A 144,179-nucleotide genomic window follows, 5' to 3' on the forward strand; every position below is an offset into this window, starting at 1 on the left:
CACCATGACTCTTGTAGAAGGGAGAAGATAAAAATAAAAGATAGGCCCTTCACATAGGGAAGTAGAGGTTGTCATGCACTTTTATGGTTGGATGCACAAAATCTTAATGCAAAAGAACGTAACTTTATATTTCCACTTGTCATAGGGACCTTTATTATGCAGTCCGTCGCTTTTATTTCTTCCATTTCACAAGCTCATATAAAGCTTATTTTCTTCACACTAATAAGTCATACATATTTAGAGAGCAATTTTTATTCCTTGCACCGATGACAACTTACTTGAGGGATCTTACTCAATCTATAGGTAGATATGGTGGACTCTCATGGAAAAACTGGGTTTAGGGATGTTTGGAAGCACAAGTAGTATCTCTACTTGGTGCAAAGAATTTTGCTAGCATCAGGGGGAAAGGCAAGCTCAACATGTTGGATGATCCATGGCAATATAATTTATTTCGGATATAAGAAAACATAACCCATTACGTTGTCTTCCTTGCCCAACATCAACTTTTTAGCATGTCATATTTTAATCAGTGCTCACAATCATAAAAGATGTCCAAGATAGTATATTTATATGTGAAAACCTCTCTTTCTTTATTACTTCCTATTAATTGCAATGATGACTAAAACTATGTTTGTCAACTCTCAACAACTTTTATTCATCATACTCTTTATATGGGGAGTCATTACTCTCCATGAGATCAATATGATCTTTTTATTTCTTTTTATTCTTTCTTTTTGTTTTATTCCTTCCAGATCATAACAAGATAGCAAAGTCCTCAACTCAAAAATCTTTCTTATATGTAGCTCACGGACTCGATTACATAGATAGGGGTCAACACAAAAACTCATAGCTAGATCAAACTAAAACTCTATTCTACTAGATCAAGATATAACCAAAAGGATCAAACTAAGAAAAAGTTAAAGATAGAAGTGTGATGGTGATACGATACCGGGGCACCTCCCCCAAGCTTGGTAGTTGCCAAGGGGAGTGCACATACCCATGTATTTATGTCTCTTTCTTCAGAGGTGGTGATGATGGAGTTGTTGATGATGTAGGCTTCTTCCTTAATTTTCACTTGAGGATAGAATTTTGCTCCCTTATGTCATCGATCCCCTGCTCAAGGCTTAATATCTTTTTGCATAGTTTCTATTTATTCTCCTACAAGAGACGAAAAGGGATAAACTCGATCTTAGGTTTCTTTGCTCTATCAGGGAGGCTTGACTTTTTAAACTCCACGTGCATGTCCCCAGGTTGAGGTAGTGGGACTTCATCTTCATCTGAGCTCCTCTCTTCCTTTCCCTTAGGATCATAGTCTTCTTCTTCCTCCATGGTCCAACCACAATGCTCCAAGTCCCTGTAGACCTTGGGGTCTGCAAGGTAATCATCCACATAACTTTCTCCGTCCGAATCCTGGGATGACATATTGCTCTAATCCATGGCAAAAACAACTCAAAAACAAAAACAGAGGATTTCGTCGTGGTACGGTGGTAAAAACCTACGGGAGATTATATAATCAATTTTTCCCGACCATAAGAAGTATACTGAAAGAAAACAGAGTCCGGAGGGCACACGAGGTGGGGGGCGCACCAAGGGGGTTAGGGCGCGCCCTCCACCCTTGTGTATGCATCGTGTCTCCTTCGGACTACTTCTTATTTTCCTAATTTTTTAAATATTCGAAAATGGAGAAAAATTCCTATTTGAGGAGTTTTGGAGTCGGTTTACTTATCGTACCACATACCTATTCCTTTTCGGAGTCTGAATCATTCTGGAAAGTGTCCCTTATGTACTCCTTCGGGGTTACGGTGTCAATAAAATTGGTTCCAACATTTATGGGCTTACCTGAGATATAATGTTTTGATTCTTTGACCGTTCACCACCTTCGGATTTGTGCCTTCGGCGTTGTTGATTTTTATGGCACCGGAATGACAGGCCTCTTCGATAACGTAAGGACCTTCCCATTTAGAGAGAAGTTTTCCTACAAAAAATCTTAAATGAGAGTTGTATAGCAAAACATAATCACCTACATTAAACCTATGCTTTTGTAACCTTTTGTCATGCCATATTTTAACCTTTTCTTTAAATAGTTTGGCATTCTCATAGGCCTGGGTTCTCCATTCATCAAGTGAGCTAATGTCAAATAACCTCTTCTCACAGGCAAGTTTGAAATCATAATTGAGCTCTTTAATAGCCCAATATGCCTTGTTTTCTAGTTCGAGAGGTAAGTGACATGCTTTTCCATAAACCATTTTATACGGAGATATACCCATAGGATTTTTATATGCAGTTCTATAGGCCCATAATGCATCATCAAGTTTCTTGTACCAATTCTTTCTAGATCTATTAACAATATTTTGAAAAATTAATTTAATCTCTCTATTACTCAATTCTACCTGACCACTAGACTATGGATGGCATGGAGATGCAATTCTATGATTAACATCATACTTAGCAAGCATTTTACGGAAAGCCCCATGAATAAAATGTGAACCACCATCAGTCATTAAGTATCTAGGGACTACAAACCTTAGAAAAATAACTTCTTTAAGCATCTTAATAGAAGTGTTATGATCAGCACTACTAGTTGGAATAGCTTCCACCCACTTAGTAACTAATCCACAACAACTAAGATATGTGTATACCCATTAGAGGAAGGAAAAGGTCCCATATAATCAGAGCCCCAAACATCAAATGGTCCGATAACAAGTGAATAGTTCATAGGCATTTCTTGACGTCTACTAATATTACCAATTCTTTCACATTCATAGCAAAACAAAACAAACAAATGGGCATCTTTGAAGAGAGTAGGCCAATAAAAACCGGATTGCAATACCTTATGTGTAGTTCTATCTCCAGTGTGGTGCCCTCCATATGCCTCGGAGTGACACTTGCGTAGGATATGTTCCTGTTCATGCGTAGGTACACAAGGTCTAATAACACCATCTACTCCTTCTTTATAAAGGTGTGGATCATCCCAAAAGTAATGTCTTAAATCATAGAAAAACTTTTTCTTTTGCTGGTATGTGAAACTAGGTGGTATAAATTTAGCAACAATGTAATTAGCATAATTAGCATACCATGGAGCAGTACAAGAAGCATTTATGACAACTAATTGTTCATCAGGAAAGCTATCATCAATAGGTAGTGGGTCATCAAGAACATTTTGTAACCTAGACAAGTTGTCTGCAACGGGGTTCTCAGCTCCCTTTCTATCACTAATATGCAAATCAAATTCTTGCAGCAAGAGAGCCCATCTAATAAGTCTAGGTTTAGCATCTTTCTTTTCCATAAGATATTTAATAGCAGCATGATCAGTGTGAATAGTTACTTTGGAATCAACAGTATAAGGTCTGAACTTATCACAAGCAAACACAACTGCTAAAAATTCCTTTTCAGTATTAGCATAATTTCTCTGGGCACTGTCTATAGTTTTACTAGCATATTGGATAACATTTAATATCTTATCAACTCTTTGTCCTAGAACAGCACCTACAGCATAATCACTAGCATCACACATAATTTCAAAGGGTAAATTCCAATCAGGTCGCTGAACAATAGGTGCAGAAATCAAGGCTTTCTTAAGTATTTCAAATGCTTCTACACAATCATCATCAAAAACAAAAGGAACATCTTTTTGTAAGAGATTAGTCAAAGGTCTGGAAATTTTAGAAAAGTCTTTAATGAACCTCCTATAAAAATCGGCATGACCAAGGAAACTTCTTATACCTTTGATGTCCTTAGGACACGACATCTTTTCAATAGCATCAACTTTAGCTATATCAACTTCAATACCTCTTTCAGAAATTGTATGCCCCAAGACAATACCTTCATTAACCATAAAGTGTCACTTCTCCCAATTCAAGACAAGATTAGTTTCTTCACATCTCTAGAAGACTCGATCAAGGTTCTTAAGCAATCATCAAATGAAGTCCCATACACGGAGAAATCATCCATGAAAAGCTCAACAATCTTTTCACAAAAGTCAGAGAATATAGTAGTCATACATCTTTAAAAGGTAGCAGGTGCATTACATAAACCAAAAGGCATACACCTATAAGAAAAGGTACCGAAATGGCAAGTAAGAGTGGTCTTATCCTGACCCTCTTTTGACATAGGTATTTGAGAGAAACCATAATAACCATCTAGAAAGCAAAAATGTGTATGTTTGGATAATCTTTCTAGCATTTGATCAATAAAAGGTAGAGGGTAATGATATTTTCTAGTGGCTTTATTTAATTTGCGGAAATCAGTTACCATTCTATAACCTGTAACTATTCTTCCTTATCATTAGGAACAACAGTAATACCTCCCTTCTTAGGGACACAATGGACAGGACTTACCCACTGACTATCAGCAACAGGATAAATTATACCTGCCTCCAGAAGCTTTAGTATTTCATTTCTTACCACTTCCTTCATCTTAGGATTTAACCATCGTTGGTGATCAACAACTAGTTTAGCCTCTTTCTCCAGTTTTATTTTGCGCTGGCATAGAGCGGGACTAATGCCCTTAAGATCGTGAAGAGTATACCCAATAGCAGCACAGTGCTTCTTTAGAGTTTTCAATAATTTCTCTTCTTCATGCTATGAAAGGTTAGCACTAATAATAACAGGATATATCTTCTTTTCATCAAGATAAGCATATTTAAGAGTATCAAGTAATTGTTTAAGATCAAACACAGGATCACCCTAGGATTTCAACAGGCAAGTTGTGTTTCAAAATAGGTCCCTGTTTAAAGAATACTTCATCCATTTCCCTTCTTTTATTCATAGACATATCATTTTCATGATCGAGCAAATATTGTTCTAAAGGATCATTAGGAGGGACGGCAATGGAAGCAAGACCAATAATTTCATCTTTACTAGGCAATTCTTTATGGGGTTGTCTGCGAAATTTAGCAAAATTAAAGTGATGAGACATATCCCCTAAACCAACAGTAACAATATCTTTTTCGCAGTCTATCCTAGCATTAACAGTATTCAAGAAGGATTTACCAAATATAATGGGACAAAAGTCATCTTGTGGGGAGCAAAGAATAAGAAAATCAGTAGGATATTTCATTTTCCCACACAAGACTTCAACATCTCTAACAATCCCAATTGGTTAAACTAGTATGCACATGGCTTCTCTTTTTCTCTCAGATACAAACGCATGTGTGGTATTTGTTTCTGTGAGTACGGAGACGTGGGCTCTCCCTTTTAGCGTGAGGCGATTTTTTAGTTGTACGTCTTTTTTTTCTTTTGCAAGGAGAAGGCACATGCTCTTTTTGCGGTACTCTTTTTTATGAACGTGTTAGCCTAAGCTCTTATATACGTGGTGGGGCATATTTTCTCTTTTGTGTGCGCGTTGTCTTTTTAATTAAGACAGGGCATTCTAATATATCTCGACCATTAATTTTTTAATCTAATGGCTAAATTAATTTTGATGATGTGGATTAGGTTGGAGACTCTAATGGTGCCTCCAATTAGTAAATATAAGATAGTATCTCTATTGGCAAGCTTAGCAGTAACATCAATACCTTCTATTCACCAGGAGCGATATCATGCATAATTTCTTCGTATAAGGAATGAGGTTTGCACTCGCACTAGCACCCATATCACATAAACCATGATAGCAATGATCTCATGTTTTAACAGAAACAACAGGCATGCCAAAAACAGGTCTATGTTTATTTTTAGTATCTGGCCTAGCAATTTTAGCAGCTTCATCGTAGAAATAAATAACATGCCCATCAATATTATTGACCAAGAGATCTTTAACCATAGTGTCAGTGTCAAAACCGGTGGATCTCGGGTAGGGGGTCCCGAACTGTGCGTCTAGGCGGATGGTAACAGGAGACAAGGGACACGATGTTTTTACCCAGGTTCGGGCCCTCTCGGTGGAGGTAAAACCCTACTCTTGCTTGATCAATATTAATGATATGGGTAGTACAAGAGTAGATCTACCACGAGATCAAAGAGGCTAAACCATAGAAGCTAGCCTATGGTATGATTGTTGTTCATCCTACGGACTAAAACCCTCCGGTTTATATAGACACCAGAGAGGGCTAGGGTTACATAGAGTTGGTTACAATGGTAGGACATCTACGTATCCGTATCGCCAAGCTTGCCTTCCACGCCAAGGAAACTCCCATCCGGACACGGGACGAAGTCTTCAATCTTGTATCTTCATAGTCCTTGAGTCCGGCCAATGGTGATAGTTCGGCTATCCGGACACCCCCTAATCCAGGACTCCCTCAGTAGCCCCTGAACCAGGCTTCAATGACGACGAGTCTGGCGCGCATAGTGTCTTCGGCATTGCAAGGCGGGTTCCTCCTCCGAATACTTCATAGAAGATTTTGAACACCAGGATAGTGTCCGGCTCTGCAAAGTAAGTTCCACATACCACCATAGAGAGAATAATCTTTACACAAATTTAATCTGCTAACGCATTTCGTGGCATGACGTCATACCACGGCCAAGCCTTTATGCGAATTGTTTTTATTGTTCCACCTCAGCGCGTTTAGCGAAGCGGTTTCCTCGGCACGTCTTGTCGAAGCAGAGATCGTGTCCCCTTATTCCGGGATTCTCATCAATACGGGCATGGGTAACCCAGTCGTGCCCGTTGGCGCCCCCCCCTATCGAAGGCGAGTCCCGAACGGCCACGGGGAGGGCTCTTGGTATCCAACCTCTTTATAACGAGACCAAGGCCCGTTCCTTCTTTTTCAATCTCAATCGAATCCGCCCCTCGCCTCGAGTTCCAACACCCAAAGCTCTAGATTCAGGCGCTTCGGAACTCCGAGGATGTCCGGCTACGACCCGCAAGGCCGGTTGATGCCTTCCTCCATCACGTAGGAAGACGTGCTAAAGCTGAGAGACGCCCGGTATCTGACCGGCAAAATTGTGCACAGGCTGCCTGCCCAAGGGTAGGTTACTCCCACTCCCAAGCCTGGCGAGAGCGTGGTGTTCATGTCTCACTTCCTTCGGGGGTTAGGCTTCCCGATGGACCCCTTCGTGAGGGGGCTCATGTTTTATTATGGGCTGGAATTTCATGATTTGGATCCGGAGACTATCCTCCACATCTCATCGTTTATTGTCGTATGCGAAGCCTTCCTCCGCATTACCCCTCACTTCGGGTTGTGGCTCAAAACCTTCAAAGTGGAACCGAAGATGATCAGGGGGCAGCTGGCAGAGTGCGGAGGGGCTGTCATAAGCAAGAATGTCGACGCTCCATGCCCCGAGGGCTCTTTTCAAGAGGAGCTTGGTTTGTGGCAACAAGAGTGGTTCTACATCACCGCTCCTAGGGGTACCAGATGGGTGGCGCCACCTGCCTTTCGCTTGGGCCCTCCACAACGGCTGGTGTCATGGGTCAACAAGGGGCTTGACTGGGGGCCGTCCAAGGATGTATCACTGTTGCAGGGCCGTATTAGAGACCTCCAAGAGAGGGAGATCAACCTAGTTGTAGTGGCGCAGGTCATGCTAATTCGGCGCCTTTTGCCCTGCAAACGTCGCCCCCTCCGCCTGTGGGAATTCAATCCGGATGGACCGCGAGCTCTCTAACACTTCATGGGTGCGACGCCCGTGGAGATGTATAAACTGTTCTTCAGATCAAAAGAGATGTGTCCGGACTTGACCGAGGACGCAGATCTGAGCTGCAATCGCCCGGATGCTCAAGTAAGTAGTTATGTGCCCAGACACGCTGCCCGTATATTTATCATAAACTTGCCCTTTAAAGAGCTGTCCCTTGAACAGGAGTGGATAACAAAAGCAAAACTAATAAGGTCTCCGGCCCCCCTCCCCGAGACCACGCCGGATCCTGTGTTAACCAAGATGCTGGAGGCCGCGCCTTTGGAAGAGGGCGAAGGGGGGAACAAGAAAACTACTGCCTCCGCTAAGGAGGCTCTCGAGAAAGGGGGATCGAGAATCCCTCCCTCCAGGGGGGAAGAGGACCGCTTCCGAAGATCTGGAGGCCAAAGCCTCAAAGCGGGGGAAGAAATCCTCACCAGAGGGTCCTGTGCCGGGAGAGGCCCCGGACGCACTATTTCCCCAAGGAAATCAGCCCTCTAGCGAGCCGTAAGTAGAAAGGGGAGTTTTGTAATAAGGGATATCCCTATTTTTATTTCTGAAGATAAATGAAGTTTTACCTTGTAGTTCAGATCTTAGCCCTTCTCAGCAGAGCTCATCTTCGGGGGATCTTCGTCCGGAGATGATGGAGAGTGAAACGCCTCCATCTGCCGCACCGTCAGGCAGGGCGGACGACCCTGAGGTGTTGTCGCGGAGGGTTTCCCCGAGTCCGGCGGGGCCGGAAGGTTCGGCACCAACTGGTGTACGGTCGGCGGAGCTGAAGGATCTACTCGGGCGAGCGCCTGTCTCAGAAGATCACCATATGTTAATGGGTATGGTGATTGAAATGATTTCATCCGCTGAGAGCGGATTGCATGAAGCCGTCAGAAGTTTACTGGCGGGGTTTGAGGTATGCAAAAATGATATACTTCTGAAAGTTTTGCATATAGAATGTGCCCTGTGTAGATAGTAGCCCCCGAGACTCGGTACGTTGTCAAAGGTGACAGCGTGCCGAGGATCATAATCTTAGTTGTAAGATGCCGCCCTTCCTATATAGGTGGCAGAGCGTTCGGTGGCCAGCCGGACTGATGGATTTGCCGAACTGAAGCGGCAACTTGACGTTGCGGATGCGGACATCACGCTGGTCAATAAGTGAGTTGACGAGTCACAAGGTATGTGCCTTCCCTGCGGACACCTGGTAAGGGAGCTTGACGCCCATGCCTTACAGTATGTATGCATAATGCAGATGGTGCTGCTGCTATGGAGGAGCTTCGGGCGGAGCTCGCCTGAGCCAAGGAGCAAGCTAGAAAAAGTAATGCGGCTACCTCAAAGGCGGCCGGAGATCTAAAAGCCGAACAGGCTGCTCACTGCCGAAGCAGGGAGGAAATGGCTGAGATGGCTGTGAAATTGAAGAATGTTGTCGTCCGCTGCCAGCTTCTTGAAAAAGACGACCGAGTGGTGCAAGAGGACCTTAAGAAGGCCACTGCCGAGGCCAAGGATGCTCGCTCTGTGATGAGAGCTATGAAGGAGGAGCTACGTCAGGCCAGAGATATTGCGGCTGGAAAGCCTTTTCTGCTATGGAGGAAGTTCAGGGATCCCAAGTATGCTTAGTTGGGCCAGCTGTGGGGTGCGGAGGATGCTTATCTAGAGTTGGCGGCGAGTGCCGCGGATGCGGCCGAACACTTCCGAGGCCAAAAGGATCACCGAATGGAAGAGCTGTTTTGGTCGCAGTTCCACAGATCAGAGCGTCTGCTTCCATTGACCGATCGTTTGGCCGAATGGGCTGAGCTGAATAGGTTGTCCGGACTTGCCATCAAGTCTGTCGTGACTCATTTGTGGCCAAAAAGGCCTGAGCCGAAGAGTTATTTTGGCTTGGTGCAGCAGTTCCTTGGTGCGGTGCCGCATATTAATGCAATGAAGCGGTCAACATGCGTAGAGGGTGCGCGGATGGCTCTCGCCCGTGTCAAGACATACTGGGTGGAGATGAAGGCCACCGACGTTGCATCCCAGGATTCGGACCGAAGCCGATTACCTGCCGAGCACTACTTTGAGGAAGTCCTTCAGGGCGCTCGTGTAATAGAGACACAGTGCTCAAAGGATATTATGTTCGAATGATATGTGTGATTTGTAAAACAATGTTGCAATATAATATAAAGGCTTTTTATACTTGTGCGTTCAAGTAGTAAAGTACCTCCTGTGCGGCCGTTAATGTATATGTATATAACCTGAAAGATGGCAGTCCTTGGCTTCAGCCCCCACGCACAGAGTGCGGGGGTGTTTGCAAAAAGGTGCATTTTCACACTTTATCCAACGTCTTGGTCCAGTGAAGGAGGTGATAGCGTAGCAAACTAGGCAACCAGACTATAATGCTTTATCACTTTCACTTAGCCATAGGAGTTCGATGGTGGGGCTACTATATAGCCCCTGGGGGCACCGCACTCTCCCTAATTCGGGGTGCGTATGTGCCTGACCGGGAAACGGTCCTTTGTTAATGCAGAGGAATTCTAAACATTCCCTTGGTTCATCGAGTGGTTGGCCAGTCTCATGCTATATCATGACAGTCAGTTTTCGGCTTTCTCTACTGAGGTGCTCACCAGGACGAACCGGGGCACAATCGCAGTAGTTCTCCTGGTGCCGCGTTAGCCATTAAAACGGAACGTAAGGCAGCAAAACACAGGAGCCGGGCAAGCCCAGCATTTGACCAAAGACATGATTCGGAGTTGATGCATATAAGGCCTAACTCGAGACGCCGAACACTCCCTAAGGTATTCAGTCTTTATGAAAACGGGCAGAACAATGCCCTAAGCCCCTAGTGTCCAGGTACACGCAAAAATTTCTGACCTGGCCGATGCCAAAGCGCCAGCCTCCTCTTTGGTTATAATAAGAAACCGGGGGATGTGTATCAACAAGAGACAGTAAGAAAGGTTTACGCAGGGTCTTAATCTGAAAAGAATCCTTGCAACGGGTCCCTACTGCATGTCTGCGCATGTGTCTCCGTTGGGCCGTATCCTGGACGGGTGTAGCACGGTGTTCATCTGTAAAAGGGAAGAAATTAGATGGAAAAAAGGATCGTGCGAAAAATGTATAAACAGAGTATGATTCATAAAATAAAGTTGAGCCATATTTTCTCTTATTATACATGCGTGCAGCCCCTTGTGAGGGGGTACACGACTATTAAGCCCCTTGTTTATTTATGCCGGACTCACCTAACCGTGTTCGGGATATAAATGACCTATTTAGGTGCTTTGATAAGCAAAGCCGGATTAGTGTGTGGATGTCAAGGCAGTCTCACTTTCTTTCATTTTCAAGGAACACTCGAAGTTTCCCTTTAATGAGATGATGCCGCGTGGACCGGGCATTTTGACTGTAAGGGATGCATAATGCGGTATTGCTTTAAAGCGGGCGAAAGCTTCGCATCCCAATAGTGCTTGATAGCGCCTTTTAAATGAGGCGATGTGGAAGACTAACTTTTCACGACGTAAGTTGTCGGATGAGCCGAACATAACTTCTAGTAGTAGAGAGCCCGTGCAATGGGCATATGGGCCTGGCATCACTCCTTTGAAGGAAGTGTTGCTATGGCGTATTTTGGTTGGGTCTATCCCCATTCTGCGGATTGTATCCTGATATAGCAGGTTTAGATCACTGCCGTCGTCCATTTGGACCTGTGTAAATTGTAGTATGTCGATTATTGGATTTAATATCAAAGCAGTCCATCCTACGTTCCGGATACTTCCGGAGTAATCCTGATGGTCGAAAGTGTTTGGTTTTGACATCCAGTGTCGGGACTCCGCTGGGGTGGACCATGCGGTGCGTACTTTAATGGGCGCTGCTCTATTTTTTCATGTTGTCACTTGAAGTGAGTTTACTGTTTTGACCTCTTGTGGGAAATTCCTTTGTTTTCCGGTGCTCTGCTTGTGGGGTTCGTCATCGTCCTCGCTTGGTGTGTCAAGCCCTTTGTGTTCGGCATTGAGTCGGCTGGACTGCTTGAAGACACAACAATCTCTGTGGGTGTGGTTTGCAGGCTTCCCGGAGGTACTGTGGATTTGGCATATCTTGTCCAAGATTTTGTTTAGGTTGGATAGCTCGTCGCTGTTGTCCTTGAGAGGAAGTTTTGTGTTGTTCTGCCGAGAGCTTTTGAATCCGGTGTTGACTGACGTGCTCTTTGGACCATTTCCCTTGGTCCGGCGCTGGTCCATGCTGCGTCATGGTTTCCTGTTTCCATCCCTGACGTTGGATGTACTTGGGTCGCTGGTACTGCATCTTGCCAGCCAGCTATCCTCTCCCGCGCAAAAGCAGGTCATGAGGCTTGTTATTGCGGCCATTGTTCTTGGCTTTTCCTTGCCAAGGTGCCTGGCGAGCCATTCGTCTCGGACGTTGTGTTTGAAAGCTGCTAAGGCTTCGGCATCCAGACAGTCGACTATTTGGTTCTTTTTGGTGAGGAACCTTTTCCAGAATTTGCGGGCTGACTCTCCGGATTGTTGAGTTATGTGACTTAAATCGTCTGCATCCGGAGGGCGGACATAAGTCCCTTGAAAATTTTCCCAAAAAGCATCCTCGAGCTCTTCCCAACTTCCAATGGTATTTTCAGGGAGGCTTTTAAGCCAGTGCCGTGCTGGCCCTTTGAGCTTGAGGGGTAGGTATTTTATGGTGTGGAGATCGTCTCCTCTAGCCATGTGTATGTGGAGGATGTAATCCTCTATCCAAACTCTTGGGTCTGTTGTTCCGTCGTATGCCTCTATGTTTACGAGTTTAAATCCCGCTGAGAATTCATGACCCAGCACCTCATCGGTGAAACATAGGGGGTGTGCGGCTCACCTGTATTTGGGTGTGCCGTTATGTTCGGATATTTGGCGTGTTGCATTTCTTAAAAGAGCTTGCTTTCTTGGCCCATAGATGGACCTAACTGGGCCATCCTTTTGATGTGAATCCTTATGGGGTTCGCGTGCCGTATTGTGTGCGGCGCCGCTTGCCAGTCTATGCTTGTCATCTGGTCATCCATCCGACCGGGCGGCTTCTTTGTTCTTTTGTTGCGGGGGCTCTAAGGCCTCCTCATCGAATTCGGGCAGTAGTTTGCGCTTCGGGTAGCTCTTTGTTTGGCGACTATCACCATATTTGTCTGTGGTGTTGAGTACTTTGCTCCATCTGATTCTGAGTGCATCTTCCGCTGTTTTGAGCTTCCGCTTCTGCTTTTTCAGGCTACGCACAGTGGCGGAGAGCCTTTTGTGGAGTTTCTTCTGCGCCAAAAACTTGTCCGGTGTGAGATCGTTCGGACTGTTATCTTCGCCGGGGACGGGCTGCTTATCCAAGTTATCCTGTTCAGATGGTTTCTCGAGGGCATGTTCGTCGTCCACCGGTTCGCCCTGCACTATGGCTGGGTCTGTGTGGGTGCTGTCATTGTCTAGGCAGGACTTTGGGCAGCGCTTACGCCGCTATTTTGACAGTTTTTCGAGGGAATTCTCCTTCGCGGCGTCCCGTTGTTCCTTGTTATCGCTTCCTTTAGGTGTATCCACCATATATACATCGTGAGTTGATGTGGCCTTCCAGTGTCCTGGAAGCGCTGGTTCTTCATCGTCTCCGGCATCGTCGTCCATATCGTCGATGTCTACGGAGTCGAAGTCTAGCATGTCGGTTAAGTCATCGACAGTGGCTACGAAGTGGGTGGTGGGTGGGCTTTGAATTTCTTCGTCATCCGCATCCCAACCGTCCTAACAATATTCCGGCCACGACTCTCCTGATAAAGAGAGACACTTTAGCGAATTTAGGATGTCGCCAAAAGGAGAGTGCTGAAATATGTCCACAGCGGTGAACTCCATGATCGGCGCCCAATCGGATTCGATTGGCTGGGGCGTAGAAGGTTCGGGGTACGGAAAGGAGTCCGGCACCTTGGAGTCATGAGCATCACAAGGGACAGGGTCGGTATTCGGCTCTATCGCCGTAGAGGTAGCGGCCCCCGAGGCGGTGTCCAGCCACCCATCCTCGATCGGCGCAGTCGGCTCCGAGCTAAGGGTCGGAGCGGACTCTTGTGCAGCCTCCAGGGCACTATCCGGCAGCAGAGCTAGATCATGCCCATCGTGACAGTGCGGCGCGCTCGGCTGTGGCTCGAATCCGCCGAAGCTCAAGTCTTCGCGGATGTCAGTCGTATGGTTCAAACTTCTAAATCTGACCTAACGGTCAGGGGCGTAGCTTTCGATCTACTCCAGATGGCCAAGTGAATTGGCCCGCAGTGCAAAGCCACCGGATACGAAGATCTGTCCGGGGAGAAAAGTCTCACCCTGGACCGTGCTGTTGTTGATGATCGAAGGAGCCATCGGGACTATAGGTGGCGACACAGAGGAACTCTCAATGAAAGCACCAATGTCGGTGTCAAACCGGCGTATCTCGGGTAGGGGGTCCCGAACTATGCTTCTAGGCAGATGGTAGTAAGAGACAAGGGACACGATATTTTTACCCAGGTTCGGGCCCTCTCGGTGGAGGTAAAACCCTACTCATGCTTGATTAATATTGATGATATGGGTAGTATAAGAGTATATCTACCACGAGATCAGAGAGGCTAAACCCTAGAAGCTAGCCTATGGTATGATTGTTCTTCGTCCTATGGACTAAAACCCTCTGGTTTATATAGACATCGGAGAGGGCTAGGGTTACACAGAGTCGGTTACAATGGTAGGAGATCTACATATCCGTATCGCCAAGCTTGCCTTCCACGCCAAGGAAAGTCCCATCCGGACAAGGGACGAAGTCTTCAATCTTGTATCTTCATAGTCTTGGAGTCCGGCCAACGGTGATAGTTCGGCTATCCGGACACCCCCTATTCTAGGACTCCCTCACATAGCAATAGTAGGTTCAACTTTAATTTGCTCAGGGGTTGTAGGTTTCCTAGCATTACTCTTACAAACCACAGTTGAAGCTTTGGCTTGATCCTTTATTCTAACAGGGAAAGGTGGTTTCTCAATATAAGCAGTAGGAACAATAGGATCAACATTATAAGTAATAGTTTTTTCTTCAACTTTAATAGATTCTACTACTACTTCAATGGGAGGATGATATTTAAACCACTTCTCCTTAGGGAGATCAACATGAGTAGAAAATTATTCACAGAAAGAAGCTACTATCTCAGAGTCAAGTCCATATTTAGTGCTAAATTCATGAAAAGCATCGGTATCCATAAAAGATTTAACACAATCAAACTTAGGGGTTATACCTGACTACTTACCTTCGTCGAGCTCCCAATCGTCAGAGTTGTGTTTAATTCTTTCCAATAAATCCCATCTGAATTCAATAGTCTTCATCATAAAAGTAGTACAAGAAGTATCGAGCATCGAGCGATTATTGAGATAAAGCCGAGCATAAATTTTTTGAATAATAATTTCTGATGAGAGCTCATGATTGGGGCATGAATATAACATTGACTTAAGCCTCCCCCAAGCTTGAGCAATACTTTCTCCTTCACGAGGCCAAAAATTATATATATATAATTATGATCACAATGAACTAGATGCATAGGATAAAACATCTGATGAAATTCCAATTTCAATCGGTTGTAGTTTCATGATCCAATATCATCACATAGCCTAAACCATGTCAATGCCTTTCCCTTTAAATATAAAGGGAAGACCTTCTTCTTGATAACATCCTTGGGCATACCTGCAAGCTTAAATAATCCACAAACTTCATCCACATAGATTAGGTGCATATCGGGATGTAATATTCCATCTCCTGTAAAAGGATTAGGAAGCAGTTTCTCTATCATACCCAAAGGAAGTGAACAGTTCCAGTATGTTCAGTAGGTTGAGGAGAAACTCTTTGCTCTTCTGGTCGGGGTGAAGATTCCCCGAACAAGCCCCTCAAAGGATTATTTTCGATAATAACAAGTGATAGTAAATTTCAGCACACTAATTAAAATGTTTCCTTACCAAATTCCACCAATCAAAGCCGCTTCACTCCCCGGCAACGGTGCTAGAAAAGAGTCTTGATGACCCACAATTATAGGGGATCAATCATAGTCCTTTCGATAAGCAAGAGTGTCGAACCCAAGGAGGAGCAAAAGGAAATGACAAATGGTTTTCAGTAAGGTATTCTTTGCAAGCACTGAAATTATTGATAATAGATAGTTTTGTGATAAGATAGTTCGTAACGGGTAACAAGTAACAAAAGTAACAAGGTGCAGAAAGGTGGCCCAATCCTTTTTGTAGCAAAGGACAAGCCTGGACAAACTCTTATATAAAGGAAAGCGCTCCCGAGGACACATGGGAATTATCGTCAAGCTAGTTTTCATCATGATCATATGATTCGCGTTTGTTACTTTGATAATTTGATATGTGGGTGGACCGGTGCTTGGGTACTGCCCTTCCTTGGACAAGCATCCCACTTATCATTAACCCCTCTTGCAAGCATCTACAACTACGAAAGAAGAATTAAGGTAAACCTAACCATATAGCATGGAACATATGGATCCAAATCTTCCCATTACGAAGCAACACATAAACTAGGGTTTAAGCTTCTGTCACTCTAGCAACCCATCATATACTTATTACTTCCCAATGCCTTCCCCTAGGCCCAAACAATGGTGAAGTGTCATGTAGTCGACATTCACATAACACCACTAGAGGAAAGACACCATACATCTCATCAAAATATCGAACGAATACCAAATTCATATGACTACTTATAACAGGACTTCTCCTATGTCCTCGAGAAGAAATGTAACTACTCACAAATCATATTCATTTTCATAATCAGAGTGGTATTAATATGCACAAAGGATGTGGACATATGATCTTCCACCAAATAAACCAACTAGCATAAACTACAAGGAGTAATCAACACTACTAGCAACCCACAGGTACCAATCTAAGGTTTTGAGACAAAGATCGAATACAAGAGATGAACTAGGGTTTGAGAGGAGATGGTGCTGGTAAAGATGTTGATGGAGATTGACCCCCTCTCGATGAGAGGATCGATGGTGATGACAATGGTGACGATTTCCCCCTCCCGGAGGGATGTTTCCCCGGCAGAACAGCTCTGCCAGAGCCCTAGATTGGTTCTGCCAAGGTTACGCCTCGAGACGGCGGTGCTTCGTCCCAAACGCTTCCTTATGATTTTTCCAGGGCAAAAGACACCATATAGCAGAAGATGGGCATCGGGGGCCTACCAAGTGGCCCACGAGGCAGGGGCACGCCCTCCACCCTCGTGGATGGTGGTTGGCCCCCCCTCTGGTGCTTTCTTCACCCAATATTTTTAATATATTCCAAAATTAACTTTTGTAGAGTTTCAGGACTTTTGGAGTTGTGCAGAATAGGTCTCTAATATTTGCTCCTTTTCCAGCCCAGAATTCCAGCTGTCGGCATTCTCCCTCTTCATGTAAACCTTGTAAAATAAGAGAGAAAGGCATAAGTATTGTGACATAATGTGTAGTTGTAACGGCCAATATGCGACCCTATCCTAAATGAACTCGACGGTCCCACGAAGGATAGAAGTGCATATTAGAGATGCATTTGCAAGGTGGATATCATTACATCGTACCATTACATAATAGTTGGGGTTACATACAAAAGGCATATAATGCCACATGAATACAATAACATCATACATAAGAGCAACATCCGACTATGAACGAAACACAAACAGAAACTCAAACAACATCCACCCTGCTAGCCCAGGCTGCCCACGAGGAACCTATCCCCTAAATGATGAAGTAGAAGAAAAACTCAAAGCAAGCATCGCTCTCACGTCATGATCATCGCATCACATGCACCTGCAACTTTTGTTTTAGTAATCTGTGAGCCAGGAAGACTCAGCAATCCCATTACCATGGGTATCAAGACTAGAAAAGCTTAAAGGGTATGGAATGGATAAGTGGTGAGGTTGTAGCAGCGAGTAAGCAAGTACTGTGGCTAACTTACGAATACAAGAATAAGATGAGAAGCTACGCAAACGGTCGCAAACTAGTAATGATCAAGAAGTGATCCTAAAACTACTTACGTCCAAACATAACCCAAACCATGTTCACTTCCCGGACTTCGCCGAAAAGAGACCATCACGGCTATACACGCGGTTGATGCGTTTTAATTAAGTCAAGTGTCAAGTTCTCTACAACCGGATATTAACAAATTCCCATCTGCCACATAACTGCGGGCATGGCTCTCGAAAGTTTATACCCTACAGGGGTGTCCCAACTTAGCCCATTATAAGCTCTCATGACCAACGAAGGATATTCCTTCTCCTGGGAAGACCCGATCAATCTCGAAATCTCGGTTACAAGACATTTCGGCAATGGTAAAACAAAACCAGCAAGACCTCCAGGTGTGCTGACAAATCCCGATAGGAGCCGCATGTATCTCGTTCTCAGGGCACAACGGATAGGTCAGCCTACGAGTAAAACCAGTCCTCGAGTTGCCCAGTGGTGGCCCCGCAGACTTCTCGTTTCGGACCAACACTCAGAGGAGCACTAGCCTGGAGGGTTGATTAAAAAAATACTAGGGGGTCGGCGAAAATGGTAAAACCAATGTTGGGCCTTGCTGGAAGAGTTTTATTCAATGCGAACTGTCAAGGGGTTCCCATAAACCTAGCCGCGTAAGGAATGCAAAATCAACTAACATAACACTGGTATGACAGAAACTAAGGTAGCAAGAGTGGAACAAAACACTAGGCATAAGGCCGAGCCTTTCACCCTTTACCAAGTATATAGATGCATTAATTAAAATAATAGATAATGTGTTATCCCAACACAAATATGTTCCAACATGGAGTAATCTTCAACTAAACCTGCAACTAACAATGCTATAAGAGGGGTTGAGCAAAGTGGTAACATAGCCAAACAACGGTTTGCTAGGAAGCTTGAAAATGGTTAGAGGCTGACATGGCAATTCGGGAGGCTTGATAAACAAGTGGTAGGAAGCGTGACATAGCGATAGCATCAAAACAACTAGCATAGCAATGATAGTAATGAGATCCAGGGTAACGGTCATGTTGCCTGAAATCCCGCTAGGAAGAAGAACGAGTCCACGAAGAAGATGAACGGGCGAAGACGAACCAAGCGTAGTCGAACGAATCCTCACAGTTGCAATGAAACGGGAACTATCGAGAAGGAGCATAACCGGAAAGAAGCAAACAACATGGTAAACACACAACACATAAAACATGACATGATGCATAACAAGGCTATATGATGCTACTCATGGCGCGAGATGATGCATACAAGAACACACATCAAAGCAAGTTTAAATGAGGACAGAAACAACATATAACAAATCCGGTAAGTGCCCATATGCAAATTCCGAAATTGGTCCAGAACTGAATAAACCATATGTTCAAGTAGTTAAAAATCAAGTTAAGATGCACCAAGAAGATCTATAGGAAATTCTAGTCAAGTTACATATAAAGTTCATTTAATTCGGAGCTACGGCCTAAAAGATATGAGCAAAACAAGTTAAACATGGCATTGATGCAAAATGTATTCAAACATCAAACAAACACCCTCAAAGCATGGATGGAACATGATAAGATGAAACTACATGCAAAATCAAGCAAGTTTCATATAGAGCATATGCTCAAAACGGAGCAACAGTGCAACACATACACTCCAAACAAGATATAACAACAATCTGCCCAAAACAGCAACTAGGCACTTTGCAATCATCAAAATAACATACTACAGGAACCATATGAGCATAAACTTGACATTCACTTCATGTAAAGATAACATAATTCAAATATAATTAAGTTTTAGGTTCATAGGCATCAAGATTAATCCAAGATGATCAATGCAAAATGCAACTTTATAACACAGGAGCATATGCATGAGCAGAGTTAATATGATGGCATGTTGGAGGCATGAAACAAAGATGCTACAACAACTATACGTAGCAACCAAGGGCATGGCATCAATGTATATATAACAAAGAGAAAATAACATCATGGCATCATATACATATGGCTCATAGATTAGTGGGACCAAATATTACAAGATTGAATGTTGAAACAGTTTCAGCAAGTGGAAAACAACAACAAGGCATCATGAAGTTAACAAAAAGCTGGATACTCGTAGCTTTATGAAGTTAACAAAAAGCTGGAACATTACATGAAGGCATCATGAAGTTAATAGAAAGCTGGAACATTACATAAGCATGTTCATGGAAATGGAAACATATGGTACAGGGCATATATATGCCATCAAAAGGAATGGCATGATAGATCATGACATAGAAAAAAAACATGTCAACTAAGCCTCTCCACATTATGCATGGATTAGCTGGTAGCATCGAGCAAATATAGCATCATGATATAACAGATTCAGCATTGACAGAACATTAACAGCAATTAGCCCACTTCACAAGCTTGATGCACTCACTATAGGGCTTATAAAAAACATGATTGCACCTCTGCAAGATGGAATAAATATGCTCCTAAAACATGTAGACATGGTGCTCAAAAGAAAATCACACAAAAAGATATAAAAATGACAAATAGGCAAGTTATAACAGTTTTCAGCAGTTAACAACAACATGCACGTTTGTAACAGGGATTAATATGTCAAGATGCACCCTAACATGAATGCCAAGCACACCAACAACAGAACATTTGCATATCAAGATCATCATCATAGGCTCAACCGGGACAAAGTTATAGCACTCACAAGATGCATACATGATGTTAGCAATCAGCAGATTCCAGCAGTTTATATCACTTAGCAGTTTTGCAATGAAGATTAAGACATCAAGATGAACACTAACATGAATGCAAACTACTTCAACATGAAGAGCACTGTAAGATGAACATTTTAACATATTATGCACGCAAAACGGAGCCACATTCACATAGTTATGCCATGATGAAGATGCACACATAGAATGATATCAGGGAAAAAACTAACGAGCGCAAGATAGCAATGCAGCGCACGGGCGAGGGATAGATGGTTCACATTGTGGGCTAGGCCGAAGGTAGTGGAGGGGCTTGGCAGGCCGGGGGGCGAGGCCGAGGAGGAGTTGGGCTAGGCCTTGGGCCTGCGAGGAGGTGGGCCGCCCCCCCCCCCCCCCACGGTGGCCCACGCGTTCGAGGGCTCGTCCTCCTCGACCCCGAGCGGGATGAGGCAGGGGCGGTGGTGGCGCTCCGGTGAGATGCCCCTAGACGGCGGGCAGGCCGGGATCTGGCGGATCTGGAGGAGGGCGAGGCCGGGGACCCGTTACCGGCGTCAGAATGGGTCAGGGGCCACTAGCGGCGAAGCTTGGAGCGCAGCGGCAGGGTCTTGCAAGAGGAGAGACAGGGAGAGTGAGGCAGCATTCGGGAGAGATGAGGAGGAGAAGGAGGCAACATGACACGACGACCTGGGTCCGGCGGAGGTCGCCGGCGACGAGATGGTGGGGAGGCGGCGAGGACGACAGCCAGAGGCGGGGTCGGCGAGGCGCGGTCGGAGCTCCCTGATCCAGATCGGGAGCTCGGGGCAGGGGGTGGGGCACGTGTCTGCTTCGGGCCCGCGCGGTCCGTGTGCGGGCTTGGACGGTTGCGGTGCGGTGGCTGGCTGCTAGAGTGCGACGTGGTAGTGCCCGGTTGGCCATGGACATTGGTGGGTGGCGGCGCTGGCTTTTGGGACGGCGACAAGTGGCAGAGAGGATGTGGCTACATGCAGATTTCAAGGAGGGGAGAGGCTAGAGGTAGGTGTAGGCTAGGGGATGCCCAAAATTGGCATGGGGGCTGCTTAAATAGGTAAGCGGGTCTAGGGTTAGGGGTTTTGGGGGCTTTCGGACCCTCGGATCGCCATCGGATAGATTCAGATCGGAGGGGGTTTAGCTGAGCGGTTGATGGGCTGTGTAGAGTGGGCTAGGCTTTAAGGAGAGAAGAGATAGCAGCCCAGCATGACTTTCCGGAGACCGAAAACGTCTGATGTCTGACCGGCGAAAATACCGCTATATGTTTAACAGTTGGGCAAGCAAACAGACTCCGAAGGCGACGAAATTTAACAGGCGTTCTACCTCCACAATAACAAGACTGCACGCCAACTTTCGTCCCATTCTGAGAATTTTTTATGCCACTTATAAAATAATATTTCAGAGGTGTCGCGGGCGCGTGCGAGTGTGAAAGGGCACGGAACAGACAACGGAGAGAACTGGGAGGACCCAAACGGATGCAAGTTTAGAAAACATGCAGATTAAATACAGATGATGACATTGCAAAGTGCAACACGAAGCGAATGACATGGCAACGACGACAAATAACTGGTAGACACCTGGCGCATCGGTCTCGAGGTGTTACAACTCTCCTCCACTAAGAGAAGATCTCGTCACGAGATCTTAGGAATGAGATGGAAGAGAAAAAGGATGAGGCGAAACAAGAGCACAAGAGGGAAGGTGATCCAGATCGAGAGCACTTGGTAGAAAAGAGTAACGGCGAATATGACGAGAATCAAAAGCTCGTTGAATAAGATAGAGTCTGAAACCACTCTGGTTAGAAAAAGATAGAAAAGGAATAATAACATAAGAATTTCGGCAGCACTCCGGCTGAAAATGGAAGGAATAGAACATGAACTTCACAAGATGGAATGCCACTTGACGAGATGAACAACACAATGCCTCCGGAAGAATTGAAATAGTGTAATGAAAAGAACTGATATGAGAACAACAACTTCCACCGCGAATGAATTCGAAAACATCCCTAGCAGGAAGGGTTGAACAGAGTTGTTGAGAATATCAACAACAAAAGAATAAGATTGATGTGGACTTATCAAAAACATCTCAAAACTTGAGGTGAAATTATGCTGCAACCAAAAACTTGAATAGCTGAGAAGAACGAAGAATGCAAAACTCCACTTCAGAAGAAAATGAAGAAAATGAAGAATGCACTTCGAGACGCGAGAAGAAAAGATACTAGGAACTCCTCCAACAAAAATCTTGATGAACTCTTTAAGAATGAATTAAATCATGAAGAACCACCATGAAGGACTTTGGTGACAAAAGGATGATGAGATAGAATGAAGGATGAAAGAATAAGACTAAAGCCTTGCTGCGATTTAGATGGAAGTTCCGAGGAGATGGCCGAGGAAAATTTTAACTCCGGGAAGAAAAGAAGAAAACACTTCGAACCACTTCGAGGAAAGAATAAGATCTATTGTATGCTTATCCTTCAACAAATTAAAATGATGACAAGCAAGGGATTTTGCATACTACATATTCTTGTTGGAAAGGATTAAGGGGGATATAACCCAAAACTTGATAGAGTCTTCATGAACCACCGGTAGGATTGGAAAGATTGAATGAATTAAAATGATAATCAAGGAAAAAGAATCTTGAACGAACCATCATAAGAATTTGAAAATGACTGATGAACGAGAGAATCATCGGGAAGAGTTAGAAGAACAATTATGCTTGAGGGGATTTAGATGCAAAAGAACAAAGAGATAATGAGCTGATTAAAGAATACTTGACAGATGCGCCGGGATAATTGGATAATGATAGCTGGAATGTGAGGACATAGAATTGTTCTGGAATGATGGCCTCAGGTGAAACAAAATAGGAAACAGCTCCTGACATACTCCGGATGGGTAAGAAAAGAATACCTGACAAACGGAATAATTCGAGAGGATAACAAGAAACTAGAACCATGAATCTTCGAGAGAACAGGCAAGATTTAGGAGAAACTCTTTTTTGGTCTTCAAATGACGATGAGAAACACCACCAAAATTGTTGAGATACTCCGGGAGAATGAAAAGAGGAAGGGTTGAACCAAAGATGAAAAGAATTTGAAAGTGATCTTGGAGAAGGCATGTGACTGATGGAATCCATTCTTACGTCACACTTTGAAAAGAATTTGAGAATAGCTCCAAAATAATTAGAAGAGTTAGGTAAGATCCTGGGAAAAGACCTCTGGGTTAGCGCCCATTGAAGAGAAAACACCATTGAAAATGATTGATAAAAGAGCAAATGCGACGGAATAATTGAGAGACTTGAATGAGGTGACAACCTCAAACTAACTGAATGCAAACACGAATCTTCTGAGATGTCTTGAGCACTCCGGAAGGATTAAATGGCGAGAGGCGAACGAGCAAGGGGAACACTTGATCCAAGGAAAAGAATATGGTCAACCAGAAAAACTGGAATTCAGTCCATCGGAAAAGAAAGAGATGAGGAATGACAAACTAGACAAGAAATCACCAGTTGAAACAATTGATGAAAGACTGATGCGGCTCCGCACGAATCAAATTGATGCTCGAATAGAGACTCAGACTCCGGGAAGAAGAAAAAAGGGTGGGAGGGCGGGAAAAACAAAGGCACCTTGAAAGGGGAAAATCGACGAATAACTTGAAGAAAAAACACCGGTTGAAATAATTGAGGAAAGAATGCAGAGGCTTCACACGAGTAGGATGGATACTAGATTATGGATTCCGGCTCCAAGAAGAAAAAGGGTGGGCGGGTGGAAAAAAAAGAAAACAACTGAGAACGGGGAAACAACTTCGATGAGAAAAGAACTGAGGATTGATTTTGCGAAAAACAGACAGGGTCGAATCGACTTGACGAGAAATGCACCAGATGAAAGGAGCTGAGAACCAACAATCGGAAAACGACAGCATGATCCCAAAGGAAATTTGAAGGGGAAGAGGATCAAGTCAAAACACCTACGTCAAGATTCATCACCAGAGCGACGAAGGGGCAAAGGAGTAAAAAGAATTCCTACTCTCGGATATAACTAGACTCCGAAAACAATTTTCTTCTAGACTCAACAACGGCCAACTATGAATAATCAAGGGGGCTCCTACGGTTGGTCGAGGCTCTGATACCAACTTGTAACGCCCAATATGCGACCCTATCCTAAAGGAACTCAAAGGTCCCACCAAGGATAGAAGCGCATATTAGAGACGCTTTTGCAAGGTGGATATCATTACATCGTACCATTACATAATAGTTGGAGATAAATACAAAAGGCATACAATGCCACACGAATACAATAAGGGTTAGAGACGCTTTTGCCCTCAGTGGTGTCTCTGTGCTCAGTTTTTCCCTCAGATGCAAATTGTGCTCAGTTTTGCCCCTAGTCCATGCACAACTACTATGACGAGGCCAAACGGCCATATTTGAGTCCATTCCATCAGCCAACGTTAAGTTGTGGGTCCGGAGCTTACACGTGGGACCGCGTGGACGTGGGTCCGGAGCTGACATGTAGGCCCGTGCGACTAAATCACCAAATCATTCATAGCTCACTCTGCCCATCCGCTTCCCCGCCGGCCGGCTGACCTGCGCCATCGCCGGCACTTGCACCGCGGCCAGGACCTGCCCCGCCACCAGCTGCACACCTACTCCACCACTACCTTTCTGCGCCTACACTCCACGGCTGCCTGCGACGCCCGCCAGCTTCCTGCGACGCTACGGGTGGGGCGCCCGCCACCTGCTTGACCCGCGGTGCGGCCTCCTTCTGTGCGCCCGACCGGAGCACTCAAAGGTGGGGGGCTGCTGGAGCTATTTGAACTAGGAGGAAGAACCCTAGGCCAAAATGGAGAGCAGCAGCGACCCCGGAGTATCTGGCGAGGCAGGCATCGGGCCGGAGATCCGCCGCGTCCACGACTGGGTTCCTGAGGGGTAAGTCTTGGCTCCTGTTTAGATTGAGCTTAGTTGTGCATTTGAACACTCGATTCGAGTAGGTTTGCCCAATTAGTGTGCTAATTGCGTCTCTGTTTTTGCCGGTTAGGATGGAGTTGCGGTTTGCTTTCTTGATGCACATTAGAAGGGACCGGTACATGTTCGATGCAAAGGATCAGAAGAAATACCAAGGAGGTTTTGATTATCGGTTGCCAATGGCTAGTAATTGGAGTTTCAGACAATTTGGGGATGTAATTTGTAGCCAATATCCTTGGGGTTTGCTTGATGAAGTGGTATACAAATACTATGATGGGGAAAAGAAATGGGTGACAGTTAGTAATGATGAAGAGTTAGCTACCATGTTTGTTAGGCATAAAGAGAAAGATAATGTTCATGTGAGGCTGCAAGTTTATGTGCATGAGCAGGCATTTGGACCTAGGATGACGGGTGCAACATCTCGGGGAGAACCAAGTCGTCGTAATGGCATCTCTAGCCAGAACAGTTCAGTTGGTGTACGATGACATGGTGCTCGACAAGTGTGGGCAAGAGCAGTAGGGTCCCCCTTGAAGTGGAGCATGATGACTACAATTCTGGGGTTGATGAAGAGAAGCTATATTCTGATGTTATTCGGAATTTACGACGGGCACCTCGGGCTGATAACCAAGATGAGGCTCACAATGCAGTCCGTGTGGATGATGACGCGGTGGGTGAGGACGAAGACCTTGCAACTGTCGAATGGACCCTTTAAACCCTAATTTGGAAGAAGGTACAATTTTTGCATCCATGAATGAGTGTAGAAATGCAGTTGTGACATACTGCATCAAGGTAGAACGTACTTTCAAAGTTGACAAGAGCGATCAAGTACGTTACAGAGTGCACTGTCCGACTGAGGGTTGTCCATGGAGGCTGCTCGCATCTAAAATGCGAAATAGCACTAATGTTCAGGTAAAAGTGAACCCTTTTAAGCACAGATGCCAGGAATCAACCCTTAGGAAGGATACAATCAGTAGAGCCAAGTCAATATGGGTGGTAGAAGAAGTAAAGAAGTGGGTGAAAGAAAACTAGCAAGTGGGTCCAAAGGAATTGCAGAAGAACATCAAAGATAAATTCAAGATAGATTTACCATACATGAGGTTATTCAATGGTAAACAACAGGCTATGGATTCTATGTATGGTAACTGGAAGGAAAGTTTTCAATTGTTGTATTTATTCAAAGGTGAAGTGGAGAGGACAAGCCCAGGTAGTATTGTAGATATTGATCACCACACCGTGGAGTACACATTCAGGTGAGTGACAAAGACCAAGGAATGCTTTAGGAGGGTTTTTGTCTGCTTTGAGGCTTGTCGCCGGGGTTTTTTGGCAGGTTGCAGGCTATATTTGGCTATTGATGCCACTTTTCTCACAGGGAGGTTTAAAGGACAGTTAGTAACTGCTTGTGTAGTTGATGCACACAGTTTTGTATTTCCAGTTGCCTACGGTGTGCTAGAGACAGAGTCTGAGGAGAGCTGGACTTGGTTTTTGCATAATCTACGTCGGGCTATTGCACATCCCAATGGGTTGGTCATTCATACAGATGCCTGCAAAGGTTTAGAAGTGGCCGTGGACAATGTGTTCCCTGGAGTAGAGCATAGGGAATGCATGCGTCACCTTGCTGCAAATTTCATGAAGAAATTCAAAGGAAAGGTGTATACCGACAATTTATGGCCAGCATCTTTGACTGTCAGTGTGAAGAAGCACAACTACCACTTGAGGCAGGTATACATGAATCCCAAAGTGAAAGAATACTTGGAAACACACCACTCCAAGTTATGGGCCAGAAGCCAATTCAGTGAACTGAGCAAAGTTGACTATGTGCACAATAATCTAGCAGAGTCTTTCAACTCAACGATCCGGAAACTAAAGGGTCATTATGTGGTGGATTTGCTGGACAGGATAAGGATAGAATACATGAAGAAATTTCATTATCGTGTAGGAATAGCCGAGGTAAAATTCATGGGCCACATTATCATCCCTGCCGTGATGAATGAGCTGATGCAGAAAACAATAGGCTTGGAAATGAACATGACTCTTTGCTCGGGTACCACAGCAGAGATATCATATTTGGATAAAGAGAAGAGGGAATGGAGATATCCAGTGGATTTAGAAGCTAGAACTTGAAGTTGTAGGCAATGGCAGATAACTGGGTTGCCATGCATTCATGCCTTGTTTTTCATCACTTCTCTCCCTGGTCCAGCAGGGAACATTCAGCAGTATGTGCATGATTACTACTCTGTTGCAAGGTTCAAAGCCACATATGCTTATGCCTTACCTGCTATGGAGGGAAAACAACAATGGGACATGGTGGACCCTGGATTCAAGCTTTGCGCTCCAGTTCTGAAAAGAGCAGCATGTAGACCAAGGAAGAGTCGAATCAGACCTCACAGCGAAGGAGCTGGACTTGGAGCGAGGAAGCGTAAGTGCACAAGATATGGTGGGTCTGGTCATTTAGGTAAGTATTGTGATAACACAGTAGATCCAGCGTTAGGAGAGAGTTTCGATGAAGGCTTCAATGAAAATGATGGACAGCAGCCGGTTGCATCAAATGAGGATTTTGACGAGGTTCGAAATGATGATGGTCAATAGCCGCATGATTTTGAAGATGATCCAAGTGAGGCTCCAAATAGTGATCATGGTGATCCAAGTGAGGCTTGAAATAGTGATGATGGTGATCCAAGTGAGGCTCCAAATGATGATCATGGTGATCCAAGTGAGGCTCCAAATGATGATCATGGTGATCCAAGTTAGGCTCCAAATGATGATCTTGGTGATCCAAGTGAGGCTCCAAATGATGATCCAAGTGAGCCTCTGAATGGTGACCAACCTTCTGTTGTTGTGAGTTCTGCTAGGTATGTAAATCTTGCAAGGGTCAAATACTACTGTACATTTATGGGTCACTTGACATGATCTCATTACCCTTTATGTTTTGCACAGCTCTATGATAGGTTTGAAGAAGACGCACAAGGTACCGACAACCAAGAGGAGAAGAGAAGAAGCAATGAGCACAAGGTGCACGAGGAGCAAAGTGATGGCAAGAAGCTCAAGGAACAGACAGAAGCCCGAACACTATATGTGAATAATTATGAAACATTATGAATAATGTTGTATTTCTGTTGGATGATGTTAGAACTATGTTTGACATGATGGTTAAATCTGTTGGATGATGTTTGAACTATGTTTGACATGGTTTTTCCTTTTTTTGATTTTTTTGAATTTTGTTTTGCTCATTTGAATTCTGGTCAAACCTAACTTTGACCAAGATTTAAACAAGTCTAAAACATCAAAATTAAGAACTAAGCCTGGATCCTTCTTAGTCAATCCAAAATGAAGCTGTGGTGAGGTTCTTCAAATTTTCATGAAAAATGTGCTAAAATGAGGGTCCAAAGGTAGGGTAAACGGCCTCATCTCTAAGCAAGGTTTTTTTTCGACCTTGTCTAAATCAGCCAAATAACTTTCCTAAACATATATTCTATATATACGGACTATGTGCGCTGGTTTTTCCATTTTTTGATTTTTTTTAAATTTGTTTTGCTCATTTGAATTCTGGTCAAACTTAACTTTGACCAAGATTTTTTAAATTTGTTCTGACCAAGATTTAAATAAATGTAAAACATCAAAATGAAAAACTAAGCCTGGATCCTACTTAGTCACTCTAAAATGAAGCTGTGGTGAGGTTTTTGAAATTTTCATGTTTATTTCCCCAAAACACTTCTCTTCACTTCATACAAAAGAGTTTGAGATAGTCGAGATATCATACAATACACATGAACTTAACGTTTAAATGTATGTAAACCTTGTTTATCAACTTAAATCGTTAGTATATGACATAAGAAGACTATGTGCGCTGGTTTTTTATTTTTCTGATTTTTATTTAATTTATTATGCTCATTTGAATTCTTGTCAAACTTAACTTTGACCAAGATTTAAATAAGTGTAAAACATCAAAATGAAAAACTAAGCCTGGATCCTTCTTAGTCACTCTAAAATGAAGCTGTGATGAGTTTTTTGAAATTTTCACGTTTATTTCCCCAAAACACTTCTCTTCACTTCATACAAAAGAGTTTGAGATACTTGAGATATCATACAATACATATGAACTTATCATTTAAATGTATGTAAACCTTGTTTATCAACTTAAATCGTTAGTATATGACATAGGAAGACTATGTGCGCTGGTTTTTTATTTTTCAGATTTTTATTTAATTTATTATGCTCATTTGAAATCTGGTCAAACATAGCTTTGACTGCTCCAAACCCCTCCCAAACCCCGCTAACCCTAGTGCTGAAGCAGGACCGTTCATCTGACCCTAGCGCTGAACAAGGGCCGTCGATCTATACCTTCTAGAAGGAATCTGTGGGGAGGAGGGGGCGATCCGCGAGATGCAATCTGATTGGCTCGGAGATTCTTTTTTTTAAACAAATATCGGGCGCGCTGGACGGACCGTTGGGCCGTCTCGTTGTCTGGGCCTGAGACCGCAATAAGTAGCCCGTCTCAGCCTTTCCAGGCCTTGCATGCATGCATGGGAGGCGGCGACGTGCATAGGCTGCGACGTGGGTTTGCATGCGCTGGAGGCCGCGACGTGCATGCATGCGAGCGAGGCGAGCGAGGCATGCTAGGCGTGCTAGGCTAGCGAGGCCAGCTAGGTGGTTCAACGAGTCAGATGCACCGTCCGGTCAAAGAGCTATGCAATGATTCAAATGCACGCACGCACCCCATGCATGCATCGTTTTTGTGCAAAAATTTAAGAGTGCAAAGCGTAACGAATACACACACGCGTTCAGATTCACACACGCACCATTCTCACCCTTTCTCTCTTCCTCTCCCACCCACATGCCTATAAATGGGGTGCCTATCTTCCTCTCCCACCCATAAGCCAGATCCGATCCATTCTCTCCAACTTAAAACACCCAATCTACCGAGCCCTCCCCAAGCGAGACCATGCAGTTCAACGAGCCGACCTTCAGCCGTCCGCCTGTCGTGCCGGAGTGGCGCTACCCACCGGGCGTGCTCGTGGAGAGGGAGCTCCGCGTGTGGGCTTTTTCAAGGTGGAGAGGTTCCGTTGAACTCACCCGCGCCTTCCTCAGAGCCGGCTATGCCCACCTCCCACAGGGCTCGCCGAGGATGTTAACCCTCAACGAGGTTCGTGACCGCGGCGACATCCTCCTACTGCTCACGGTCACCTTCACCAACCCGTTTGACGTGCGCGAGCTCCTCGGCCAAGTCTTTTGGTGCTGCTGCGAGGCCATCTTCTTCACCGTCTACAACATCTACACAAACTATGAGAACATCTTCCCCAATCCAGCCGGGATGCACTCCCTTCCCTACGACGACGAGGAGGAGGTGTGAATATGAAGACGGTGTTGAAGGGGCGCGCGCGGCCAAAGTGGAAGGAGGAGATCAAGATGAAGACTGTTTTGTTTCTTATTTGTTGCTTTTCTATGTCGCGTCGTGCCGTGTCATGTTTTATCATGTGTCCGTGAACTGTCCGTGAACTTATTATTGTAATGGTACTTTGTTGCATCTTATCTAAGTTATTTATTAGGGTTTATTATGTGTGTTAAAAAATGTCCGTGCCCAAGCATATAATTTCTTCCCTAAACCAAGTCATGAAGCTCGAGAACTTGTGGTTGTCATTCAAAAGAGGGGGTGAGAAGCCCTTCGTTTTATTAAAAAATAATAAGTCATGAACTAACATGCAAATTTATTCCATTTAAATCCTAAACCAAGTGCCACTCTAACACTAAACCAAGTGCCACTCTAACCAAAACCACATGGCAGTGCAAACATATGTTTTCAACTTTCCAACCTCCAAAATTTCAGTGCAAAACAAAGGAAAACCACTCTCACGCGTGTGCAAACATTCACGGTCTCACATTTTTTTGACAAATTTCACAGTCTCACTATGTATACATTTCTTCCCTACCCATGTCAAACTCTTGCCATATGTCCTAGCGGTTACCAGCGCAGCCCTAAACACCACAAACCCACGCGGTCTTGGGTTCGAGTCCCCAGCCGCACCAATTTTTTGTGCATTTTTCCACCCTTCATTTTTTTGACAAATTTCACAGTCTCACTATGTATACATTGCGTCCCTACCCATGTCAAACTCTTGTCATCTGTCCTAGCGGTTACCAGCGCAGCCCTAAACACCACAAACCCACGCGGTCTTGGTTTCGAGTCCCCAGCTGCATCAATTTTTTGTGCATTTTCCACCCTTCATTTTTAGACAAATTAGTTTCTACTCAATGTAATGCCCTTAAAAATGTTCATTTATTTTGGCACTAGGTGTAAACATCTACCACAGCTGAGGTACATTTTCCATGACATTTTGTTCTTTGTATTAAATCACGGTGTATTTGAATTGGATTACTTAAATTGCTATTAAATATTTAACAGCTCCAAAAAATTTCTAACCTTAATTGTTTGGCTCTGGAATAATTCATTAGCTGCATTTCATTGATCAAAAGTTTCTGAATTCTTCATTTCTTCTCCTTTTTTTCAACATATTTAAATGTTGGTCACTTCTTCTCTGTTTTCTTTCAACATTTAAACAACTTTGGCCAACATTTAAACTAGGTGAATTTCTCATACAATTTCAAGATTACAAATTCCTCCATAATTCATGCCTTTCCATACATTTTCAACATTACAACCAGTGCGATTACCATACCTACAAATGCCCAAAAGTATTTGCAAATGGGTATTGGTAGTGCTTGATCTTCAAGCTTCCTAACCTTCTTCTTCAACATCCTAAGCTCAACAGCTAGCTCTCTGTCAATGCGTGCTTCGCCCTCCATCTCTTCTTCCGGAGCTCGTGCTGCTGCCACTGCGGTTTGGGGCAGCATGCGCAATCATTCACCATGCTCTTCTTGCAGTTCATTTATCAGAGTCTTGGCCAGAGCATCGACCCAAAGAAAGAAGCATGTCACCTGCATGAACACGGAACAGATCAACCAATTGCTCAAATATCCCGACCACGAAAATGGTGCAATTGCCCCGATTCTTACCCCATTCTCGCGGCACACGTAGAATAGACGATTGTGGTTCCTCGGTGTGTGAGAAACCCTCCGATCAACGCTCGCCCAGCAGCGCGGATAGACGAAGACAGACATCTCCACACGCACCCGGCTTTGCATCCGCGAGGTGGCGCGGGAGCTTGCGGAAGACATGGAGCTCGGAGCCGAACGTGATCTCAATGCCGCCGCGCCCTCCACAGCTATCTTCCCACCGTCGCGCCCTCCACAGCTAGCTTCCCACCGCCGTCGTGCTCTCGCTCTCTCACCGTTGTCAGTGCCGTGCTCTCTGTCTCCGTGGTCACCGCCACTGTCGCCCGCTAATATAGCACACCAGCAACGGCTCTATGCTCAATGGCTCTCTGCTGGGTCCCGCAAGCCATGCGTGCAATGGTCTAAATAAAATTGGCCGCCTCTGCCGCCTGGTCCCACCTGTAAGGGCCGAGTCAAAACGTTGACCTGACGGAGACGCCAAAGTTCACAGAACGAGTTGGTGCGCACGGACTAGGGGCAAAACTGATCACAATATGCATCTGAAGGCAAAACTGAGCAGATAGACACCACTAAGGGCAAAAGGATAATTAACCCATACAATAACATCATACATAAGAGCAACATACGACTACGGATGAAACACAAACAGAAACTCAAACGTCATCCACCCTGCTAGCCCAGGGTGCCGACCAAGAACCTATCCCCTGAACGATGAAACAGAAGAAAAACTCAAAACAAGCAAGCATCGCTCTCACGTCATGATCATCGCATTACCTGCACCTACAACTTTTGGTGTAGTAATCTGTGAGCCACGAGGACTCAGCAATCCCATTACCATGGGTATCAAGACTAGCAAAGCTTAAAGGGTATGGAATAGATAAGTGTTGATGTTGCAGCAGCGATCAAGAGACTCAGCAATCCCATTACCATGGCTAATTTACGAATACAAGAATAAGATGAGAAACTGCGCAAACGGTCGCAAACTAGTAATGATCAAGAAGTGATCCTGAAACTACTTACGTCCAAACATAACCCAAACCGTGTTCACTTCCCGGACTCCGCCGAAAAGAGACCATCACGGCTACACACGCGGTTGATGCATTTTAATTAAGTCAAGTGGCAAGTTCTCTATAACCGGATATTAAAAAATTCCCATCTGCCACATAACCGCGGGCACGGCTCTCAAAAGTTTATGCCCTGTAGGGGTCTCCCAACTTAGCCCATTATAAGCTCTCACGACCAACGAAGGATATTCCTTCTGCCGGGAAGACCCGATCAGTCTCAGAATCCCGGTTACAAGACATTTCGGCAATGGTAAAACAAAACCATCAATACCTCCCGGTGTGCCAACAAATCCCGATAGGAGCCGCACGTATCTCGTTCTCAGGGCACAACGGACAGGTCAGCCTACGAGTAAAATCAGACCTTGAGTTGCCCCGTGGTGGCCCCGTAGTCTGCCCGTTTTGGACCAACACTCACAGGAGCACTGTCCCGAGGGGTTGATTAAAAAAATACTAGGGGGCCAGCAAAAATCCCTATTTAAGCTTTAGTTGTTATTAGGCAAATGGTAAAACCAATGTTGGGCATTGCTGGAAGAGTTTTATTCAAAGAGAACTATCAAGGGGTTCCCATAAACCCATCCGCGGAAGGAACGCAAAATCAAGGAACATAACACCGGTATGACGGAAACTAAGGCGACAAGAGTGGAACAAAACACCAGGCATAAGGCTGAGCCTTCCACCCTTTACCAAGTATATAGATGCATTAATTAAAATAAGAGATATTGTGATATCCCAACATAAACATGTTCCAACATGGAGCAATCTTCAACTTCACCCGCAACTAACAATGCTATAAGAGGGGTTGAGCAAAGCGGTAACATAGCCAAATAACGGTTTGCTAGGAAGCTTGAAAATGGTTAGAGGCTGACATGGCAATTTGGGAGGCTTGATAAACAAGTGGTAGGAAGCGCGACATAGAGATAGCATCGAAACAACTAGCATAGCAATGATAGTAGTGAGATCCAGGGTAACGGTCATCTTGCCTGAAATCCCGCTAGGAAGAAGAACGAGTCCATGAAGAATACGAATGGGCGAAGATGAACCAAGCGTAGTCGAACGAATCCTCACAGTCGCAATGAAACTAGAACTATCGAGAAAGAGCACAACCGGAAAGAAGCAAACAACATGGTAAACACACAACACATAAACATGACATGATGCACAACCAAGCGTGATGCATGACAAGGCTATATGATGATACTCATGGCATGAGATGATGCATACAAGAACACACATCAAAGCAAGTTTAAAAGAGGCTGGAAACTACATATAACAAATCCGGTAAGTCCCCATATGCAAATTCTGAAATTGGTCCAGAGCTGAATAAACCTTATGTTCAAGTAGTTAAACAGCAAGTTAAGATGCAACAAGATGATCTACACGAAATTCTAGTCATGTTACATATAAAGTTCATTTAATTCGGAGCTACGACCTAGAAGATATGAGCAAAACAAGTTAAAGATGGCATTGATGCAAAATGCATTCAAACATCAAGCAAACACCCTCAAAACATGAATGTAACATGATAAGATTAAACTACATTAAAAATCAAGAAAATTTCATATAGAGCATGCTCAAAACAGAGCAACAGTGCAACATATACACTCCAAACAAGATATAACAATAATCTGCCCAAAACAGCAACTAGGCACTTTGCCATCATCAAAAACAACATGCTACAGGAATCATATTAGCATAAACTTGACATGCACTTCATGAACAGATAACATACTTCAAATATAATTAAGTTTAAGGTTCATAGGCATCAAAATTAATTTAAGATGATCAATGCAAAATGCAACTTTATAACACAGGAGCATATGCATGAGCAGAGTTAATAAGATGGCATGTTCGAGGCATGCAACAAAGATGCTACATCAACTATACATAGAAACCAAGGGCATGGCATCAAAGTACACATAACAAAGAGCAAATAATATCATGGCATAATATACATCTGGCACATATATTAGTTGGAACCAACATGACAAGATTGAATGTTGAAACAGTTTCAGCAAGTGTAAAACAGCAACATTATGATAGCATGTTTGCAAGCATGGAACAGAGGCATATGGTATCCAAAATTAATAACCATAGCCTGCAGACGAATCACTCATAGCATACTTCAAAACATGTAATTGGAGCATCTCTAGAAAAGGCACGGATCACTCAATAAAAAGCACACCACAAGGCATCATGAAGTTAACAGAAAACTGGAACATTACATAAGCATGTTCATGTCAATGGAAACATATGATAAAGGGCATATATAGGGAATCAAAAGGCATAGAATAATATAGAATAACATAGAAAACAAAACATGTCAACTAAGCATCTCCAGATTATGCACGGATTAATTGGTAGCATCAAGCAACCATAGCATCATCATATAATAGATTCAGCATTGACAGAACATTAACAGCATGTAGCCCAATTCACAAGCTTGATACACTCACTACAGGGCTTATCAAAAAAACATGGATTGCACGTCCGCAAAGATGGCATAAATATGCTCCGACAACATGTAGACATGGTGCTCAAAAGAAAATCACACAAAAAGATATAAAAATGATAAATAGGCAAGTTATAACAGTTTTCAGCAGTTAACAGCAACATACACTTTTGTAACAGGGATCAGTATGTCAAGATGCATCCTAACATGAATGCCATGCACATGCACGTGTAGAGCATGAAGAGAAGAACATTTTCATATCAAATCATCATCATAGGCTCAACAAGGACAAAGTTATAGCACTCACAAGATGCATAAATGATGCCAACAATCAGCAGATTCCAGCAGTTTATATCACCTAGCAGTTTTGCAACAAAGATTAAGACATCAAGATGAATAGCAACATGAATGCAAAATACTTCATCATGAAGAGCACTCCAAGATGAATAGTTTGACATTTTATGCATGCAAAACGGAGCCACATGCACATAGTTATGCCATGATGAAGATGCACACATAGAATGATTTTTCAGGGACTTGGTCATTCCAAGGAAAAAACAAAACAAAGCGAGCGCAAGATAGCAATGCAGCGCACGAGAGAGGGATAGGGGGCTCACATCATGGGCCAGGCCCGAGGCAGTTGAGGGGCTTGGCAGGCTGCGCGGGGGAGGCTGAGGAGGGGCTGGGCTGGGCCTTGGGCTTGCGGGGAGCTAGGCCGCCCCCCATGGTGGCCCACGCATGCGAGGGCTCATCCTGCTCGACCCCGAGAGGTACGAGGCAGGGCCGACGGCGGCGCCCTCTGGGCTCCGGCGAGATGCCCCTAGACAGCGGGGAGGCCGGGATCTGGCGGATCCGGAGGAGGGCGAGGCCGGGGACCCGTTCCCGGCATTGGAATGGGTCGAGGGCCACCAGCGGCGGAGCTTGGAGCACGGCGGCGGGGTCCTTCAAGGGGAGAGAGAGGGACAGTGAGGCAGCGAGAGGCAGAGATGAGGAGGAGAAGGAGCCGACGGGAGGCGGTGACCTGGGTCTGGCGGAGGTCGCCGGCGGCGAGATGGTGGGGAGGCGGCGCGGGCGACGGTCGGAGGCATGGTCGGCGAGGCGCGGTCAGAGCTCCCCAATCCAGATTAGGAGGTCGGGGCAGGAGTAGTGCGGGGGTCTGCTTCGGGCCCAAGCGAGCCGTGCGCGGGACTGGCTGGCCGCGGTGTGGTGGCTGGCTGCTGGAGCGTGACATGGTTCCGCCCGGTTGGCCACGGGCGTCGGCGGGTGGCGGCGCTGGCCTCCGGGACGGTGACAAGTGGTAGAGAGGTTGTGGCTGCACATGGATTTTGAGGAGGGAAGAGGCTAGAGGTAGGTGGAGGCTAGGGGATGCCCAAAATTGGCATGGGGGCTGCTTAAATAGGCAAGGGGGTCTAGGGTTAGGGTTTGGGGGGCTTTCGGACCCTTGGATCGCCATCGGACAACTCTAGATCGGAGTGGGTTTAGTTGATGGGTTGATGGGCTGTGTAGAGTGGCTAAGCTTTAAGGACAGAAGAGATAGCAGCCCGACACGAGTTTCCGGAGACCGAAAACGTCCGACGTCTGACCGGCGAAAATGCCGCTATATGTTTAATGGTTGGGCTAGCAAACGGACTCCAAATGCGACGAAATTTGACAGGCGGTCTACCTACACTATAACAAGACCGCACGCCAACTTTCGTCCCATTCCAAGAACATTTTTATTGCACTTATAAAATAATATTTTGTAGGTGCCGTGGGTGCGTGCGAGTGTGAAAGGGCTCGGAACGGACAACGGAGACAACTGGGAGGACCTGAACGGATGCATGTTTTGAAAAACATGCAGATGAAGTGTAGATGATGACATGGCAAGGTGCAACACGCAAGCGAATGACATGGCAACGATGGCGCATAACTGGAAGACACCTGGCGCATCAGTCTCGGGGCGTTACAGTAGTAACAACCCATAATGCAATAAATATTGATATAAAAGTATGATGCCAAATGGACGTATCACTCACCCTCACTGAAACCTTTACCAAAGAGTTTAGATTTCATCCTCGTGAGTCTAGAGTTTCATTTAAACTTTATGGTAGTCCATTCACATTGCCTTTAGAGACATTTTCTAATATCAGCAAGATCCCATTTTGGGGTTCGCTAGATGAACCACTGAAATCTGAGTATGAGTTATTTTTTACTAGTCTTTGTTATGGAGAGGATAGAGGACTAACAAAGGGTAGAATAAAAAGCATTCACTTTCCATCAATTCACTACTTTGCACTGTTTAATGGGAAATGTATTGTAGGCAAACAAGACTGTAGTACACTATGTGCTCCTGACTTGAGCCTGATACACATTGCCCTCGCTGGTATCAAATGTTATAACCTTGGAACGGTTGTTCCACGCAGACTGCAACACAACACTGGTAGCGGTTATTTTTATGGTGGGATTTATGCCTCACATTTAGCAAGGGAGTTGCGTGTATCACCTTGGCCTAATGACCCTTTACTACCCACTCAGTATTTAGACTTTGAGTCCAAGAAGCGCCATAAGTTTCTTGAAGGAAAAATTAATAATTATACTTATAACTTGAGGTTCAATAAAAAACACATTGTGCATACCTTTTTTCCTGCACCTGCTCTCTTTGATTTTCACAGCAAAAGGACATATTATGTTTCGGAGAGAGAGGCTCGTGCACACAACGCTGAGGTTGCGGCTGCTCGACGGGATGAGATGGTTGCATCAAGAGCCTCAGTGAGCTATCACGCTAACACTATGTAGGCCGCTGATGAGGATTGCAAAGCTAGGCCAAAATCCTAAGCTTGGGGGAGAACGTGTTGATACGTCTCCGTCGTATCTACTTTTCCTAACGCTTTTCCTCATGTTTTGGACTCTAATTTGCATGATTTGACTGAAACTAACCCCGGACTGACGTTGTTTTTAGCCGAACTACCATGGTGTTGTTTTTGTGCAGAAATAAAAGTTCTCGAAATGGAATGAAACTTTGCGAGGATTTTTTATATCAATAAAGAGAATTTCTCGAGCCAAGAGCCACCTAAAGGGGCACCTGGGTGGGCACAACCCACCAGGGCACGCCTCCCCCCGGGCGCGCCTCGGTGGGTTGTCCCCACCTGGTGGCCCCGATGACCCTGAAACCAATGCTATAAAATCACATTATTCCAGAGAAAAATCAGGGAGAAAGAATTATCGCGTTTCACGAGACGGAGCCGCCGCCGTCTTCTGTTCTTCATCGAGAGGCTAGATCTGGAGTCTTTTTGGGGTTCCGGAGAGGGGATCTTCGATCTTCGTCATCAGCAACACATCTCCATCGCCAATTCCATGATGCTCCCCACCGGGAGTGAGTAATTCCTTCATAGGCTCACTAGTCGGTGAGGATTTGGATGATATTCATCATGTAATTGAGTTACTTTTGGTAAGGCATGATCCCTAGTATCCACTATGTTCAGAGATTGATGTTGCTATGACTATGCCATGCTTAATGCTTGTCACTTTGGGCCCCGGTGCCATGATTTCAGACCTGAACTGTTTATGTTATCACCATTATATCCATGTTCTAGATCCTATATTGCAAGTTATAGTCACCTACTACGTGTTATGATCCGGCAACCTCGGAGTGACAACAGTCGGGACCACTCCCGGTGATGACCATAGTTTGAGGAGTTCATGTATTCATCGTGTGTTAATGCTTTGTTCCGGTTCTCTATGAAAAGGAGGCCCTAATATCCCTTAGTTTCCAATAGGACCCCGCTGCCACAGGAGAGTAGGACAAAAGATGTCATGCAAGTTCTTTCCATAAACACGTATTACTATTTACAGAATACATGCCTACATTATATTTATGAACTGGAGCTAGTGCCATATCGCCCTAGGTTATGACTGTCTCATGATGAATATCATCCAACGAGTCACTGATCCAGTGCATATGAATTTATCTTATATTGTTCTTGCTACGTTACTAATGTTGTTACTGTTATTGTTACTACTACAAAATCACTACTATCACTGTTACCGTTACTACTGCTATTGCTACTATCATCAAAACTATCATATTACTGTGCTACTAATCACCTTGCTGGAGATAATTAATCTCCAGGTATGGTTGAATTGACAACTCAGCTCCTAATACCTACAAATATTCTTTGGCTCCCCTGTGTCGAATCTATAAATTTGGGTTGAATACTCTACCCTCGAAAACTATTGCGATCCCTATACTTGTGGGTTATCAAGACCTCTTTCTGGCACCGTTGCCGGGGAGCATAGCTATATTTGTTGAATCACTTGGTATTATTATCCTATTAACACTATGAAGAAACTGAAGGATGCTAAGACAAAGATTTTTCCCTCAAATACGAGGGGAGGTAAGGAACTGCCGTCTAGCTCCGCTTTAGACTCACCTTGTGTTATAAGTAAACTTGCAACACCACCACATGCTATTAATTCTGATATGTCACAAGTTATTGATGATGCTACTTCTGCTATGAATGCCACTCATGATGATGCTAGTACCTTGCTTGATAATGATGTGCCACTAGGTGAATTTCTTGATGAACAAATTGCTAGAGTAACACAACATGATATTGTTGAATCTAATGATGAACTTGAAACTGAAAATCATGAAACACCTACTTGAACTAGTCCTCCTAGATATGAATTACCAAAGGTATCGGAAGGTTATACTATGAGTGAGGAGGCGACTAGAGATATTCTTGCTTGTAAGGATAGACATGATCTAGAGAAATTATTATGCAAGTATAAGGAAAGATCTCTGAATGCTAAAATGAAATGTGATCCTGAGTTTGCTACTTCACCTATCTCTGTTGATGATAAGGATTATGAATTCTCTGTTAACCCAGAGTTAATCACTTTGCTTGAATCTGATCCTTTCCATGGTTATGAAACTAAAACTGTTGTTGCACATCTTACTAAGTTGAATGATATAGCTACCCTTTTGCTCATGATGAGAAGATTCGCTATTATTATATTCTCAAGTTATTTCCATTCTCATTAAAGGGTGATGCTAAAGCTTGGTACAATACTCTTGCTCCTGGTTGTGTGCGTAGTCCCCGGGATATGATTTATTACTTCTCTGAAAAATATTTCCCTGCTCATAAGAAACAAGCTGCCTTGCAGGAAATATTTAACGTTGTGCAAATTGAAGAAGAGAGTCTCCGACAAGCTTGGGTGAGGCTTCTCCAATTGCTTAATGCTTTGCCTGATCATCCTCGTAAGAAAAATGAAATACTTGATATCTTCTATAATGGACTAAGTGATGCTTCTAGGGATTTCCTAGATAGTTGTGCTGGTTGTGTTTTCAGGGAACGAACTATTGGGCATGCTGAAGAATTATTGAATGATATATTGAAACATTATGATGATTGGACTCCTCCTGAAACACCTAATTAACCCACTCCAAAGAAGAGGGGTATCTTATATCTCAGTCCTAAAGATATGCAAGAGGCAAGGTAATCTATGAAGGAAAAAGGTATTAAAGCGGCGGCTGTTAAAAATTTACCACCTATCGAAGAAATACATGGGCTTGAAGCACCACCGCCACCTAAGTTGGTAGAGGTAAAATCTATAATGAAATTCACTGATAGCGATGATCCTCGTAATAAACATCCTAGTCAATGCCTTTATGAGTTTGATAATTACATTAGAAAGCAAGATCACTTCAATGCAAATGTTATGAAACAATTGAAATACAACTCTGATATGATAGCTCGCTTAAATGACTTGTTAATTAGAATCACAAATGATGTTAGGGGTGTAGGAAAGCATGCCTCTATGTTTCAAACTCAATTAGAACAAGTTGCTAAATCTCAAAGGGAGTTACTTGATGAAATGAACAATAATATAAGTGACTTTGTTGTTAGAGTAGCAACTAGATGAGGTAAAATGACTCAGGAACCACGTTATCCTGAGGGACACCCAAAGAGAATTGAACAAGACTCTCAAAGAATTAACACTGATGCACCTAGTCGTTCTAAAAAGAAAAAGAAGAAGAAAAATAAAAGGATTTTGCCTGCCTCTAGTGAACCTAAAGTAGAGAAATGTTACACCCCAAAAATTTGGCCTTGTTTTAATGAATTAAATTTTTTTCCAGGAATTAAAACTTTGGACTTCTGAGCGCCATTTTGATTTTTTCTAAATCATCTCCTTCCCTGTTATGATGAGTTTTTCCCAAAGAGAAAACTTTTCAAATATGTTATTGGACTTGTTTAACCTCTCAAGAAAAACTTTCCTTTTATCAGTATAACTAATTAAATAATTAAGTTGCTTGATCTTTACTTTCTTGAAAATGGTTTTTCAAGGTTAAATGGCCATATTTGAACCACAACCATTTGATAGATTCACTTATAATTCCAACCAAAATTTGGAGATGTCATGTGATGTTTTTAAATCACTTTTATGCAAAAATATATTTCATTCATGAAACATTTTGAGCCCTACACTCAATTTTTCTTCTCTAGTCCAGAGTACATTTTGCACTACAACTCCTTTAAATAATTCTTTCTAGCCTCCACCAAAATTATGGGATATTGTTAGTAGCATATGATTCAACTTTATGCAAAAACCTAGTGCTGTTCTTTGAAAATTTTGAGTGAATCAACCTCATCTTCATTCTGGTCCAACGTGATGGTTTGTACAGCAACCATATTCTTGCTTGCTCTTTAGCTCTTGATTCTTTTTCCTACTTGAAGACAGCCCTACCAAACCTCTATGTCCAGGAGCATGCACCCATTGGCATATTTTTGGTTCATGAAATAATGTCATTTATTTCCTGTCCAGAATTGTAGTTTTGCAAAACTTGCACTAGCAAGTTTCTGCTTTTGGCAAACTAACCTCACCACCCTCTTGTACATCTAAAGAGACTTCCATCTGGAGTTTTTGACCACTCCAAGACTTGCCTAAGTGCCCTTGGCATTTTGCCAAACACCTTATGGGCAGGATCTGTTTTGGCATGAATTTTTGGTTTGCACTGTGAACCTGATCCCCTGACCAAACCAGCTTGTCCACTGATCTCCTTGCAAGCCCAAACCTAGACCTGTTAACCCCCAGCCTCAACCACGACCTCTAGCATGCTCTGGCATTTCGTCGAGCACACTCAGTGCGTGCACTGGACGCGCCCAGAGCGCGCGTATTGCACGATGCCGCGCCCGAGCCGACACGGTGGCCCCCCTGGCATTGGCCCACACGGCAGCACCTCGCCACGCACTCCCCTCCTCGTAGAATCGCGCCAAACCACCCTGGCACGCTACAACGCCGCCGCCAGGGCATTCTTGGCGGCACTCCGGCGTCCGAAGTGGCTCCAGCCACGGGCAGCGCCGCCCAAACCCCTCCCGCTCGCCACCTGGCCCCTGGAGCAGCGCGAGCTCATCCGCAGCCATGTCCTCTAGTGCTCGTCGACGCCACGATGCCCTGCTGCTACAGAATGTCGGTTTGCCGGAAGCTTATCCACGGCCGCCGCGGAACCGCCTTGCCTCGCTTATAAATGGACGCCCCGGGCCGTTCTCGCACACGGGCAACTTCAGGCCACCCCAATGACGCTTCCCCAGCTCGCCAATCGACCCAGGAGAGCTTTCTTCCTCATCTCCGGCAACTCCTGCCGCCGCCACCGCCCCGGCCAATCCGGCACCTCCAGAGCCTCCCCCTCTCCGTTCTCTTCGCCAGAAACCTCCTCATCCTCCCATGAACCATTCCCACTACTCGATGTTGATCAGGAATCACCATAACCCCAATCACACTCTGCTCCCGAAGCTCTCCGTCTGCCGCGAAGCTCACCACCGACGACCCCGTCCACCCCCGAGACCGTAACACCCACCGGCGGGACCGCCTCGACCCCCTGAGCCCGTGGATGGCTTCGGTTTCTCGAACAAAGCCGCCAATCGCCGGCGGCGATCGCCGGAGTTCCGCCTCCGCTCGGGACAGAGAAAGAGGTGGGATAGACTGGTCAAACCTGACCAGTGGGCCCTCTAGACCCACTGTCAGCGACCGCGTGCATGTCCACGTGGGATTAAGTGAAGGCGTAATCCCCCAGTACGTTTCCCTGCTCCGAAAGCGTATTCCCCTTCGAAACGTTTTCTTTTCTGTTTTATTTAAATAATAGATTTTGACCAGAACTTTGACTGACTATAACTTTTTAAATACAACTCCAAATGAAATGATTCTTTTTCCTACCTCTCTCAAATTTCACCTAGTTTATTTTAAGATTTATTTGAAAAAAATTCAGAACAACTTTTGGTGCTGTTTTTATTTTGTGTGTTAATTCTTTTATATTGCTAAAATAGGATTTTTGAAGAGAGGAGAAATGTTTCAAGTTTTGGAGTGCACCCTGCCTTTCCACACATTGAAGGCAAGCATTCTGAACCCCGGCATAATATTTTTGTGTGTTCGATGACACGTTCATAACATCACCTCACTTTGGAGAAACTTGTTATTTCATGTGATATGATCATATGCATGGGTGCATGTTATTGATTTCCATGCTATTGGAAATGGACACACTTGTGATGATAATCACCCTCATGTGCCTTGCATGCATACCGACAGGAACCCGGGAAAACCTCTGACTTGGGTAGGCATGAGTTTGTCGCCGGTCTCCGTCGGGACGGTTATGTCTGGTATGGCATGGCATGGCAAGGTGATATGAGCGGTGACTCTGTTGGTTGAAATATATTCGTCATGCTAATCATGCAGGGAATACTTAAACCTCCTGAGTCGACCGTAGATCGAGTCTTGTGCCAGTAACCCCCATACTTGTTTCGTACTACCACTCGTCTCTACAGCAAGTAGAGTACGGTTCAGTAAGTTGTCAACCTCTTTCTAGCACACACCGTACAGAGAGGCCATGGTGGAAGATACCGGTTGTAGCTGGTAGGCAGGCCACCTGGTCCGGGGGCATGGGTGTTTCCGGTTGGGACCGAGAGGGGAGGCCACCCCTTAGAGCACGCGATATAAATTTGATCCCATGCGACGCGAGGTTGTAGCCTCCCCACTTAGAGTTTGCTTAACTGGTGTCGTGGGTGATTCCAGACACGTGTGAGTTAAGCTGGCGTGTGCAAGTTAGGTGTGTTTTCAACAAAAAGACCGTAGACGAAATTAGTCCCGATGGACTAAAGAAATCCGTTACTCGTGGGTAAAGAGTACACCCTCTGCAGAGATTAAACCTATTCGAATAGCCGTGTCCATGGTTAAGGATTACAGTCTGGGATGGGTCAGGTGTCGGTCTTAGTGTCGGTCTTCGGACGTGAAACTGTTAACCAGAAATGGAATTACTACTTGTGACTTGTGATAACTATGATTATTATTATTGTTGACTAACCCGTGATATTATTGTTATTATCGAGTATCCCTGGGATGGTTCTACCTCCGGGATATTCACTATGATTGTTTCTTTTAAAGCCCTTTATGTGGTGTCGCTCAGACGCCCGACTGTGGCATTTCTTTTAAAGCCCTTTACGTGGTGTCGCTCAGACGCCCAACTGTGGCATTTCTTCTTTATGTGGTGTCGCTCAGACGTCCGACTGTGGCATTTCTTTTAAAGCCCTTTATGTGGTGTCGCTCAGACGCCCGACTATGGCATTTCTTTTAAAGCCCTTTATGTGGTGTCACTCAGACGCCCGACTGTGGCATTTCTTTTAAAGCCCTTTATGTGGTGTCGCTCAGACGCCCGACTGTGGCATTTCTTTTAAAGCCCTTTATGTGGTGTCGCTCAGATGCCCGACTGTGGCATTTCTTTTAAAGCCCTTTATGTGGTGTCGCTCAGACGCCCGACTGTGGCATTGCTTGTTTTTTGTTTCATAAATTTTAATACTACCATGTTATTGCATTTTTATAAATAACTTGCTTGCACGCATCAGAGTTTCATTTATCTTTTGTGACTGACGTCATGAGCATAAAATATTTTTTGCACATCATTGCTATATTATACCTGTGTTCATAATGTTTGCGAGTACATTGAAAGTACTCACTGGCTTGTCCCTGGCTATTGTCTTGGCCAGATTTTCTTGCACGAAGAGGAGCGACGCGATGACAGCCCCGGCACCTAAGTAATGGAGATAGCAGCCTCCGAAGATAGGAGTTAACCTGGTCAGCTGTTCCCGTGGGAAATGGAGTCCCATAGACACTGATGTTTCACAAACCGCTTCCGCCATCAACCACTAGAAACCATTTGTTGTACTCACAGGCCAGAATGGTCTTGTACTTCATATTTTGTTTTTCTGCTTGGAATTTCTGTATCAAGTTGGACCCTCATCAGCTAACAGTAATCCTGGGGCTGATGAGCACGACGGTCTTTTCTGGAAATTTATTACCCGGAAAACCGGTCGTGACAAGAAACCTCCTGATAATAATAATGAAGTATCTATGTCTGATGTTGAAACTCAATATGGTAATGAACACTCTCCTTGTGATAATGAAAAATATAATGATGAGGTTCATGAAGACACTCAACCAAATGATAAAGAACCAGATAATGATGTTGAGATAGAACCGGCTGTTGATCTTGATAACCCACAACCTAGGAATAAAAGATATGATAAAAGAGATTTTGTTGCTAGAAATCATGGAAAGGAAAGAGAACCATGGGTTCAAAATCCTATCCCCTTTCCACCTAAGTCAACTAAAAAGAAAGATGATGAAGAATTTGAACGCTTTGCTGAAATGCTGAGGCCAGTCTTTCTGCGAACTCGCTTGACTGATATCTTATAAATGCCTCCTTATGCAAAGTACATGAAAGACATCATAACCAATAAGAGAAAAATACCGGAAGCTGAAATATCCACTATGCTTGCTAATTATACTTTTAAATATGGAGTACCTAAAAAACTTGCAGATCCGGGAATACCATCTATACCTTGCTCCATTCAAAAAATTATGTAAAAACTGCTTTATGTGATTTACGAGCTGGTGTTAGTGTTATGCCTTTCTCTTTATATAAAAGACTTGATTTGAATAAACTCACACCTACTGAAATATCTTTGCAAATTGCTGACAAATCAACTGCCATACCTATCGGTATTTGTGAGGATGTCCCCATTGGTGTTGCTAATGTTACTATTTTGACTGACTTTGTTATAATTGAGATGCCCGAGGACGACAACATGTCGATTATCCTTGGTAGAGCCTTCTCGAATATTGCAGGGGCTGTTATTGATTGCAACAAAAGCAAGGTCACTTTTCATATGAATGGTAATGAGCATACGGTGCACTTTCCGAAGAAACAATTCCAAGTGAATGGTATTAATGTTATTGAAAAATCTCCAACAATCACTATTGGAAGTTTACAGTTACCTCCACCTACTATTAAAAAGAAATATGAAATGCTTATTGTTGGGGACATTCGTATCCCATTGTGGTAACTTAGTGTTTTACGAAAGTTCTTCGGTTTAATACTAATTGAAAGTGGTTGTTAATAAGACTTGATCAACCTTATTAAAGGATCATTTTTGAGAGGTATGAAGTTGATGAATTTAGTAAGCACTACCTTCTGTCCCTACCTTTTGTTTTCTGTTTTTACTTGTTAAATAAAATAAAATGCCATGCTTTGTCTGTTTTCTGAGTTTTCCGTGCAATAAAAAAATGACCCAAAAATAAAACTTCTCAAAATGCCTTGAAATTTTAACACGATTTTTTTCTTAATATTCCTGAATTTTTGGTGCAAATAATATCAGAGGAAGGTGCACAAGGTGGGCACAACCCACCTGGGCACGCCTCCCCCCGGGCGCGCCCGGGTGGGTTGTCCCCACCTGGTGGCCCCGATGACCCTGAAACCAATGCTATAAAATCACATTATTCCAGAGAAAAATCAGGGAGAAAGAATTATCACGTTTCACGAGACGGAGCTGCCGCCGTCTTCTGTTCTTCATCGAGAGGCCAGATCTGGAGTCTGTTTGGGGTTCCGGAGAGGGGATCTTCAATCTTCGTCATCAACAACACATCTCCATCGCCAATTCCATGATGCTCCACACCGGGAGTGAGTAATTCCTTCATAGGCTCGCTAGTCGGTGAGGATTTGGATGAGATTCATCATGTAATCGAGTTACTTTTGGTAAGGCATGATCCCTAGTATCCACTATGTTCAGAGATTGATGTTGCTATGACTTTGCCATGCTTAATGCTTGTCACTTTGGGCCTCGGTGCCATGATTTCAGACCTGAAATATTTACGTTATCACCATTATATCCATGTTCTAGATCGATATTGCAAGTTATAGTCACCTACTACGTGTTATGATCTAGCAACCTCGGAGTGACAACAGTTGGGACCACTCCCGGTGATGACCGTAGTTTGAGGAGTTCATGTATTCACCGTGTGTTAATGCTTTGTTCTGGTTCTCTATGAAAAGGAGGCCCTAATATCCCTTAGTTTCCAATAGGACCCCGCTGCGACAGGAGAGTAGGACAAAAGATGTCATGGAAGTTCTTTACATAAACACGTATGACTATTTACAGAATACATGCCTACATTATATTTATGAACCGGAGCTAGTGCCATATCGCCCTAGGTTATGACTGTCTCATGATGAATATCATCCAACGAGTCACCGATCCAATGCATATGAATTTATCTTATATTGTTCTTGCTAAGTTACTAATGTTGTTACTGCTATTGCTACTACTACAAAATCACTACTATCACTGTTACCGTTACTACTGCTGTTGCTACTATCATCAAAACTATCATATTACTGTGCTACTAATCACCTTGTTGGAGATAATTAATCTCCAGGTGTGGTTGAATTGACAACTCAGCTCCTAATACCTACAAATATTCTTTGGCTCCCCTGTGTCGAATCTATAAATTTGGGTTGAATACTCTACCCTCAAAAACTATTGCGATCCCTATACTTGTGGGTTATCAAGACCTCTTTCTGGCACCGTTGCCGGGGAGCATAGCTATATTTGTTGAATCACTTGGTATTATTATCCCCTTATCACTATGAAGAATCTGAAGGATGCTAAGACAAAGATTTTTCCCTCAAATACGAGGGGAGGTAAGGAACTGCCATCCAGCTCCGCTTCAGATTCACCTTGTGTTATAAGTAAACTTGCAACACCACCACATGCTATTAATTCTGATATGTCGCAAGTTATTGATGATGCTACTTCTGCTATGAATGCCACTCATGACGATGCTAGTACCTTGCTTAATAATGATGTGCCACTAGGTGAATTTCTTGATGAACAAATTGCTAGAGTAACACATCATGATATTGTTGAATCTAATGATGAACTTGAAACTGAAAATCATGAAACACCTACTTGAACTAGTCCTCCTAGATATGAATTACCAAAGGTACCGGAAGGTTATACTCTGAGTGAGGAGGCGACTAGAGATATTCTTGCTTGTAAGGATAGAGATGATCTAGAGAAATTATTATGCAAGTATAAGGAAAGATCTCTGAATGCTAAAATGAAATGTGATCCTGAGTTTGCTACTTCACCTATCTCTGTTGATGATAAGGATTATGAATTCTCTGTTAACCCAGAGTTAATCACTTTGGTTGAATCTGATCCTTTCCATGGTTACGAAACTAAAACTATTGTTGAACATCTTACTAAGTTGAATGATATAGCTACCCTTTTGCTCATGATGAGAAGATTCGCTATTATTATATTCTCAAGTTATTTCCGTTCTCATTAATGGGTGATGCTAAAGCTTGGTACAATACTCTTGCTCCTGGCTGTGTGCGTAGTCCCCGGGATATGATTTATTACTTCTCTGAAAAATATTTCCCTGCTCATAAGCAACAAGCTGCCTTGCAGGAAATATTTAGCTTTATGCAAATTGAAGAAGAGAGTTTTTGACAAGCTTGGGTGAGGCTTCTCCAATTGCTTAATGCTTTGCCTAATCATCCTCGTAAGAAAAATGAAATACTTGATATCTTCTATAATGGACTAAGTAATGCTTCTATTGATTTCCTAGATAGTTGTGCTGGTTGTGTTTTCAGGGAACGAACTATTGGGCATGCTAAAGAATTATTGAATGATATATTGAAACATTATGATGATTGGACTCCTCCTGAAACATCTAATAAACCCACTCCAAAGAAGAGGGGTATCTTATATCTCAGTCCTAAAGATATGCAAGAGGCAAGGTAATCTATGAAGGAAAAAGGTATTAAAGCGGCGGCTGTTAAAAATTTACCACCTATCAAAGAAATACATGGGCTTGAAGCACCACCACCACCTAAGTTGGTAGAGGTAAAATCTATAATGAAATTCACTGACAGTGATGATCCTCATAATAAACATCCTAGTCAATGCCTTTATGAGTTTGATAATTACATTAGAAAGCAAGATCACTTCAATGCAAATCTTATGAAACAATTGAAATACAACTCTGATACGATAGCTCGCTTAAATGACTTGTTATTTAGAATATCAAATGATGTTAGGGGTGTAGGAAAGCATGCCTCTATGTTTCAAACTCAATTAGAACAAGTTGCTAAATCTCATAGGGAGTTACTTGATGAAATGAACAATAATATAAGTGACTTTGTTGTTAGATTAGCAACTAGATGAGGTAAAATGACTCAACAACCACGTTATCCTGAGGGACACCCAAAGAGAATTGAACAAGACTCTCAAAGAATTAACACTGATGCACCTAGTCCTTCTAAAAAGAAAAAGAAGAAGAAAAATAACAGGATTTTGCCTGCCTCTAGTGAACCTAAAGTAGAGAAACCTCCTGATAATGATAATTAAGTATCTATGTCTGATGTTGAAACTCAATCTGGTAATGAACACTCACCTTGTGATAATGAAAAATATAATGAGGAGGTTCATGAAGACAATCAACCAAATGATAAAGAACCAGATAATGATGTTGAGATAGAACCGGCTGTTGATCTTGATAACCCACAACCTAAGAATAAAAGATATGATAAAAGAGATTTTGTTGCTAGAAAACATGGAAAGGAAAGAGAACCATGGGTTCAAAATCCTATCCCCTTTCCACCTAAGTCAACTAAAAAGAAAGATGATGAAGAATTTGAACGCTTTGCTGAAATGCTGAGGCCAGTCTTTCTGCGAACTCGCTTGACTGATATCTTATAAATGCCTCCTTATTTAAAGTACATGAAAGACATCATCACCAATAAGAGAAAAATAAGGGAAGCTGAAATATCCACTATGATTGCTAATTATACTTTTAAAGATGGAGTACCTAAAAAACTTGGAGATCCGGGAATACCATCTATACCTTGCTCCATTCAAAAAATTATGTGAAAACTGCTTTATGTGATTTACGAGCTGGTGTTTGTGTTATGCCTTTCTCTTTACACAAAAGAGTTGATTTGAATAAACTCACACCTACTGAAATATCTTTGCAAATTGCTGACAAATCAGCTGCCATACCTATCGGTATTTGTGAGGATGTGCCCATTGTTGTTGCTAATGTTACTATTTGACTGACTTTGTTATAATTGAGATGCCCGAGGACGACAACATAAGCACTACCTTCTGTCCCTACCTTTTGTTTTCTGTTTTTACTTGTTAAATAAAATAAAATGCCATGCTTTGTCTGTTTTCTGAGTTTTCCGTGCAATAAAAAAATGACCCAAAAATAAAAGTTCTCAGAATGCCCTGAAATTTTAACACGATTTTTTTCTTAATATTCCTGAATTTTTGGTGCAAATAATATCAAAGGAAGGTGCACAAGGTGGGCACAACCCACCTGGGTGCGCCAGGACCCCCAGGCGCGCGCTGGTGGGTTATGGTCCCCATGTGGGTCCCCTCACTTACTTCTTCTTCCCACATCACTCCATTCATCCAGAAAAAATCACTATCACTCTCTCTCTCTCTCGTGTTCTTGCTCCCGAAACCGCGGATTTCGATCTCTTTGCTCAAAGCTCTGTTTCTGAAACTATTTCGGGGATTTGTTGCTTGGTATTTGACTCCTCCATGTGTCCAATTAGTTTTTGTTTTAGTGGTTTATATTTGGCATAATTAGCTACTCTTGGTGCTACTGTAGATGAGCTTGCATGTTGAACTCTGAGTTTTATGTAGTTTGAATGCTTGCTATGGCCTCTATACATCCCTATGAGTAGATGCTATCCGTCTTATGAAGTTTAGTTAACAAATTTTTGCGATAAAAAATTTCCAGAAAATTCTAGGCGAACATGATCAACCTTTTTGGAAGGAGTTCTTCGAGGAGGAGATCCTTGGAGGCATCTTCTAGCAGCAGCTCTGCTCGCCGGTCTTATGTTGAACTAAGTGAAGGTTCCATTGAAAGTGCCACCACCAAAACATGCTTATGTCCATGCAATGGTTATATGGTGAGTGTGGGTATTAAGGAAGAATTTGAGCAATATGTTCACAATGCCGACCTTGGTCCCTACATTTCAGATAAGTGCGACCAACACCTCATCCTCACTGAATCATTTGTCAAAGGATTTAAATTCCTTCCCCGTGAGTCTAGGGTGTCATTTCAACTATCTGAAAACCCCATTACCATTTCTCTAGAAAGGTTTGCTCACCTATGCAAAATCCCATTCTGGGGTTCACTCGATGAGCCACCGAGGTCTGAGTTAGAAATATTTTTGACTAGTCTTTGCTATGGTGAAACTGGGGGAGTGACGCAAGCTAGAATAAAGAGTATTCATTTTGTTGCAATTCAATACTTCACGTTATTAAAGGGAAAATGTATTGTAGGCAAGAAAGATTGTAGTACACTTTGTGCTCCTGACCTGAGCCTCTTACACACTGCTCTCCATGGTGATAGAAGTTATAACTTGCAGTGATTGTTGCACGTAGGTTACAGCACAACGCTGGCAGTGGATATTTTTATGGTGGAATTTATGCCACACGCTTAGCAAGAAGGCTGGGTGTTTCACCTTTGCCATATGATCCTATTTTACCCACGCAGTACCTAGAATTTGATGTTATGAATTGCCATAAGATTCTTAGAGGTGATCCTCATAATTTCACTTATAATTTGATGTTTAACAAGGAATCCATGGTAGACACATATTTGCCTGCAGCTGCTCTCTTTGATGTTCATAACAGGGGAAGATATTATGTTCTTGAGAGCGAGGCCCAAGCTCATAACGCAACGGTTGTAGCTGCATGGCGGGCTGAGGCATCCGCACCGAGAGCCTCCGTGAGATACCACTCTGACCATTACACAGGACACTGACCGATTACCAAGTTATGCCAAAATCCTAAGCTTGGCGGAGTACGTATTTCCACCGACAATACATTCATGTTCACACATTTCATTCCAGTCGTCGGTGCCCCCAGTTTTTCGTTGTATCATCCATGTTTAATTTAATTTCTCGCTTTCTTCTTGTGTGTTTGAAAAACTTTTGAGAAAACCGAAAAATGTGTTTCTTGCTTCGTTTTGATTTTTCTTCCTTGTTTAAATCATTGTAGTACTAAAAAGAAACCCCAAAAAGATTTTCTTGTTCTTCTTTTACTTGTTGGGAGCTTTCCTGTGTAAATAGTTTTTCTCATTTTTGCTTTTCTCTTTTCATTTGCTTGTCTACGAAAAAACAAAAGCTCCAAAAATACTTCAATATGTTTCTCTGAATTTGTTTTCCTTTTATTGACTCATACCGAGGAGAAGACCACAATGAAAATGTTGAATGGCTCTCATTTGCATTATTGATCTAATAAAGAACCCATATTACCTTGTCTTCTCCTTTTGAATAAAATGTTTGCAGATTCCAGGTTAGTCCACGACACGCTTGCACTATTATTATTTTCAAATCGTTTGGTCGTGCAAGTGAAAGGCAATAATGACGATAGTAGATGAACTGGCCATGGCAGAGAGAACGGGTATGAACTCGACTTGTTCTGTGTTTGTAAATATGTTTAACCTAGTATCCATGATTCAACCTATTACGATCAAACATGTTTGCAATGACAATTATAAATTATAGTTTCTCATGCCATGCATAAGAAGCTAGGAGTGAATAATGGCTTATCTTGGATACCAACATTGCGTTAAAATGATTGTGATGTAGCTAGTATGATAATATGGTATCCTCCTCTGAATGTTTGAGTGGCTTGACTTGGCACATGTTCATGCATGTAGTTGAATGAAAACCAACGTAGCCTCTATAATATTTATGTTCATGGTGTTCATATCCTACTCATACTAGTATCCAATGTTACTTATGCATCAAAAACCTTGAACCCAAGTTATTCCAGATGAGTCCACTATACCTACCTATATTTGGTATTACCCTGCCGTCCTAAGTAAATTTGCATGTGTCATCTCTAAAAAAATTCAAATAAATATCCTTTTTGTGTGCCTGGATTGTTCATGGAACGACAGGAGGTAGTCGTTATCTTCCATGCTAAGTGGGTTATTCTTAGGTCGAGTGTTTATTCACTCGCCATCGCACGAGAAAAGGGTGGTAATAGGGATGCCCAGTCCCAAACTACAAAAAGAAAAGATCTTGCAAATAATCGAACAAAAAATCACAATGGAGTCATAACCTTTACCTTTCCGCTTGGGAACCGCCACTAGCGTGTTTAGCATGGAAGATACTGATAACTGGTGGTCGTGAAGTAAATAAGAAGGGTGCATTTTTCAAAATTTCATTTACCTCTGTTTTAAAAAACTTGAGCTCTAGCACCTCTGCAAATCACTGCTTCCCTCTGCGAAGGGACTATCTATTTATTTTTATGTTGTGTCATCACCTTCTCAAATAAGCACCAGAACCCGAGAGCATTGCTGTCATGCTGATGCATTGTGTGTAGCTAATGTTGGGTGCATCATGATTGGATCTTTTCTACCATGAATTACAATGTTTAATCGCTGCTTGAACTTGGGGTTGCTCTGCATTTATGTTTTGTGGTCTCAAAAAGGGCTAGCAAGATACCACTATTTTCATATTATATCATGGTTGTTTTGACAACGTGTTGCTCTTTGAGATGTTTTATTATTGCTCTCTAGTTAATATGTCATTGATATGAGTTAATATGATTTTTAAGAGTTATTGTCGACATGGTTAGTTATAATCTTTGCTTAAAACTTGGGTGTTGTTTGAGCTTATTTATGAAACAAGAGCAAAAGATTTGGTAAAAGTTTTTCTTTTTCACTTTCAATTTATCCACTGAATTGCTTGAGGACAAGCAAAGTTTTAAGCTTGGGGGAGTTGATACATCTCCATCGTATCTACTTTTCCTAATGCTTTTGCTCTTATTTTGGACTCTAATTTGCATGATTTCAATGAGACTAACCCCGGACAGATGTTGTTTTCAGCAGAACTACCATGGTGTTGTTTTTGTGAAGAAATATAAGTTCTCGGAATGGAACGAAACTTTGCGAGGATTTTTATATCAATAAGGAGAATTTCTGGAGCCAAGAGCCACCTGAGGGGGGCACCTAGGTGGGCATAACCACCAGGGCGCGTCTGCCCCCCCCCCCCAGGTGCGCCCCGATGGGTTGTCGCCATCTGGTGGCCCCGATGACCCTGGAATCAATGCTATAAAATCACATTATTCAAGAAAACATCAGGGATAAAGAATTATCAGGTTTCATGATACGAAGCTGCCGCCGTCTCCTGTTCTTCATCAGGAAGCCATATCTGGAGTCAGTTTGGGGCTCCAGAGAGGGAGATCTTCTTTCTTCGTCGTCACCAACACATCTCCATCGCCAATTCCATGATGCTCCCCACGGGGAGTGAGCAATTCCTCCGTAGGCTCGCTGTTCGGTGAGGAGTTGGATGAGATTCATCATGTAATCGAGTTAGTTTTGTTAGGGGGCCTGATCCCTAGTATCCACTATGTTCTAAGGTTGATGTTGCTATGACTTTGCCATGTTTAATGTGCACTAGTAGAAAACGGAGCTTAATTACTGGTTCATAAGGGACTAAAGGTCCCCTCCCCCCTTTAGTCCCGGTTCAGCATGAACCGCCACTAAAGGTTCACCACGTGGCACGAGCCCGCGCCGGGGGCTGGGAGACCTTTAGTACCGGTTGGTAACACCAACCGGTACTGAAGGTTTAGGGGGGTTTTGGGTTTATGATTTCGTTTTCCTTTAATTTTGTGTTTTTCATTTAATTCTTTTTCATTTGTTGGTATTTTATGATACTACATATTATACACGTTATGCATATATATAAATAGAATTTACGTAGAACCGATCAATTTGGTATATACAATTTCTCCTACATGGAGGCATTATTGCGGTGGTAGCGGGTAATGGAATTCTTCTTTGGGATCTATGACCTGGTCGAGCAAAAATCCCGATATTTCTTCTTGAATTGCTCGTATGAGATCCGCTGGTAGGAGCTTCTCCCGCACGTCCTTGAACTTTAAACAAGAAGACCAAATATGCATGTATTAGTTGTGTGTGTATATATTAGATATCGATAATGATGTAAAAATTGTGAATAGTGCTCTGGTAACGTACCCGTTGCTGTCTATCATCTCTGCTCCTTTCGGACGCCATCATGCAAATGTTCTCGCAAACATAGTATGCACATAGATCATTCCCCGACAACTACTTCATGCACTTTATGAGAATATAATTCAATCAGATAATAATTAATAAAGCATGATAACTAATGGTATATATTGAAACTATAATTAAAGAGATGGTAGCTAGCTAGTACTACTTAATTAATTATACCTTGGGTCGATACCATCACAGCTTTTCTTTCCATGGACCTGGAACCTCTTTCCTGAACTTTTGCCAAGCCCTACCCGCCGGCAAAGAAATTGAATAAAGGAGTTATTAATTAGTTGATATCAAGAAATGACGAACTAAAGAGGCCAACATATAGTTTGATAATGATCGAAATTACCTATTGACTATCCCCTTCATGATTTCATACTTCTCGGGTGGTTTTAGTAGCGAGTCTAGAACTTTAACTTCAACATCTTCAACTCGAATGATTAACAAGATCTAGTGGAAACTGCATGCACACACGTTTGCGTGTATAAAAATTAAGGGGCATGTGCATAACACTCATCAACTACCCTAAACCCTATACACTTATTAATTAACATCTAGCTAGTAAGTAAAAATAGAATTTGTAGTAAAAGACAGTGTGACTCACCTGAAGTGGTAAGGAAGTAGTATATCTCAATTGGTATTTAGGCGCTTCAAGAACTCTAGGAAGCTAGTCTTAGTATCTTCTTGATAGAATGGCTCTGACCATGTCTCTAGATTAACAATATTTTGTCAATGAACCAAATTCCATAGCGTCTAGCTTTTTTCATTTCATAGATCTTCATTCTGCATAATACCACAGAAAAGAATATAGTGAGGATAATTACAGGTAATGATCAACGAGCACTACAGGTACCTAGAGACTTAATTAAATTACAGAAATAAATCACTTATAGATAATAGCAACTAACAAGAGATTTGTCGAGTGCGTCCTGATTGAATAACTGAAATAGTTTTTAAACTCGACATACAGAGCTTTCGCATGGTAGTAATGATCTTCCTTGACTTTCACCATGAGGGACTCTCGATTGGTAGTCTTGGTAATTTTCATGTACCATTCATGCAATTCATACATTCTCGTTGAGAGATTCTTGACCTTCTCAGGCTTGACCACTTCGCCGCGGGCATATTTACGTTTTACTTTTGCCTTTGTAATCAGTGGTGTGGGCTCGAGCCCTAGGAGTTGTTCCACAGTGACACCGGCCTCTTCAACCATCCTTCTATGAGCGTCAGTTATTACTGGCACATCATAGCCGGTACTCACATGTGTTGATGGTATAATGAGCGGGGGGATCGATTGCACCGCCTGTTCTCCCAGCTGGGGAACAGTTTTCTCGCTTTTCTTGGCAGCTGCTTGGCTGGAGCTCGAGCTTGACTCCTTCTTTTGGCGCTCATATGCCTTCCTAATTTGGCGCTCATAGTCTGAGTCAAGAGGCTTGGGAGCTGGTGGTTTAGCCATACAAATAAAGTTCTTAATGGCATGCTCAGGAACTTTCTCCTTTGGCGGCAGTGGTGGTTTCAGTCCAAAATGGGCATCCAAATGTCTCCTGACTTCGGTTGCATTTTCCTCTTCGCTCATGTCATAAGGCCTCTGCGGAAGAGGCACGAGGCTTGGACCATATTGGAATCTTTGCCTCCTGTACTTGTACCGCCAGCCGCCATAGTTGCGGTGGCTCTCTTCATTGTTGCTTAGGCGGTGGAGCCTGCTAAGGCAGCAAAGACGGCTTACGCGGCGCCTGACTTGGACGAGGAGGAGTGGCCTCACGCGTCGGCGGACTTGGAGGAGCAGGAATCTGCAGAGGCGGTGGCCAACATAGAGGATCTGGAGTTGACTGCTGGCGCGGTTGTGGACTTGGAGGAGGAGCCCCCTGATGTGGTGTCGGTGGCCCTGGAAACACGATGCGATCCTTTCTCCATAGAACGATACGATGTAATGTCTGTCCCAGTGTGTGCTCGTCATCACCTCCAGGAATGTCAAGCTGTAGCCCCCTTTATTTTGCCACCACCTCATCAACCACAACACGAGCATAGCCAACTGGAATCGGATTGCAATGGAAGGTTGCTTCAGGGGGGTTTGTATAAGCAATGCCATCGGCCACCTTGATGGATATGTTCTTCACTAATGTATGTAGCTAATAGTTAGTGTTCTTAATGATGTCATCCACAGGGTATGTATCCAGCAGTGCCTCATGGCCCAGTGCGGAACCCATGCTGTTTCTCGGCATGGATGGGACGGTGCTATCCAATGCTGGATCCACTAGCTCCTGCGGCTGCAGAGACCCGCTTCCCTGGCTGATTTCGTTGATATGCTGTTGCTTCCGCTAGATAGGAACGCCAACACCGCGTGCGAATTTTCTAGGCCTTTTAGGCATTCTGCTTCCTGCTTCATCTGCTCCTCCTCTAGCTTCCTATTCTTCTCCTCCTCCATCTTCCTGCTAGCACGACTTCTGTAGTTGGCGTTCCAGTCTGAAAACCCGTCATACCACGGAACAACGCCTATGCTTCATGTTCAAGATTTCCCAGGGCGTGCGTAAGCTCGTTGTTCTCTCTGTTGGGCATGAACATCCCCGTTCGAGCCTCTTCTATTGCAACAAGTATTTTGTCCTCGACTCCTTTAAGACTTGCCTTCTTCAAAACCTGGCCTGTCTTTGGGTACATGCTACCTCTTGAGCACTGCGTTGGTTTTCCTTGAAGAGGAAAGCGTGATGCAATAAAGTAGCGTAAGTATTTCCCTCACTTTTTGAGAACCAAGGTATCAATCCAGTAGGAGGCTCCTCAAAAGTCCCACGCACCTACACAAACAAACAAGAACCTCGCAACCAACGCAATAAAGGGGATGTCAATCCCTTCATTGTAAATTGCAAAAGTGAGATCTGATAGAGATAATAAGATAAGATAAATATTTTTGGTATTTTTATGATATAGATTGGAGAGTAAAAGATGCAAATAAAAGTAGATGGAAAACTTACATGATAAAAGATAGACCCGGGGGCCATAGGTTTCACTAGTGGCTTCTCTCAAGATAGCATAACTATTACGGTGGGTGAACAAATTACTGTCGAGCAATTGATAGAAAAGCGCATAGTTCTGAAATTATCTAGGCATGTATATAGGCATCACGTCCATGACATGTAGACCGACTCCTGCGTGCATCTAGAGTATTAAGTTCATGAAGAACAGAGTAACACATTAAGAAAGATGACATGATGTAGAGGGATAAACTCATGCAATATGATATAAACCCCATTTTTTATCCTCGATGGCAACAATACAATACGTGCCTTGCTGCCCCTACTGTCACTGGGAAAGGACACCGCAAGATTGAACCCAAAGCTAAGCGCTTCTCCCATTGCAAGAAAGATCAATCTAGTAGGCCAAACCAAACTGATAATTCGAAGAGACTTGCAAAGATAACTTAATCACACATAAAAGAATTCAGAGGAGATTCAAATATTTCCCATAGATAAACCTTATCATAAACCCACAATTCATCAGATCTCGACAAACACACCGCAAAAAGAGTTACATCGAGTAGATCCCCAAGAAGATCGAGGAGAACTTTGTATTGAGATTCAAAGAGAGAGAAGAAGCCATCTACACTAGTGTAGAACCGGGCTTTAGTACCGGTTCGTAATGGCCTTTAGTGTCGGTTTGCCAACCGGCACTAAAGAGTGGGGACTAAAGCCCCCCCCTTTAGTACCGGTTCGTCACGAACCGGCACTAAAGTTCCACCACGTGGCACGAGCCATGCCCGGGTGCATGGAGGGCATTAGTACCGGTTGGTAACACCAACCGGTACTAAATATTTGGGTGGTTTTTGATTTATTTTCCATTCAATTTTTTTGTTTGCTGGTATTTCACAATACTACAAATTGTACACGTTATGCATATATATAAATAGATTTTCTCGTACGTAGAACTGCATATATATATATATATATATATATATATATATATCATCGAATGTCTCACAAACCAACACCATTAATTATTCACACATACACATCTATATACATATACACAATTTCTCCTACATATATATATTGCCTTTGGTGCCGCCGGAGCACGATGACAAGTGGATCATGGGGGCGGTAGCGGGTAATAGTATTCTCCTTTGGCATCTATGACTTGGTCGAGCAAAAATCTGGCTATTTCCTCTTGAAGTGCTAGTATGCGGTCTGATGGTAGGAGCTTATCCCGCACATATCTGAACTGTTAAGAAGGAGATCAATATATGCATGTGTGTTAGTTGTGTGACTAGATATCGATAATGGTGTGAATAGTGTTCTGTCAAACGTACCCAGTCATGTCTATCAGATCTGCTCCTTTCGCACGTCATCATGCGAATGTTCTCGCAAACGTAGTATGCACACTGATTATTCCCCGACGCCTGCCTCAGGGCCTTTACGAGAATGGAATTGAATCAGATAATAATTAATCAAGCATGATAATTAATTAACGATATTGAAACAAGAATTAAAGAGATGGTAGCTAGCTAGTAGGACTTAATTACTTACCTTGTGTTGATGCCAAAACAACTTTTTTGGCCACGTGCCTGGAGTCACCTTGATGAACTTTGCCCATGCCCTGCCCACCAGCAAAGAAAAATAATAAAGGGGTTATTAAATAGTTCATATCAGGAAATGACGAACTAATAATTAATAGGCCGAGATATAGTTAATAATGATTGAAATTACCTGTTGACTATCCCCTTCACGATGGTGTAGTCTTTATCTTCTTTAGTTAGTGAGTCCAGTAATTCAACTTTTCCTTCCTCAACTTTAATGTCTAACAAGACCCAGTGCCAACTGCATACGCACACGTTTGCATGTCTTAATTAAGCGGGCATGTGCATAAAATTAATCAACTACCGTAAACCGTATACACTTAATTATTAACATCTAGCTAGCTAGTAAGCAAAAACAGAATTTGTAGTACAAGACAGTGTGACTCACGGGAAGTTGTAAGGAAGTAGTATATCTTCATTGCTATTGAGGCGCTTCAAGAACTCTAGCATGCTTTCCTCTACAGCATCTTGACAATGTTCAATCTGCCATATGTCCTGATTAATGGTATTTGGGTCAATGAACCCAACGCCATAGCGTCCAGCTTTTCTCATTTCATACATCTTCATCCTACATATAATACCACAGAAGAAAAAAATAGTGAGGATAATTACATATAATGATTGATCAAAATTATCACTACATAACTAGCTTGAGACTTAAATTACAGAAAGAAATCACTTACAGACAATAGCAACTGACGATAGACTTGTCGAGTGCGTCTTGATTGTATAACTGAAATAGTTCTGGATACTCAATGGTCAGAGCTTTCTCATGGTAATAATGCTCATGCTTGACATTCACCATGAGGGACTCTTGACTGGAAATCTTGGTAATGTTCATGTACCATTGATGCAATTGATACATTCTCGTTGGGAGGTCCTTGACCTTGTCTGGATGGACCAAAGGTTTGCCCTGGACATATTGTCATGCTATTTCCGATTCTTTAAGCATAGGCATGGGCTCGATTTCGAGCAGTTGTCCAACAGAGATATTGAGCATTTGAGCCTGCATTATATGATCCTCTGTTATCACCACATCGCCATGCTGGTGAACGCTAACGGTTTGACCACAATAATATTTGGCGCGCGTACTACTCCTCTTATGTGTTGTTGGTACAACAAGCGGGGGGATCGCTTGCGCCGCCTGTTCTACCAACTGGGGAATGGTTCTCCCGCATTTTTTGCCAGCTGCTTGTTGGCTCGAGCTTGAGCTGGCTACCTTCTGTACTCGTGCTCGATGTGCCTTCCTGATTTGGCGCTCATAGTCCGAGTCAACAGGCTTGGGAGCAGGTTCTCTAGCCATACGAACGAAGTGGTCAATTAATTTCTGAGGCACTTTCTCCTTTGGCGGCGGTGCCGGTTTTGGTCCAAAATGGGCATCCACTTGGACTTTCACTATGGTTGTGTTTTGCTCCTTAGTCATGTCGTAAGGCCTCTGAGGAAGAGGAGCAAGGTTTCGACCATATTTATATCGCTTGTCTCCGCCTGTACTTCCTGAACTACCTCGACTCATACCGCTACGCACCTAAGCTGCGGCATGTCTCTTCTGCAATTGCTGAGACGGCGGAGACGGCTGACGTGGAGTTGGACCAGGAGAAGTGGCCTGACGATGTGCCGGACTTGAAACAGGAGGTGTGGCCTGACACAGTGCCGGACTTGAAAACGGAGAAGTGGCATGACGGTGTGCCGGACTTGAAACCGGAGGAGTCAGCTCACGCGTTCGGGGACTTGGAGGAGGTGGCGGACTTCGAGGAGGAGGATCTCACGCGTTCATGGACTTGGAGGAGCGGGAGTCTGCTTACTCGGTGGCGGACTTCGAGGAGGAGTCAGCAGACAACGCGGTGTCGGTTGACTTCGAAAGATGATGCAATCCTTTCTCCATAGGATGATACGATGTATGGCCTCTCCCAGTGTGCGCTCGTCTTCACCTCTAGGAATGTCAAGCGTTAGCCCCGAATATGGGTCCACCACTTCATCAACCATGACACGAGCATAGCCCTCTAGAATCAAGATGCAATGGTAGGTTGCTTTGGGGGTAACTGGAAAAGCAACGCCATCCGCCACCTTCATGGATATGTTCTTCATTTTGGAGTTTAGCTCACAGTTAGTGTTCTCTATGATGTCATACACAGGGTATGTATCCAGCAGTGTGTCGCCCGGGCAGAACCAACACTGCTTCTTGGCATGGATGGTAAGGTGCTATCCAATGTTGGACGATCATCCGCTTGCTGCTGCCGCTGCTGAGACCCCCTTTCCTGGCTAAGTGAGTCGATCTGCTGCTGGTGCTACTGGAATTTGAGTGCCAAGTCCGCGTGCCTTGCTTCTAGGCCTTGAAGGCGTTCTGCGTCCTGCTTCCTCTACTCCTCCTCCAACTTCCACTTCTTCTCCTCCTCCATCTTCTTTCTTGCACGGGACCTGTAGTCGTCATTCCAGTCTGAAAAGTCCTCATACCAGGGAATAGCACCCTTGCCTCGTGTTCTTCCGGGGTGTTCAGGATTTCCCAGGGCGCGTGTAAGCTTGTCGTTCTCTCTGTTGGGCGTGAACTCCCCCCTTCGAGCTTCTTCTATTGCGCCAATTATCTTTTGTTCGGCTCCTTTTAGACTTGCCTTCCATGAAACTTCGCCTGTCTTCTGGTCCAACGCTCCCCCATGCGCATAGAACCAAGTTCTGCACCTGGGGGGCCAGTTCCTAGTAACCTAAGTGACCCCTGCATCCTCCATCTCTCGCTCAGACTTATCCCACTTAGGCAATCCCACCACGTAGCCACCTGGACCCAGCCTATGGAACGGCATCTTTCTTGCGGCATTTGCCTTGTTTGTCATCGACCATTCCTTAGATAATTCTGAATCCTTGAAGGTCTCGAAATTGTCCCAGTGCTCTCTTTGCTTCTCCAGTGTTCCCTTGAAATCTAGAGTCTTCCTTTCATTAGCGAGGTAGTTGGCCCATACAGTTTTCTTGTGGGTGTTGAATGCAATCGCCATCTTCTTAAGAGCAGCGGCCTTGACTTTCTTCACATCTGCTTCAGTGAAATGATCTGGTAGGGTGAAATGTTCCATCAGAGATTTCAAAAGGTATTCTTTGGCTCTGCGGTCGACCCAAGTAACACCTGGACGTTTAGTATTTGGCTCTTCCCATTCTTGAATGGAGATCAGGAGTTTGTCCTTCACAAGAACTCCGCACTGATGAGTCCACTTGTCCGCAACGTTCTTAGGCGTGAGGGGTTCGCCACTAAGTTTGATGGATTTGATGTGGTACTTCACACCATCCTTCAACATTCTGCCCGGGCCCTGCTTTGTCTTGCTGTCTGTAGAAGCATATTTGCTCGATCCGGAGGGCTGAAAGAAGAAAGATCGATTCGTTAATATATCTTCAATAAAAAAACATGTGATGATCACCATGATGCATGCTTATATAAATATACCTCGCCGGTAGTCTTTGTTATTTGAAGATCAGCATTGTTTGTGTCATCACAAACATTGTCTGTGTCATCATAATCATAATCATAGTTCATGACTTCATCAGCTCGGTCGTCGAGATCGAATATCTTTTCATCACCCTCTCCGGTATTGTTCAGATATTGTGAGCCGTCATCTGCTTCATTCAGATCATCTAGCCTGTCAGGGCTGCGTATGATGTCGAACAATTCCTATTCTCTCTCTCTGCGGGTATTGTCCGCCATAGCTTTTACTTTACTAATACAGAAGAAATACAAAATAATTTAGTATTCAAATTACAATGCATGGATGCAATTAATCAATAAGGAAAAACTGAATCTCGAATACATCGTCTCGAATATATAATCTCGAATACATCATCGCCTTAATATATATAATCTCGAATACATCGTCTCGAATATTATATATCGAATACATCACTGGCTAGGTACCTAATAAAGATCAAGTACTAGAGAAGAATCTAGGGTGCCACTCGCGGTTCCTGGGGCGCGAGCGGTGCACACCCAAAGAGAAGGAACCATCACAGGATCATATCTCCGGTCATCTACCCAAAGAACCCTCCAAGTAGTGGAGAACCTGACGTCGTCCATAGCAGCCATGTAGCGATGGACGTGCTCATCTTCCTCCCTGACATGGCGACGCACCACCTCTGGCGGGGCCGACTGCCTCTGCACCGAATGTGGCCCACGCGAACGCCACCAAAGAAGATCCGGGTCGACGACGGGACCCGAGGTCGGGTTCCTCACCAAGCGGCACGCCCCTCCAGGTAGCACCTCCCAGTGCCAGCCCGGCGGAGCCCAATCCCGGACATGGGTCCCCTGAAGCAGGACGTCGTCGCGAACGGGTCGACGACGAGGATGCGGGCTGGGCATATCGTCGAGAACAAATACTATATGCCCGCAAAAAGTAACATTTTTTAAATGATTGGATTGTGATAACTAAAATTCTATATATATGCAAATTCTAATAATTTGACATTAATCTAATTCATCTAACTAAAACTTATTCTAAAATTTCCTGATTATATAACTAACATTTCCATAACAATTCTAATATTTATATAACTAAAAAACAGAAAAACTGCTAACATTTCTATAATATTTCTATAACTAAAAAACAGAAAACATTTATAACAATTCTATATAACTAACATTTATAATATTTCTATAACTAAAAAACAGAATAATTTCTAACATTTCTATAACTAAAAAACAGAAAAAATTATAACAAACAAACTAATGTGTGTGTGTAGTGTGTGTGTGTGTAGTGTGTGTGTGTGTGTGTGTGTGTGTGTGTGTGGACATGGTGGCCGGGGCGAGCTCACCGGCGAGGCGACGACGGCGCGACGGGACGGGGCGGCAAAGACGGGGCGGGGCGGCAGGGGCGACGGGACGGGGCGGCGACGGGGCGGCCGGGGCGCGGCAACGGGTACGGGGTGGACGGGGCGGACGGGGTGGCACTTCATAAACGATATCCCAACCACTGAGATTTGGATTACTTTGACAGGCCCACAGTATGTAGAAAACTTGGGTTGCCTGTTGAGCCGTAATATAGACATCGGGAACATCCAAATGGGTGCTTTGTTTGATTTCGACTAGCCCTATATGTTCATGAGTCCTTCTAGTCTCCCTCGGCTGGAACCAATAACATCTGAAGAGTATGACGTTTGGTGGGTTATCACCATAGAATTGAAGTTCATAAATTGCTTCAACTCTTCCATAATACTCGACATCTCCTTCGCCGATAGCAGAGACACAACAATTTGTAGACTTTCTGTCGGCCATAGATAGCTCTTTGCCATAGGTACGAAAGCGAGACCTGTTGATGTCGTAATTGTCAAATGAACGGACCTTATAGTCAAAACCATCATCTACTTGTCTCAATTTGGCATCCATAATCTCTGAATTAGCCTACAAGTTTCATAAGAAAGGATTGTTGCATTAGTCGCAAATTAGCCAAAGAAATGAAAGGGTCTAATGGAAATTACTGTTTTTTTGAACCAAGAGATGAAACCGGGATATTCGCTTCCTTGCTTTGCCAGAAGCTCATACTCTTCGACGGAATCCTTTTGGATCACTGCTCCATACGAGAATATGGCGATGTATCGACTGCATCAAATATCCAGGAATAAGAGCAGTTTAAAGAAATTAGAAGTTGCGAAACAATGTAATGAGATCTTACTTGATGTACGGCCACACTTCTGTTAGGTTGTTAAAGAGATACAGCGAAATGGTCCACTATTCTTCAACATCCAACGATACTGGTTTCCAAGCATTGAATGGTGCAAAATTCCCTTTGAATAGGCTGAGGTTGGATTGACCCTTTTTAGGCTCGTCGGCATTGTACCAAGGCTTCGGATTATGCAAATGTGATTTTTGGCTTCGTAGTGTGCTGTCACGAAGTTTGATGCCTCCTCAGTGATGAATGCATCGGCCATCGATGCTTCTATTCTACGTTTATTTTTACATTTTGCTCGAAGTGTCTTCTGCATCCTCTCAGTTGAGTAGCACCAACGATTTTGCAGGGCCCCCCGCCCCCAATCGTGCCTCGGTCGGGAGATGCAAAATCAAGTGTTGCATTGGATTCAAGAAGCTTGGCCGAAAGATCATCTCTAACTTGCAGATCAACTCTGGCGCCAACTATTCCATTTCTTCTAGGAGGCCAGGAGATAGTTCATTCGCACAAAGAACACGGAAGAAATAGCTCAGCTCTACCAGTACTAGCCATTCATCCTCAGGGATGAAGTGACGGAACATCACCAGCATTATCCGCTCTATCCATATGTGCCAATCATGACTTTTTAGACCAAATATTTTCAATTTATCAAGACTCGCTCCCCTCTTTAGATTTGCTGCCTCCCCATCGGGGAATAACAACTCCATTCTCACCCACAAAATAATTTCCTTCATAGCTGGCCTTCCAAGATTGAACCGTGCCTTTGGCTTCTTCCAGTTCCACTTTCCTTTCGGTTCTTCCATGTTTTGTAACGGTCTATCAGAGCTCCTCTTGGTCGTCTCTAGCCTTAGTATTATCCTTTGATTTCCCCTCTATGCCGAACAATGTACCACAAATGGCTTCGACGATATTCTTTTTAGTGTGCATCACGTCGATGTTGTGTGGGCAAAGGAGGTCTTTGAAGTAAGGCAGATCCCAGAAGCATGTCTTGTGAGTCCAGGCGTGTTCCTTATTATTCCCCTTGAAATACCATGGAAGTTCTGGATCTGGCTCGAGAGCATTTAACTGATCTATGGTCTATTGGCCTGTCAACGCAGGTGGTGTAGAGTGGTTGACAACTCTACCTTTCATAAAGTTCTTCTTGTCTTTCCTGAACTTATGGCGAGGATCTAGAAACTTTCTATGCAAGTCAAAGCAACTATACTTGTGACCCGCCGTCAGCCAACGAAACTCAAGAGTTCCCTTGCATGTGGGGCATGGGAACCTTCCATGCACACACCAGCCAATGAATAGTGCATACGTCGGCAAGTCATGCGTCGAGTACGTGTACCAGGCATGCATTATGAAGTTCTCTGTGCTAAAGGCGTCGTATGTCTTGAACCCAAGCTTCTTGTAATTCGTCCTTAAGCAGCTGCATGTACACATTCGTATTCTTCCCCAGATAGTTGGGCCCTGGAATTATCAACGTCACGAAAATGTTCTTTCTTCGCATAATCTGCACGGGGGGAGATTGAGTGGAATGAAAAACACAGGCCAACAGCTATATGGGGCTGCCATCTGACCAAACACACTGAACCCATCTATGCTGACGGCGACTCGAGGATGCCTTGGATCTGCCGTTTTTTCCTTATGTAATGCATCGAAGTGTTTCACCATGCTTCACCATCCGACGTGTGCACCATCATCGCATTCCCATCTGCATCTAGTTTGGTTCTTTTTCCCGTTTTGTGCCATGTCATCTGTCTGGCCGTCTCGTCGACCATGAGAAGACGTAGAAGTCTTGGTATGATTGACATATACCGAAGAACATTAACGGGTATTTCGGTATGCGTCTTCTCACCCATACCGTTGTCTACCACAACATACTTGGAAGAATTGCAAATGGGATAATAGTAGAAGTCCTCATACTGAAGCCTAAATAAGACACATCCTTTCTCACAGGCATGTATCTTCTCATAGGGCATCTTAAGAGCACGGAGGATTTTGTCTGACTGGTACAGGTTTGGAGGTAGCACATGGCCTTTGGGTAGAAATCGTCCAAAAACTGTCATCATTCTGTCGTAGCATTCTCTGCCCAAGTTGAATTGAGCCTTCAAAGCCATTATTTGTGAGATGGCATCCAGCTGAGAAAGCTCAGTGTGCTCGTGGAGAGGACGTTTTGAGGACTCCAACATTTCAGTGAAGAGGTTTGCAGATTCCTCCATCTCCTCGGCCGAGTCCCGAGCATCGTCAAAGTCTTGCACCATGTCTGCAGTCCCGGTACCATGCTCGTCGGTGCAATGACGAACCACCTCGGCTCTGGCACGTTGGGCAGACTCAGCATGTAATGTCCAGACCATGTAACTAGGCATAAAACTAAACATCTGCAGGTGTTTACTCATTTAAAGCTCATCCGTCTGATTATAGTTGTTGCACCGGACATAGGGGCACCAGCTAAATTTCTGGCCATTTGCAAATGCGGCTCTAACAAACCCCTTAGTTTTTGTTAACCATTTGTCGGTCCAAACATACTAACTAGTTTAACCGGTGTACATCCATGCACGATCACTCATATTGACTTCCTATTGGACACACAAGAAATATATACATAATTAAACAAACCATATCCATCAGTTAATGGAGTTTGTTAGTTTTATTACGTCCATGCAACATACACGCTAATAGGTAAGGATAGGTCCTAATTCCACCAGAGTATGTGTAGATCGGGTTCGTTTTCCCATGCTTTGCTCCGGAACTGACACAAAATTTCGGTAGCACCTCCCCGCTGTTCTCCTGATACATGTCTCGGTTATAAGCAGAGAGGATGTGTACCCAGAGAACAACAGGGAGGCACTGACGAAATTCTGCATCGGATCCGGAGCTGGCCATATGGGAAAACGAACCCAATCTACACATACTCGGGCTGTCCATGGATAACGTTGGACAATTCGAAAGAATCACGATTATAAATATGCAAATGCATGCATATTTATATATGAAACCCTTTTGAACGAGAGACGCATAGTGGTTACGCATAATGATCATTGACACCTATAGGTAGCAAGTTTCATCGGCACGAAGACCGGAACAAAGCAGATGAAGGGGGAGGAGGAAATGTCATTTGTGCTCACCAACGAACGTAGGGCGGAGCTCGTCGAACACTAGACCCTCGCAACAATGAAATAACTGCATATTTAAATCGAAAGATGAGTAACATATCAAGTATTCGACACCGACGGACACATGTATGTCGTACTAACGATACTTGCTATTTACGGTACCATCGACAACGAGGAACCCTCTAACCCGCTCGTCCCCGGGTAAACTAAATAACAACTACCATCGGTGCAAGGTACATGAGGCGGTCGGCGTTGAACACCAGATCCACATCCCACAAGTGAGGTCGGCACCCGGCGTCCCGCAACAATAGTTCTGGTGGCCGATGATGGTCCAACAGCTTGGCGAATTTGTCTGGCAGCCTCTATGGTGAGGATTAAAACCAAGTTTTCAAATTTCAAACAACCAAACCGACTTGAGTTAGTTTCGGTGTTTCAAGTTTCAACACTTAGGTTTCAATCGTCATCTCTGAGGCTGCTAGACAAATTCGCAATGGTGTTTGACTGCCATCGATGCCGAGAACTGTTGCTACTGGACGCAGGATCCCTGTGTCACATGTGGGACGTGGATGTAGTATTCGACACCGGCGGCCACATGTACCTCGCACTAACGATACTTACTATTTAGGGTACCATCGACACCAAGGAAGCCTCTTTTTCTTATTCTTCTTCTTTATCTTTTTTCCTTTCCTTCTTCTTCTTCTTCTTCTTCTTCTTCTTCTTCTTCTTCTTCTGCTTCTTCTTCTTTATCTTTTTTCCTTTTCTTCTTCTTCTTCTTTATCTTTTTTCCTTTTCTTCTTCTTCTTCTTCTTCTTCTTCTTCTTCTTCTTCTTCTTCTTCTTCTTCTTCCTACTCCTTTTTCCTATTCTTAAACCTAGCACTAACCTAAAACAAAACAGGAAAAAACTACACCTAAACCTAGCACTAACCTAAACCTAAAAAATCAAAACTACACCTAAACCTACCACTAAATTAAACCTAAAAACTCAAAACTAAACCTAAACCTAGCACTACCTACACCTATATAAACCTAGCACTAACCTAAAACAAATCAAGGAAACAGAGAACAAAAAACAGGAAAAAAACAAAAAAATACCTCTTCTCCGGTGAGGTCTGCCGGTGGGGCCGGGCGGGGCAGGGGCCGCAGCGAGGAGGACGGCAGTGGGGAGGGGCGATGTAGGGACCTTGAGGAGGGGTCCGACAGCGGGGCGGCCCTGCGCAGGCCTCTCCGGCGATGGGGCACGGCGGGGCAACGGGGCGACGGTGCACGGCTAGGCGGCGGGGCGACGGGGCGCGGCTGGGCGACGGGGCGACGGGTGCGGCGGGGCACGGCGGGGCGACGGGGCGGCGGGGCGGAAGGCCGACGGGACGGGAATGGCCGGCGGCGGCGACAGAGGAGATCGAGGCGGGCGCATGCGAGGGAGAGAGAGAGAGGGGGGGGAGATGGCTCGGCCCGTTAAGTGGGCCTTCTTGGCCATCTGTTAGCAGACGGCAACGAAGGCCACCGTTAGGGCTAGCCCACGTCTCCTCTTTGCCGTCCGCAAGCAGACGGCAAAGGACTAACATTGCCGTCGGCCAGCAGACGGCAAAGTAATCACCGCTTTTGCCGTTTGCTAGCTAACGGCAAAGAATCTGACCTAGCCACCCCATGCCCTGTGGAGCCCACCTGGCTCTTTGTCGTCTGCCTTCTAGCTTTTTGCCATTAACTAACTGACGGTAAAGAAGCAGCTGACGACAAATAGCATTTTTGCCATCCATACTTTCTTTGTCGTCCACTTTGTGGAAGCCGACGGGAAAGAGCCTCTTTGCCGTCAGCTGGCCAACGACAAAGATGTGGTGGACGGCAAAATGACCGATTCCAGTAGTGCACGATGAACAACATAGGCATAACCTAGGTGAACTAGATATTAGACAGACATACTATTCATTGCTGCCTCGATATGTGCCCCACAACTAATTTGGAACTCAAGTTTGAACATTAATTTGGACCTGACTTGGAGTCCAAGAGGTGAATAGGACGATAAAGTAGCAGGTAATTTTAAGCAATGCATAACATAAGCAGAAACAAAAGAGTCACTACAAGAAATATGTCAACTTATGACCTTCTATTAGTGACCCTGGAAGAAATGGTCATAAATTTATGACCATTTTAGACCAATTGGTCAAAAGCTGTCCGGGGGGCTCCAAACCCTAAACCATTGCGACCATTTTGGTCAGAAAGGTCATAATTTCCTTACACGAAATGGTCATAAAGCAAACAGCGCTAGTCCGCTGCCTTATTTCTAGTTGTTAACGACCAATATAGATGGTCATAGCCTTGTAAATTGTGGTGGGTTGCGAGGACTAGGCGCCATCTCATCAATTTTGCCTATGTGTCATGTCCATGTGGCAGTTTTTGCCCTAGGTTGTGAAGCAACCTATATTTCTGTCATTCCCAAAATTCCCAAACAAATCTCATAAATTCTGTCGGTCATATCTTTGTCAAATATGTAAAAACCTTCCTTTCCTAGTTCAAAAATAATTCAAAAATATTCATTTTCCTATTCTGTTCAAAACAACAGTTTGTGAAGGAAGTACCACTTTGGCATGTCCAAATAGTATCCATTTTCTACAGTGTTTTCCTATGCCCAAATAACCATCCTCCACCAAATGCCAGCTCAATCCATTCATTATTTTGAGCCGAGCTTCAACATTCGTATTTATGTCCAGTTTGGTGGTTTGCAAAGCAAGTACCACCTAGGCTCCTCCTTTTGAGCTGAAAATTTGTGAAGACGGTCTTCTTAGTAACTGATCATCCTCAGCCAAAACTCACGGCCATTAGCCATGTACATTTCCCGTACCGCTAATCAAACACTTGGCTGCTTATTCATGTTTAAGCATCGATCGGTCTCCTCGTGAGAATCTTATGTTGTGATTTTCTTCCTAGCACCTACCTGGGGAGTTCCCAAACCATTAGATATGCCTAGGCCGCCCAGAACACATGGCAACGCCACGGTCACGCGGTGACCACGCGGCGGGCATGCGAGCTTACGCGCTCTAGAGTTGGGGCCCTCGGCCACCGTCGAAACCTCGATGTCTCTCCATCAAACGATGTATTTCTGATTAAATAGGTACTTATGTAACTAGAAATGATTTTTGGAAATAATAAATAGCAAACTATGAGGCAGCTGCAGTTCAAATTTGACCTGCTTCCAGCTGAACCGACGGGAATTTGTCTTTTTCACCAGAGGTGGATCAAAATTTGTGACACCCAAACGTTTTGTCAATTGTGCATTAAATACATCCTAATATTTTATCAAATTGATTTGGTCCAATTTTGCAACAATTATTTGGTAGTTCCTTCACACAAAAACCTCCTTTCGGGCACTCGGAAAATGAAAAATGGTTTTTTCGTCCAAAGAAAATGAAAACTTCCTTAGGCAACATTGTTTGCCATTCCAATATGCACTCTTGTGCACAATATGAGATCATTTGAATAAACTATGCCACGAATGTGGCCATAAGATTGATCATTTGGCTTGAAAGCCATGAATCTTCAGAGATGATAGCTCATTTCTGAGAACACTTTTTAAAAATAATTGCCGTATTAAAAGTTTGTTATTTTTCCTGGGAACTTGGCCACATATAATGACACAATGCGAAGGTTTCCCAATTTTTTGTTTTTTTTTGAATTTTTATGCCCGTTTCAAAATGCGGTCAAAACGGCGGGAATGACCGTTCCTAGCTAGTTGTTGAATCTTGGATTTTTTTTCGGTGTTTCTCTGATTAAATAGATACTTGTGTACCTAGAAATCATTTTTTGAAAAAATAAATAGCAAAGTATGAGGCAACTGCAGTTCAAATTTGACCCGCTTCCATCTAAATCGGTGGAAATTTGTCTTTTTCACGAGAGGTGGATCAAAACTTTTTACACCCAACCATTTGGTCAATTGTGCATTAAATATGTCCTAGTATTTTAGAAAAATGATTTGGTCCAATTTTGCAACAATTATTTGGTAGTTCCTTCACAAAAAAACCTCCTTTCGGGCACTCGATAAATGAAAAATGGTTTTTTCGACCAAAGAAAATGAAAACTTCCTTAGGCAACATTGTTTGCCATTCCAATATGCACCCTTGTGCACAATATGAGATCATTTGAACAAACTATGCCACGAATGTGGCCATAAGTTTGATCATTTGCCTTGAAAGCCATGAATCTTGAGAGATGATAGCTCATTTCTGAGAACACTTTTTTAAAATAATTCCCATATTACAAGTTCGTTATTTTTGCTGGGGACTTGGCCACATAAAATGAAACAATGCGAAGGTTTCCCAATTTTTTGATTTTTTTTGAATTTTTTATGCCCGTTTCAAAACGCGGTCAAAACGACGGGAATGACCGTTCCTAGCTAGTGGTTGAATCTTGGAATTTTTTTGGTGTTTCTCTGATTAAATAGATACTTATGTACCTAGAAATGATTTTTTTTAAATAAAGAGGAAACTACGAGGTAGCTGCAGTTCAAATTTGACCCGCTTCCTACTGAATCGATGAAATTTGTCTTTTTCACGAGAGGTGGATAAAAGCTTTTGACACCCAACCATTTGGTCAATTGTGCATTAAATATGGCCTAATGTTTTAGAAAAATGATTTGGTCCAATTTTGCAACAATTATTTGGTAGTTCCTTCACAAAAAAAACATTTTGAGCACTCCAAAAATGATTAAAAATAGCTAGAAATATGAAAAATGCATACAAATTGGTCCTAATCCATAAAATGTGGTCTAACTCTAGTGAAAATTTGTGTGGTGCCCTTTTGCAAAATATTTTTGATAGCTACTTCATAAAATCTCTTTATTTTTAGTACTTAAAAACTATTCTACATCACTGATTTTCTGAACCAATCATAACTCTGTCTATGGATCGATGACATGGCGTCCATCCATCCATCCATCCATCTCTCCATCCCACATCCATCCATCTATCTACAGAAAAGAAAAAAAAGAAAAGAAAAAGAGATACCCACCACCCGCAGCCCAAACCCTAGCTCAGATCGACCCCTCCCCCCGTCGCCCCCTTCCTCCCTCGTCCCCATCTCCTCGCCACCGCCCCCTTCCCAATCTAGCTTCTCTCTCTCGCTCTCTCTTGCAGCAAACCCCTCTCAACCCTAGCGCTTACAGCTGCCTCCCGCCGCTGCTCCCTGATCCCGATCCACCGCTGCTCCCCGATCCAGATCACCGCCATCTCACTGTCCCCTCGCCGCCGGTCTGCACCCTCCCATCCCCCACCTTTGCCGCCCATCAACCACCGCCGCCCCACCCACATTGCCTCGCTGCCCCAGCCATCTTCGCCATCGGCGGCCGCCTGCCTCACCATCAACGAACACGCCAACTACTCCGTTCGCCTCGCTGCTCCAACGAAGACGCCTGCCCGCGGAGCAGATCGTGCGAGATTCATAGACAAGAGAGAAGAGGAGCCCCCCGACTACTATATGTGTGCCGCCAGATCTTCAACGCCCAGCGCCTACGTCTTCCTCCTTGGTCCGCCCAGGCTACCCCTCGGTCCGCGTCCCTGAGATGGTAAGGTGGTGCTGCGGGCTGGTTCGATGATTCGATTCGTGTTGGTACGAGCGTCCCGATGATTGTGACGCCCGGGTAATTAAGCTACAGTGATCCTTTGCTAATGGTGCCACGTTACCTCGTTTATAGTTGCTAATCTCGAGTTAGTTCGAAACCGATTCAAATTCAAATTCAAAAATAGGCAAGCAATAAAAGTTTTCAAATATTAAAACTAAAATTTTCGGAGTGAACCAAATATTGCATAGATAATTATGGTGGAGAAACCACACTTTTATAAAATGTTTAAATACTGTTAAATGAATAAAAGAGTAGCAAAAACAATTATTTTAATGCTTTAAAAATAATAAACATTTTCAAAACTAAATTGTTATAAGTATTAAACTATTGTGGCAGTGGCATAATTTGTAAAATCCTATTTAGGTGCCACTTTGGTAATTTACTAAAACTAAAATAATAGGAAACTAAAAGAAAGCAAAGTATATAAAAAAACAGAAAACAAAGCTAACAAAAAAAAGGGAAATAGAAGAACCCCCCCCCCCACTGGGCCACGGCCCAGCTGGCCGCTGGACCCACTAGGCCGGTCCAGTCGGCCCAGCCGCCGCCCGACCTAACCCTAGACAACCGACGCCCCCACTCCCCTCGTTCTCCACTCCCCCCCACTCTCTCCTCCCACGTTCCCCTCTCTCCCTCGTCTGGATCGAGACGGGGGGAGCCAGATCCCGCGTCACCGGCGTCGCCCGTCACCATCCTCCCCCTCGCCGGAACCACGTCGCCACGCCGCCCGACCCCGCCGCCGTCGCACCTCGCCGGGACGCCGCCGCCTCCACCTCGTCGTTCTACCCCGCCGGACTGCCTCCTCTCCGACGCGCGTCACCATCCTCCTCCCCGCGCCCCATTGCCCCGATCTCTGCATCCCGCAGTGAGCCCCGACTCCTCCTCCCCTCCTCTGTCTCACGTGCTCACCGCGGCCGGGTCGCGCCCTGGCCGAGCGTGGCGCCCCGTCCGGCCACGCCACTTTGCGCTCGCCTCGCCCGAAGATGCCGCTCCTTCGTCCCCTGTCCCCACGTCCCCGTGTCGCCTCCCACCGCGGTGATCGCCGCTCCGGCCGCTTGGCCGGCATCGTGGCCTCCGGCCCCGCCTTGCGCCATCACCTCCCCTGCTCTGGCCACCTCGGCCATGGCCTCGCCCCTCTCCTAGCATCGCCGCTGGCCATTGGCCGCGTGCGCCCCGCTGCCTGCTGCCGTTCCTGCCGGCCCCGCTGCTCGCCGGCGCTGGCTGCCCCTCTCCCCGACCCCATCGGCGCCCGCGCGCCCCACCGGGTGCGTCCTCGTGGCTGCACCCATGCGCCCGAACTCCCTGTGCCCGTAGCCCACACCCGCTATGGCCCCCTGGGGCCATTGACAGGGGGGGCCCAGCCCACAAAACGTTTTAAAAGAAAATGAAAATGAAAATAAAATAAAATGAATTAATTAATTTAATAATTAATTAAATTAATTAATTAGTGAATTAATTAAGTTATTTAGTTCTATTTAATTAACCTAATTAATTAGTTAGTTTAATTAAACAGTAACTGGATTAGCTAAACCCTAACTAACCTAAACAGAGGATGACAGGTGGGCCCCGCTGGACCCACGGGCCAGGTTTGACCTTGGTCAGCTGGGTTTGACCTGCTGACGTCATGGTGATGTCATGCTGACATCACCTTTCACTGTTCTGGATAATGTTCAATTTAAATAATTAAATAAATTTCGAAAATGCCTAAAACTTTGATAAATCATAGAAAATAAACCGTAACTCGGATTAAAATATTTTCAACATGAAAGTTGCTCAGAACGAAGAGACGAATCCGGATACGCGGTCCGTTCGTCCGCCACACACCCCTAACCTATCGAACCCGCAACTTTCCCCCTCCGGCTCTTCTGCCCGAAAACACGAAACACCGGGAATACCTTCCCGGGGGTTTTCCCCCCCTTCACCGGTATCACCTACTACCGCGTTAGGGCACACCGAACACCGCGTATTGCCTTGTTATATTTTGTGATGCTTTGTTTGCTCTGTATTCATTATTTCTTCCCCCCTCTTCTCTCCGGTAGACTACGAGACCGACGCTGCTGCTGCCCAGTTCGACTACGGAGTTGACGACCCCTCTCTCTTGCCAGAGCAACCAGGCAAGCCCCCCCTTTGATCACCAGATATCGCCTACTCTTCTCTATACTGCTTGCATTAGAGTAGTGTAGCATGTTACTGCTTTCCGTTAATCCTATTCTGATGCATAGCCTGTCATTGCTGCTACAGTCATTGATACCTTACCCGCAATCCTAAATGCTTAGTATAGGATGCTAGTGTTCCATCAGTGGCCCTACACTCTTGTCCGTCTGCCATGCTATACTACTGGGCTGTGATCACTTCGGGAGGTGATCACGGGCATATACTATATACTTTACACTGTTACATTACCTATGATACTGTTCGGAGTTGGGGGCTGAAGGGGCAGGTGGCTCCATCCCGGTAGAGGTGGGCCTGGGTTCCCGACGGCCCCCGACTGTTACTTTGTGGCGGAGCGGCAGGGCAGGTTGAGACCACCTAGGAGACTGGTGGACCTGGCCCTGTTCGGCATTCGCGGATACTTAACACGCTTAACGAGATCTTGGTATTTGATCTGAGTCTGGCTACTGGCCTATACGCACTAACCATCTACGCGGGAGTAGTTATGGGTATCCCGGCGTCGTGGTATCAGCCGAAGCACTTCAGACGTCAGCGACGGAGCGGCGCGCGCCGGATTGGAACGTAAGCCTGCTCTTGTATTAAGGGGGCTAGTTCTGCTTCCGGCCGCCCACGCAACGTGCAGGTGTGCTAAGGGCGATGGGCCCAGACCCCTGTGCGCTTAGGTTTAGACCGGCGTGTTGACCTCTCTGTTGTGTCTAGGTGGGGCTGCGACGTGTTGATCTTCCGCGGCCGGGCATGACCCAGGAAAGTGTGTCCGGCCAAATGGGATCAAGCGTGTTGGGCTATGTGGTGCACCCCTGCAGGGAAGTTAATCTATTCGAATAGCCGTGATCTTCGGTAATAGGACGACTTGGAGTTGTACCTTGACCTTATGACAACTAGAACCGGATACTTAATAAAACACACCCTTCCAAGTTCCACAGACAACCCGGTGATCGCTTTTCTACAGGGCGACGAGGAGAGGATCGCCGGGTAGGATTATGCTATGCGATGCTACTGGAGATTCTACCTGGATATGCTACTTGGAGATGCTACTTGGAGGACTTCAATCTACTCTCTTCTACATGCTGCAAGACGGAGGCTGCCAGAAGCGTAGTCTTCGACAGGATCAGCTATCCCCCTTTTATTCTGGCATTCTGCAGTTCAGTCCACCGATATGGCCTCCTTACACATATACCCATGCATATGTAGTGTAGTTCCTTGCTTGCGAGTACTTTGGATGAGTACTCACGGTTGCTTTCTCCCCCCTTTTTTCCCCTTTCCTTTCTTTCTGGTTGTCACAACCAGATGCTGGAGTCCAGGAGCCAGGCGCCATCGTCGACGATGACCCCTACTACACCGGAGGTGCCTACTACTACGTGCAGCCCGCTGACGACGACCAAGAGTAGTTAGGAGGATCCCAGGCAGGAGGCCTGCGCCTCTTTCGATCTGTATCCCAGTTTGTGCTAGCCATCTTATGGCAACTTGTTTAACTTATGTCTGTACTCAGATATTGTTGCTTCCGCTGACTCGTCTATGATCGAGCACTTGTATTCGAGCCCTCGAGGCCCCTGGCTTGTATTATGATGCTTGTATGACTTATTTTATTTGTAGAGTTGTGTTGTGATATCTTCCCGTGAGTCCCTGATCTTGATCGTACACATTTGCGTGCATGATTAGTGTACGATTGAATCGGGGGCGTCACAAGTTGGTATCAGAGCCGACTGCCTGTAGGAATCCCCCTTCCACACTCCTTGGCCGAAGTCGAGTCTAGACACTACAAAACTTTTACTAACATGGCTGTGAGCCTTACGGGCCCACGTCGCCATCGGGTGGTACTAGGATCTTTTACTCCTCGACCTTTACTCTGGGACTCTGAGCTCTCTTCTATTCAGGTTAAATGATTTTGCTAAAAACAAAACTGAACTTAGGTTCTCGAAAATACTTTCTCCCGGAGAGCCCCTTCAGTCCAGGTGATCGCCGGCTGCACCAGAAGATTTCGAAGTTACTCGCCGAAACTCTTTTGAGACTTTGTGTCCGTTGCTTTTGCAATTCCCTACCATCGAAATATCCCTATGGATAAATACATACACTTGACGTTCTTACTTTTATTCCCAGTTGATCTTGTTATTACAAGATACCCCGAAATTCTCTCTATTGATCCGAGAATATCTTGTGCCTACTGTCTTGCAATTCCTTGTCACCTGGATACCCCTATGGATAATTCTCGCACTTGTCGAGTATTCGCTTATCCCCAGTTGTTCATGAGTTTCACAAAAGTCTTCAAAATAATATTCGATCTTCCGAAAATCCTTTGGAGCCTTTGGCTCTTGAAATTCTTGCTTGCTTGCATTATGGATAATCCCATAAGTCTCGTAGTCATATTGACATTCCTTGTCATTACCATTTTGAGTCTGTTGACTCAATATGTTTGCGAATACACGCAATCATCATTGATCCTTATAAATTACTTTTCCGGCTGAGCTGCCATTCTTTTTACTGGAATTGGTTCTCAACCAATCCAATTGTCTTTGATTGTACCCTACGGCTATTCAACTTATCCACCCCTAATCAGAGCATTGCTTATGATCCCTTGATTTGGAAATCATAATTTCTTTGCATTTGACAATTGAGTTAGTTAGTTAGTTGTTTCTATAATCTGCTTCCTCTAGTTGAGTACCGATGCTCACGTCAGATCCCTTGTGGACCACCAGATCCTTTGTTGGATTTTATCTGACAACGCCCTTCATATTCAATAACCTTGTGAGCCTTTCCTCTGATACATAATGCCTTTGGTAAATTGTATCCTCTGCTTTCTCAACCATGCTCTGCCTTTGAGCTTGAGTTAATTACTTCTGGAGATTTGGTATATGATTCTAAGATGCCCCAATGGGTTGAACCTATGCCTTCCTTAATAGGTTTGAACTCGAAAGTTTTCACGAGTCGTACTCTTCTGGTATTTTGCCAGATAAAATTTCAAAACTACAACTTCATTGAGCGCGAGAAGTGAATGAAAGGTTGTGCATTGGAGAAGTGGGAGTCGACCTTGAACTTTGTGTTCATGCCCATGGACGCGATGTATATCCTATCATGGAAGCTTCTTGAAATAATAACTATTTCCTTGATAACTAACATATGGTATCTGTGAATTGATCCCTTGCAACCGTGGTTCCGACCATGATTGTTCTTCTTTGATTCCATTTCTCGGACAAGTTAAAACAATTGTCTTCTATGGATCAATACACCAGTCCAACCTTTACTTTGACCTTGTGTCGAGTATTACCCCCTGGCATCTCGAGATTATTATGGAACTGCATAACTTTTTATGAGTTCATCAAGTACTACCTTCCCACTGATTCCATTTTTTTCACGGGCTCTGAGTTATTAAACACTCAAAGACACCGATAACTGAACCGAGTCCGCACTACGGTTCAACAACTCTTCAGTAAGCTTTTATAACTACGAGTTTGTACCCGATCACGCCATTCCTAGCCTGTTTGGCTATATCATTGTCGTGACGATTCTACCTGTGCTACCTGGTCCTTATTCTCGGAGCACCAATTTGCGACGATAGCTAAGCTTACGTCGATTTTCCTCGTCATACCCTTTCACCTTAAACAACCAGCTTGAGTTCGAGTTTGTGTCGTAACTGTGGTTCCAATAACCTCTTGCTTCATCATTCCTCTGACTTGATGTCGTCGCTGGTTGATTACATCTGCATGAAACCTCTCGACAAATGTGTCGTGATCATCATCAACCTTATGAGCTCTTCCAGGAATTCAATTGAATTCATGATGGGTAATACCATCCTTGCCCCTCGATGATTCCTGTTCTCATCGACCACTTTATTGCCTTCCGTTCAACACAACTTGTTCGTGTTTTGTGTAAACCTTGAGATCACTGCTACCCAGCAGTTGATCTTCCTTACCTCGGAAGTATTACCATCTCTTTTTGTCAAGAATGTGGTGAGAATTTCACCACCTCTTAATAATTCTTGATATCATAATACTTCTTGCCATCTTCGTTCATTCCTTGGTCCCTGTATTGATTTCAACCGGAATACCGACAATGGAGCTATGACGTGTGAATTCAAAACTTCTAGCAAACCTATTGCTTTGAAGTGAATGGGCGATAGTTCATTCTAAGTCCTTCGCTAATTGAATCACCATTCTGACATTGGTCGTGCAACCCAACCCATATTTCGGGCGCACATTTCAACCAATGTTTAATTGTGTATGTTTTCCTCGAGCATACTTCCTTATATCATTTGATCTGGCAAATGTTATCTCCTTGTTCACTTAATGGTGGAAATCCATCTTTTGGGGAATCTCGGCGAATTGCCGTTGAGTTCACCAGACACCTCCTTGTCCTCTCCTTGGGTTAATGATGAACTCTTGTTAATGGAAGTCACTTCATAGTTCAATTCCCGAGAATCTTACAGTGTCATCCCGTCAATTGGTGTTGCACCTTTCTTCTCAGGCATCCTGAGCCTGAGGTATCCTGACACCAATCATACCTGAATCTCCGTCAGATATGATGGTTAGGACAACTTTCCAAGAGTCATGATGTTGATCCTTTGATGACCCGGTAACATGATGTCATGCCTAGCACCCCCCCCCCGGCTGGAGGACCTATCATTATAGATTCCTTTTCAGCAAGGTTATCCATTCATCCATGAGGAAATTGTAAGACTTATTCTACAAGTTATTCTTGATGGATCCTTCGTGTTTCCAAAGTCTGATCTTCACCTGAAGACCATGTCACTGCTATCTCGAAGCATGTCAATGGTACTTCGATTTTCAACAGGAACATTTGAAGCATGATGCAAAATTTTATTTATCATTTATCCTAACACCGTTGTATGGGTAATATCATGAGATTCCTCCCCCCTTACCTAAATGGTTTTCTACTTTATATCCTGTCATGGATATCTTGCTCTGCTTGTCCTTGGGAAGGATATACCCTTGAAATATGTGTTTAAACATATTTTCCTTTCCATTGTTCTGTTTAATCTGATGATCATATTTTCCTTCCATTGGTTTGTTTGAACCTTTTCTATGATCTATATGATATAAGCAGTAATAATCCACTACTTGTGCAAACACCTCGAGGTACAACTCTGTCAGTAAGACCCTGTTACTATTGTTGATGACATTCCGGTAGCCACCGATGGACGAGAACCTTGCCTATTGGTCCGCCTCGTTCAACGAGCAGGAAAGTGGTTCTCTTCGTCCCTCGCCCTTGGTACCAACATTGATGCCCACATAACTGACATGGTACTCTCTGACATGCCTTGCTATCATGACCGTGAAAGATGTCACTGCTCCTATTAAAAAAAACACATGGTGGGCCCATAACCCACAGTTTCACAGGATCGAAACCTGACTCTCCTATACACCCTGTTGCCAAAGTTATTCCTATAGCTTGAATTCGTATGTAATTTGCGAGCCACCTTCCTAGTGATCAATTCTGGTATCGGACACAATACTTATTCCCGTTGCTCTGAACCCCATTCACACTCTGTTTCAGGCAATGAACGATTGCCTATCCGCTTGAAACTTCTTATTGCACCGTCTTACTTTGCTCTCGATGTGTTTCATTTGTTCAACTCGAGAGATACTCATATGTTCATACTTGGGAAACCCCCAGACGATTTTCCCTTGTAACATCCTATCGTTGTAGAGCTGCCCCTTACCTATTCGTAAGTACGATGGAGATCCCGAAGAAAGGATGACAGATTGATCATGGTGACTTGAAGCAGTGAAATGAAGACATCAACGAAAGGGATCAACCTCTTCGAAAGGGAAGCCAAGACCGAGAAGACTCGTTAGGTTTTTCGCTACCAACACCTTCGCCCCTTACTCCACCGCTTAAATCTCGGGACGAGATTTCTTGTAGTGGAGGAGAATTGTGACGCCCGGGTAATTAAGCTACAGTGATCCTCTGCTAATGGTGCCACGTTACCTCGTTTATAGTTGCTAATCTCGAGTTAGTTCGAAACCGATTCAAATTCAAATTCAAAAATAGGCAAGCAATAAAAGTTTTCAAATATTAAAACTAAAATGTTCGGAGTGAACCAAATATTGCATAGATAATTATGGTGGAGAAACCACACTTTTATAAAATGTTTAAATACTGTTAAATGAATAAAAGAGTAGCAAAAACAATTATTTTAATGCTTTAAAAATAATAAACATTTTCAAAACTAAATTGTTATAAGTATTAAACTATTGTGGCAGTGGCATAATTTGTAAAATCCTATTTAGGTGCCACTTTGGTAATTTACTAAAACTAAAATAATAGGAAACTAAAAGAAAGCAAACTATATAAAAAAACAGAAAACAAAGCTAACAAAAAAAAGGGAAATAGAAGAACCCCCCCCCCACTGGGCCACGGCCCAGCTGGCCGCTGGACCCACTAGGCCGGTCCAGTCGGCCCAGCCGCCGCCCGACCTAACCCTAGACAACCGACGCCCCCACTCCCCTCGTTCTCCACTCCCCCCCACTCTCTCCTCCCACGTTCCCCTCTCTCCCTCGTCTGGATCGAGACGGGGGGAGCCAGATCCCGCGTCACCGGCGTCGCCCGTCACCATCCTCCCCCTCGCCGGAACCACGTCGCCACGCTGCCCGACCCCGCCGCCGTCGCACCTCGCCGGGACGCCGCCGCCTCCACCTCGTCGTTCTACCCCGCCGGACTGCCTCCTCTCCGACGCGCGTCACCATCCTCCTCCCCGCGCCCCATTGCCCCGATCCCTGCATCCCGCAGTGAGCCCCGACTCCTCCTCCCCTCCTCTGTCTCACGCGCTCACCGCGGCCGGGTCGCGCCCTGGCCGAGCGTGGCGCCCCGTCCGGCCACGCCACTTTGCGCTCGCCTCGCCCGAAGATGCCGCTCCTTCGTCCCCTGTCCCCACGTCCCCGTGTCGCCTCCCACCGCGGTGATCGCCGCTCCGGCCGCTTGGCCGGCACCGTGGCCTCCGGCCCCGCCTTGCGCCATCACCTCCCCTGCTCGGGCCACCTCGGCCATGGCCTCGCCCCTCTCCTAGCATCGCCGCTGGCCATTGGCCGCGTGCGCCCCGCTGCCTGCTGCCGTTCCTGCCGGCCCCGCTGCTCGCCGGCGCTGTCCGCCCCTCTCCCCGACCCCATCGGCGCCCGCGCGCCCCACCGGGTGCGTCCTCGTGGCTGCACCCATGCGCCCGAACTCCCTGTGCCCGTAGCCCACACCCGCTATGGCCCCCTGGGGCCACTGACAGGGGGGCCCAGCCCACAAAACGTTTTAAAAGAAAAAGAAAATGAAAATGAAAATAAAATGAATTAATTAATTTAATAATTAATTAAATTAATTAATTAGTGAATTAATTAAGTTATTTAATTCTATTTAATTAACCTAATTAATTAGTTAGTTTAATTAAACAGTAACTGGATTAGCTAAACCCTAACTAACCTAAACAGAGGATGACAGGTGGGCCCCGCTGGACCCACGGGCCAGGTTTGACCTTGGTCAGCTGGGTTTGACCTGCTGACGTCATGGTGATGTCATGCTGACATCACCTTTCACTGTTCTGGATAATGTTCAATTTAAATAATTAAATAAATTTCGAAAATGCCTAAAACTTTGATAAATCATAGAAAATAAACCGTAACTCGGATTAAAATATTTTCAACATGAAAGTTGCTCAGAACGAAGAGACGAATCCGGATACGCGGTCCGTTCGTCCGCCACACACCCCTAACCTATCGAACCCGCAACTTTCCCCCTCCGGCTCTTCTGCCCGAAAACATGAAACACCGGGAATACCTTCCCGGGGGTTTTCCCCCCCTTCACCGGTATCACCTACTACCGCGTTAGGGCACACCGAACACCGCGTATTGCCTTGTTATATTTTGTGATGCTTTGTCTGCTCTGTATTCATTATTTCTTCCCCCCTCTTCTCTCCGGTAGACTACGAGACCGACGCTGCTGCTGCCCAGTTCGACTACGGAGTTGACGACCCCTCTCTCTTGCCAGAGCAACCAGGCAAGCCCCCCCTTCGATCACCAGATATCACCTACTCTTCTCTATACTGCTTGCATTAGAGTAGTGTAGCATGTTACTGCTTTCCGTTAATCCTATTCTGATGCATAGCCTGTCATTGCTGCTACAGTCATTGATACCTTACCCGCAATCCTAAATGCTTAGTATAGGATGCTAGTATTCCATCAGTGGCCCTACACTCTTGTCCGTCTGCCATGCTATACTACTGGGCTGTGATCACTTCGGGAGGTGATCACGGGCATATACTATATACTTTACACTGTTACATTACCTGTGATACTGTTCGGAGTTGGGGGCTGAAGGGGCAGGTGGCTCCATCCCGGTAGAGGTGGGCCTGGGTTCCCGACGGCCCCCGACTGTTACTTTGTGGTGGAGCGGCAGGGCAGGTTGAGACCACCTAGGAGACAGGTGGGCCTGGCCCTGTTCGGCATTCGCGGATACTTAACATGCTTAACGAGATCTTGGTATTTGATCTGAGTCTGGCTACTGGCCTATACGCACAAACCATCTACGCGGGAGTAGTTATGGGTATCCCGGCGTCGTGGTATCAGCCGAAGCACTTCAGACGTCAGCAACGGAGCGGCGCGCGCCGGATTGGAACATAAGCCTGCTCTTGTATTAAGGGGGCTAGTTCTGCTTCCGGCCGCCCACGCAACGTGCAGGTGTGCTAAGGGCGATGGGCCCAGACCCCTGTGCGCTTAGGTTTAGACCGGCGTGTTGACCTCTCTGTTGTGTCTAGGTGGGGCTGCGACGTGTTGATCTTCCGCGGCCGGGCATGACCCAGGAAAGTGTGTCCGGCCAAATGGGATCAAGCGTGTTGGGCTATGTGGTGCACCCCTGCAGGGAAGTTAATCTATTCGAATAGCCGTGATCTTCGGTAATAGGACGACTTGGAGTTGTACCTTGACCTTATGACAACTAGAACCGGATACTTAATAAAACACACCCTTCCAAGTTCCACAGACAACCCGGTGATCGCTTTTCTACAGGGCGACGAGGAGAGGATCGCCGGGTAGGATTATACTATGCGATGCTACTGGAGATGCTACCTGGATATGCTACTTGGAGATGCTACTTGGAGGACTTCAATCTACTCTCTTCTACATGCTGCAAGACGGAGGCTGCCAGAAGCGTAGTCTTCGACAGGACCAGCTATCCCCCTTTTATTCTAGCATTCTGCAGTTCAGTCCACCGATATGGCCTCCTTACACATATACCCATGCATATGTAGTGTAGTTCCTTGCTTGCGAGTACTTTGGATGAGTACTCACGGTTGCTTTCTCCCCCCTTTTTTCCCCTTTCCTTTCTTTCTGGTTGTCACGACCAGATGCTGGAGTCCAGGAGCCAGGCGCCATCGTCGACGATGACCCCTACTACACCGGAGGTGCCTACTACTACGTGCAGCCCGCTGACGACGACCAAGAGTAGTTAGGAGGATCCCAGGCAGGAGGCCTGCGCCTCTTTCGATCTGTATCCCAGTTTGTGCTAGCCATCTTATGGCAACTTGTTTAACTTATGTCTGTACTCAGATATTGTTGCTTCCGCTGACTCGTCTATGATCGAGCACTTGTATTCGAGCCCTCGAGGCCCCTGGCTTGTATTATGATGCTTGTATGACTTATTTTATTTGTAGAGTTGTGTTGTGATATCTTCCCGTGAGTCCCTGATCTTGATCGTACACATTTGCGTGCATGATTAGTGTACGATTGAATCGGGGGCGTCACAATGATGATGTGTTGTTTGTTTGTTTTTTTACTCAGGCAGGGCGCAAGGAGACGACGCTCGACCTGGCAAGTTCGTCGACAAGGGCGTCCAGGTCAAGCTCACCGGCGGCCTTCAAGGTTGATCCGATTCGCACAGCCCAAATCCCCTCATTTTTCTTCTGAACATTCAGCCCGTCTTGTTTAGTCGAACGAAGAAAAAATGCAAGGACACCAAAAGGTGTGTAGATACACAGATAACAAATATGTGGTTCCATACTAGTTGGAACACTTTTCGCTTAAATGATGTGCATGACAGATTTATCTTGCCGCTGCACTTTACTGAACAGTTGTTTCCTAGACATGTTGGGTTTTTCAAACCTTTTCTTGGGAGTAATTATACTTGTTAACTACTGTCCTTTTGCAAGAAAAAGAAAAGCTGCTGTCCTGAATGAATGTAAAAATACTTTAACAAGCCCTTCTTTGTTGCATTTAGGGGCATTACAAGGCACTGCAATTACCTCGGAGATCTACTCTTGGCGCTGATTAGCTACAGAACTAGAAGGACATTGTTCTTTGATATCCAGTTTTGAATTGAAGTTGCATTGATCTCTAGCTTTGACGCCGCGTTGTGATCTAATCTGGTGCGTGCAGGCGCTGCGGGCCAAGGACCTGAACGAGATGTTCCCAGTGGTGGACGCAGAGGCGGCGCCCATGGAGGACGCCCCTCCACCACTTCTGCGACGCCATCCAGGTCTTCTTACCTTTAGTTTCTTCTTCTTCCCTTAGCCTCCATTCCTTTGACTGAGATGTGATGTGGTTTCCTGCCATGAATGAGCAGTTGTCGCCGGATGGATGTAGGACGACTGACCATGGATGAGCAGCAGCAGCACCCCCATGGTGAGCCCCTCCACCCCTTTGTTCCCCTCTGTTTTCTGTGATGCTATAGTTTGGCCTCGGTTCCATGGCTTATTACTTGCTGTACGCCACGTCGAGGACCAAGTGTTTGAGCTGATTTGTGTTGTTGGTGGTCATCTAGCTACTGACTTTCTGCTGCAAGTTAGAATGCCTACTGTTCTGTGCTGTAGATGACTACTAAATTATCTAGTTTGCATCCCTTTGATGTCATGTATGCTACTGATTAGTTGCAGGTAATTAGAATGTTGTAGGTTTAGTACTAACATGGCCTAATCCATTGGAATAAATTAGATGGGAATATATCTAGTTTGTTAATATAAATCTGATTAGTATGTTTGCTGCCATTTTGTATAAATTAGATGGGAATAAATTAGATGGGTATAATCTATAACAAGCCCTAATTGAATGAATCAATCTGATTAGTATGTTTGCTGCCATTTTGTTAGTCTGCAAAAGCATATCTAGTTTGTTAGTCAGCCACTTTTTTGCTAGAACCATAAATCCTGATGCATGCTGATTATCGTCTGGTCTGTTAGATCTGTTCTCCTGTTGCTTAAAATTTGACTGGATTCTGAAGGTGTATCTGCTGGTGTGTATCTGCTGTTGCCTGGATTCTGAATGAACATGTCAGTATACTATATACCCAAAAAAACATGCTTACAGTTCTTTTCATTTCTATGATCAATTTAGTTAGAGTTGCACATGTCAGTATACTATATACCAAAAAAATCCTAGCTAGTGAGAACATTTGTCACTCCATGAACACGTACTGGTTAGTGTTAGTCATACTATTTATCTACATGGCATTTGATGTCAATTCTTGCTTATAAGTTATTGGATCACTCCATGAACACATTCTTATTCTTATATTTTCATTCTTATTCTTTGCACAGGTGAAGTGTGAATCCAAGGCCGAAGCTGTGAATCATATCAACAAAGAGGAGCATATTATGTGTTGTAATTGTACGCATATCTGGGTTGTAGTATACTGAATTGTGATAGACTAATGTAGTCTTGTTTTGGACGAATTTCATTTGCTCTCTAGTATGTTCAAAACAATGATTGTGTATGTGATTTGAATACCCGTGAAATGGAAACATGACAAGCGGGTCCAAGTTATAATGGTTGTTTGATAAATTTCGAAATTTCTGACATGTGGGACATATTTTGAGATAAGCATGACATGTGGGGCTGGCTTACTAGTGGTACCCCAATGTATAATGGCTGAAACTATAAAAATCAATGGACTAAAAAGGCTACGGCCCAAAAATAAAATGGCTTAAATGTTGGGCCTGGCCCATGTAGTTGACCAAAATTAATCAAGAAAAAATATATGGAAAGGCCGAATTGTTGGGCTTGGCCCATGTAGAAAACCGAATTGGACCGGGCTGAATCTTGTGCCACATCAGCTTGCCACGCTGGATGCCTACGTGGCCTGGGGAGGTTGCTAGTGACAAAAACAAAACAATAGATGTATTTTGGTCGTAAGTCTTCGACCATTCCAGAAGAAAGGTCGCTATAGTCAGTTTATGACGGCCAGCTTTTGACCTTCTATTTTTTGTCACAAAAAGGTCGCAAATGGAAATTTGTGACCTTTCAGTGACCAATAGTGGTGGTCACAAGTTGACATATTTCTTGTAGTGAGTGCGACCTCTCTTGTGGACCCGTGTACTCCTCAGGTTCATCTGCTGAGTCGATGATGGTGATGTCGTTGCGGTGGGCGCCGGCGGTAGGGAAGGAGATCTGAGGCGGCGAAAGATGGTCAGGAGTCGTGATGTCTGGTTTGGTGGATGCTTCTATCGATGGAGCAGCTCAAGTGAGGTGGACGACGTCGCGGCATGAGCAGGACAAAGCACACAAAGTTCCCTTCGACACCTACCTATAACTGAAGTAATTCTGTAAGGGCTCATTTGGCTTGCATGATTCTTAAAACGCAGGGATAGGAAAAACACCGGGATAGGATAGGAATGCACATGGTAAACAGAGCATTTGTAAACACAAGATTTCTATCAACTTGGGTGTTTGGTTTACAGGAATTGCAAAGCAGAGAAATGCAAAGAAACATGGCCAAAATAAAGTGAAACCATATGAAAGCATGTACAGTTAGAATGTTATTCTGCCACTAATGCACTTGGTCTTGTTTTCATGCATAGGATTTTGAAAACTAGGTCCAGGTGGATGTTTTGCTTCATTCCTTTCAACAAAATGCATGAATAATTGAATAGTAGAGTGCCATTGGAAAATTCCCTATTGCTATGTTTTTCCGTTGAACCAAAATAGCCCTAATGGATCAACATGAATGTATAGTAATAAGTGATGCAACAAGTGTACAACCTCTTTGCTGTAGCCATGTCGACCTCAGCATCATTGGGTTAGTCACTGAAGCAGTTGAAGCAGAGGTGGCTGTCGGAGGTGTAGAGGAAGATATGAGGAATCTGCAGACGGCGTCCAGGGCACTGCTCTGTTGTGATGGATCATTCTATCGTTGGAGCAGCTCCGGTGAGCCGTAAGACGTCAAGGCTGAAGCAGCACAAGACAGACATCGTCAATCCCAAGTGGAATTCTAATAGCATCTCCAATAGATGTAACATTTACATCACCAAAAACCACATGACTACAACAGATGAGGTAAAAACAGTTGACTCTGAACTTAACTATCGAAACTGAAATTTACTGTGGAATCTGAATGTTACTATCGAAACTGAATGCAATGGTAGCAGAGAGGCACTTGACATGTAGTTTAGGGAGGGCCTGCAGTTCATCTTCAACCTGCACCCCCCTGAGTCGCCAGCCACCACCGGCCGAACCACCGGCACCAGCGCCGCCTCGCCGCCCCGAAACAACTCCCCACCGTCAGCCCGCCGCTGCCCCGGCCAGCCCTCTAGGCCACCCGCCCCCCACCCTGAACCCTAAGATAGATAGTGGGGTACCTCTCCGGCGAGCCCCTATCCCCGCTACGGGTGGTTCTTCCGTAACTTCGGCGAGCCCCCCCCCCCCCCAACCCCTGAAAATCGACTGACCCAAAAGTTGATTCAGTCGACTGAAGTATAGATAAATCGGAGCAGAGCAGCAGCACGAGCAAGGGGGAGAGCAGCAGCAGCAGCGCGAGCGAGCGAGAGACAGAGTAGCAGCAGCTGGGCGAGTGAGCAAGAGCCGGAGCAGCAGCAGCTGGGCGAGCGAGCGATCGAGCGAGAGCCGGAGTAGTAGTAGCAGCAGCGCGAGAGAGCGAGCGAGAGCCGGAGCAGCAGCAGAAGATCCGTCTGGTATGGACGCTGCTGCCGAAGGGGCCCTTGCACTGGGGGAGAGCCGCCGTGGAGATGTCGCGCGCAGCGCCGACTTCAAGGCAGCCGCTCCATGGGGGTGCGGGATGGAGCACCGTTAGCACCGGGAGGTCGGGTTAAGGAGAAGGTGCGATGCGATGAGTGTACAATCTCTTTGGTGGCGCCGAGTAGGCCTCAGCTTAGTCCGAGGAGTCAATGAGGATGCCGCGGTTCCGGTGGAGTAGGTTAAGGCGGTGCTGTGGGAATAGCAGTCGCGATAGACGAGGCGATCGTCGGAGCAGCTCCTTGAAGGTGGAGGATGGGGCGGCTGAACCGGCGGGACGACGAGATGGATGACGGATCCTCATCCGGGGAGGTGGATGAGGGACGTCGAGCTGTTGCGGTGGACGACATCGTCAGGGAAGAGGCTCCGACTTGGCAGCAGTGAGGTGGCAGGGGGAGGAGGTGGGGTTTTGTAGCTGGAGCGGAGAGGTTATGGCGTCCTGGGATTTCGAATGGCGAAAAGGGGGCAATGGGAGGGGGTGAACCATGACTAAGGGACGCGCTTGTCCAAAATGTTGGGTGTGTTACAAAAGTACTCCCCTCCGATTTGAACTAGCGGCCCTTTAGGCTCAGGGTTAGAAGGGAGATTTCACGTGTCGGGATTTGGCAGCTAGAGGGAGTTTTCGCGCGCGTATAATTTCGGGATAGCAAGGCGCGGATTGTGAAGGCGCCAGTTTTGGGAGCACGATATCTGAATTTTCGGGATATAACAAGATGCGGGTTGAATTTTAGGGACAAGCCTAACGTATATTAATATTGTACTTGTACGTACCAAATCAGTTCACACTTCCCTCAACCAAAAAGAAAACAAAAAAATAAAACTATTCACATCACACAAAGAGAGACTCTTGCCCCGTTTTACTATACAAATGCTATTCAAAGCTACTCCCTCCTTCCATCTATATAGGGCCTAATGCGTTTTTCGATGCTAAGTTTGACCAAATATTAGAGCAATAATATATTACATGCAACTTACACAAAGCACACCGTTCAATTCGTATGTGAAAGGTTGCTTCAATGATATAATTTTCACATTGTGCATGTCATGTACTATTAATCTTGTCAATAGTCAAAGGCGGTCTTAAAAAACTCATTACACCCTATATAAATGGAAGGAGGGAGTATGAATCCATGTTATGTCCAATTAAATTTTTTTGATTGCTGTATAATGCATGTAACCTACTTACCAACATTTTGGTGCATTCCAAATGTCTATACTACCGCTGCAATTCGAACTGAATTTTAACTCGTATCTCTATTTCAATAAGAATCTACAATCATGATTTTTGCCAACTTCAACCATCATTCGTGTATTACCTTAATAACCCACCACATGATTACTATAGCGATAGATATGAACTATGTGTACTACATGAACTCGAATTCTATTTTTTTAATACACTTGATGTTGATTCCAAATAATAGTACATTTTACGTACTAACTATGTAATCATAATCTAAACCATGTTCCATACGTACACCGTGTTTATCACACAAAGTATAGTGCCCCGCCCCTACATTTTGACAAGTATTTAGACCCGAGCTGCAAAAGCCACACATTAGCCCAAATTATAATCAATGTTCTATGTATTATATGTAGTACTAGCAAGATGCCCATGCGTTCGACAGGCAGCCATCCCCTCTTTTATCAATATTGCAGTCCTGCCCTTCGATTGTCTAGCAAGCCTACCCGACCATTTGTTAGAAGCAACTCCACTACCATCCCTCCAACACTCTAGTTCTGTCTCTATCCTAACCTTATTCCTCTCCTACACATATGCATGGATGCCGATCGATCTCCCTTAATACATGAGGTAGATCGATCTCCCTTGATACATGAGGTACGCCTCTCTCCTCCTCCACACATATACCAGCCATTGTACCTCTATAGTTAATTAGGCCTCCCTCCCCGCCCCCACACATCGATAGTCGAGCGCTGTAGGTAGGTATCCATGCCACAGAGGCAAACTGCACATGTCCCCTCTCACGTTCCAGTAGGCCATCCACTCTATATATTTGACGTGGGCACACACAAATTCGATGGCACTCTTTATTGATCGCGCGCGCACACACACACACACACATTATCCCTCTATCCAATTCCATGGACACCTCAAGCCAATGATACCTCCACTCTCTTCTCGTGGATCGCTGCCTCTATATATATGATATATCCAGGACTCTATTTCACACACATTGCATATGTTACAGTTTTTGATTGACCCCCCCCCCCCCACACACACACAAAAAACTCTCATGAACCCACACACAATATGTCTCTACGTTTTTTACCTCTCTCACACAACCCCACAAAGGTGGTGTACATATACAAGAAGAGAATAGGTGCACCATGCACATACTCGCGCTTCGTGCCCAGCCACACCCGCATGGGTACACGGTAGAGCTCATTTCCATACGAAATGGCAGCCCACGTGCTAATTTGAATGCGTGTAGCGGTTGTTTACCTATGGACGTCGTGTCTCACACGTGCACGAAACAAAGTTCGACTTGATCACTGATTCTGCGTACCTGCCTGGTTATTTTTAAACAAAGTTATGTCGATCAATGGCACGTACACAGAATAAAAAACGATTTTTATGGAGAAAAATGTAGTCCGCTCCACTATATACAATGGAGCCTGCCTGCCTGGTTTGTGTCTCTTCACTGTATCTCACACAAGGCTGCGGTGGCCTCTCTCTCTCTCGCTCACACACACACACACACAGTTGGTCACTGATCCGGCCGCATCCCGTCCGCTGGCGGAAAGGCAGGAAGTGCATCGTTTCTCCGTTTGACGGTGCCGAGGCAGCACGTCCCGATCTACGGTACACGCCGTTCTCTCTGACCAAGCTCCGGTGCGGTAGGGCCTACGTCACCTGCTCGCTGCCACAGTATGGGCAGATTCCGCCCGTCGCCGCTCACCTAGTTACATCCCGATAACCTCCAGGTATCCCCTCTGGCCTTGCTCCACTGCCCGTCTTCCCACATCTCTGCATGTGGATCTTCCATAGTTCTTTGCCCAAAACGTAGCTTGTTTGGCGTACCTTCTGTATTGCAATCTCGTCCTCACACCATTTTAGACAAACACAACCGTGTTTATATCTTCCCTTAGGACAATGAATATGCTTCTTTTTTGTCGTCGCATGTGTCATCAACTTTTATTGGCCAGTAATTGTTTCCTTTCTACCTCTTTTTGCAATCAGGGCTATCCATTTCACCTCGTTTCTATTGCGACCTTTTGGTGAACTACACAAATCACTTTTTTCTTAAGAGTGTTTTGTGCAGTTGTACTAAAATGTGACACAGGAAACGTCTCTACATTTCAGTGCGACTGCACAAAAGGAGATTGGTTTTGCTCTATCCTCCCCATCCAACTCCGAGCCTAATCTTCTCCAACTAGTTAGTCTTAAGAGAGACTGGCAAGGTGACCGACTTCTTTTTGTGTGTTTATTGTTTCATCAGTAGTCCTCTATTACTGTAATCACACTTAATATATTTGGAACAGGGATGCTCAGCTCTATTTTAGTGGAACTGCACAAAATGATCGGAATGTTACATGCTCCAGACAGCTACTTTTTTCCCCAACATGCCTTGTTGATTTAGACAGAGCTGGGGGACGTTGCTGCCAATGAAAGCATGGATCAATTTTAATTTAACACCTTCTCACAACTTTTTCTTCAGTTGTGATGTAAATATTAGCTCTGATCTGCTAATAATTGAGATGCATTAGCAAGGAAGTAAGTTTTTATTGTTTCTGAAAGAGCATCGATGGAAAGACAGACGAAACAAAAGCTGAAAGCTCATACAATTATACAATTTCATGTCGCTAGAAAATTATTTGTATAGTATGTCATTTATGTAAACAAAAATGCTGGAAGCTTGATAGCATTGCCAGAAGCCTCTTCAGCATCCGGGTCCATGTGAAAATTATACTCCTTCGTTCTAAATATTTTGTCTTTTTACAAATTTCAAATGGGCATATTTTAGAGTGCAGATTCACTCATTTTCCTTTGTATGGGTACTCCCTCCGTTCCTAAATATTTGTGTTTCTAGAGATTTCAACAAGTGGCTACATACGGAGCAAAATGAGTGAATCTACACTCTAAAATATGTCTATATACATCCATATGTAGTAGTCCATGTGAATCTCTAAAAAGACAAATATTTGAGTAGTCACTCATTGAAATTTCTAGAAAGACAAATACTCCGGAGTATATTTAAGAACCGAGGGCGTAGTGCACAACCGCATGGGAGACTCAGCCCGGTCGTTCTGCCGCATTAATAGTGAGTAATGAGCAGTCAAATCATAAGCCCCACCTTTCCCACTGAAGTTGCTCGGAAGAAGCAACCATCAATACGCTCTTCTTTCAATCCGCTCATACTACCCATTCGTCACTGTTTATAGAGCGCGCTTTAGAAAAAGAAAAAATCTTTGGGACCAAGGCGACTAGCGATAGGCCTGAAAAATAGCATTGGTAGTTATAGCACGGCGTCTATTACTAGAGCAAATAATGCGTACACACATGCATGCAGTGCTTCCACCTCGGGTACACACATGCATGCACTTACTCCAATCTGTAGTAGTACATCGAGAGAAAATTGTGGACTTGATTGTGGTTACCACGCCCTAATTAATTGAGCATTAAACCAAACACGTCTAAAGTCTCTCTGGTGGTGGAAATGCATTGAGAGAAATGCATCATAATTAAGCGGGCCTTGTAAACAGTGGCAGAGGGAGGAGTAGTATGAAGGTTCGAAACCAAGTATGCGTATGGCCAGTCGGTCAACGCACCTCCTCTTGGCATATCACTAACATGTGGGACTGGAGTGTGAGCAAACCGATCTCAATTGACAGCAAAATGGCCACCCCACTGTTCCTTGAGAGAGACGAGGAGCGAGAACACACAGACAGGCTCACACGAAGGCCAAGATATATTCGAGCATGGTTGATCGATATCATCATTACATGTCGGGCTATCATTTTCCGCCCTTCTAAGGAATAAACGTGTACTTTATTAGAGATTAAAAAAATAAAGAGTGCAGACGCTCCACCATGCGGTTCTAGTAGTAGTACTACTCGTACTACTAAACCTTGCGCTTGGCTCTTCGCCTCTTCGTGAAGTCAAACAATGATGGCACCACTACTAGGAAAAGGGCTATAGATGGAAATGGCACTAATGGCGCACCAGACATGTGGTGCGCCATTAGTATATACTAATGGCGCACCACCTTCTGATGCGCCATTAGTGTTGAAACTACTAATGGCGCACCCTGCCTACGGTGCGCCATTAGTACCAAATTTTTTTTTGAACTAGTGCGCCTGTGTCCAAACATACTAATGGCGCACCGTGTGTGTGGTGCGCCATTACTAGTTAAACTAGTAATGGCGCACCATGCCACGGTGCGCCATTAGTAACCTTGGCCACCACTTCCACCGAATGCACACCCCCCCCCCTGGGGATCGCCTTTTCAGTTTTTAAAAAAATAAAACAAAATGATAAAAATGTCAAAAAAATAAAAGAAAATAAGTTTCCCATGTGATATGTGGCCTAGTTGTTGGGAAAATTTGCAAATATGAATTTTGACTTCATTTGCAAAATCTCGCGAGAATTTGTAAAAATGGGCATAACTTTTGCATACTAACTCGGATGAAAAAGTTTTTTATATGAAAAATCATCTACTCGAAAAGTTACATCCAAATTTAACGGGGGAACCCCGTTAAACATTTCCAAAATCCTCAAAAACCTAACAGAAAAAAAGATACGGGGCTTTTAAGATCTAGAGAGGCAAAAAAATCAAAAAAATTCAAACTTACTAATGGCGCACCTGCCCATGGTGCGCCATTAGTATCTTCCCTCCTTCAAATTTCAGAATAAGTCAAAAAAATAAAAAAAATTACTAATGGCGCACCTGACCATGGTGCGCCATTAGTATCTTCCCGCCTTCAAAATTCAAAATGAATCAAAAAAATAAAAAAAATTACTAATGGCGCACCTGCCCGCGGTGCCCCATTAGTATGCCGTATATATGGCTGGTCCTCTCCTCCTCTCTTCATTTCATCTTCCCTTCTCTCCTCCTCTGCGGCGACCTCCTCCTACCTCCTCCCTCCTCCCTCCTCCCCTCCCCTCCCCTCCCCTCCCCTCATGGTTTCTTCTCCCTCCTCTCCGGCGACCTCCTCCTCCCTCCTCCCTCCTCCCCTCCCCTCCCCTCCCCTCCCCTCCCCTCATGGTTTCTTCTCCCTCCTCTCCGGTGAGCTCTTCCTCCCTCCTCTCCCTCCTCCCTCCTCTCCGGTGAGGCAAAAAATCCCCTCCTCTCCGGTGAGCTCCTCCTCCCTCCTCTCCCTCCTCCCTCCTCTCCGGTGAGGCAAAAAATCCCCTCCTCTCCGGTGAGCTCCTCCTCCCTCCTCTCCGGTGAGCTCCTCCTCCCTCCTCCGGTGAGCTCCTCCTCCCTCCTCTCCGGTGAGCTCCTCCTCCCTCCTCTCCGGTGAGCTCCTCCTCCTCCTCTCCGGCGAACTCCTCTCCGGCAAAAGACCATGGCAACAAGATCCAAAAACAACAGGAACAAAATTTGAGAATATTGTCGTGCCAAAAAACAAGCAAAAAAAACAAGCAAAAAAATGGGCAAAAAATCACGATCCAGATCTAGATTCTAAATGACGCATCACTAATGGCGCATCACAGGAAAGTGCGCCATTAGTATGCCGCGGTTACTAATGGCGCATCTAGTTGTGGTGCGCCATTAGTATCCAAAGATCCTGGCCCCTGGGAGGCATACTAATGGCGCACCGTGGCCTATACTAATGGCGCACCAGTGGTGCGCCATTAGTATACCAGATACTAATGGCGCACCACTGGTGCGCCATTAGTAAAAATTACTAATGGCGTGCTGTTAGTGGCGCACCACAGATGCGCCATTAATGGCCATAATAGGTGCGCCATTAGTAGAGGTTTTTCTAGTAGTGCACTCCGCATGTTGGGTACTACAGTGTATGCCTCTAACAATCTGACACCGAATGGACTGATGCATGTCGACCACCTGGGCGAGGGTAGGTTGCATTAGTCAAAAGGCGTAAGCGAGATTCACCTTGTCCCGCAAGCTTCTCCTCATTCTGCGAGTTGACGGGACACACCAAAAAGTAGTGCTAGTCCATACTCCCTCCTTTCCGGTTAATATGGCTTAATCATTTTTGTGGGTAAATGAGAGAGCTTTATTCATATATAAGCATTCCTAGGACAATCAAACAAGACACTGGTCACTAGCAAGCGAGGTACCCCGCAAAAAAAGAAGTAGGAAGCGAGGTGTTTCATCAAGCCAGCTCTCGGCCACATTCAAATTGCAGCAAGCATGGTTCGCACAAAGATGTGCCACAAGGTTTGCTGACCTATTTACATGCTAAATAACAAAAAAGAGGAAATATTACCGAGCGCTCCTATTTGTAACAGGATATAAGCCAGAATTAAGCGAGAATTGTGGCGAGTGTTCCATGCAATCAACTTCCATTATCACATGCGAGAAACCTCGAAGAGAACCAAATGTGTTGAAGATTTCTTTATCACATTTTAAAAATATAATAAGAGTGTAGAAGCTCCTCCATCCTGTTGGTAGTAGACTATAGTAGTAGTACTAGTACTAGTAAACTTTGCGCTTGGCTGTTCGCCTCTTCGGGAAGTCGAACAATAATAGTACTAGTATAGTGTATAACTACAAAAAAAGACACATCCATGACATTTTGGGACGAACGAAATTTTTTTCTGTCATACATATGAAACTTCTATGACGATAATTGTGACAAAACCCAATATCATCATAGATGTGGTGGGCTCCTACTTCTATGACAAAAAATCATGACAGAAAATGGGCTTTTTGTCATGGGCGGGCCGAAGACGCAGCTGCATGACATTCTTTGGGTTGTCCATGATGGAAAAAACTGTGGTTGAAGCGAGGGCGAGGAAAATTTGGGGGAGTTCCCGGTTACGGTGGGCGGTCGGGGGCTGAGCGATGCGCGTTTCTCTCATACATGTACGCGCGTGTGTGCGAGGCGTTGGCTCTAACTGACCCGAGTGAGGCGTTGGGCTCTAACTGAACCCGAGCGATTGCACTGCAGGCTACGCGTTACTGAACCTGAGCGATCGATCGATGGCTGTTAATTGAACCCGATCGAGCGATTCCTTCGCTACTCCTGCTAACTGAAGACGGTCGATTGGATGAACAATGAGTGTTGTGGGAGGGTGGGTGTGGATGAATAGTGAGCGGTGGGGGTGGATGCAGGACCCCGTGGCGTTGCCCTGGATGAACAGGACGACCCTGTGGAGGCCTGGGTGAACAGTAGACTGTGGAGTGGTGGTTGAACAGTAGCCGATGGAGTAGCACGCGGTGGAGGCTGGATGAACAAGAGCCTGTGGATGCTGGAGGAGGTCGACGGTAGCCCGTGGAGGCTGGAGGAGGTCGACGGTGGAGATGAACAATATCCCATGGAGTCCCGTTTTGCTGTACGCCACACCCCTCCCGATGAACAGGACCCCCGTTTCGACCGTAGGGCTCCAACACAAGTCCGTTTCATCCGTTTTGCGGTACGCCACACCCCTCCTGATGAACAGGACCCCCGTTTCGACCGTAGCACTCCAACACAAGTCCGTTTCATCCGTTTTGCGGTACGCCACACCCCTCCCAATCAACAAGACCCCCGTTTCGACCGTAGGAGGTCTGTTTCCTCCGTTTTGCGATACGCCAGACCCCACCCGATGAACAGGATCCCGTTTCGAACGTGGCCGGTCGAACACAAGGCCGTTTCCTCCATTCTGCGATACGCCAGGCCTCGTTTCCATTGCTTGTTCTGTCCAAGCCCTCCCGATGAACACGACGATGCATTCCGTTTCGACCTAGCTGGTTGGCTCCTCATGAACACGATGACGATGCTGTTTCTCCGTTCCGACCCAGCCATGTACACAAGCCCTGGCCGTACGTATGCGCGAGTAGGTGTTCGAGACCCCGCCCATATGTACGTACGTGGCCGTATTTTCTTTCTTGCACCCTGGCCGTTGTACGTATGTGTACATGCTACATGCGTGCCTCTACTAGGACACATGCGCGCCTCTACTACGACACGTGCGCGCCTCTACATCCACCAGTATGTACGTACATGTTCGCGACCAGAATGACAACGCTACGTATGCTTCGACCAGGTGGGTCCCGACTGTCAGGCACTTCCTTGCTTGCGAAAATGTAGCTGGTGGGTCCCAGCAGTCAGGGGGCACTTCCTCGCGTGCGAAGATGTAGCTGGTGGGTCCCAGCAGTCAGGGGGGCAAATTTTTTTTCGGACGCACTTCCTTCCGTGCGAAGATGTAGCTGGTAGGTCCCAACAGTCAGGGGGCAAATCGTTTTTTTGACCGGATGCACTTCCTTGCCTGCGAAGGTGGGTCCTAGCAGTTAGGGGGGAAATCGTTTTTTTTTTGCCCAGACGCACTTCCTTGCGTGCAAGGATCTAGTTGGTGGGTCCCAGCAGTCAGGGGGAAATATTTTTTTCACAAAATACAGTGGCCCGTCCGGTGGGTCCCAGCTGTCAGGTGGAGGAATCATTATTTTCCACGTAATAAGAAGGCACTTCCTTGCTGCGGACGTGGGCCTAGCTATTAGCCTCTCCACGTACAATCCACGTCCGATGGAAGACGTTCCTTGACCATGTTGACCATGCCACTCCGAGAGCACCAAGGCGGTGGACGACGGCGAGGCCTAGGAAGGGGTTGACGCGGAGCCGGGGAAGACGCGGCAGCGGAAGCCCGCGCGGAGAGGAGTATGAGGGTTCAATGGTTCGGCTGCGGTGTGAGGCTGCCGTCACCGCAGGGCCTAGCTAGCGGTGGGAATAGTAGGGGGCAGTGAGGCGTCCACGGCACCATGGCCGACCATGGGAGGCAGGAGCATGCGGCACGACCGGCGCTGCTTTGGGCGGCTGGAGCAAGAAGACAAGAGGTTGAAGAAGCACTACGGCCGTTGGATGGACATCGTACGATCACTGGAGCTAGAATCGTTCATATTGACTAAGTTGACAAAGCCCTTCGTCCCCATCAAAATAGTTGGCCCACAACTCATCCTCCCACTATGGTGGGTCCCATCTAGCAGGGGGTATTCATTTTTTTGTGCGTAATAAGGAGGCACTTCCTTGCGTGCGAAGATATAGCTGGTGGGTCCGACATGTTAGCGGGGGGGACGTTTTTTCGCAAAATACAGAGGCCCTTCCAGTGGGTCCCAGCTGTTAGGTGGAGGAATCATTATGTTGCGTGTAAAAAGGAGGCATTTCCTTGTGTGCGGTCGTGGACCCAGTTGTCAGCCTCTCCACATACAGTCCACGTCCAATGGATGTCGTTCGTTGACTATGTTGACCAGGCCGTGCCGAGAGCACCATGGCGATGGACGACGGCGAGGCCTAGGAAGGGAACACATGGAGCCGGGGAAGACTCGGCAATGGTTTCCCACGCGATGGGGAGTACGAGGGTTTACTAGTTCAACTTCCGTCGCCCGAAAATAACAGGAGGTGTGGGTGAGTAGAGGAATGGCCTGGCCAGCAATGAAGTAGGGTGGGGCGGTGCGGCCTATGCGGTAGCACAGCCGGCCACGGGAGGCGGGAGCAGGCAGTCCCACCGGAGCTGGTTTGGGCGGCTGGAGCAAGAAGATTAGATATTGAAGAAGCAGCACGGCCATTGGATTAACATCCAACGGTAACTGCTACTAGAATTGTTTGTGGACTAAGTTGACAAACCAAAAGCACACGTCAACCTAGTATACCCACTAGCCAGCCTCCAAATCTGTCCCAAACAGCATACAACCCGAAATTTCTAGCCAGATTCAAATTAATTTTAAATCTAAGTATATCTTAATTTAAATTCAATGAAATTTTACCCGCACAAAAACAATGAAATTTAAAATATCAAAATTCTAAAGAAAACAGTATTTTCGAACTAATTCCCTTTTTGCTGTATTTATTCATTTTACAGCCCATTTATTATTACTTATAACCCATCTCTTATTACTTATAGCCAATTTCTTATTACTTATAGCCCATTTTCTGGAAAAAATTCATCCCTCCTCGTCTTGAAAGATTTCCAGCCCAGCAGGGTGTAGAAAAGCTAGTAGGCCTATGTTGGTTATTCTGCAAAAAACAAAATAGCTGGCTAGCCATTTTCAGAAAGGAAACAAACAAACTGGGCTGGTCATGTGCTAAACATATGAAATAAAAGCCTGGGCTAGATGGGCCACGGGTCCCGCACAACCCAGTTGATACCCTTCTCCGTCCTGAAAATACAAAATTACTACGCGCTGCTGGGTCCCTACTGTCATCCTCACCATGTACGGTCATCTCCTTATTCCTCTCGGTTGTTGACCATGTTAACAACACCGGAGGGCGGCGCCGCGGTGAGCGAACCAATGCAGAGGATGATGGTGAGGCCTCGGATGGGAACGAACAGGAGCAGGGGAAGATGCGCAGAGTTTTAGGGTGCGATGTGGCCACAATGCATGCGCGGAAGCACAACCAGCCGTGGGAGGCGGGAGCAGGCGGTCCCGCCGGCGCTGGTTTGGCTTTAGTGGCTCGAGGAAGAAGAGACTGAAGAAATGCGACATACGTTGATTGTCAATCCAACGGTCAAGGTTGGCACAATCATTTGTTGACTAAGCGGACACCAAGTAGCATACTTTTTTATATATAGGAAGAAAACTGCAAGGAAAATGCGTTCGTCTGCCGTCCTTCTCACAGGGAACATTCGCCACATAAGTGACTAGCACCCTTGGTTTTCAACCGAGAGGTCTTGGGTTCGAGTCCCAGGAACTCTCAATTTTTTCCTCCTTCCTTCCTCGCAAAAAAAGGGAAAGAAAATCAAAGACTTGGGAAGGCATACAAGACAAGCTAGTGTACCAGTAAAGAGACGTTGTCGAGTTTTAGAAAAAAAGAGAGACGTGCTCATGTAGCTTGTTCGAATCAGAACCTAGACTGTGACTATATATGGTGCTATGCTACTCTGCAAGTAATGAAACTGACATATCCAACGTTCGCTTCTCCTCTTCTCTAATTACTCTGCCTAGCATCAGAGGCTCTGGCCGCAGCAACCATGTCTGCTGGCTGCTTGTCCACCTGCTCTTCAGCAGGAAACAACCAGATATGCGCCAAGTCGCCACTCGTACCATCGCCTGTGGGTCTCATCACACCCGCCGCCGGCACGCGCACCACAGCCGATTTCTCATTGCAACCCGCTGCCGTTGGTGTGTTGCCACTGCTGCAAATCACGCAGAGTCATCCGTCGCGTCTCAACCACAATCCTCAAACCTGGACGAGTCTTCGACAAATGCCCGAATCATGGGGTAATAATATGTTTAAGTGTTGTTCCGCTGCTTTCAATTGCTGATTTTTTTAATAGTTCGGTTGATGATCTTCCAATTTGATTCGTGTAGAAAAGGGAAGATTCGTGTGATTTGTATTTCTGGGAAGTTGCTGATGTGGGGGATGCAACTATGCTGATTATTTGGTTAGCCGAGGAATCCCAATACCAGCAGGTTGGGGTGTTGGACAAGTAACTGAAGGAACGGCAGAAGAGGAAGATGCAGAGCAGAAGGTTAAAGATGCAGTTCCTCTGATCATGACCAAGCAACAGCTGCTGAACGGCCTTGGCAGAAATGAGAAGATGAAAGAGCTTGTGAAGATAATGGGCAAAATCGATGTGCTCTGTAGGATGATTGTCTCTCTATTTGCAGTGTATGTAGCACTCCTGATGTATTCAGTGGCTATGACATGAGCACTTTGCTGAAACTAGTAATGAATGAAACCTATGTAGCAAGCTGGGCGTAGTATTGTGAACATCTAATAATTTCTATTAACGGAAATTAGGGGGTATCCCCTTTTGCTCATAAATAAATAAATAGCAGAGGCTCTGTTGGGTCAGATTTGTTCTCATTCGAAGACGTCGAGCAAATTGTAGTCCAACAGCAAACTATGTCATCAAATTCAAGTTTCACAGCCAAATATGAGTACAACTAAACAACAATGTCGTCATGTTTTAGTTGTCATACAATCACCAAACACAAATCAGCATACATAACAAGTGATGTTCTCACAACAAAATACTAAACAACATGTTCATCAGGTTTCAGTTGTCATAGCAAACACAATTTTACATAGTAGATGAAAAACGTCTTCTGGCAGGAAAATACAACAAAAGAAATGTAATCATCATCCGCAGCAGCAGGGTCAACATCTTCGCCATGTGTATCAGTTTGAATCGTAATTCCCCACGGTGTCATCTTATTATTCGTCCTCAACGTCCTCGAACATTGGCTTCTTCTTGATCAACTCTTGTATGTCCACAGCACGACAGGCAATCTTTTCGCCGGCGTCATTAACGTGATGGTTCTCAAAGATATTAGGAACATCTGTGTTATCTTGTACATCAGGAGCAGCGTAAGCATCATCTTGTTGTGATGGTTCATTAAACGAATTCCTCTACTCAAACCTTTGCAATACTCTCCATTCATCACTACGTGCAAATGTGTCTTCCAAGAAAAATATCTGTGTTGCTTGATTTGCCAAAATAAAAGGCTCGTTGGTCTGGTACACCGCCTTGACATTTATGGATTTGAAATAATCATCAGCTCTGGGTTTTGCGATCCTAGAAAACAGGTTATACAAACAACAGCACAACAGAACCACACACCGGTGATCCTCGAAACTGGAGATATACTGCAACCGAACAATGTCTGTTATGTTAGCATACGTTTCAGTTGTCTCTTTGTCATACGTATCCGTGCTCATGATGGCATTGTTTTGTGTCTTCCTGGTTTCGTCTCATGCAAGGGTGTTGTAGCGCACATCTCCAACAACGCAAGATTCATAATGTCTTACCCGAGTATCAGGACCCATTGCTAGTGAGTAAAGGTCATCATTAAATGCCTACCCATCCTCCCGCATCTTCTTAACCTATGGTTAGAAAATAGACAAGTTGATCATCTTATGTACTCAATATATTAAAAAAATTGATAGTGCAATTCAAAAGCTTACATGGTTCTTGAACCATTTCGCAAATCCTGCCATAAGCAGTTTGTCAATGTTTCTAGGATTCTGCCGCAGTAACTCCTTTTTGTAGATGCTGCACAACATAGTGATCGCGTCAAACATCTAAATATATAAGAATGTGCTGCAAGTTTAGTAGATTATGATGTATAAGCTGCAGTAGCGCACTTACTTGATATAAGGTAGTATCTCAGGACTGTTATTCAACACATACCAAACCATTTTGTCCAAATGTTTAGGTTTATCCTCTTGTCGACTCTTCCCTATAACTCGAACAGAATAATCAAAAACATTGAGCCCGGGATTGTCTTCACCGACCTCTTTGCTAAGTTGATCAGCTATTTCAATGTATTTTGAGCAGAATGTCAACACTTCTGTAGCAATGTAGGCCTCTACAATGGAACCCTCGGGTCTAGCTCTGTTCCTAACATAGTCCTTGAAAGTGCCTAGCCGCCTTTCAATAGGGTACATCCAGCCATACTATACTGGACCTCTAAGTAGTGCCTCATCAGGTAGATGAACAGCCAAATGCACCATCACATCAAAGAAGGCTAGAGGATATATCTTCTCAAGGTCCCATAGGATAGTTGGTATCTTATCTCTAAGACGCTCCAAAGCATCTGTCCTGATATTTCTACTGCAGAGTTCCCTGAAGAATTTTCCCAACTCTGCAACTGCTCTGTATAAGTCAGGGCGGCCCAATCCTCTAAGGATAACAGGTAAAACCCTTTGAAGTAGGACGTGGCAGTCATGAGTTTTCAACCCTTGTACCTTGTTTCCATCTGCATTGACTCTCCTTTCAGTGTTGGAAGCAAATCCATGTGGGAATCTCACACGTGATAGGACCTCGCAGAATTCTTTTCTTTTTACCTTGTCCAAGACATACACAGCTGGTGCCATATCCCGTGGTTTACCTTCATCTTGCACCTACAAATCCTTTCTGATACCCAGGTGTGTCAAATCAATGCTAGATTTTAAGGTATCTTTTGTCTTGACTTCAATATTAAGAAGTGTGCCGATAATGTTGTCACATATATTTTTCTTGATGTGCATCACACAAAATTTTGCCGCAGATCCAAATCTTTCCAATAATTCAAGTTGCACAAAGTGGACCTGCGGGTAAACAATAATCTCTCTTCTGCCCTGCCATGCTTCCTTTTCCCGCTACCATTACCAGGATGGTTTCCTGGTGTAATATGCCTGACCTTCTCTAATTCCACTTGCAACTCATCGGCAGTGAGCCTCTTTGGCGCATCACGGGTTTCATGCTTTGCATTGAACACATGTCTTTGGTAGTTTCTAGGATGCGACATGTCCTTGGCAAGGAAACGGCGGTGTCCAATGTAAGAAATCTTGCTAAGTATTGCGTATGATAGCGGATTCCTGTCACAGCGAACTATTGAATTGTAACCATGTGTCGTTCGCCCAGACATAGTGCCCAAAGCCGGATAATCATGGATGTACCAAATTATAACAACACGCAGAAAGAAATCAGCTGGTGAGCTGCTATATAGGTCTCGAGTGAGGACACCGTCCCTAGTTGTTGAAGTTCCTCCACAAGAGGCTCCATGAACAAATCAAAATCCTTTCCAGGACTTTTTGGACCTAGGATGAGCAAGGCTATCATGTAGTTTGATTCTTTGGTGCAGACATTTGGAGGCATGTTGTACGGGATAACAAGCGCTGGCCACATGCTATATGTGGCACTCTGGTGGCCAAATGGGTTAAATCCATCTGAAGCTAAGCCAAGTCTAATGTTTCTCGGGTCAGCAAACTTTTTGTCTTTATCATTGAAGCTTTTCCACTCACTACCATGAGATGGATGGCTCATTACATTCTGATCTCTGTACTCCTGGTTCCAAGAATGCCACAGTACATCCTCTCTTGTTTCAGCATCATGAAACAACCTCTGCAATATTGGTGTAATTGGAAAATGTCTCAGAACATTATGAGGAATCCTCTTCACAGCATTGCCATCTTTGCATCTTGACGATTTGCTTTTTGGGCATTCACTTAAGTTATCATAATCCTTCCGGAATAGAACACAATTATTCTTACAAACATGGATCATATCATACCCAATTCCAACTGCACGAAGGGAATTCTTCATTTTATTGTATGTGTGTGGCAGCTCAGACGCATCTGGGAAAGATTTGTGGAAAGCAGCCAACATCGCATCGAATGATTTGTTGGTCATCTGCTAAGATGTCTTCACCTGAAGAAAGGTGACCATAGCTGAGAATACTTACAGCTTATTTCCTGGGGTGACAGCCACATTGCATTTTTCCAACATGTGGGCCCACCGCTTTTCTTCTGCAGGTGAAAGTTCACGGAATGCACGAGCATTTCGTAGCATTGTTTCAATGTTGGTCAAACTCACTGGCTCCGGCACCACCACCTCCTCCTCATCTTCCACCTGATCATCAGGCAGATCAAGATGGTGATCTGCTGCTTCCACTTTGTCAATAACATTGACGTTCACAGCTTCACCATGATGAACCCACCTAGTATATGTGACCGACATCCCATACAAGTGTAGATGATTTTGCACAGTTGACCTGGGTCTTGTAACTGAATTCATACAACTGCTACATGGGTAGAGCACATCTAATATCGGACCACCATACTCAGCTCTAATAAAGTTCATGAAGTTTTCAACCCCCTCGACATATGCAGCGGAGAATCTTCCACTACTAGGAAAAGGCCTACTAATGGCGCACTGGTTTTGCCTACTAATGGCGCACTACCGGTGCGCCATTAATATCACGCCACTAGTATTTTTTACTAATGGCGCACCACTGGTGCGCCATTAGTATCTGGTGTACGAATGGCGCACCACGCAGTGCGCCATTAGTTTTGCCCATAGTGCGCCACTAGTGTCTGCTATACTAATGGCGCACCACATAGTAGTGCGCCATTAGTAACAATTTTTTTAATTTTTTTTCTTAATGTCAGGTCACTATTTCACATATGAGAAATCCAACACATATATATACAACAAGCATCCATATAACAATCATAGCCAACACACAAGTTCCATCATATATACATACATAGCTAACACATAGTTCCATCGTTCCATAGTATCATTCAACATTTTGGACAAACCACTACAAGCAATACTGGATCAGATACAAGAAGAATGTGAGAAAATGCAGACAAATACTAATAGATTGAGGTGTTTAACTTGTGGTGCTCTCTGTGCTATACAGACATGTATTCTTGACAAACTAGTACAAGCAATGGTGGATCAGATATAGAAGCAATATGATATAATATAAATAAATGCACCCAATAAAAAAAGTACCCATCAATGAGCCTTGTCAAAATGGATTGTTTGACGCATAAAACCCAACTCAGTGCATAAGCAACCAGTGTCCCTTGCCATCATAGAAAAAAGATAGAACCATACAAAGAATTGAACAGTTTATCATAACAGCGGAACACTAATGGTCTGGTATGGCAAGCATGCAAGCTGTAAAGTGACAACAATATAACTGTGAAAAGAGCATAGTCCAGCCAAACATATCACACAAATTCCACTGAAATATAACCTAAGCCACACAAAACAAGTAATGAAACCTCCACCAAGAACAGAGCCATACTATAGCAGCAAGACTGTAGTAAGAAAGAACCAATTCCCAAGTCCCAAAATTAACCCTGAAGTTCGCTTGCTTACAGTAAATTAATCCCTGAAGTTCGCTGGCATTTGCTTGTGTGACCTAATCAAGCAGCCTCTTGATAAAACACATGGAAGCTGAATGTGCTTCTCATGATTTGGCTTGAGGGAAGTGTTTTACCGAAAAATGACAAGATGCCACACGTTTATTTGCACTTTGACACAAATGACACATTTACAGGTGGCCCCAAACCCCACGTGTCAGACAAAGGCGTGTCACTTTGTCAAATTCCTCGTTCTTCACATAACAAAATCCATTAACACTTTGACTCCAAAAAAATCAATTAACCCTTTTTACCCGGCCAAGGAAAAGGCAACTTTGGCCCTTCTTTCCGTTGTTCCAGCACACAACATAGACAGATAGGAGGCGGAGAGCTTTCGCTCTTTGTAGTTTGCACGCACACGGCTTGACCAATGCTACCAGAAGTCGATTTGTCCACACATAATGTGGCCCATTATGCCTCTCCTCTCCCAAAGCCCCCCTCAACAACAACCCTATTTCATCTCACGAACAAAACCTAGGGTTCGCTCGTACGACGCAAACTGGGGGTGAAGGGAAGCACCTCGCTGCAGGACGCCGTGCGGTCGCCGGCCGAAGTGGCCGCAGTGGTGGAGCAGGCTGCCCCGCTCTCCCTGGCGACGGTGAGGCTGCACTGGGAGCAGTCTCCTCCTCGTCGTCGTCCTACTCCTGGTCCTCCTCCTCTGGCTCGGGGCGCGGGGGCGTGGGGGCGGCGGCGCGGGGGAGCTGCAGTGGTGGGCGGCGTGGGGGCGCGGGGGCGGCGGTGCAGGGGAGCTGCAGTGGTGGGGGCGCGGGGGCGCGGAGGCGGCGGGGGTGGATTCCGACGGGGGTCGGGGCGGCGGCGGCAGGGGACGGAGGGGACGGATGGGGCATGCAGGCGCGGCGGCGGCGTACGGTTGGGGAGGAAGGGAGGGAGGGGAATAGGTGGAGTGGGGGGGAAGCTTACTAATGGCGCACCTAGCGGTGGTGCGCCATTAGTAGTTTTGCAAAAAAAAAGAATAAAAAAAAAATTCAGTACTGGCGCACTCCTTGTCTGGTGCGCCATACTAGTTAGAACTAGTAATGGCACACTTCGGTCTCATGCGCCATTAGTATGTATGTAAAAATGAAAAAAAATTATAACTAGTGGCGCACCTTTTGTGTGGTGCGCCATTAGTGTCTTCCACACTAATGGCACATCACCAACTGGTGCGCCATTAGTATATAGTAGAGGCGCACTACTTCCCTGGTGCGCCATTAGTGTCAATCCTATCTATAGCCCTTTTCCTAGTAGTGTTCGAGAAAAAGTTATCCATGTCCTATCCATCTGTTAGACATACAAATTAGTTCTTCTACTAGATATTATAGGAAAAACATATATGCTTTTTTATGAAGTCCAGAAAAAATACCTAGGTCGATGTCTAAAGCTATGGCAAGATATTTGGACGAGCAGATCTTAGTAACGAAATATATATAAAGCTAATTCAGCAAACAGATTTGAGTGCTAAATTATGCAGGTTGTTTCAGCAGTCAATGAGGGCGACCACACAACCACTGAACTATCGAAGGCCATCACAGCAACAAAGATCGAGTATAAAACGGTGTAGAGCTATTTCACCTAACAGATTTTCTACTAGACCACGGCAATCTACGTGACAATAAATATATGGCAGGATATTTTAGCAACTAATCAGCCTTGGCATGCCATCTCAGAGCATATTGATAGTAAACTACTTCGACAAACAGTGAGATTAACAATGTCTATCAGCTAACATTCAGCGCTACACAGACATGAATGGGGCCTTAGTCTAGAATGCGCGTACCATGGGAGAAGCTGACCGCCGTGCGTCTCCACACGAACATCGCCAGTGGTGGCTGCGCTGACCGCCGTGCACCTCCACAAGAACGTAGCCAAAGGTGGCGGCGCGGCTAGAGGACGGCAGTCTACGAGAGTGTATCGTGGGAGTGAGAGGATCACCGTGTGTCCCCTCGACGGACCGCGGCACCGACGTATCAGCGCGGCGGGGAGGGCGGCTTTGGCGGAGCGAATGGAGTGGAGGGGGATGACGGGGGAGGGGGGTTTGGGGCATATTATTGGCTAGTTGGCCGAAGGGTGGTTGAATCAGATTTGGGTGGAATATTTGTGAGGGGGTAGGATTTTCGCGCGGTGGGCGGGAGGAGTTTGGCGCATGGTCAGTTTCTCCAAGTGCAGTCCCACGTGTCATTGAAGAGGCAAGCCGAAGCGCGTTCCATTTGTGTGAGCTATGTGCAGGACCGAACGTGTGTAGGGTGCAATGTGACCGCGACAGGAGTGTTGTGAGTGTACCGCCTTTTTTCCTTTTGAATTAGGTGCTTCGCCCTCAAAAAAAAATTTGTTGCTTCGCGCGATCCATCGATACTACTTACTAATAATCCGGTAATCCCAACTAAAATGCCGCGGCCGGGTCTTTTCGCGCGCGATATGCTAGGAGGTTGGCTTAGTTGGGTTTTTAGGACGAGTAATGCTACACCTACGTAATCCTAGTTACGCAATTAACGTAATGTGAAACATGTGAGCTGTTGATTGTAGATTTGGGGGAGGGAGGGGCCCACCACCATGAAAATCGGGGAAGGAGAGAGAGAGGCAATTTACGTTAACCCTTTCGTAGGTTCCCGTAGATGTAGAAAGATGTGAAATGCGTGAATGTGTAGTGGACGTACTATTGGAGTGCCTAAGATAATTTGTGTATGTATAGACCCTATGTGTTTATTTTACTTCGCATTTTAGATTCGTCTAGGTTCAATAAAAAGCAGAGTTGGTGATGATGGTGTGCCGGTCATCCTGCAATATAGGCCGTCTGATCTATATTTAACGGATAGGAAGGAAACTATGACATTTTACCTGTACTCCTCACGATGTTTGCAGATAAGGCTTTCCCTCGTTCATCCTTTTCTCCCACAAGGTCTTGATCTTCTGTGCAATCCACGGGCATCTTGCTAGTACTCCTACAGTATGTATATTATTGTGAAAGTTCATATACACTGGCCGAGATTAATGCAAACACGGCAGATTTTCATTACATTTCGAACTTCTATAGGACAGAAAAATAAAAGAAACCCGACCCTAAGCCTATTCTACGGCGGTGACCAACGTCCTCCATCTGCGATCTCTATGTAATGGGGCGGGGTTCAAGACCCGTGAAGTGAAGGTGCAGTCTTCGACGAGGAAGAGTAGAACACGGGATATGGACCGGCCAGTTGGCACACCATGCCCTACCGCCTCCCATGCCCTACTCATCCTCGGAGGAGTCCCCGACCTCGACGGTGCCGGACGTTGGACGGTGGCAAGTAGGATGCGTGGCTGACGGTGCTCCCGTCGTCGGCATGGTCGATGACAAGCTCTCTCGTAGAGCGTTCGCACTTGCGGTCATGGCGGATGTGGTGCCAGGTAGGAGGACGATGCGCTATGGTGTGGAGGTTAGCTGCGCGTTGCCGCTTTAAGTAGAGCATTCCGGTGAGGCCAAGCGTCCCGGTGGGTCATTAAGTCGCCGGAGATGGTTCCTCGGGCACCGAGCCTCTAAATGACGACATATGAACGGGCGACATGAATGCGGGCAGCTGGCACCAGCTGGGAACGCACCACGCGAAGGCGCGAGGGACGAGGGTTTTGGTGTGCCAGGGTAGTCAGCTGCGGTCATGGCAATGTTGGAGATGCCCTTTGCTCACATGCGATCCCTGCATGTCATTGAAAAAGTGAGATGACCCGGCATGGTCTCAAATCCTGAGGATGCAGTTGGCCGCGCTACACCACTCCGCGGACGCGTCGCGGCGCCCCGTGGATCCTCGATGAGCCGGGTGTTAGGGTATTAGATTGGTCTTTGTTTGGATGGTTGCCATATTTTTGGCATGCCAATGAACTCTAGCAAACTCTAGTTCATTTTTCTTGCCAATGGCGGCCAAATCATGGGCAACCAATACCTCAACCAAAATTTTGGCTACCCAATGCTTTGATGGGGCAACCTTGGGCACAAACCAAACATATTGTTGGTCATGCCACGGCACTAAGGCCACCCTCGGCACACTGAAATCGACTGTGTCTAGCGATGATATGAGTGTGTCGCTCACCGCGGCCGCCGTGTCTAGAGGCAGTGCTGGAGCTGCGACCCGTTGTTGGCCCCAATGACCCACATGAATGTTTGTCGGTGGCGAGGAGGTCATGGGCCAGCTCCTCCATTGGACTAGTCTGCGCTACGTCGTCCTGACGGGTGTGCCCCACATGTCGGTTTCCCTGTTTTCCCGGCCATATTCGAGCGTCAGTGCTCCACGTTGCGCATTAGGCCTTTCACTATGTAGGCCAAGAGAGACAACTTACTGTTTATTTGAGCCGTTCAAGTATAATCATGTGGCGTTTGCTTATTTCTCATTCCTCGCCAACCCTCTTCTCCATCGATCATGTCGCCCTCCAGTCGAGTCCATCCTCCCACATGCCTCATTTGAACATTCCATCGAGTATCATTTGCATGTACCCACCCTAGTCCTCTTTCAATCGATCTCCAGCCCCGAGATGAAATCGAGAGAGAACGAGTGGGGGCACGTGATACCTAAGGCGGATTCAAAATTTTGAACTGGTGATCATAGCATCCGCAAATCATATATAAAGGGTATTCAATGTTTGTTTCATTTTTGAACGTACAATATAATCCCTCCTATCCTTTCTAGTTTACATATAAGTTTTATGTGTAGTCAAAGTATCTTTACTTTGATAAAAAAAGGTATCAACATTCAACAACACACCCAATCAATATTGTTAGATGCGTATGTCCTCCTAGATTTGTACTCGAGATGGTTTCCAATTTGTTTTCAATCACGTGAATGTGCTTGTTCTCGCGCATGCTCTTCCTACTAGGATTTCGCCACGTATAGCCAGTCCAATAGTAACTTTTTTAAGCTCCCTGTCCAATAGTACATGTGGAGTACTGACAACATCTGTACTCCCTCCTTCCATTTATATTGGGCCTATGTGGAGGAGAGAGATGTGAAAAAGTAAGGGGAGTGAGCTCTCATGCAAGAGCCTTAGCTATATACGCATTCCTAGTTAAATACTAGTACAATAAATATGAAGAAAGATGTACAGAGGAGATGGAAAAAAGTACTAATACAATAGCCAACCTTATATTTTTTGCGGGAAATAGCCAACCTTATAGCCCGCACTACCGTATGAGTGCATATAATAGATGATGGCTATAGATGACATGGCAGTCCCTCATAGCCATCGACAGGCTATATTATTAACTATGCTCTAATGCTTTCTAAAACCGCATTTGACTATTCACAAGATTAATAGTACATGAGATGTATAATGTGAAAATTATATCATTGGAAACTCCATTCACATACGAATTTGACCGTATGCTTTGTGTAAGTTGCATGTCATATATTATTACTCTAACATTTGGTCAAAGTTAGCCTCAAAAAACGCATTAGGCCCTGTATAGTAAATGGAAGGAGGGAGTAGTAGTGGAAGTGTATCCTCTGACGTAGGTATCCCTGCCTTACCCTCACTTTCGGTCACTTACTGGCGGACCCCATGCTTGCTAGCCCTGCATGTCAGTTACTCAATGGGTTCGACCACGTCAGGGGATCCTCATCCGTAGTATACTCCCTCTGTTTTTATTTACGCCGCATAAAACGGAGGGAGTGGTAGTATAATAAATGACGCGGGTGGGGGCGGGGGGGACATCGGTTTGCTCTCAACTACGGTCCCACAAGCGAGCGAAAACGCAAGACGAAGCGCGTTCCATTCGGTGAGCAACATGGAGGGTCCAGTGTGCCGGGCTGCAACGCGAACGCGACAAGAGCGATGTACAGTCAAAACTGATTGACCGGTCGTCACCAGAACGACTATTCACACCAGAACCTTCGCTGCTTGTCCTACGCCAGCCACTGCCCTAAAGCCACACCTAATCTGCAGCCCATTCCCCCACCTTTCGATCCCCTAGCCCGCAGCAAGCGTCCCCTAGTTCGCCGGAAATCCATGGTGCGCCGCAAGATCACTTACTACAAGATGCTGATGCTCGAGCACCGCGTAGAAATCGCGGCGCCAGTCGGTGCCATAGACCTCCGTTCCCAAACTCGCTTTGCGGCGGGCCAATCCCCGAGTTCTCTGGAGCCAAGCTACGAGGAGAAGGAAGTAGATCTAATGTGCATGGCGGAGGTCGCGGCGCAGAAGGCCCCTGATGGGTATGAGATGATGGACATCCACTTTGTGCCGGCATCTGAGTTCCCCATGGTGCAGGCGGACCAGCGGTTCAACATGGCGATACTAAAGGAGAACCGGGAGGCAGAGGCTCAACTCGACGCGGAGCACGTGCATGCTGCTGCCATCGAGGATTTCCTGCAGGCGGAACTGGATGTCGTGGTCGTGAACCGGGTGGTGGACGCTCAACTTGAGGCGGACCGTGCGGATGTCGCTGTCATCGAGGCCCTCCTGCAGGTAGAACCGGACATTCTGGACTTGAACCGGGTGGCAGAGGCTTGACTAGACGTAGAGCACAGATGCCGCTCTCATCGACGCCCTCCTGTAGGCGGAACCGGATGTCCTAGACTTAAACCGGGCGGCGGAGGCTTGACTTGACGCGGAGCATGGATGCCGCTGCCATCGAGGCCCTCCTACAAGCGGAACTGAACGTCCTCAACTTGAACTGGGCTGTGCTCTCGTCTGTGCAGAGCGCCCTCACGCTCTGCTTGAACGAGTAGCTAGAGCCCGAGGACAACCACGGTGCGGAGACACACGACGACAGCTACGGTTGGTTCGCACCGGCAGCCAAAGACGACGAGGCCGTCTCTTTCCATGAGCAGTGATAGTTTTTCTTTATGTTGTTGTTTTTATGGATCTTTTGCTGTGTAAAAACATATATTTGTTATGCAAGTCACCTGACTTGGGTTAGTCTACCATTTCAGGCGGTTGGATGAATATCCTACGTCTCCTAACCCTTCTTTCCTTCTTCCTCACCTCTTCTTCTTCCCCAACAGACCACCGCACGGGCCGTACAGATACTCCCCAACATGCGGTTGGATGAACATACTCTATGAATCAAAATTATGTGTCAGCGATAGAATGGCTGAGTTTGGTTTGTTCACATGCGACAACACGTGTTAGTGAGGGTGCGTTCCCTTGGTTGGGTTTGCAGCATGCAGGAGCGACTATGTGAGGGTGCGGTGCAACCGAAGCGTGCAGGAGCGACCGTGCGAGGGTGGCGGTGCGACGGCAACAGCCGTGCGCAAGTGTACCTCCTTCTCATTTTGAAAACTTTAGGTAAGCTTGGCAAAAATGTGTGGCGAAGTTTGGCAATGCAAGGCCTAGACCCAAACAGGATAAGTACGTACGTACTAGGAGTACTAGTGTTAAAAAAGAAAGGCGGGGTTTTCCTTCGCGGGATTTAATCAATACAAATCCTCATTTCACGTGTCAATTAATGCGTATTTTTTTCTCCAAAGACCAAAGAGCTAACCATCTCACTCATCATCGCTTGATTAATGCAGCGCCATGCAAACCAACCTTCTCACTTCCGCATGCATGCAGGGGATATTAATGTCCTTGGTTGCTAGTAGTGGCAAACCCGTCAATTTTGCCTCGATTAGTGTTAGTGGCTCTTTGCAAATTATAATTTACTGGCCTTGTGTACAAAAAAATGGAGGTAGTAACTATATTTGACTTCCTTCCCCATTGTGGTTACGTCGACAATATCTTTTGTTTGTGGTTTGGCGAAGTGCGTTCGACGGAGAACACCATTGAGGGAGACCACGGTAAGTCGTTCGCAAGTGCCGCCTGCAAGCCGATACAACCACCTTATTTGCATCTAGGAAGTCCGTTGAACCAAAGGACTAGTACTACCAGGAGTACACAATAGCGTCGTCCGTCCAGCTTAGTGTGGTGAGATGGTTTCTCGAAGAAGACGATGGAGAAGCGTAGTCAGCGAAGAGTGAAATGATGGTTGCTTCATCCGTGCTTTTGTGATTTGATGCCTCACTGCATTGTGATTTGTGATAGAAGGGATAGGGGAGTAGACTCTATGCTCTATAATGTACTACATGCGTCCAAGCATGGAGAAAGAGGAGAGACGTTGCATTTTTATATTCCTTCAATCAATCAATCAGGGAGCTTCAGTTCCATCTTTTTGGCTTTGGCAACACCATCCACAATGGTTCCCACGATGCCAAAAGCTATTTTCACATTTGGCTACACATTGTGGATGCCCTTAACCATACCACTTGGTTTTCCTCCCATGTGCTATCTATACAAATCTCAACTATATTGATCTAAAAAATTATAGATTCAAGATTAGTAAAAAGGAGGTGATTTTGCCGTGCGGATAGTAGGGGAGGATTCTTATTTTCAGAGGACGTTATCCTAGAGGTTTGCTAACATCTGGTCCCACATGTTAGTGCTTTACCAAGCCGATCCGCGTCCCACATGAGGCAGAACAACGGCAGAAGCAACACGTGGTTAAGTTGAATAAGATGAGGGAGAAGCAGATTCAGCAACGAGTGAAATGATGGTTGCTTCGTCCCTCCAACTTATTTTTTAGCATTATTACTTCGTCTCTCCAACTTAACTGCGGGGAAGGTGCAGCTTTGTGATTTGATGCCTCATTGCTCATTACTACGCCGGCGCCATGACTGGGGTGCTTCGCCCCGGCTGCTCTGCACTGTATTCCGGTATGGCACGTGGACCCAGTAGGTTGATGTCCCACATGTCAGTGAAAGGGACTAGAAGATTTACGAAAGCGAGTGCTCCACTCTTACGACGGAGGAGTACACGAAACGACGGTCTAGTGAACTGTCACTTATACTGTATAGTACAATAGTTTTGCTATTTCGCACGATCCATCGTTACAAACCCGATTAAACAGGAAAGGGTGGGATTTCTCCCACGCGGTAGATGATAATGGCCATACATTTCAAAGGCAATTTTAACGTATGCAAACTGAATAATTATAAGTAATAATATGATATCTAGTAAAACTAAAAACACATATGATTTATTGTGCTAGAGTGTAGTAGTAGTGATGTATTGCATAGTTGTTAGATGTAACATGCGAGAACGTGTAGAGATGTAGTTTTGGAGGGCCTACAGAGAGAAAAGCGTAATACAGTCACTGAACTTCAGAATAAGCTGATTACGGTCACTATATAAGTTTTGCGGTGATTATACGGTCACTTGCTCACGGTTCCGCATCGGATTGCACTCTGTTGACCGGCCAAATAGTCTACATGGCGCCATGTTGACTAGTTAAATTAACCACGTTCCTTGTGGGTCCCACCTATCAGTTCACATAGGGAAAATGTCAGATAAACACAAATTTACGCAGGCGCGACAAGACTCCAACCCGTGTGCGGAAAACACCTGGTTGTGTATGTGCCTATCAGGGCCTAATGTGTGCGCATGCACATGTAGGTTGAGCACTTGAGCGTGAGAGTGTGTGTTGGTCGTGTGGTGTACTGGTGTGTGCATGCATGCGTGCGTGTGTGCGTGTGAGTGTTGCGTGCATGCGTGGCTGCGTGTGTACGTGTGAGTGTTGCGTGGTGCGTGGGTGCATGTATTTGTGTGAGTGTTGCGTGGATGCGGTTCGTGTGCATGTGTGTATAATCACGACACCAGCTCATGTGTGTTAAAACAGATGGCTCAGCATACCAATACAAGGCCACCTTGTCCAATGTGCCCGCGGTCATGACTTCGAACCACCGTCCAAATATTTTTTTGTCGTTTGTTTTCATTCTTACTAGCAAGATGCCCCGTGCGTTGCACGTAACATCAAGATGCATTTGTATGACTAGTTTATCTTGTGAGATAAAAGGATGAATGAGGGAAGGCCTTATTTGCAAATGTGGAGAGGTGTGTGGGTACCTTTTTGCAAAATTCCCATAGTTTCTTTCCTATCCGTCATATATAAATCGGACGGCCTATATTGTAGGATGGAAGGCACACCATCATCACCAACTCTGTTTTTTATAAGAGTGTATGTCGGTGTCAAAACCGGCGGATCTCATATAGGGGGTCCCGAACTGTGCGTCTAAGGCTAATGGTAACACGAGACTGGGGACACGATGTTTTACCCAGGTTCGGGCCCTCTCGATGAAGGTAATACCCTACTTCTTGCTTGATTGATCTTGATGATATGAGTATTACAAGAGTTGATCTACCACGAGATCGTAGAGGCTAAACTCTAGAAGCTAGCCTATGGTATGATTGTTGTTGCCCTACGGACTAAACCCTCCGGTTTATATAGACATCGGAGGGGGCTAGGGTTACACAAAGTCGGTTACAGAGAAGGAGATCTATCATCTGAATCGCCAAGCTTGCCTTCCACCCAAAGGAGAGTCCCATCCAGACACGGGACGAAGTCTTCAATCTTGTATCTTCATAGTCCAACAGTCCGGCCAAAGTACATAGTCCGGCTATCCGGATACCCCTTATCCAGGACTCCCTCAGTAGCCCCCGAACCAGGCTTCAATGGCGACGAGTCCGGTGCGCAGATTGTCTTCAGCATTGCAAGGCGGGTTCTTCTCCAAATCCAGAGTACCTGTCGTGGTGAACAGTGTCCGACCTCCCATTAATGTCGTACTCCTCGGCTTCTATGCCTCAATAATGGCCATCTCCACGTGTCAAGTAAATACGAGAAGTCGGGGCATTTTCACATTTTCCACCCTGATCATGTAAGCCAACCATCTATTTGAAGAGATGGGGATCCTCAGATCCAAATCACACCATCTTCCTCCCAGCAAGCATTCAATTGAGTGTGCCCAGGAAAAGCCATTCCATCATGACTAGCCGCCGGAGCTCCTCCTCTTGCACCCTTAGCTCTAAGTCAGGCGATTGGGAAAAGTGTTCTGTCCCTCATAGTCGATTGGTGGAGTTGCAGACCCAGGGGTTCCTCCCACCTGCATACATGGTCCCCGTTCGAGCCGGACTAGCCACCTATAACGGCGGGGAGCAGGCGGAGAACTTTCCGAACCCATCTAGAGGGGAGCGGATATGCCTTGTCCCGTATTTGCTGAGGGGGCTTGGGTTTCCAATCGACCCATTCCTCCGCGGGCTCCTGGAGTTCTACGGTCTCCAGCTGCACAACTTCACTCCTGCCTCCATACTGCACATTGCAGGGTATGTCGCCTTCTGCGATCTCTTCCTGGGCTGCGAAGCTCATTTTGAGTTATGGAAGAGGCTATTCTGCCTCATCCCTCGCAATCAAGAGGGATCTATATATCAACTGGGCGGAGCCGAAATATGGCGCATCGCTGAGGCTGGATACCTGTCCGGCACTCCAAAGAAGGCATCCGAAGACTGGCCCTCAGAGTGGTTTCATGTAGATGATGTTCCCCTTCCGGATCTAGTCCGGACGGGCCTTCCCGGGTTTACCAATGCCCCGCTGAAGAAACGCCAAAACTGGCACCCGCGGAGCCCCCAGGAGGAAGACGACAGAGAGGTCCTCTATCTAATGGGCAGGATAAAAATTCTGGCCAAATCGGGATTGACAATGATAGAGGTCATCTCAATATGCATCATGCGTGGGGTGCAGCCACTTCAATATCGGGGGAAACCTATGTGGCACTTCAACGGCGAAGACGACGCCACCCGCCGCGGTCGTAAAGGTCTGGACTCTGCCACCACACTGGCAAAAATATTGTCCAATTTGTAAAAAGGGGAAGAAGAGGAGTTCCACCGCAGTAAGCCGTGGGATGGATTTTCCATGTACAAGCCGCCAAGCTGGGTAAGCTGTCATTCCTTGCTCGACTCTATTCATACCAGCCTCATTTGTCACCAATTATTTATCTTGCCATTCTCAAAGTAGGAACTGAGAAGGGCCGTGGAAGAGTTCAACCGCCCACCTCTGCAGCCAGAGGATCCTGGCTGGGCTCTTGATCCCGGACTTCAAGAAGATCCGAATATTTCCGTGGAGCTTCTAGACGGGATATTTTATCAAGCAAGCCGTGACGGCGCTCTAGTGGCCATAATTGCTGATTATCCTGGGCTGCTCCCGGTGTTGAACGTAAGTAAAGCCAGAGCCCTAAATTCTGAATTATGTCGTGCCTTAAGCGCACATGTTGTATTTTTGCAGAAACGGCCATCAGGGCGTCGTGCCAAATCCACGAAGGCTCATCAGCAAAGGGCATCTGGTCCGGGCAGGCCTAAGAGGAAGGCGGTTAGAACTGACACGCCGGGGAAGAGGTATAAATTGAACTTGCTCTATGATTATCTTTGCCAAATTGTGACAGTTTGCATTGCATCCTGGCAGGAAAAACATCTACCGTACTACATCCGGATCCCCTGCGGGCCATGCCTCAAGCAGCCGGATTCCTGAAGCGGACTCACGGGTGGAGGTTGATGTGGGGGCAATGCCGAATTAACCTCCCATAGAGGATGCGGACATGCTTTCGTCTTCAAACTCCGAAGTGAGGAGTGTCATGAATGACCTGTGCAGACGGGCCTTACTCTGCAATGTTATTTTCTTCGAGGAGGCTTTCGATGCCTTCAACTATGGAGACGCATATATTCGCGCCGCTCAAGATGGACATGCCAGAGCAACTGAGCAGTACACGAAGGATATATGGGTAAGAATATCTGATAAGTATGTGTAGTAGTAGCCCCTGAGACTTGAAGCAGTTGGCACAACTGATTTAAGGATCATTGTATGCATAGGTTCCTATAGAGAAGAATACCCATTTATCTCAAGAACTTGAGGAATGTAAGACCCAGCTGAAGGTCGCTGTTGCCGAACAAGAGGAATCAAAAAAGGCCTCTTCTGGTAAGACTAACCTTGTACCAGTTATTTATTCGGCATGGTTTATAAATCTGACAAGAGATGCTGCAGAAAGTCCCGGGGAGAATCCGAAGATTGTGGAAGAGAATGAGCGACATCTGCGAAGTCAGCTGAAGGCGGGCGAGCGTGTGCTGACGAAGGCTATTCAAGAGAGAAATAATCTCCAAGATGCTAATATCTGACTGAGCGTCGAATGAAAAGATGTTCGGGCTCAGCTTGCTGACTCCGTGAAGGAGAACAGGAGGCTTCGACGCGGCATTTATAGTTAGTGCTTAAACGAACTGTAGTATAGTTCGGCGAGGAAGTGTATTGACAGAGTTATGTCTGTAGGTATGCTGACGGGCCGTCCTGAAGAGGAGATGCCCGGATCCGCAGCCGATATGCTGCAAGATCTTTCACAACTGCACGAACGAGCGTGGCAAGTGATGCAGGGTATTGCCCAGGCCTTGTGGCCATCCGCTTCCCTGCCCGGAGGCATGAGCGAGCTTGTGGAGATGCTGAAAGGAGCGCGGCGGCGCTTTTGTTTATGGAAGATATCAGCCTGCCGACAAGGTGCTAGGGAAGCCTGGGCCATGGTGAAGACGCGATACGCCAAGGCTGACCCAAACCATATGGCCGAAGTCGGACCGGTGGGGGCAGATGGGCAAGAGATACCTGTAAGTCTGGTACATGACCAAGTAGCGTTAGCAGCAAAGTATTCCCAACAGGATTGTAAGCTAGACAGCCTGTTGGATGGTATGGAGGAAGAATATAGCCAATCTAAGTGACTATGTAATTTAAATGGACCTATGTAGTCCCTATCCGGATTGAAAATCATTTGGCATGGCGGACCTTTTCGCTTCAGCCCCTAGACCCGATAGTCCGGAGTGTATCCGAATACCCGCACAGTTATGAAAAACCGGGTACGCATGGAAACCAGGCGTAGGGGTCATCAGTGCTTGAGCAGACAAGTGCCCAACTAGTTATGTTATTTTACATCCATAGTAAGAAACATCTTCCAAAGAGAATAGTTCTGTTAGTGGTTCCTTTCTCTAGGTGCGCATGCATCGATGTGCATGTCAGAACTATGAACAGAAGCATAGGAAACAAAACATCTGGGGATTCATGTTATAATAAACGAAAACATCTTTTGTTCACCGACCGAATATTCCCTTAAGAATGCTAGCTTTCGGCTTCACCTAGTCTGAGGTACACATCCGGCTGAACCGGCAGTAACAATCGCACAGGTTCTCCCCTTATGCCCTAGCCGAATTAACGGGAACGTAGGGCATAAACACAAGAGCCAGGCTACCCAGCATGGCCAAAACTTAAGTCATATCGACGCATATAATGGTGAAAAAAGGGGCACATATGGAAAGAAAACACATATGTGGCTGGCAGGAAGCCATTAAAGTGGTTATTTTTAGCTTCCAAATAGGAAGCCCCCAGGCATAGTGTGCACACATAGTGCGGCCGGAGCGATCGAAGCATCTGTACATTTTTTGTAAGGCTGTGTGTGGAAAGGAAAAGAAGGCGAGAATGGAAGGAAGAGAACATAATTGAAGAGGCGGAGATGAGGAGACGAACCCTGAGTTCAGCACTGGGCGTAGAATCTTCGGAGTCTGGCCGCGTTCCATGGGTTCGGCTCGAGTCTGTTATCAGATGCACTGTGCAGATGGTACGCTCCTCCGGTGAGAACTTTATCAATGATGAAGGGACCCTCCCACTTGGGTTTGAGCTTGTCCTTCTTATTCTCGGGGAGGCGTAGAACTAGTTTGCCAATGTTATAAGTTTTGGCCCGTACTTCTCTGCTTTGATACCTTCGACCCTTTTGCTGATAGAATGCGGTACGGGATTTTGCTACGTCATGCTCCTCCTCCAGAGCATCTAAGTTGTCCTGCCGATCTAGCTCGGCTTCCTTCTATTCATACATGCGCACGCGAGGTGAGTCATGGATTATGTCGCAGGGTAGCACTGCCTCTGCGCCGTACACCATAAAAAATGGTGTGTATCCGATGGTACAATTTGGCATGGTCCGCAGCCCCCAGAGTACGGAGTCGAGCTCCTCGACCCAATGCGTGTCTGATTCTTTCATGGATCACACTAGTCTGGGTTTGATGCCGCTCATGATGAGACCATTTGCACATTCGACTTGACCGTTTGTTTGGGGGTGATAGACAGAGGCGTAATCGAGCTTAATGCCCATGTTGTCGCACCAAGTTTTCACCTCATCGGCTGTGAAATTAGAGTCATTGTCAGTGATGATGTTGTGGGGGACACCATAACAGTGTACAACCCCTGATATGAAGTTTATCACTGGTCCGGATTCGGCCGTTTTAACTGGTTTGTGTTCTATCCATTTGGTGAACTTGTCCACCATGACCAATAAGTATTTTTTCTTATGGCTTCCCCCTTTGAGAGGTCCGACCATATCCAGCCCCTAGACCACGAAGGGCCAAGTTATGGGGATTGTTTGGAGAGCGGTAGGGGGCATATGGCTCTGATTGGCGAAGAGTTGGCAACCAACGCAATGTTGGACGAGGTCTTGTGCATCTACTCGGGCTGTCGGCCAGCCAAAACCTGTACGGAAGGCCTTGCTTACGAGTGACCGAGCTGCAGCATGGTGCCCGCCGAGTCCGGAATGGATTTCGGATAAGAGCTGCCGCCCTTCCTCTTCGGAGATGCATCTTTGGAGCACTCCGGTAGTACTTTTCTTGTAGAGCTCTCCTTCATGGACTTTGTTGGCCTTAGAGCGTCACACAATACAAAGTGCCTCATTTTGGTCCTTAGGGAGCTCTTGCCTATTTAGGTTGGCTAAGAAGGGTTCGGTCCATGGGGCGATGACAGCCATGATTTCGTGGGCCGAAGGTGTTATTTCATTGGCAGAGCCTCCGATTACGTCAGATGGTTCGGAATCTGGGATTGTGTGCGGAGCCGGACTAATGTTGCCAGACTCCCCTTCCCATACCACGAATGGCTGGAACAGCCTTTCCAAGAATATATTAGGTGGTACGTGGTCGCGTCTAGCGTTGATGCGGGCGAGCACATTCGCCGCTTGATTATTTTATCTGACCATGTGGTGGAATTCGAGCCCCTCGAACCGAGCTGACATTTTGAGAATGGCGTTACGATAAGCCGCCATTTTCGGATCTTTGGCATCAAAGTCTCCATTTATCTGAGATATTGCGAGGTTCGAGTCCCCGTGCACTTCGAGGCATTGGATGCCCATGGAGACTGCCATCCGAAGACCATTCAACAGAGCCTCGTATTCGGCTGCATTGTTGGAATCTGTGTATAGTATTTGGAGTACATATTGAACGATGTCTCCGGTGGGGGATGTCAGGAAAACACCTGCTCCCAATCCGTCCATCATTTTAGAGCTGTCGAAGTGCATGATCCAATTGGAGTATGTGTTGTAATCTTTAGGGAGTTCGGCTACTGTCCATTCGGCGACAAAGTCAGCCAGAACTTGCGACTTAATGGCCCGCCATGGTTTGTATGTTATGTGAAACGGAAGGAGCTTGATAGCCCATTTAGCAATTCGGCCCCTTGCGTCACGGTTGTTTATTATATTGTTGAATGGTACTTTAGAGGCCACCGTAATCGAACACTTTTGAAAGGAGTGTCGTAGCTTCTGGGGTGCCATGAAGACCGCGTACGCTATCTTTTAATAGTGTGGGTACCGAGATTTACATGGAGCAAGGACAGTGGACATGTAATCTACCAGCTTTTGGAGCGGGAACTTGTGTCCGTCTGCTTCTCGCTCGACGACAAGCACTGTGCATACCACTTGGTGTATTGCGGCTATGTATAATAGCATGGGTTCACCAGTATTTGGCACGGTCAGGACTGGATTGGTGGCCAAGAGGGCCTTTATTTCTTCTAGTCCCGCCTTGGCCGCATCCGTCCAATCAAAGTGTTCGGTACGTCAAAGAAGGCGATATAGAGGTAGTGCCTTTTCTCCTAATCTGGAGATAATGTGGCTTAAGGAAGCCACACATCCAGTTAGTTTCTAGATCTACTTGAGGTCCTTTGGGATAGCCAACTGTGACAGAGCTCGGATTTTTGCCGGATTTGCTTCGATTCCTCTATTGGAGACGATGAAGCTGAGAAATTTCCCGGAGGGTACACTGAAGACACATTTCTCCGGGTTGAGCTTGATGTCATATGTTCGGAGGTTGTCGAACGTGAGCCTTAGGTCATCTATTAGTGTTTCAATGTGTCTTGTTTTAATGACCACGTCGTCTACGTAAGCCTCTACTTTTTTGCCGATTTGTTTTTCCAGGCATGTCTGAATAATGCGTTGATAGGTTGCGCCGGCGTTTTTTAGCCCGAAAGGCATGGTATTGAACTAAAAGGGGCCATATGGCATAATGAAGGCCGTTGCGGCTTGGTCAGACTCGGCCATCTTGATCTGATGGTATCCGGAGTATGCGTCTAGGAAACACAATGAGTCGTGTCCTGCAGTGGCGTCGATGATTTGATCAATGCGGGGAGGGGGAAGGGATCCTTGGGGAAAGCCATATTGAGGTCCTTGAAATCAACACATAGGCGCCAGGATTTGTCCTTCTTTGGTACCATTACCAGGTTTTCCAGCCAATCCGGATGTTTTATATCTCTGATGAATCCGGCCTCGAGTAGCTTGGCTAGCTCTTCTCCCATGGCCTGCCTCTTGGGCTCTGAGAAGCGCCTAAGAGTCTGCTTGACTGGCTTGTATCCTTTCAGAATATTGAGGTTGTGTTCGGCCAGCCTACGTGGGATGCCCAGCATGTCTGAAGGATGCCAGGCAAAAATATCCCAATTCTCATGCAGGAAATTTCGTAGTGAGGCATCTATTGTGGGGTTCAACTGTGTCCCAATGGAAGATGTCTTTGTAGGGTCCGTTGGGTGGACCTGGAATTTGACTATCTCGTCCGCGGGCTTGAAAGAGGTGGACTTGGGTCGCTTGTCGATTATCATGTCGTCTCTGTCCACTGTGGCTTGCAGCGTTGTCAGTTGTTTGGCCGTGAGGGCTTCTGATAATGCCTCCAGGGCTTGTGCGGCAGTTTTATTTTTGGCACGGAGTGCGACGTCTGGATCACTAGCTAGAGTGATTATTCCATTGGGCCCGGGCATTTTGAGCTTCATGTACCCGTAATGGGGTATAGCTTGGAAGCTCGTCAATGCGTCCCGCCCTAAAAGGGCGTGGTATCCACTGCTGAATGGGGCCACTTGGAATGTAATTTCTCCAGACCTGTAATTCTCCGGCATGCCGAATACCACATCCAGTGTGATTTTTCCTGCACATCGCGCCTCCCGACTAGGGATGATTCCCCTGAAGGTTGTGCTACTTCGCTCAATGAGGTTCTTGTCAATTTCCATCTTGTTGAGGGTTTCCTCGTAGATGAGGTTTAGTCCGCTTATGTCGTCCATGAGCACTTTAGTGAGCCGGAAGCCGTCCATGATTGGACTAAGGACCAAAGCGGCTAGTGCCTGGACTATTTGGAATTGAGGTTCGTCACTGGCATTGTAAGTTATAGCCGTGTCATTCCATGGGTTTATTGTTGACACATGGCAAACATCGGCGAGACTGCATTGAGCTCGATTGCGCCTATTATTTGAGGTGAAAGTCTCGAAGACTGTTAATACTGTGTTGTTATTTTCGGTGGGATGTTGTTCTGCTTATGGTTTATGAGGAGATCCTCGCCACTCTTCGCTACTTGCCGGAGTATCCAACATGCTCTAAGGCTATGAGTTGGCGTGGCGTCCGGTGTGTTGTGAAGTTTGCAGGGCCCATTGAGCCATTCATCCAATACGGTTCCACGCCTTGTATCGGGCTTTGGTTTTTTGGTAATTGAATTGGGTGACTTACGAGAGTTTGCCCTTTTAGTTCGGACGAGGGGTTTATTGAGAGCCGGATTGTCCAAGAAATTTGTTTGGGTTTTCCAAGCGCTTTCGATTGCACAGTATTTCTGCACAATGGCCGCTAAGTCAGCAAAGTGTACTATGTCACGGCGAGTTATAGCGTTGAGGATCCCTTTGTCCGTGCAATTTTTGCAAAAGAGGGTGATTGTGTCTTCCTCGCGATAGTCCTTGACCCTGTTTATCAAAAGGAGGAAGCTGGCCCAGTAATGATGTACTGTCTCTTGGGGCTCTTGTCTAATATGTGAAAGATTGATTAAATCTCGGTGGGTTGGTGGCTTTGAATTTGAATCCTGACCCAATCCAAGACCCAGCGGCTGAGAAGCTTCCGAGTTTAACAGCTCGGGCTCCGGGATGTTACCCAATTTCTTCAGCCCGCTGCCCGACTCTAAATTCAGGGTTTGGGCCATGTCCTCCCGCGAGCGGGTGTCCGGCTCAGAGAGCTCGGAAATCCGGACATAGTTCGTCCTCAAAATAGATGGATAATTCGTATGATGCTCTTCCACTACCGCTATCACCCTTTGGTCGGGTTTAAGCCCGATCCGGTCATAGTCCGTAGCGACGCCCAGGGCGGTGATGCGATCCAAGAGCTCATTAAGGGAGGAGAGCTCCATCGGGTCCATCTTTTCGGCAGATTCCGAGTCGACATGTAGGCTGTTTTTGATGACATGAGAAGTCATCTTCGGCGCGACAGCCGACCGGGCAGTCACGACGAAGCCGCCCAGCCGGAGAGTTTGGCCCAGGGCCAAGGTTCCCCCGATGGTGATGTTGTCCTTGACAAAGAGACGAGCCATTAAGCCTTATAGCGACGACACAGAGGAACTCTCAATGAAAGCACCAATGTCGGTGTCAAAACTGGCGGATCTCAGGTAGGGGGTCCCGAACTGTGCGTCTAAGGCTAACGGTAATAGGAGACTGGGGAGACAATGTTTTACCCATGTTTGGGCCCTCTCGATGAAGGTAATACCCTACTTCCTACTTGATTGATCTTGATGATATGAGTATTACAAGAGTTGATCTACCACAAGATCGTAGAGGCTAAACCCTAGAAGCTAGCATATGGTATGATTGTTGCTGTCCTACGGACTAAACCCTCCGATTTATATAGATACCGGAGGGGGATAGGATTACACAAAGTCAGTTACAGAGACGGAGATCTATCGTCCGAATCACCAAGCTTGCCTTCCACGCAAAGGAGAGTCCCATACAAACACAGGACGAAGTCTTCAATCTTGTATCTTCATAGTCCAACAATCCTGCCAAAGTACATAGTCTGGTGATACGTCCATTTTGCATCATGCTTTTATATCAATATTTATTGCATTATGGGTTGTCATTACACTTTATATCTCAATACTTATGGCTATTCTCTCTTATTTTACAAGCTTTACTATGAAGAGGGGGAACGCCGGCAGCTGGAATTCTGGCTGGAAAAGGAGCAAACATTGGAAACCTATTCCGCACAACTTCAAAAGTCCTGAAACTCCACGAAACAACTTTTTGGAATTAATAAGAGTTTCTAAGCGAAAGAAATAGGCCAGGGGGCCCACACCTTGTCCAGGAGACAAGGGGTCGCACCCCCCCTATAGGGCGCGCCCCCTATCTCCTGGGCCCCCTAGAGGGCCTCCGGCGTCCATCTTCTGCTATATCATCACTTTTACCCTGGAAAAAATCATGGGCAAGCTTACAGGATGAAACTCCTCCGCCACGAGGCGGAACCTTGGCAGAATCAATCTAGGGCTCTGGCGGAGCTGTTCTACCGGGGACACTTCCCTCCGGGAGGGGGAAATCATCACCAACATCATCACCAACGATCCTCTCATCGGGAGGGGGTCAATCTCCATCAACAGCTTCACCAGCACCATCTCCTCTCAAAACCCTAGTTCATCTCTTGTATCCAATCTTGTATTAAAACCACAAATTGGTACCTATGGGTTGCTAGTAGTGTTGATTACTCCTTGTAGTTGATGCTAATTGGTTTACTTGGTGGAAGATCATATGTTTAGATCCTTTATGCATATTATTACTCCTCTAATTATGAACATGAATATGCTTTGTGAGTAGTTACATTTGTTCCTGAGGACATGGGAGAAGTCTTGCTATTAGTAGTCATGTTAATTTGGTATTCGTTCGATATTTTGATGAGATGTATGTTGTCTTTTCCTCTAGTGGTGTTATGTGAACGTCGACTACATGACACTTCACCATTATTTGGGCCTAGAGGAAGGCATAGGGAAGTAATAAGTATATGATGGGTTGCTAGAGTGACATAAGCTTAAACCCTAGTTTAAGTGTTGCTTCGCTAGGGGCTGTTATGGATCCATATGTCTAATGCTGTGGTTAGGTTTACCTTAATACTTCTTTTGTAGTTGCGGATGCTTGCAATAGGGGTTAATCATAAGTGGGATGCTTGTCCAAGTTAGGGCAGTACCCAAGTTCCGGTCCACCCACATATCAAATTATCAAAATACCAAACGCGAATCATATGAACGTGATGAAAACTAGCTTGACGATAATTCCCAATGTGTCCTCGGGAGCTCCTTTATTATTATTAGAAATTGTCCAGGCTTATCCTTTGGTACATAAAGGATTGGGCCACCTTGATGCACTTTATTTACTTTATTTACTTGTTGCACGTTACTATTTATCTTATCACAAAACTATCTATCACCTACAATTTCAGTGCTTGCAGAGAAAACCTTACTGAAAACCGTTTATCATTTCCTTCTGCTCCTCGTTGGGTTCGACACTCTTACTTATTGAAAGGAATATGATAGATCCCCTACACTTGTGGGTCATCAAGGCTCTTTTCTAGCGCCGTTGCCGGGAAGTGTAGCGCTTTTGGTGAGTGGAACTTGGTAAGGAAACATTTATGTACTATGCTGAAATTTTCTGTTACTTGTCAATATGGAAACTAATCCTTTGAGGGGCTTGTTTGGGGTATCTTCACCCCAACCAGAAGAGCAAAGAGTTGCTCCTCAACCTACTGAACTTTATGAAAATATTTACTTTGAGATTCCTTCGAGTATGATAGAGAAACTTATAGCTAATCCATTTGCAGGAGATGGAACATTAGATCCCGATTTACACCTTATCTTTGTTGGACGAAGTTTGTGGATTATTTAAGCTTGCGGGTATTCCCGATGATGTTGTCAAAAGGTAGGTCTTCCCTTTATACTTGAAGGTAGATGCATTGACATGGTATAGGCTATGTGATGATACGAGATCTTGGAATTATAAGCGATTGAAGTTGGAATTTCACCAGAAGTTCTATCCTATGCATCTTGTTCATCGTGATCGTAATTACATATATAATTTCTAGCCTCGCGAAGGAGAAAGCATCGATCAAGCTTGGGGGAGGCTTAAGTCAATGTTATATTCATGCCCCAATCATGAGCTCTCTTGGGAAATGATTATTCAGAATTTTTATGCTCGGCTTTCTCTTGATACAACATGCTCGATACTTCCTGTGCTGGTTCTTTTATGTTGAAGACTATTGATTTCAAATGGGACTTATTGGAAAGAATTAAACGCAACTCTGAAGATTGGGGTTCCGACGATGGTAAGGAGTCATGTATGGCACCTAAGTTCGATTGTGTTAAATCTTTTATGGATACCGATGTTTTTCGTAGATTTAGCGCTAAGTATGGACTTGACTCTGAGATAGTAGCTATTTTTTGTGAATCTTTTGCTACCCATGTTGATCTCCCTAAGGAGAAGTGGTTTAAATATAATCCTCCTGTTGAAGTGAAAGTAGTTGCTCCTATTACAGTCGAAGAAATGACTATTACCTATAGTGATCCTATTGTTCCTACTTCTTATGTTGAAAAACCTCCTTTTCCTGTTAGGATAAAGGATCATGCTAAAGCTTCGACTGTAGTTCGTAAGAGTAATACTAGGACTTATACACCTCCTGAGCAAATTAATGTTGAACCTAGTATTGCTATGGCTAAAGATCTCTTGGATGAGGACTTAGATGGGCATGTTATTTCTTTCTTGGGTGAGACTGCTAATATTGCTAGACCTGATACTAAGACACATAGACCTGTCATAGGCATGCCTGTTTTTTCTGCTAAAATAGGAGATCATTGTTATCATGGCTTATGTGATGTGGGTGCTAGTGCTAGTGCGATACCTTATGATCTTTATAAAGAAATTATGCACGACATTGCACCCGTTGAAATAGAAGACATTGATGTTACTATTAAGCTTGCTAATAGGGATACCATTAAACCTATTGGGATTGTTAGAGATGTTGAAATTTTGTGTGGGAAGGTTAAATACCCTGCTGATTTTCTTGTTCTTGGTTCCCCACAAGATGATTTTTGTCCCATTATTTTTGGTAGACCCTTCTTGAATACTCCTAGTGCTAAGATTAATTGTGAAAGGAATATTGTCACTGTTGGCATAGATGGTATGTCTCATGAGTTTAATTTCGCTAAGTTTAGTAGACAACCTCGTGAAAGGGAACCACCTAGTAAGGATGAGATTATTGGTCTTGCTTCCATTGTTGTTCCTCCAACTAATCTGTTAGAACAATAATTGCTAGACCATGAAAATGATATGTTTATGAAGGAAAGGGAAGAAATAGATGAAGTGTTCCTTAAACAGGAACCTATGCTGAAACATAACCTTCCTATTGAAATTCTTGGGGATCCCCCTCCACCCAAGGGTGATCCCGTGTTTGAACTCAAACCATTACCTGATAATCTTAGGTATGCTTATCTTGATGAAAAAGAAATATATCCTGTTGTTATTAGTGCTAACCTTTCAGAGAAAGAAGAAGAAAGACTATTGAAAACTCTGAAGAAGCACCGAGAAACTATTGGATATACTCTGGATGATCTTAAGGGCGTCAGTCCCATGTTATGTCAACACAAAAATACATTGGAGGACGATGGCAAACCAGTTAGAGATCCTCAACAACGATTAAATCCCAAGATGAAGGAAGTGGTAAGAAAGGAGATACTAAAGCTCCTTGAGGCAGGTATTATTTATCCCGTTGCTGATAGTGAATGGGTTAGCCCTGTCCATTGTGTCCCTAAAAAGGGAGGTATTACCGTCATTCCTAATGATAAAGGTGAATTGATCCCGCAAAGAATTATTACATGTTATAGGATGGTAATTGATTTCCGTAAGTTAAATAAAGCTACTAAGAAAGATCATTACCCTTTACCTTTTATTCATCAAATGCTAGAAAGGCTATCCAAACACACACATTTTTGCTTTCTAGATGGTTATTCTGGTTTCTCTCAGATACCAGTCTCAGCGAATGATCAATCTAAAACTACTTTTACTTGCCCTTTTGGTACTTTAGCTTATAGACGTATGCCTTTTGGTTTATGTAATGCACCTGCTACCTTTCAAAGATGCATGATGGCTATATTCTCTGATTTTTGTGAAAAGATTTGTGAGGTATTTATGGATGACCTCTCCGTCTATGGATCCTCTTTTGATGATTGTTTGAGCAACCTTGATCGAGTTTTGCATAGATGCGAAGACACTAGTCTCGTCCTGAATTGGGAAAAGTGTCACTTTATGGTTAATGAAGGTATTGTCTTGGGGCACAAAATCTCCGAGAGAGGTATTGAAGTTGATAAAGCCAAAGTTGATGCTATTGAAAAGATGCCATGTCCCAAGGACATAAAAGGTATAAGAAGTTTCCTCGGTCATGTCGGATTTTATAGGAGGTTCATTAAGGAATTTTCTAAAATCTCTAGGCCTCTGACTAATTTATTGCAAAAAGATATTCCTTTTGTTTTTGATGATGATTGTGTACAAGCATTTGAAACACTTAAGAAAGCTTTGATCACTGGACCTATTGTTCAGCCACCTGATTGGAATTTACCTTTTGAAATTATGTGCGATGCTAGTGATTATGCTGTAGGCGCTGTTCTTGGGCAAAGAGATGATAAGAAATTGAATGTTATCCAATATGCTAGTAAGACTCTTGATACTGCCCAGAGAAATTATGCTACTACTGAAAAAGAGTTCTTAGCAGTTGTGTTTGCATGTGATAAGTTTAGACCTTATATTGTTGATTCCAAAGTTACTATTCACACTGATCATGCTGGTATTAAATATCTGATGGAAAAGAAAGATGTGAAGCCTAGACTCATTAGATGGGTTCTCTTGCTCGAGGAATTTGACTTGCATATTATTGATAGAAAAGGAGCTGATAACCCCGTTGCAGATAACTTGTCTAGGTTAGAGAATGTTCTTGATGACCAACTGCCTATTGATGATAGCTTTCCTGATGAACAATTAGCGGTCGTCAATGCTTCTCGTACTGCTCCTTGGTATGATGATTATGCTAATTACATTGTTGCTAAATTTATACCGCCTAGTTTCACATACCAGCAAAAGAAAATGTTCTTTTATGATTTAAGACATTACTTCTGGGATGATCCACACCTATATAAAGAAGGAGTAGATGGTGTTATTAGAAGTTGTGTGCCTGAGCATGAACAGGAACAGATTGTACGTAAGTGTCACTCTGAATCTTATGGAGGACACCACGCAGGAGATAGAACTGCACACAAGGTACTACAATCTGGTTTTTATTGGCCTACTCTATTCAAAGATGCTCGTAAGTTTTTCTTATCCTGTGATGAATGTCAAAGAATAGGTAACATTAGTAGACATCAAGAAATGCCTATGAATTATTCTCTTGTTATTGAACTGTTTGATGTTTGGGGCTTTGATTATATGGGACCTTTTCCTGCTTCTAATGGTTATACACATATTTTAGTTGCTGTTGATTACGTTACTAAGTGGGTAGAAGCTATTCCAACTAGTAGTGCTGATCATAACACTTCTATTAAAATGCTTAAAGAAGTTATTTTTACGAGGTTTGGAGTCCCTTGATATCTTATGACTGATGGTGGTTCACATTTTCTTCATGGTGCTTTCCGTAAGATGCTTGCTAAGTATGATGTCAATCATAGAATAGCATCTCCTTATCATCCGCAGTCTACTGGTCAAGTAGAGTTGAGCAATAGAGAGCTCAAATTAGTTTTGCAAAAGACTGGGAATAGATCTAGAAAGAATTGCTCCAAAAAACTTGATGATGCATTATGGGCCTATAGAATAGCATACAAAAATCCTATGGGTATGTCTCCTTATAAGATGGCTTATGGAAAAGCGTGTCATTTATCTCTTGAACTTGAACATAAAGCATATTGGGCTATTAAAGAGCTTAATTATGACTTCAAACATGCCAGTGAGAAGAGGTTGTTCGATATTAGCTCACTTGATGAATGGAGAACCCAAGCGTATGAGAATGCCAAGCTTTTCAAAGAAAAAGTCAAACGCTGGCATGATAAGAGGATACAAAAGTGTGAGTTTAACATAGGAGATTATGTGTTATTATTCAACTCTCGTTTAAGATTTTTTGCAGGAAAACTTCTCTCAAAATGGGAAGGTCCCTACGTTATCGAGGAGGTCTATCGTTCTGGTGCCATAAAAATTAACAACTTCGAAGGCACAAATCCGAGGGTGGTAAACGGTCAAAGAATTAAACACTATATTTCAGGTAATCCTATCAATGTTGAAACTAATATTATTGAAACTGTAACCCCTGAGGAATACATAAGGGACACCTTCTAGAACATTCCAGGTCCCGAAAAGGTATATGTATGTGGTACGGTAAGTAAACCGACTCCAAAACAACTTTAATGGCAATTTTTATCAGTTTTGGATTATTCAAGAATTTTAGGAAGAAAGAAGTAGTTCGAAAGGGACACGAGGCTCCCACAAGAGAGGAGGGCGCCCCCCCCCCCGTAGGGCGCGCCCCCTGTCTCGTGAGCACCTCATGTGCCTCCCGGACTCCGTTTTCTTGCATGTTACGTATTTTGGTCGATAAAAATTCACTATATATACTCCCGAAGGTTTTGACTACCGTATCAAGCAATTATCGTCTATTTTCGTTTCGAGTTGTTTCTGCAATAGATTTGGAGCAAGATGTCGTCCGAAGATTCGGAGGGAGAGAGCTATGTGGCTGACTATATCGCAAACCCAAAAGCATATGGGCATGTGGATCATTATGGCTGGACCATGGAGGAAGAAGAAGATTATGACCCAAAGGGGAAGGAGGATACAAGCTCCGATGAAGAGGACAATCCACTACCTCAACCTGGCAATATGCATGTGGAGTTCAAGAAGTCAAGCCTCCCTAAGGTGCAATCTATCCCACCACGTTTTTTGCAGGATAGCAAGGCAGCACTATGCAAAAAGATAATGAAACTTGAGCTCGATAATGAAGATCTGAGGGAGGAAAATTTTAGCCTCAGATGCAAGCTAGAGAAGAAAAATGCAACAACTCTACCATCATCAACAACTCCTACTTCACCACCTCCGAGGAAATAATCACATGGGTATGGGCACTTCCCTTGGAAACCGCCAAGCTTGGGGGAGGTGCCCCGGTATCGTATCACCATCACACGCCTATCTTTACCACTTTATTTAGTTCGATCCTTTTAGTAGTGTCTTGATCTAGTAGTTTGAAGTTTTGATATCAAGTAGTTTGAGTTTTGCTTTGTTATCTCTTTTTGTAGATTAGTGTTGAGTCAAGGGCTTTGCTATGTGCTACGATCTTGAGAAAGTAGAAATAATAAAAGAGTTCATATTGATCTTATGGATACTGATAACTTCACACATAGAAAGTATGAGGCATAAAAGTTGTTGGGAGTTGATGAATGTAGCCTAGGTCATCGTTGCAATTAATAGGAAGTGATAAGGAAAGAGGGGTTCACATATAAATATATTATCTTGGACATCTTTTATGATTGTGAAGCACTCATAAGTATGACATGCTAAAAGAGTTGATGTTGGACAAGGAAGACAACGTAGTGGTTTATGTTTTCCGACATCTCAGTTAAAGTATATTGTCATTGACCTTCCAAACATGTTGAGCTTGCCTTTCCCCCTCATGCTAGCCAAATTCATTGCACCAAGTAGAAATACTACTTGTGCTTCCAAATATCCTTAAACCCAGTTTTTCCATGAGAGTCCACCATACCTAACTATGGATTGAGTAAGATCCTTCAAGTAAGTTGTCATCGGTGCAAGCAATAAAAATTGCTCTCTAAATATGTACGACTTATTAGTGCAGAGAAAATAAGCTTTGTATGAACTTGTTGTGAAAGTAATAAAAGCGACGGACTGCATAATAAAGGTCCACATACAAGGGGCAATATAAAGTGACGTTCTTTTGCATTAAGATTTTATGTATCAAGCCTAAATGCGCATGACAACCTCTGCTTCCCTCTACGAAAGGCCTATCTTTTACTTTATGCTTTTACTTTATGCTTGAGTCTAGGTGATCCTCACCTTTCCCTTTTTATTTTATCCTTTGGCAAGCTCCTTGTGTTTGAAAGATCATGATATATATACCCAATTGGATGTAAGTTAGCATGGGCTATTATTGTTGAAATCACCTAAAGGTGAATACGTGGGGAGGCAACACATAAGCCCCTATCTTTCTCAGTGTTCGGCTGAAACTCTATAACCACAAGTACTGCGTGAGTGTTAGCAATTCTAGAAGACTACGAGATAGTTGAGTATGTGAGCTTGCTGAAAAGCTCTATTATTTACTCTTTCTGATGTTACGATAAATTGCAATTGCTTCAATGACTGAGATTATAGTTTGTTAGTTCCCGATGAAGTTTTCGAACCATACTTGACATTGTGAATTGCTTGTTACTTGAGCATAGGAAATCATATGACAATATATATATATATGTTGCTGTTATTAGAATGATCATGATGCCCTCATGTACGTATTTTATTTTTATTGACACCTCTATCTCTAAACATGTGGACAAATTTTTCGATTTCGGCTTCCGCTTGAGGACAAGCGAGGTCTAAGCTTGGGGGAGTTGATACGTCAATTTTGCATTGTGCTTTTATATCAATATTTATTTCATTATGGGCTGTTATTACACTTTATATCTCAATACTTATGGCTATTCTCTCTTATTTTACAAGGCTTACCATGAAGAGGGGGAATGCCGGCAGCTGGAATTCTGGCTGGAAAAGGAGCAAATGTTGGAAACCTATTCTGCACAGCTTCAAAAGTCCTGAAACTCCATGAAACAACTTTTTGGAATTATTAAGATTTTCTGAGCGAAAGAAATAGGCCAGGGGGGTCACACGCTGTCCAGGAGACAGGGGGGCGCCCCCCTATAGGGCGCCCCCCCTATCTCCTGGGCCCCCTGGTGGGCCTCCGACGTCCATCTTCTGCTATATCATCACTTTTACCCTAGAAAAAATCATGGGCAAGCTTACGGGACGAAACTCCGCCGCCACGAGGCGGAACCTTGGCGGAATCAATCTAGGCTCTAGCGGAGCTGTTCTGCTGGGGACACTTCCCTCTGGGAGGGGGAAATCATCACCAACGTCATCACCAACGATCCTCTCATCGGGAGGGGGTCAATCTCCATCAACATCTTCACTAGAACCATCTCCTATCAAAACCCTAGTTCATCTCTTGTATCCAATCTTGTATCAAAACCACAAATTGGTACGTGTGGGTTGCTAGTAGTGTTGATTACTCCTTGTAGTTGATGCCAATTGGTTTACTTGGTGGAAGATCATATGTTCAGATCCTTTATGCATATTATTACTCCTCTGATTATGAATATGAATATGCTTTGTGAGTAGTTACGTTTGTTCTTGAGGACATGGGAGAAGTCTTGCTATTAGTAGTCATGTGAATTTGGTATTCGTTCGATATTTTGATGAGATGTATGTTGTCTTTTCCTCTAGTGGCGTTATGTGAACGTCGACTACATGACACTTCACCATTATTTGGGCCTAGAGGAAGGTATAGGGAAGTAATAACTAGATGATGGGTTGCTAGAGTGACAGAAGCTTAAACCCTAGTTTATGCGTTGCTTCGTTAGGGGCTGATATGGATCCATATGTCTAATGCTATGGTTAGGTTTACCTTAATACTTCTTTTGTAGTTGCGGATGCTTGCAATAGGGGTTAATCATAAGTGGGATGCTTGTCCAAGTTAGGGCAGTACCCAAGTTCTGGACCACCCACATATCAAATTATCAAAGTACCGAACGCGAATCATATGAACGTGATCAAAACTAGCTTTACGATAATTCCCAATGTGTCCTCGGGAGCTCCTTTATTGTTATTAGAAATTGTGCAGGCTTATCCTTTGCTACATAAAGGATTGGGCCACATTGCTGCACTTTATTTACTTTATTTACTTGTTGCTCGTTACTATTTATCTTATCACAAAACTATCTATGACCTACAATTTCAGTGCTTGCAGAGAAAACCTTTCTGAAAACCGCTGATCATTTCCTACTGCACCTCGTTGGGTTCAACACACTTATCGAAAGGACTACGATAGATCCCCTACACTTGTGGGTCATCATCCGGCTGTCCGGATACCCCCTTATCCAGGACTCCCTAGTGTATTTTATGTATTTCATAAGAGTGTAGATGTAGAGTAGATACAAGTCGACAGGTGGGCACGATTGTAGTGAGATAATGAGATGCAACACAAGAGGTGCCACGTGGAGCATTTAACTAGTCAACTAGTCATGTCATGAGAAAATACAGAGTTGTACGGTGAGCCCGTGACTGTATAATAACCACTAAACATAAATGGTGACCGTAATGAGTGGATTCTGAAGTCCAATGTACGTATCGTGCTTTTCACTACTAGGAAAAGGCCTACTAATGGCGCACCGGTTTTGCCTACTAATGGCGCACTACCGGTGCGCCATTAGTAGCAAGCCACTAGTATTTTTTACTAATGGCGCACCTCTGGTGCGCCATTAGTATCTGGAGTACTAATGGCGCACCAGGCAGTGCGCCATTAGTATGTAACACCATGCGCCATTACTATGCCTCCCGGGGGCCCATATGTAACCATGTGCTTTCTCATACTAATGGCGCACCCTGCCTTGATGCACCATTAGTATCCTTTGGCATACTAATGGCGCACGTTGTGGTGATGCGCGATTAGTATGAATATTTGGTTTTTTTTGCTTTTCTGACTTTTGCACAGGTTACAAAATATATTATTGGACAGAATATAGACAGCAGCACATAGCAACAGCAGATTCATCGAATACAATAGAAGATTAGTCTCCGAATACAATTCATCATATTAGTCTCCGAATTCAAAAGACTGAACAATGATAAAACATTACAAGTCTCAAGACCGCGAGTATCGAGTTTGTCTTCACGTTACAAGTCGATATCGATCATCTAAACTACCATCACATAAAATAGAGCTGCGGTCATCACGATGAGCATCATCACGATCAAATTGGTCTTCATCTGGTTCCTCCAACGCTCCCTCCTCTCTCGCGCTAGATAGCAGGCATATCTAGATTCAGCCTCCGCCCTAGTGGTGTACCCTTTGTAACTATTACCGCTGAAACGATGAACCTGTCTCCGACACTCCTCCCAGTCATCGTAGACTCCGGGAACCTTACCCTTGTACACGACATACGACGGCATCTCTATGCACAAGCCAAACAACAGACAATACATAAGCAATATGTAAGTATGCAACAAAAGGATCGGAAGAGAAAAGCAAGACATTAATAGCACGATTCATGGTCCTACTAATAAATAGCATCGATTACATCTAAGTTGAACGACTGTCCAAACAAAAGAGACATATGAATTCATTAAAGTTTAATTACAACACTACTTTCGACTCGACTCATCGGACAGGAGCATGGATGAAGCCGCCGTCTGTCGTGATGGTCATGAAATTGCGGTCGTTGTCACCCTGCATTTGTAGCATTCCATCTATCTCATTGTTGGACGGTTGATATCTGAGGTAGAACTGCCCCGATGTATGAAGGACATCTTGATGGATGATGTCTGCAAACTCCGACTGGATGCGAAAGAATTCCTGTCTGAGGTCCGCGTCCTAGGTTGTCGACGACCTCGCGGCCCAATATTTGAGACTATCTGGTAGCAGAAGGTGATGATGGTCCCTTACGATTGCCCGCATGTGATGGAGGGTGTAGTAGGCATCCTTCTGACCGCCAGGCGGCTGCTTGACGCAGCAGAAATTCGTATTGTGTGAGAAGGTGTGCTTGCCGTACTTACGAACTGCCCTAGTGAAGGTGCCTCCAGATTTGGCGTAGCCGGGGAGAACATCATCAAGAACTTTCTTGACATTTGTGTAGTCTATCTTGGAGTTACGGTTCGGGTCGAAATACGTGGCCATGGAATATTTCGGGCTTAAGAGGATGAGTGTGCAATGTGTGTCACTGCACAGAACATGGAATGTTAGAAAAAAAAGAACGATCAAAATATAAGAAATCATATGTTACGGGGCGGTTAAGGGATGACTTACTCGGGAAAGTAAGCCACAAGGAAGTTATCCTTATCTGGGTTTGCCAGAATGACGCCTTCGAGGTGTGAACTCGCAACTAGGCGGTCCCCAGCGCTGCTCAAGGTCTTGGCACGCATGTAGAAGGGGTCGACTATCACGATGTCCGGGGTCTTGTCTCTAATGATCCGCATCTCCATACTCAGGGAAAACAGCTGAACGAAGGTGTAGTGCAGCGGATGAAGGTTAAACATAGCAAAGATGTCATCAAACCGCAGGACGATCGTACCCCCGATGTCGCCATCCACAAAGCCCTTGCCCTCTGGCACCTTGGCCACGAAAACCGGGTATGCCACATCATTCTCTCTGAGACACCGCTTCTCCAAAGAAAGAACACTGTCGTGCAGACTCCACATAGCACCGGTTGCAGCATTGAGCATATATGGCGGTAGCATCGCCCTACCCGCCACATGCACCCTCCTCGAGATATCCTTAGGTGAAGGTGGCCCGTCCTGAGCACGGATCAAACTCGGTGCCGGCTGGCTCGCACCGGCGCCCTTGTTAGTCTTTCGTTTCCGCCCCTTCTTCTTGATCTCCTGTAATGGGACCAAGTTCTGCTCACAGACCGCCTTCTTGAGCGTGTTGGGGCTGATAATATTTCGGACCTCAGCTATCTGAGGCTCGGTGAAGGCGGGAGCTGGAGGCGTCTCCTAAGAACCGAACGCCAGACGACGCCTGTTGCAATTGGATTTCTCTGCCGTACCAGCTAGACTGCGGTCGTCTTTGTTCGGTTCTTGAGAAAGAGGCCCGTAGAACTCGTCAGCGTACCCATGTTCGGCAAAGTACTTATCGACCTTGGTAAATGTACCGTCATTGTTTTCATCGTCGTCCGGATCCTGTGCCATAGGGCTGTTCGGATCCTGTGCCATAGAGATGTCCGGCAGGTTCGGTAGCGTTGCGGCGTTCTTGCCATGCCTTGGCGCCGGCACGACTGGCAGTCTTGTCTGTGGGGTGGTGTCCCCCGCCCCCAAATGAATCTGGCTCTTCGGCCAAAGCAGGGGCCAGTTTACGCAGGCGCTGAGGGTCATCTCATCTTCTTCGTCGGCCCCAGCGGGTCGAATCGGAGGTATCAGCTCGTCGCAGCCTGGCAGCACCCGAACCACTTCAAACCTATGCAATGTGGGTGGCATCGGATTACCGTGGAACATGGGGTTGCCCGGTTGAACGATTCTGCCCTTGGCGACATCGACCAACTCGGCGCCCACGAAGTGCAGAAGAGTGCAAGGAACGTCGGCGGTGCCCTGCGAACACATGTACAGGGCGTCAGGGATGCCCAGTCAAAGGCAAGGAGATGAATTCATCGGCCGAGAGGCTTAGTTACCGTGATGCCGTCGAGCTCGGCTAATGTCGAGGCACCGCCAACGGCGGGCGGGCAACTGACGGAGGGGGCGCTTGCTGGAGAGGTGCCGGCCCGCGTACACCCGGGTGCAGTAAGCTCCAATGCCCGTGCCGGCGCCGGAGACATGAATTCCGCCTCCGCCGGAGACACCAATGGCGCCGCCGCCAGAGACACCAATGGCGCCACCGGAGACACCAATGGCGCCGCCGGAGACACCAATGGCGCCGCCGGAGACACCAATGGCGCCGCCTGCGCGCTGTGTGAGTTGCTGGTCGTGAAGCTGGGAACCGGGGAAGGCCCCTGTTGGCCGCCCGCAATCCACGTCGTCAGCCCATGAATCAACGTAGGCACCATGGCGTTGAGCTTCGTTCCCAGTTGTTGTTCCACTTGCTCTTGGACAAGCTCCGGAATCTGCGCCACTTGTGCCTTGAGTGCTTCAACCTCGCGCGTCTGGCTTTCCAAGATGGTCTTTTTCTCCTTCCGCACAGCAGCGGTATAGTATGGCCCCCATTTTGTGGACAAGCCTTTGCCGGCCACACGACCAGCTAACCTCGACTTAGTGAGCTTATCCTTCTTTTTCATTATGTTCAACGCCCTATTTAAAGGGGTGTCGAAAGGGGAGCTCTGAGACGACCCCGCGCTACTGCTTTCAGTGTCCTGCGACAGGAACGTGAACCATTTAGAAATATTGGGGATTAATTAGAGTGCAACCATATGGAGCTAATTACGCGGGGGTGTATTCCTTACCAGAACAAGCTCAAGCGCCCTGGTCTTCGGATCCGTGGTAAGCTCCTTTGTTACCGGGTCCTCCTTGTAACGGGCCCTAACAAAGTTCCTGGTCTTCTTGTCACCGCTGTATTTCTCGAAGCGGGGCGGTAGGCCTTGCTCGGCATGCTCCGCGTCCTCCTTGTCCCATATAGGCTCCGCCACTCTGTAACCGCCGGGACCGAGTTTGTGTTCCCCTAAGTTCAACTCCCGCATTTCTTTCCCCCGCTGACTTGATTCGGAGGTTGCGCTGCTCTCGCACTTCATCTTGAACTCCTTGTACTCATCTTCGCTCATCAAAGGATATTTCGCCTTGATCTTCTCATAACTATCACCTTTACCAATCATTCTCTTCACCGCGCTTCTCCAAGTAGACAGGTCCGTGCTCATCTTCGTGAGGGCGGCCTTGTTCACTTTATTCCCTAAGAGGCATGTGTTTTCAAATTTGGCGGGGAACTTGTATCATTCGTGCAGCTTCGTGAAGAGGAGGTTGCGCAAATTCCCGTGGTCCTTATTCCTAAGGTTATCGGTGTTGATCGAGACGGTGCTCCGGAGAGTGCACCTGAGCTGAAGCGAGTACCCCTTGACTATATGTTTGGGCTCCGTTGGATGCCGGTCGGAGTCCACTTGAGTGAATTCCTCCTTGAGGGTGCGGAGCGCATTCGGGCGCCGGTCCTTCCTTTGCTTCTTCGGTTGGCTGCCATCTGTGTGTGCGCCGCCATCATCAGTGGTGGCATCCTCGGCGGCACCATCAGTGGTGTCATCCCCGACGCAACTAGGGGTTGTGTAGTCAGGATCGGTGTCTTCCGCGGCGTCCTCATAGCGGTGAGGTTGTTCCTCCATCTCCTGGGACAGCTCCCAGAATTGCTTGCCGCCCGAACCACCGGCCTCATTGTTGTGGGTCATGTTTCGCTCTAAATAGGAAAAAAGTTTGGTCAAAAAGTTGGTTATTGTCAAGGAACAAGATCATGGTCTCATCATTTAGGGTTTGTCGACACCGAGGCACCCTAAAAGCCTAAGCTTTCATCATTTAGGGTTTGTCGACGCCGAGGCACCCTAAAAGCCTAAGCGTACATCATTTAGGTTCTCATCGACACCGAGGCATCTGGGACAGCCAAGTTAAGTTTTCATCATTTAGGGTTTATCGATGCCGAGGCACCCTAGGTTGGGCCGAATCACTTGGCAC

This window comes from Triticum aestivum, chromosome 6B, assembly GCF_018294505.1.
Source record: "Triticum aestivum cultivar Chinese Spring chromosome 6B, IWGSC CS RefSeq v2.1, whole genome shotgun sequence".
NCBI lineage: Eukaryota > Viridiplantae > Streptophyta > Magnoliopsida > Poales > Poaceae > Triticum > Triticum aestivum.